This window comes from Macaca fascicularis, chromosome 4, assembly GCF_037993035.2.
Source record: "Macaca fascicularis isolate 582-1 chromosome 4, T2T-MFA8v1.1".
Lineage (NCBI taxonomy): Eukaryota > Metazoa > Chordata > Mammalia > Primates > Cercopithecidae > Macaca > Macaca fascicularis.
The window spans coordinates 43,239,711-43,383,889 of NC_088378.1; the positions used below are offsets into that span (position 1 = coordinate 43,239,711).

At 40.3% G+C, this 144,179-nt stretch overlaps 1 protein-coding gene across 3 annotated transcripts; it reads right to left on the reverse strand.

The window, feature by feature from the left end:
- Positions 1 to 36,252: 36,252 nt before the first annotated feature.
- TXLNB (taxilin beta) lies at positions 36,253 to 100,197 on the reverse strand. 3 transcript variants are annotated; one of them, XM_005551986.5, is made up of 9 exons: positions 99,738 to 100,197; positions 88,422 to 88,513; positions 81,065 to 81,235; positions 73,211 to 73,405; positions 70,970 to 71,089; positions 66,207 to 66,281; positions 58,605 to 58,697; positions 55,441 to 55,536; positions 50,902 to 54,159 (listed from the first exon to the last, which is right to left on the reverse strand). In XM_005551986.5, the coding sequence occupies exons 1-9, from the start codon at positions 100,165 to 100,167 to the stop codon at positions 53,371 to 53,373; spliced, it is 2,061 nt and encodes a 686-aa protein (XP_005552043.3). In that variant the 5' UTR covers positions 100,168 to 100,197; the 3' UTR covers positions 50,902 to 53,370. The 3 variants fall into 3 exon arrangements, with proteins under 3 accessions (XP_073893246.1, XP_073893247.1, XP_005552043.3); XM_074037145.1 differs by lacking the exons at positions 50,902 to 54,159; positions 55,441 to 55,536 and adding an exon at positions 36,253 to 38,060; XM_074037146.1 differs by lacking the exons at positions 50,902 to 54,159; positions 55,441 to 55,536 and adding an exon at positions 49,103 to 50,131.
- Positions 100,198 to 144,179: the final 43,982 nt, after the last annotated feature.

Genomic DNA, 144,179 nt, shown 5'->3' on the forward strand with positions numbered 1-144,179 from the left:
GTAAAAATAAAGCAGTTTGTCTCATGAAGTTCAGTAAAACAACACTGGTTACATTCATCAGTGTTCAAATGGAATTGGCTACCATAGCACCATTTCTTGGTGATAAACACCATCTTAAGCGGTTCTGTTACACTTGATTAAAAATTTAGATATCTAAATCAAGCATAGAACTGTCTAATTGTAATTCCTAATAAACCCAGTTATTCTAAGAGTGAGAAAGTCATAGCCATAACAGTCATAGAATTTAGATGTGTCAGAATTTGGAGCAAGGGCTATGCTTTTTGTTTTACCCACATGGTAAATGTTTGTTAAATTTCATTGACAATTTTACTCATTTTAGAGGTGAACTGAAGCCCAAAGAAGTTACATCTAAATAAGTTCACATAGTTAATGACTAAGTAGGAATTCAACCTGGATTCCCACTCCTAGTCCTCAAAGTGAGATTCGGTAACATATTCAGGTAGCTAACTCTTGCTCAGAAGTAGAGAATCCATGAGCTTCAGTTTTCCCTTCTGTTTCTGTTACCATTTGCATACTGGCCACCTTTAGCATATTAATTGTCAGATCTAGACATTAGTAGCCGGAAGAGATCGTTGCCAGTTGTCCATGTTACTTTTGAAGCTGTTTTAAATGTGAACTTTAGATCCTGAAGTTAATTTTTTTGTTGTTGCTTTCATTTTGGGTTTACTGATTTCATTTTCTGATGCTAAGGGTAAGAAATCGGGGGGCCTATATGAATGGCACTTAGACTTGCTATAAAGGAAAGAAAATGTCAGTTACAGCCATGTACACTTTTACCAGATATGTAAATAAGATATCTATCTAACCTGATGTTGACTAAAGAAAAAATATCAACCTTTTAAATAATTAAAGTTAGTTTTATTCAGAAGTCTTACTGAAGACTAGGCTGAGGCCTGTAGCCCAGGAGCAGCCTTTGAGAGAGGTTCTGCCAGGCTGCTCCAGCACAGATACTTCAACCCACTGCTTATATACAGATGCTGGAGGTTCGGTACATGCAAAATCATATCAAAGTTTGGGTGTAAGAGTACACCTGGTTATAGATTACAGAAGTATAATCACGAAGCCTGTCAGACATTGTATGTCAGAAAAGGCAAGGACTAGGGTCATTTATCTTTTGAAGAATATAGTGACCAGGCAAGAGACATGGAGGACCGTCTGCTAAACTGCATCGTCCTCAAAGTATCCTTTCGGAGAGCTGCACATTGTCGTGGAGTCAGCAGCTTTGTGAAATTATGTTAGCAAGCAGAAGTGAGCAGACATGGCTGCTTATGTTTGCTACTTTTGTCTCCTAGGAGGTTGGGTGTAATAAACATGGAAGGAGAAGTGTCTGGACATTGTACAGAGCAGTGAGTCCCCAGAAATAAGTGAGAGGAGCCTTGTGGGTGTGGAAGTTACAGATATAGTCAATATATGTATCTGGATGGGCACCTTGTTTTCAGTTGAAAAATAATTTGGGCTTGTGACAAGGCAGTAGACTTAAAAGCTATAGCCCATGCTTCAGCAACACAGGTGCCAACATAGAAGTAATTCTGTGAGGCCTAGCTGGGCCCTCTGCATAGGGGTGATGAGCACATTGGAAGCATCCCGTTTTAGAAAGGGGGGATGTACTTTCTAAAGGGAAAAATTTTGAAATCAATAGTTGTGTCTTTTAACCTCATCTTTTAATGCATTAATTTGTTGACATCTGTTCTCTTTTGTTAAGGTAGATGACTGCTTAAGGTGACGTTTTCACAGTCTACACCAGGAATTCATTTTATTCACTTGGGGATCTAGCTTTGAGTTATTTTTGGATTCAAACATGTCAAGCTGTCGGATTTGATAGCATTGATCTATCCAGTTTGGGCAGGCTTTTCCTTTTTGACTAACTTTTCTAACAGTTCCTCTAGGTGTGTTTAATTTTCAATTTCTCACAATCTTGTTAGAAACTCTGGTATCCCAGACTTTTTAGGGTTGCTTAACTTGATTAGGGTTTATTGCAATTCCATAAGGTCTTGGAAAAAGTGCTGGTTACATGTTTCTCCTAAGGAATGACAATTTTTTATGGTTTAGGGGCTGTCCCTTGCTAATTAGCAGTATTCTGAGTTACTGCCAAACCATTGGTTGAATAAGTGCTTTATGTCTTTTTGTTATTTTCATCACATTAACAAACTGCATATTTTTCTGAAGCTCTGATGACACTGCAGGTGATTGATGAGGGAAGTAAAGCCGGGTGAAGGATATAGGCTTGTGATCCTCTGAGGTTCCAGAACCCCATGGTTCTAAAAAGAGAATGATTTGGGAAGGGAGTGGGATAGTGGGAGTCCTGGGGCTACTGTGAATATTTCAGAAAACTTAATGGAGATCACAAAGTTACCCACCACAAGGCTGCACAGGACACCTAAAAGGTCAGTTTACTTTTGGCAGGAGTTACAGCAATCTTGCTTATCAAGCTGCTCAGAAACACTGGCAGTAGCATATGCCTTTGATGAATAATATACGAAAGCAAATGAATTACCTAATAAATGCAGTTTACTTTAAAGACATAAGTTTTCAAAACATAGGATAGAGTTGCAGCCAGGCATGGTGACTCAGCCTGTAATCCCAGCACTTTGGGAGGCCGAGGTGGGCGGATCACGAGGTCAGGAGATGGAGACCATCCTGGCTAACATGGTGAAACCCCGTCTCTACTAAAAATATGAAAAATTAGCCAGGCGTGGTGGCAGGCGCCTGTAGCCCCAGCTACTTGGGAGGCTGAGGCTGGAGAATGGCGTGAACCCGGGGGGTGGAGCTTGCAGTGAGCTGAGATCGCCCCAGTGCACTCCAGCCTGGGCAACAGAGCGAGACTCCGTCTGAAACAAACAAACAAAAAGACACACAAAAACATAGGATAGAGTCATATTGGGTTAAGGGTAGTCTTTGGTGATGGGAAAATGCCATTTAAACAAATGTCCTCCACTTTTTTTCTAGTCCTTTTTCTTCTACCTGTTGTGATAGTTTTGCCTATCTTATTTTATCCTTACCTGTCTCTCTCTGTTTCCTGCTTTGTCCTTTCTCTTGTCCTTCCTGTTGCAACAAGTTTCTTAACCATTAGGATATAGTAAAAGCTCCTTGACAAACCCAGACATTTGTTAGTCAGCAAATCAAAAAAGAAGTTAGTTGAGAAAATAATTACCTACAATCAGCAAGAAGATCAACAAGTTGACCCTACAGTCAGTTGATTTTCGGCAAAGGTGCAAAGATAATTGAATAAAGGATAATGTAACAAATGGAGTTGGAACAATTTGATATGCATATGCAAAGATATATAAATAACACAATCTGGATCCATATTTACACCATATTTTTAAAACTAACTCAAAATGGATCAGATATAAATGTAAAATCCAAAAATGGGTAGATTAGATGTTATTAAAATTAAGAATTTCTCAAAAGATATTGTTAGGAGAATAAAAAGACAAGCCACAGACTGGAAGAAAAGGACTTGTATCCAGAATACATAAAAAGTTGCCCCCAAAAACATTTGAACAAACACGTTAACGGAAAAAGGAATGATGAACACATAAGGTACTCAATATTGTTAGTCATTACGGAAATGCAAATTAAAACCACAATGAGGTACCACTTCACACCCATTTTAATCACTGAAAAAGAATATCAAGTGCTGGCAAAGATATGAGTAACTGGGACTCTTACACTGCTGGTGGGACAGTTCCACAGTTTTCTTAAAAAGTTAAACATATGCCCATCCTATGTTCCATCCATTCCACTCCTGTGCATTTATTCAAGAAATGAAAGTATATGTCTACCCAAGGAATCATTCATGAATGTTTATAGCAGCTTTATTCGTAATAGCCCCAAACAGAAACAATCCAAATAGCCATCAACAGAAGAATGAACAAAAGTACAATATGCAATTGTAGAGTACTACCCAGCAATAAAAAGGAACAGATTCTTCATACATGCATCACCATGGATGGACCTCAAAATAATTACATTGAAGTGAAAGAAGCCAGAGAAAAAGACTACACCCTATATGATTCCATTTATGTAAAGCTCTAGCAAATGCAAACGAATCTGGTGACAGATTGGTGGTTGCCTGGAGATGAGTGGAGGAATATTAATGAGAAGGGAAAGAAAACGGTTGCAAAGGGCATGAGAGAATTTGGGGGTGACTGATGTTTTCATTATCTTGACTGTAGTGATGGTTTCCCAGATGTAGACATCTGTCAAACTTATTAAATTGTATATTTTAAATATGTTTATTCTTTGTCAATTATACCTCCATCAGCTAGAAAAAAATACCCTCTTCTCCCCCCTGCACCTCCCTACCCAGGATAACTTGTATATCATAAACATTTTATTTATATGTAAATCAGTAATACACTTTCATTTGCCAGATTTGGTTCTTTAACTAGACCCTCTAGTTGTAGGACTACACTCTCCTGCAAAACCTTCATTTATGATGCACTCTAAGAATGCTTCCCATTGGGTTCTTTAAAGTGGAAGTAGAACTTAATGATACATGAGAAATACTATAAATGTAGAACCTCTCTAGACTTGAAGGATTTCCATTTTTATAATCTTTTGCTGTTTTATTTCCCCATGTTTAATTCGGTATTTTGTGTATATGATTTGCCTCATCTGCTCAAAGCATCCTACTGAGTTATTGAAACAGTATTTTCTTTTTATAATTATATTTCATTGGTTTATGCACTGTTTTATTAAATTACATCATTGCAATGGCAAACATAACTGTGGCATAAGCAAGTTTGGGAATAAACCTGAGTAACTTTTGGTAAGTACACAACTCTGCTGGGGGAAACCATATGAGATGGTGCCTGATAGCGAGGAGGCTCCCAGCTCCCAGCATTCGTCTGGCCAAGGTCATTCATCACAATGTGGCTTTACAAAGCAATTTAGAGGCAGTTAATTGCTGGATTGGTTAAGGAAAGGTTGATTGAGAGAAGATTCTACTGCTCAAGCTCATTTAAATCCTTACTTCCCTCACCTGTAAATATTGAGAGTCCCTACCTGGGGATGTTAAATGAAATAATATAAATAAAGTGTTTAGTGCAGTCACTGGCATGGAGTAAGTGCCAAAGATGTTCTATATTAGGATCATTTATGTTATTTCTGGAAGCATTCTTATGTTAGGGCAAGATTGTCTGACTCAACACTTTTATTTTACGGATGAGGAAAATGGCTCAATGTTAGATGGCCTTTTCCATCACCAACCAGTTGGTAACCCCTAAGAAAGCTTCCCAGGGGCCTTCTTACTAAGAGGCTCCTGAAGAGTTCTCCAATAGCAGTGAAGGAATTGCAGACCCTGTGTCATGGATACAGCAGTTCTGAGAGCTGCTTTGCTTTATGTCTCTCAAATCGATAAGTGTGTTGACAAAAAGGGAGATAAAACTAGGCCTCAGTGAGGCAGTGAGATGAGAAGAGGGTTGAGAAGGTTGTGCAACTGGTAGGCAGATAAAATCTGTCTTAATAAGGAATAGAAATTTTGTGAAAGCCATATTTGTTTTTCCCTACTTGGGTCAACTTCAAACTGAGACCTGTGCTCAAAAACCTATTTCTTCTTTGGTTAGAAAAATGATCCATTTAAGCTGCCCATCAGTTATGCTGGGTTTTTTGTTTTTTTTTTTTCATCTGAAGTATGCCTGTAAACTATGGCATCCAAACTCCTGAGTTAGTGCAGTGAATGTCACCAACAATAATGCATGGAATGCGATGGAAGCAGATTATGGTCATTCTCTGCTGGCCAGGATCATGCCTTCTAGCATTATCAATGCCTTCTAGCATTATCCTGGTCTTATGTGTCTTGGGCAGTGTTAGAGTCTCAATGTTTCTGTCTCCCCCAAATTCTTATGTTGAAATACCCAAAAGGTGATCATGTTAGGAGGTGGGACCTTTTGGAGGTGATTAGATCATGAGGGCCAAACCCTTATGAATGGAATTAATGCCCTTCTGAGAAAGACCCAAAGGAGCTTGTTTGCACCTTCCACCATGTGAGGACACAGTTAGAAGGTGCACCTATGAGGAAGATGCACCTCAGCAGACCTTGAATCTGCCAGCACCTTGAGCGTGGACTTCCCAGGTTCCAGAACTGTGATCAACAAATTTCTACTGTGTTTAAGTTATCCATTCAAAAGTATCCTATTGTAGCAGTCTGAATGGACTGAGACAAGGGCTCTCAGTTGCAAGACACACCTGCTGAAATGCTGCAGGGTTGCTAAACCCTGACAGGCATCTGAACTCATTCAGCCAACCAGGGCCAGTGCGATGCATGGCAACAGTGCTGGACTCAGACAGGAAGTCTGGGTTTGAATTGTGATTCACACACTCAAGCAAATCACTTAGCCTTTGGATCATGTTTTCTATTACAGCATGAAAATGCAAATACCTTATTTCTGATATTCATAGGGAAATCTAATGAATTATTCATCTAAAATAATTTATAAACTTTTCACTAAGAAATAGGCATGAGGAATGATTAAGACACCTTTGATCTTTGGTGATAAAGAGTTGTCTCAGGCCGGGTGTGGTGGCTCACGCCTGTAATCCCAGCACTTTGGGAGGCCAAGGTGGGTGGACCACCTAAGGTCAGGAGTTCAAGACCAGCCTGGCCACCATGGCGAAATCCCGTCTCTACTAAAAATACAAAAATTAGCTGGGCGTGGTGGCATACTCCTGTAATCCCAGCTACTCGGGAGGCTGAGGTAGGAGAATCGCTTGAGCCTGGGAGGTAGAGGTTGCAGTGAGCCAAGATCATGCCACTGCACTCCAGCCTGGGCAACAGAGCAAGACTCTATTTCAACAACAACAACAACAACAAAAGCTGTCCTACCAAATTTAGTCTTTTCATGTGACATGCTAAATGCTATTCAATTCAGCATTTATTGAGCACATGAACACATGTTATGTCCAGAGGCTAAAAGGTGCCATGATCATTTGTTCAGAAATCTGATCACTTTCGATACCTATGAACCTCTTTAAAAAACGTGAGCCAATTTTTTTTTTTTTTTTTTTTTTTTGAGACGGAGTCTAGTTCTGTCACCCAGGCTAGAGTGCAGTGGCACAATCTCAGCTCACTGCAAGCTCTGCCTCCTGGTTTCAAGCAATTCTCCCTGCCTCAGGCTCCTGAGTAGCTGGGATTACAGGTGTGTGCCACCACACTCGGCTAGTTTTTGTATTTTTAGTAGAGAAAAGGTTTCACCATGTTGGCCAGGCTGGTCTCTAACTCCTGGCCTCAGGTGATCTGCCCATCTTGGCTTCTCAAAGTGCTGGGATTACAGGTGTGAGCCACCGCACGGGGCCCCAAATTTTAATTTTGAAGTGGTGGTGGTGTTCCAGGAGAGATGACAAGACTCCTGGTGGTATAGACACCTAAAATAGTTCTTGCTGAGAATTGCAGATTCATCTGTGATCTACCCTAATATGAAATTTTAAATGTAGACTATTTTTTAAAAATCTAATTGAAATTCTGACAAAGCATTTGACTTATAAGGTTTGCATTTTTATATTAAGAATTTTATTGAAACTGAAAAATTTCTGAAAGAGAAATTTCACTCCTAACGTCCCTCATTTACATTTTTGTTAGATTTATTAATGCATATGTAGCACTTTGTATGTGTGCAGGGAAGCAAGAGTTTTTTGAAAAATTGTGTTGGAATCTCAATTGTTTTCCAGATTTCATTTTTTTTTTTTTTTTTTTTTTGAGACGATGTCTTGCTCTGTTGGCCAGGCTAGAATGCAATGGCACGATCTCGACTCACGGCAACTTCCACCTCTAGGGTTCAAGTGATTCTTCTGTCTCGGCCTCCTGAGTAGCTGGGATTACAGGCGTGTGCCACCACGCCTGGCTAATTTTTTGTATTTTTAGTAGCGACAGGGTTTCACCATGTTGACCAGGCTGGCCTCGAACTCCTGACCTCAAGTGACCCACCCACCTCAGCCTCCCAAAGTGCTGGGATTACAGGCGTGAGTCACCACTCCCGGTCCAGATTTCTTTAGCCTGGTATTCTATGTAGGTGGGATATAACCTGTGGTTCTTTAGAATTGGGGTTTTAACAGTAAGCAATCATATGATGTATAGTGTAAGAAGCACTAATGTTTTATTATATCTTTTAGGGTAAAAGCATTGTAAAGGAGGTGACAGGCATAATCTGTTGCCAGAAAGTTTATGATTATGTTTTTCATGTTGCATGTTTGAATTTGCATTAATTGAAAGTTTTAAGAAAACATCTAGCTAATTAAGCTACATGAGAAAGCTTTATTCAAAACTGCTAAGCATTAAAATTCAAAAGTGATGATTTTATCTAAGAAGAACATTTAAAATAGTCAAATTGATGTTTTTTATTATTAGAACTGCCTCTATATTGAGGTTAGAGCAAGTAATTTGGCACTTAGTTTTCTTGGTTTACATATAATTTTAATTAACAAGATACCCTATGAGTCTGAGGATTTCAGAATTTATTATTAAACCCAAAAGAAAGGATATAAGAAAGGTATGAAATAAATGGAGTTCTCAACTTGTAGAGATGTGCTCTTTTCGAAAATACAAACTTCCAGGTCAGATTTCCAGTTTGGGCCAAGGAAGTAAGCTTTCACCTCTTCAAAGACAATATTGTCTTTGCAGCTGTGGGGGTTTGTGGAGAGAGAAGTCAGAGCCAGATGAAAACAGAGTTTTATAGGATCTATGTCAGCATTTAGCAAGGTTGATCTTGTCGAGCATGAAGTCACTCAGATGGGGCATACAGAGATATTGCTAGCTGTTGTACTGTGGAAATCATGTGATGGGATTCCATGTAAATATCACTCCAAGTAGGCTCTCCTCTAGGGCAGGGACTATGTCTTTGACAACTTCTATCCATAATGCCTACTATAGGGCTGTGCCCATTAGCTGTCTGTCAAACAAATGTGCTGGCAGCTGTGGGGAATTCAGATACTTTTCTTTCCTAGTTTTGTGTTTTTGGTGGCTACTACCCTGGGGATTCCTTTCAGAAAACCAAATGTCAAAATATTAACAGTAAAGAAAATACCTGGATCATAAGAACTGACTTCATATCTTACACATTTAGAATAAAAGTGATTCTTACGGCCGGGCGTGGTGGCTCACGCCTGTAATCCCAGCACTTTGGGAGGCCGAGGTGGGCGGATCACAAGGTCAGGAGATCGAGACCATGGTGAAACCCCGTCTCTACTAAAAATAGAAAAAATTAGCCGGGCGCAGGGGCGGGCGCCTGTAGTCCCAGCTACTCGGGAGGCTGAGGCAGGAGAATGGCGTGAACCCGGGAGGCGGAGCTCGCAGTGAGCCGAGATTGCGCCACTGCACTCCAGCCTGGGCGACAGAGCGAGACTCCGTCTCAAAAAAAAAAAAAAAAAAAAGTGATTCTTAGTCTGTTCAGGCTGCTATAACAATACCTTAGACTGGGTAACTTATAAACAACAGAAATGTTTTATTTACAGTTATAGAGGTTGGGGAGTCTAAGATCAAGGTACCAACAGATTTCGTATCTGGTGAGGGCCTGTTTCTTTTTTCTTTCTTTTTTTTTTTTGAGACGAATCTTGCTCTGTTGCCCAGGCTGGAGTGCAGTGGTGCAATCTCAGCTCACTGCAACCTCCGCCTCCCGGGGTTCAAGCCATGCTCCTGCCTCAGCCTCCCAAGTAGTTGGGATTACAGGTGCCTATCACCACACCTGGCTAATTTTTGGTATCTTTAGTAGAGACGGGGTTTTGCCATATTGGCTAGGCTGGTCTGGAACTCCTGACCTTGTGATATTCTAACCTTGCCCTCCCAAAGTGCTGGGATTACAGGAGTGAGCCACCACACCTGGCCAAGGGCCTGTTTCTTATAGATGATGTCTTCTAGCTGTGTCCTCACATGGCAAAGGTGTGAACAAAGCATACTTGGACTTCTAAGGGCACCAAACTCATTCTGATTAGATCAGAATCCCGATAATCTAATGGCCTCCCAAAAGGCCCCACCCTTTCTGTTGTTTTTTGCTTGCTTTTCTCTTCTTTTCACAGGTGTTGAAGGTCCCACCTCTTAAAGCCATCACCTTGGGGCTTAGAGTTTCAACATATGAATTTGGAGGAGGAGGCACAAACATTCAGACCACAGCAGTGCTCCTGTGTGGGATTATTTAAGTAGTTAAGATTAAAAAGTTAGAAAACGGCAGAAAAAGAAGGCACCTTAAAAATCCTGTTTCCCAATCCCTGTACTGTATAGAAAGGGGGACAGATACAAGAACTGCTTAGAATCAAGACCTCTAGAGCTGTGTCATTCAGTACAGCCGCCTAGCCACATACTGCCATTCAAATGAAGTTTAATTTTTTTTAATTAAAAATCCAGTTTATCAATTGCACTAATGATATTTCAAGTTCTCCATAGTCACATGTGGCTAGTGGCTACCATATTGGACAGCAGCCATTATACAACATTTCAATTACTGGAGAAAGTTCTATTGGGCAGTGCTGGGCTAGATTTTTTTCACCAAAATCTTTCCTCTCTGCTGTGAAAACCTTAATGAGTGGGATCCGAATGATTAGCCCTTAACACTGTTTCACAGATTTCAATAAATGAATTAAAATCAGAAACAATGTATGGAATATTTCTGTTACTTATTCATTTTTGGTTACCCCGGGTGTGGGGTGGTGTACCTGGGAGACTCTGGGAGTTGTGTTGAGTTCATTCAGACATCAATGGCCTTAAATAAGCAACCACAGGGACGCGAGACAGAATGGAAAAGGGCGCACCTGGCCTCCTAAGAAACACAACGCTAATTTCAGGTCTGTGTCAAGCGAAAGTAACTTCCCAAAGCTGGAGTTCCTAACATCCCTGCTCAATTTATCCTCTTCTGTGAGCAGTTAAGCATACAGTTAATTCATTTTTTAATAACCTAATATTAATGGCTTTTTTTGAGTTGATAATCCCTTATGAACCTTCATTGGACTTAATCCAAGATGATTTTTCTTCGTTGAGTGGTTCTCATAGATCACAGTACTAATTGGATTACTCTAAGTATAACAGTGAAATAAGTGGAGGCTGAATCTTGGTTTTTTACTTCTGATTTATTTATTCAACAAGTTAACAATTTGGGAACCCTCTGGAGTCACAAGTCTTGCAGACATACTTGATGGCTTAATGCCAGCTGAAGACTGTAAACTGAGCGCATCAAGGAAAATAAAATCCTTGAATACAGTCTTGGATCAAGAAGCCAGCTCTTTAAAGCTATTAATTAAATGTCACCTTCTTATGAAGCCTACCCTGACCACACTATTTAAATTGCAATCCTTTGGGCTCCTTTTCAATGACACGTATAACCTTCTGTCACATTTAGCATGCTTATTGTTTATTGTGTGTCTCTTCCCACTGAAATCTAAGCCTGTTAAGGACATGAGTATTTGTTTGATTTGGGGGAGTCTATTTCACTGATAGATACCAAGTATCTAGAATAGTGCTTGTCACAGAGGAGATGCTCAAGAAATAGTCATTGAATGCATGAATTGAGTGAATATGATCACAAAGAGTGATTGTTTTTACTTGATCACTCCATTAAAACTACTGTTGTGGGTCGGGCACAGTGGCTCACGCCTGTAATCCCAGCACTTTGGGAGGCCAAGGCAGGCGGATCACGAGGTCAGGAGATTAAGACCATCCTGGCTAACACGGTGAAAATCCGTCTCTACTGAAAAAAAATACAAAAAATTAGCTGGGTGTGGTGGCGGGCGTCAGTATTCCCAGCTACTTGGGAGGCTGAGGGAAGAGATCACTTGAACCTGGTAGGCGGAGGTTGCAATGAGCCGAGATTGTGCCACTGCACTCCAGCCTGGGCAACAGAGAGAGACTGCATGTCAAAAAAACAAAACAAAACAAAACAAAACCAAAAACCTGCTGTGAAGATGACTGGTGACCTCCATGTGTTAAAACCTGTGGTCATTTCTCAGTCCTCATCATACTTAAATTCTTAAAAGCTTTTAATACAATAACTTCCTCCTTTAGGACTCCATGTGTTGCTCCTCCTAACTTACTGGCTAGCTCCTTCTCAATTCCTCCTTAAGTGGTCCTTCTTCCTCTCCCAGTCTCAACAATGGAATACTCCAGTGCTCGGTCTTTGACCCTCTCCTTTTTTTTGTCATTGTCTTGGTGATCTCAGTCTGTCTCACAGCTTAAATCACAACCGTATAGTGAAGACTCCTAAATTGATATATTAAGCTTAGAGTTCTCCTTTAAACTCTAGACTGTTATTAGTTTGAAAACAACCTCCAAATGTCAGTGGCTGAAACAAACATCTATTTCTTGCTCATGGGTTTTCAGCTCAGCTGCGTCTCAGCTCCAGGCTGTGGATTGGGTTTACATGTTCTCCGTTTCATAAATGGATCTCTTTGCCGATCTTCTTATTCTGCGACCCCAGGCCAAAGGCACTATCTGTATCTGGTCTGTGCTATTCTGTTGCACCAGAGAGCAGGAACGAGAGGGCAGGTGGAAGTTTTTGATGCTTCTAAACATGGCATATGTCACACCTTCTCACTTTTTTTTTTTTTTTTTAAGATGGAGTTTTGCTCTGTCACCAGGCTGGAGTACAGTGGTGTGATCTCGGCTCACTGCAACCTCCGCCTCCTGGGTTCAAGCAATTCTCCTGCCTCAGCCTCCTGAGTAGCTGGGATTACAGGTGCCCACCACCACGCCCGGCTAATTTTTATATTTTTAGTAGAGACGGGGTTTCACCATGTTGGCCAGGATGGTCTTTATCTCTTGTCCTCATCACCCGCCCGCCTCAGCCTGCCAAAATGCTGGGATTACAGGCGTGAGCCACTGTGCCTAGCCCATCTTCTCACATTCTATTGGTCAAAGCATGTCACATGGCCAAGACCAAAGTCAATGAGACAGGAGCATACTCCATCAACTGGAAAGGGAGTAAATGATTTTGAATAACAATACAGTCTCACAGAATATTTATTAGACATTTCAGACTTAGCATGTCCAACATTGAGTTCTTGATCTTTCTCTCCAAACTTGCTCCTTCTACATTCTCCCCCATTTCAATTACTGACAACTCCAATTGCTTAGACCAGAACTTTTGGAATCATCCTAAATTCTTCTTTTTTTGTATTCCATACCCAAACTTTTAGAAAATCCTGACAATTCAATCACCAAAATATGTTTAGAATTCAACCACCTCACACAACTCAGCACTACTGCTTGATATGAGTCATTGTCCCTTGCTTATCTTATTGCAATAGACTTTCATTTGATCCAACTGCTTCTGCCTTGGCCTCTCAATGTATTTCCATCACAACAGCCCTGTCTGCAAAACTGCATAATGTTTTCCTTTCAGAGAAAAAGTCAAAATCCTTGAAATGGCCAACAAGAATCTACATGTTCCAGCCCCCAATTACTTCTGTAAACTCTTAGGGAAGTGTTACTACTCTTTCCCTTGCTTGCTCTGTCTCAGTGAGGTCTCCCTGCTATTCTTCTAACATACCAGGCATGTTGCCACTTGTATTTGTTTTCTCTCACTGCTGTAACAAATTACCACAAACACAGTGGCTTAAAACAACACAAACTTATTATCTTACAGTTCTGTAGTCAGAAGGCTGACACAGGCCAGGTCTTGCTGTGCTAAAATCACAGCGTTAGCTGGGCTTCATTCCTTTCTCAAGGGCCTTCAGGGAGAATTTGTTTCCTTGCCCTTTCCAATGCCTGGAGGTCATCTGTGTTTCTTGGTTCATGGCCCCTTCCCCCATCTTGAGTGCCAGCAAGGGTGGATCGAGTCCTTCTCACATTGCATCACTCTAACCTCATTTTCTGTCTCCCATGTCTACTTTGTAAAAAATTTAAAACATTTTATTTTGCAAGTTTTATAGAAACAACATTTATTATCATTCCTTTCACTTGGTAGTTTTATGATAGTTACATAATGTAAAGAAAACACAATGATTATTTTCACCTAGGCCCATGTAAGATATCCCTAAAATTCCTCAAAATTTACCCCAGTGTGCCACATATTTTTATTTTCTATATGTGACATCGATGTGAAGTCTGAGAAGCCTGTGCACAGCTAGCGTGTCTAACATGGAATTATCCAGAATATGTGCAGTACATTTGAATAAAGTTCAAGAGATACCTTCATCCAAATATTGTGAAACATTTCAAAAGAACCAGAAAAATCGTGACAGATTTACATGAGGTCCATCTTTACAAAATTGTATTGAAAAATAATTCTATCACATTAAAAAGTTAAACCACAAAACTGAAGACAACCTAATGTAAACAAAGTGATCATAAATGATAAACTTCAAGCTGATGCCATAATTGTAGTTGCATGGTTGAGAAAATATTGGATATTAAAAGCCCAATGATTACTTTGTATGCTAACGCGAGTTATTTCCTTCAATAATGGTTATATTGAGGAACTGGTCAATTTTCCTTTTGTTCTTCTGCTTGTTTTCCTGTTTTCCCCAAATATGTCTGCTGAGATGAACTAAAGAGGACATTTTTCCATCATGTTCTCTAAAAATCTACCAGATGGGATCTCCTAAAGAATCCAACAGAAAGAATACTCTTCTAGGAAATTGCTGATGGTCCCTAACCACTCTACTATGAATGACACCAGACCTCAAAACTAACATTGAAAATGCTCAGGCAAGACATAATAGTTGTCAGCAGCAAATATTTTCTTTGGGGAGGAAAGGCTGAGATAAGAAAAAAAGGAAAGGAATCTACCATATATGCTGCAGTAATCTTAAATGCTCCAATTAAGCCATATAATAAGTCTTCCATGGATTAGAGATACATTAAAACGTATTTGAAACAAAATTTCCAGCAACTAAGAGTGCTTGGAACATGAGAGTTTAGAAAATAGTAGTAGCAGGCTGGGCGGTGGCTCACACCTATAATCCCAGCACTTTGGGAGGCCGAGGTGGGTGGATCACAAGGTCAGGAGATCGAGACCACCCTAGCTAACATGGTGAAACCCCATCTCTACTAAAAAACACAAAAAATTAGCCAGGCATGGTGGTGGGCGCCTGTAGTCACAGCTACTCAGGAGGCTGAGGCAGGAGAATGGCGTGAACCTGGGAGGCAGAGCTTGCAGTGAGCTGAGATCGCGCCACTGCACTCCAGCCTAGGCGACAGAGCAAGACTCTGTCTTAAAAAAAAAAAAAGAAAAGAAAAAAGAAAGAAAGAAAATAGTAGTAGCAGTAATGATTATTGCTATTGTTGTTAATCCTTATCATACTATTTTTATAATAATAAAGGAAGTCATAGCTACTGTATCTCCAGTATTTTTTTTTTTGAGATGGAGTTTTGCTCCCCATCTCCTGTTGCCCAGGCTGGAGTGCAATGGCGTGATCTTGGCTCACTGCAACCTCCGCCTCCCGGGTTCAAGCGATTCTCCTGCCTCAGCCTCCCTAGTAGCTGAGATTACAGGCACCCGCCACCACGCCCAGCTAATTTTTTGTATTTTTAGTAGAGACGAGATTTCACTATGTTGGCCAGGCTGGTCTCTAACTCCTGACCTCAGGCAATCCACCTGCCTTGGCCTCCCAAAGTGCTGGGATTACACGTATGAGCCACTGCACCCGGTCCAGACCTTTTTAAACCTTAATAAATATACAGAACTTATAGGAAACCTTATTGCAATGTCCCTTATTTTCAATTAAAAGGTAAATTAAAACTTCAGCCAAGATAGCAGTTTCTAAGACATCAAAAACACTGAGTTCTATACTATCTTTGGTTATTTTCTTAATTCCAATTCTGAAAACAAATAAATGAATTCAAGCCATGTTCACTTTTGAGGACCTTTCTGAGTATATTGGGCCCACCCAATAATCCAGAATAATTCCCTTATTTTAAGGTCAGTTGACTAGCAACCTTGATTCTGTCTGCAACTTTCATTAATCTTTGCCTATAACCTAACATATTCACAGGTTCTAGGGATTAGGGGATGGACATCTTTGGGGGTGGGGGTTATTATTCTGCCTATTGTATCCCTTTAGGAAACTACCCTTACTATTCTCTTTTCCTGTTCTACTCTCCCTTCAGTTATCTCTAGATCATGCACTCTTACAGAGGTTTACTGAGATGTGTTTTTCTCAATTAGGTCTTTTCTGACTGTTGAAAATTACAACTGCTGCCTAACCTCCTATTTCCCTTACTGGTTTTATTTTTGTCCAAGGCACTTATGACCAACTAATATCCTGTATATTGTATTTATGTATCATATTTGTTGTCTGTTTTCCTCAGTAGAATGCAAGCTCCATGTAGACAGAGATTTTTGTTTATTTGTTCACTGCTGTATTCCCAGCATCTAGAGCAGTACCTGGCACCTAGTAAGCACTCAATAAATATTTCTTGAGTAAGTGAATGAAGACTTTTCATCTTTCACTAGTTGGAGGTATGATACACTATAATCAGTTACAGAAATCAATCAATCATTGATTGACAAATACTCCTTGACAATTATGTGACTAAGAAGATGTAAAGAAAAAGGTCTCTGTAGGCTAGGAAAGTTATCAGAGGAATCAGGAATCTGAGGGATCCAAACACATGTTAGGTTATTAAGTCAGTGTCTTAGTCCATTTGTGCTGCTGTCACAGAATACCTGAGACTGGATAATTCATAATGAACAGAAATTTATTGACTCATATTTCTGGAGGCTGAGAAGTCTAAGGTCAAGGCTCCAGCAAGTTTGGTGTCTGGTGAAGCCATTCTCTTTTTCCAAGATGGTGCCCTGCATGCTGCATCCTCTGGAGGCGAGGAAGGCTGGATTCTCACGTGGCAGAAGGCAGAAGGACCAAGATGTAAAAGTGGGCTGAACTCTCCTTTCACATGGCATTAATCCCACCCATGAGGCCATAACTCTTATGGCCTAATGTCACCTGTGAATACTGTTACACTGGCCAAGTAAATTTCAACATGAGTTTTGGAGGGGACAAACATTTAAACCATATCAGTTGGTATAAGAGGCAGCATAAACAAACAAACAAACAAAATCCCTGAGAAAACTCCCACCATCTTTCCGTAAAACTATTTCTGGCAATGTTTCCTCAAGCATTGTTTTAGGAGGGCCTACTCAATATCCATTGTACTTTTTTTTTTTTTTTAAAGTAATAAACCCGGATTTTGTTCTGGGAAGCAACATGCCCAGACAAAATACTAAATTCATATGGAAGTCCTGGGTAGGGCTGCCAGGGAACTTTTTACAGAGGCCCTACTCAACTGGAAGGTATCCCTTCTCCCCTTTCTTCTTCTTGCTTCCTGGAAAAAGAGTGAGAGGTCAGGAGCTCCAGAAGTCATCTTGGAATGGGAGGTGACTATAAGGAAGGAAGTCTGGGCTCCTGAGGACCCTGGAGCCAGCATCTCAGGCCAGGAGTGCCTACCTCCAGATTGCTACGATATGAGACAGATAAGCTGTTGATTGTTTTCCTTTTGCAGCCCTCTCCCCAAGATCCCTCCTCCACTCTCTCTTCCATAATCTGTGCCCTAGGAGGCTCCATTGCGCTCTGGCTTCCAATTGGGTTTGGCCAATTGAGGCGCATGGCAGGAAATCAATGCAGGAGAAGGGAAGGATTATTTTCCCCACTCCCTGCTTGCATTGTCTTGGGTCTAGCAGAGGCTCTTTTCCTCTATGGCCATAGCACCTGCTCAGCAGCCACTCCTCCCAGGCTGCAGCTCTTGATGGGCACCATTCACACCATCCCCTCAGCCTAGGGGTGGTAATGGCCTCCCACTGCTGTTAACCCCAGGAAGTGTCATCATTTCTTTTTGTTTCCTTAACCCTGTCCACACCTCTATAAATACTGGCTCCTTTAAACTTTGTTTCAGCTAAACCCTTTCGAATATGCCATCTGTTTCTTTCTTCCTTTTTTTAAAAAAAAAAAAAAATCATCCAGCACAAAATGTCAATGTGCCATCTCTTTCATGCTGGGATCCCCAACCGATAAAGGTTCATATTTAGGTTTCCTGCTGTATGCAGCTAAATTTAATCCTGACTGCTATAGCCTACAGGGCCCATGTTGCTAGAAAAATATCTATATTTAGATCCTAGATTCACACTCAGTTCAGCAAAATGATCACATTGTTAGTAAGATCTTTGGCTTAATTTTTTTGCAAACTAAATTATTTTTTAAAATTTTCCTTTCTAATCTTCCTGTTGTAGGTTTTTCACTAAGTTCTTTCTCCTAAGCTTCAAGCTTATCTAGCATTCTAAACCTGCGACTCTACCAATTTCTTGCTAACAGCTGCCTTCTACCTGATGTCCGTTTACCAGTCAGTCAAATGTGTTATTGAACATTTCTTGAGCATCACCCTGGGTTTGGCCCTGGGGTCCAGTGGTGAATGTGCAGACAGGCTCGGCTGCTGTGGAGCCACCTCATCTGGTAGGAAAGTCAGATGCCAGACAGACCATTGCTCGAGTGACTCATCTAAAAAGGAGAAGAACTCACCGCTACACATAATAGTGCATTGAACCCAGGCTGGGGGAGATAGGCAGAGGAGTTGGGGAGATGGCATCTAAACAAAGATATGAGCAAAGGCTTAGTAAAAATATAGCCAGGCATAGGTGGAGATGGGATCAGAGTGAGTTTTGCTGGTAAGAGATGCTGAATAAATAAAGGCCTTGATTGGGGAGACTGAGCATGGTGCATTTCTAGAATTGAGAGAAGCCTGGTATGACCAGAGCAGTAAAAATGTGGGGTTGGGTAAGGCTGGAGTGGTGGGTGGAGACTAAAATTTATAGGGTTCATGATACTTTTTTAAGAATTTAAGACTCAATTTTAAGACTTTAATGGGAAGTGATTTCTTGTGACTCCAAGAATGGGCCTCACAGACCTCCAAAGACAGGAAGCAAAATCATACCAGGGCCCAGCAACAGTGCTCTGAAATCTATCAGTGTGTTTGCTCTAGGCTTTCACAGGTAGCTCCAGCCAGTAGCTGAGCACAGCCAGGTGATCAAGGCAAGCCCATTCCTGAAAGACACGGGACTCCTTTGAAGGCCATCCTTAGCTGAGGACTCCCCTGCAGCCTCACCAGGTTTTCCTCAGGCTCCCTGGTAATCCAGGGCACTCCCACCTTCCTTCCCTCTCTTCTACACTTGGGGTCAGATCTGCATTGTGTACCGACAGCTCTTCCAGTGTCTTCTGTTTCTCTCTCTATTTTCTCTCACAGGCATCTCCCCTAATAACACCACTGCATGTTTAATCCTGTCTTGGTGTCTAGGATCTGGGCTATATATTTTAAGAAGGACATTTGCTACCTGGAGCATGGCAATAAGAGTGCCTGTAGCGTGAGAGAAATAAAAGACCATGCCATATGTAGTGTGGTCAAAGGACCTCCGTGTTTAGCAAGGACCCTGTCTTAGCACACCATGGAAGGATATTGAGCAGGGAAAAGCAATGAAGATTTAGGTATTTAATAAGTAATTTGGGGATGCTGTGATCAATGGTGGATGTCGGGAGATGAGTCAGGAGGTAAGAGATGCTGGTGACCATGTAGTGAGGGTGGAAGTGGAGAGAGGTGGAGAGAATGGACAGAGATTTGGGGTGTAAAATCAGTAGGGCTCAGTGATTAGGTTGGTGGGATGTCTCCATTAGGTTTCCAGTTTCCAATTTTCTTTCATTTCCCTGTTAACAAAGATTTATTGAGGGACTGATACCCCAGTCCAGCCTAAATTTCATGACCTAGTGTTTCAATTCCCATCTTGTCAATATTTTTCTTGTTACCCCTTGTGACTGCAGTGACAAAACACCAACTTTGGGTTACCTTCTCTGAGCCTAGTCATGGCCTGGGCAGCTGCTGGAGGATACCCCACACCATGCATCTGGGTCATTTTACCTTCCTGGTCTCTATCTAGTCTCAATAGATCTACACTCTCATGCTCTTTTAATCATTTTTCCTCCCCTATTCTTCCTGGCAGCTTTTATATTTAAATCTCTTCTCTATTCTCTTTAAACCCCACCCACCAGCCCCTCCTCCTCATTCACAGGAGATAAGCTTGCCTTTTACTTTACATTGAAATAAATTTAAAAATCCTTCAACTTCTTGCTACCAAATTACCAAACTTCACAATATCTGGAACTTTATTCCATCTTTCTTATCTTTAAAGAGTTGTCCAATTTCCTGTGAAGTGAAATTGATGGAGGCCAGTGTTCTGGACTGAGCTCCTGCATTAGGCCCCAATAGAACACATGGAATCAAAATGGAGTCACTCATGCTGAAGCTCCACATCACCAAACTGAAACTAAATTGGTAATCTGACCTTCCAAAAAATCAGGAGACATGATAGACAAATCCCGGAGTAGGCCAGTGTTAGCCAGCATGATAAGGAAATCCCCTCTGCTTTAACCCTTATAACCTGATGTTAACCAATCCACTCTTCGTACTACGTTGTTTTTTTGTTCCTGCTCAAGCTACCTTACAAAAACTGACTGCTCCAACATGCCCCCAGCATAGTGCCTATTTCTAGGTGAGATGCTGCCCAGTTCATGAATTGCAAGTAAATGCCAATTAAATCATTTAACTAAATTTATTGAGATTTCTGTCTTTTGACACTTCTCTAATGCTAGTATCTTTTACCTATTTCCTATTTCCGCTGCTGTATCAGATATTATCTCAGTCCTGATTCCTCCACAGTTCCCTCTTTACTGGCTCGGCAGTGCTTGGTTGGTTGGTTTGTCTGTGTTTTTATTTGGCTGCGTGAAAAAAGAAGTGGAAGACAGAAAACATTACCCTGCTCACAGTGGCTGACTCAAACACTTTGTGATAACCATGCTGGAGAAAGGCCTTAGACTGGCCTCAAAGCTGAAAGCACTGGGGAAAATCAACTGCTTCCTACTCGTTACAGCATTACCTTCCTAGCATGCTATGGTCAGTCACCTACTGCAGTCCCCACACACTGCTTTCTCCTCTAACAGTGATACATATTCTTAGTTTTATTATTTCTTTTGATTGAAATGATGCCATATGAAATTTCCATTTGAAAGTTTCTCAGTTGTATCTAGTTACATAGTACAGCTCAGAAACCTGTCCCAGACTGACTTTATCAGGAATCTAATTGGCATAGATCATATCCATGTATACGTGGTTATACATTCTTTTCTATTGGGCTACCCAGAACCATTTCAGTGATGCAAATCATGTGACCTCTGGTTTAGCTGAAAAAGTCCTGGACTTCTCAGAAACCTTGATCAAATTTTCCACTATTGTACAAATTGGCCATTTTAGGAATTTCAAACTTCAATCATTTGGTTTCTTTTACATTTTATTTTTATTTTGGTTGTGTAATGGGACCTAAACAAATAAACTTTGATCTTTGTTTTAAAAAGTATTAAAAGGTTCCATGTATGTACGTAGAGCTCTTCAAGACCCGCAGCTTTCACTACGCTATAGGATATTGTCTCTGTGTAGTACATACGACATTGCAGGTTAATTTTCCTTGAGTGCTTTATACTCTTTCTAGTAAATATTTTAAAATTGACATATAATTGTACATATTTATAAAGTACAGTGTGATATTTTGATACATGTATATAATGTATAATCATCAATTCAGGGTAATTAGCATATCCATCACCTCTGACATTTATCATTTCTTTGTGTTAAGAACATTCAAAACCTTCTCTTCTAGTTGTTTGAAAATATACAAGAAATTATTGTTAGCTAACCACCTTATAGTGGTATAGAACACTAGAACTTATTCCTTCTATCCAGCTATAATTTTGTATCTGTAAACCACCTCTCCCTATCCTCCCTTCCTGCTTTCCCACCTTCTAGTAACTATCATTCTATTCTCTACTTCTATGAGCAGAACTTTTTAAGCTCCCACATATGAGTGAGAACACACAGTATTTATCTTTCTGTGCCTGGCTCATTTCACTTAATATCTTCCAATCTCATTCATGTTGCTGTGAATGACTGGATTTCATTCTTTTTTATGACTGAATAGTATTCCATTATTTGTATATAAATACCACATTTTCTTTATCCAGTCATCTGTTAATGGACACTTAGGTTGATTCCATGTACTGTCTATTATGACAATATGTCTATTATGAATAATGATGCAATAAACATGGGGGTGCAGATATCTCTTTGCCACACGTATTTTCTTTCATTTGGATAAATATACTCTTAATTTTAAATCTTAAAAGTTATTCCCTGGAATTTACATGTACCTTCAGTTACTAGACTTTCCCTCTCCTTTCATAGCCTAATTCAAAGAATTGTCTGGATTTTCTCTCATTAGCGCTTCACCTACTGCAATCTCACTTCCACCCTTACCACGCTGGGGAAAATTGCTCTAATCAAGGAAGCCAGTGTCCCATAATTGCTAAATACAATAAATGCTTTTCATTTCTTAGCTTAACCTCTCAGCAGCACTTGATAAAGCTGCCTACTCCCTTTTTCTTGAAACACTTTCTTCCCTGGTTTCCATGACAATGTACTCTTCTGGCTTTTTTCCCCCCTACCTCTCTAGATGCTTTTTAGTTTTTCACTACCCATCTCTTAAGTCTTCTCATACTATACACCCTGTCAAAGGAAGAGAGAAATTGCTCAGCAGTCTAACAATTTTCTTAAAAGTCATCCACACCCATCAATGTTTCCCCTCTTCATCATTCATGTTTTCTCAAATATAAGCTAAAGGTGGTTGACAGACCAGTGATGGTGATTTGAGGCCACTTCCTAAAATTTCTGCAAAGACAGTCCAGTTCCACTCTAGAATGTGAGGTACCTTAGCACTTATACTTAGTCTTGGGACTTGAGTTGAAATTGGGGCAAGAGGAAAAAAAAAAAAACCATTGGTGTTCTGGTATATGCATGAATTTTTTTTGAAAAAATTCCTATTTAAAGCCTTGGTTTAGAGCAAACTGTGCTTCTCTAAACTTGAAGTGCATCTCTCTATTCTCTGACATGTTAGACAGCTTGCTGAAATGAAGTTTCCATTAATGTCCTATTTTTTTTTTCTAGATGGAGTCTTGTTCTGTCGCCCAGGTTGAAGTGCAGTGGCACGATCTCAGCTCACTGCAACCTCCGCTTCCTGGGTTCAAGCAGTTTTCCTGCCTCATCTTCCCAAGTAGCTGGGATTACAGGTGCCCGCTAGGGCTACCGTGCCTGGCTAATTTTTGCATTTTTAGTAGAGATAGGGTGTCACCATGTTGGCCAGGCTGGTGTTGAACTCCTGACCTTGTGATCCACCTGCCTCGCCCTCCCAAAGTACTGGGACTACAGGCATGAGCCACTGCTCCCAGCCTAATGTCCTAATTGTTATATTCTTCTGGATGGAGGCACTCCCATTCTGCAACACTCCCATTCTCCAGCTCAAGCCCAGGGAAGCAATCCCTGAGTATATCTCATAGGGGCTTTTGGGGAAGGCAGCCAGTGAACCCAGGGAGGGGTCACAGGGTGAAAGAAGCTCCCAACTGAATTTTGTGATATGATTTTGAGTGGGCATGAACTCCTTTCATTAGAATCTGGGGGGCAGGTGGGAAGTGTGCTGCAGACACAAGCACAGGAGTTAGGCACCTGGCATTGTGGGTAGGTGGGAGGGGCGAAGCCTAAAAGCCTAAAAGCCCTGCTTGCTTTCTCAGTGCAGAAGCTTAGAGCCTGGGGCAGGTCTGAGTTCTGTGTGCGGGCTGCCTGGATCTAAACCCAGTGCTGTTAGCAGGGCACTGCAGGATTGAGACCAGCCTCGCCAACTGCATGGGAGCTGGGTGAGGCCTATCATTCACCCAGCTATTCTCCACTCCCCTTGTAAACTCTACTGTACACCAGAGTCAGTTGTACTCCCCTATGGAACATTACCCCAGTGGCCTGAGAACCACCGCCCATCCCCACAGTGGCTGTGGCAAGCCCTGCCAAGGAGAGTCTGAGCTCAGACCTGCCTAACCCTGCCGTCACCTGATGGTATTTCTCTACCTGCCCTGATAGTTTAACAAAAAGGACATAAACTCTTGGGAACCCATTGCCTGAGAAACCAGAATACTTCCCCTGGCCAACTTAGGGCAAGTTCAAATCTCACTGTTACTGCCAGAGCTGGTGCTCTCTTGCAAGCACCACCTCCTGGCTAGAGGCCAACCAACTCAGGGCATTACAGCAGCTCTTGGCAGCCCTCTGGTTTCAAGTGATTCTCTTGCCTCAGACTCCCGAGTAACTGGGATTACAGGCATGCACCACCACACCTGGCTAATTTTGTATTTTTAGTAGAGACGGGGTTACACCATGTTGGCCAGGCTGGTCTCAAACTCCTGACCTCAAGTAATCCACCCACCTCAGCCTCCCAAAGTGCTGGGATTATAGGCTACTTAAAGAAATTTAAAAACCAGTCCAGGATATGGATGAAAAATTTTCCAGATAAATAGATATCATAGAGAAAAAAACAATCAGAACTTCTGGGAATGAAAGACACACTTAGTGAAATACAAAATGCAGTGGAAAGTTTCTACAATAGACTAGAACAAGTAGAAGAAGGAATTTCAGAGCTTGAAGAAAAGGCTTTTGAATTAACCTGATCAGACAAAGACAAAGAAAAAAGAAAAGAAAAAAAAAGAACAAAGTCTCCAAGAAATATGGGATTATGTAAAATCTCCAAACCTAAGAATATTTGGTGTCCTGGAGGAAGAAATCTATAAGTTTGGAAAACCTATTTGAGGGAATAACTGAGAAAAACTTCCCTGGCCTTACTAGGAATCTAGACATCCAACTATAAGAAGCTCTCCTGGAAAAGTCATCGCCAGAAGATCATCACCAAGGAACCCAGTCATCAGGTTATCTAAAGTCAAGATGAAGGAAATAATCTAAAGAGCTATGAGACAAAAGCATCAGGTAACCTATAAAGGAAAACATATCAGACTAACAGCAGATTCCTCAGCAGAAACCTTACAAGTCAGAAGGGATTGGGATCCTATCTTTAACTTCCTGAAACAAAATAATTGTCAGCCAAGAATTTTGTATCCAGCAAAACTAAGCTTCATAAATGAAGGACAGATAAAGTATTTTTCAGACAAACAAATGCTTAGAGAATTTGCCACTACCAAACCAGGACTAAAAGAAATGCTAAAAGGAGTTCTAAGTCTTGAAATAAAACCTGAAAATATAGCAAAACAGAGCATTCTTAAAGCATAAATCTCATAGGGCCTATAAAATAATAACACAATGATAAAAAACAAGGTATTTAGGCAACAACTAACATGATGAATAGAACAGTACCTCACATTTCAATACCAACATTGAATGTAAATGGCCACTTAAAAGAATGTAAATACTCCACTTAAAAGACACAGAATGGGTCAGGCGCGGTGGCTCAAGCTTGTAATCCCAGCACTTTGGGAGGCCGAGGTGGGCAGATCATGAAGTCAGGAGATTGACACCATCCTGGCTAACATGGTGAAACCCCGTCTCTACTAAAAAATACAAAAAACTAGCTGGGCGAGGTGGTGGGCGCCTGTAGTCCCAGTTACTCGGGAGGCTGAGGCAGGAGAATGGCGTAAACCCGGGAGGCGGAGCTTGCAGTGAGCTGAGATCCGGCCACTGCACTCCAGCCTGGGCGACAGAGCGAGACTCCGTCTCAAAAAAAAAAAAACCAAAAAATTAGCCAGGCATGGTGGCACATGCCTGTAGTCCCAGCTACTTGGGAGGCTGAGGCAGGAGAACTGCTTGAACCCAGGAGGTGGAGGTGGAAGTTGTAGTGAGCCGAGATTGCACCACTGCACCCCAGCCTGGGCGACAGAGTGAGACTCTGTCTCAAAAAAAAAAAAAAAAAAAAAAGGATACAGAATAGCAGAATGGATTTTTTAAAAACCTACCAACCAAGTGTCTGCTGTCTTCAAGAGACTTACCTAACACATAAGACCTCACATAAACTTAAGGTAAAGGGGTGGAAAAAGATATTCCACACAAATGGAAACCAGAGCAAGCAGGAGTAGCTATTCTTAGACAAAACGGACTTTAAACCAACAACAGTAAAAATAGACAAGGACATTATATAATGACAGAAGGATTAGTACAACAGGAAGATATTACATATGCACCTAAATATATATGCATCTAACACTGGAGCTCCCAAATTTATAAAATAATTACTACGAGACCTAAGAAATGAGATAGATAGCAACACAATAATAGTGCAGGACTTCACTCCACTGACAGCACTAGGCAGATCATGAAGACAGAAAGTCATCAGAGAAAAAATAGATTTAAACTATACCCTAGAATAAATGGACCTAACAGATATTTATAGAAAATTCTACCCAATAACTGCAGAATATGCATTATTCTCATCAATACATGGAATTTTCTCCAAGACAGACCATACGATAGGCCACAAAACAAGTCTTAATACATTTAAGAAAATCAAAATCATATCAAGGACCTTCTCAGACCACAATGGAATAAAACTGAAAGTTAACTCCAAAAGGAACCCTCAAAACTATACAAATACATGGAAATTAAATAATCTGCCCTTGAATGATCTTTGGGTTAATAATGAAATCAAGATGGAAATTAAACAATTCTTTGAAATGAATAATAGTTACACAACTTATCAAAACCTCTGGGATACAGCAAAAGCAGTGCTAGGAGGAAAGTTCATAGCATTAAACGTCTACATCAAAAAGTCTGAAAGAGCACAAATAGGCAACCCAATGTCACACCTCAAGGAACTACAGAAACAAGAACAAACTAAATACAAGCCCAGCAGAAGAAAATAAATAGCAAAGATCATAGCAGACTGAAATAAAATGGAAACAAAGAGAACTACAAATGACAAATGAAACAAAATTTGTTTCTTTGAAAAGATCAGCAAAATTGATAGCTCATTAGTGAGACTAACCAAGAAAAGAAGAGAGAAGATCCAAACCAGTTCAACTAGAAATGAAACAGGGCCAGGCGCAGTGGCTCATGCTTGTAATCCCAGCACTTTGGGAGGCCGAGGTGGGCAGATCGCTTGAGGCCAGCAATTCGAGACCAGCCTGGCCAACATGGCAAAACCCTGTTTCTACTAAAAGTAGAAAAATTAGCTGGGCATGGTGGTGCACACCTGTAATCCCAGCTAGTTGGGAGGCTGAGGTACAAGAATTGCTTGAGCCTGGGAGGTAGAGGTTGCAGTGAGCCGAGATTGCACCACTGCACTCCAGCCTGGGTGACAGAGTGAGACTCGCTCTCAAAAAAAAAAAAAAAAAAAAAAAAAAAAAAAAAGAGAGAGAGAGAGAGAGAGAGAAATTGGAGATATTACAACGAATACCACAGAAATACAAAAGATCATTCAAGACTACTATGAACACTTTTATACACACAAACTAGGAAATCTAGAGATGGATAAATTCCTGAAAATATACAACCCTTCTAGATTAAATCAGAAAAGAAAATGGAAACTCTAAACAGACCAATAACAAGCAATGAGATTGAATCAGTAATTTAAAAAATTACCAACAAAAAAGTACAGTACCAGATGGATTCACTGCTGAATTCTACTAGACATCTAAAAAAGAATTAGTGTCAATTCTGAAACTATTCCAAAAGATAGAGAAAGAGGGAATCCTTCCTAAATCATTCTATAAAGCCAATATCACCCTAATACCAAAACCAGGAAAGGACATCACACAAAAAAAGAAAACTACAGACCAATATCTGTGATGAACATAGATGCAAAAATCTTCAACAAAATATTAGCTAACCAAATTCAACAGCCTTTCAAAAAGATAATCCACCATGATCAAGTGGGTTTCATACGGGTTTCATACCCAGGATACAGGGATGGTTTAACATACACAAGTCAGTAAATGTGATATATCACATAAACATAATTAAAAACAAAAATCATGTGATCATCTCAATAGACACGGAAAAAACATTTGACAAAATCCAGCATCGCTTTATTATAAAAACCTTCAGCAAAATTGCCATAGAAGGGACATAGCTGAAGGTAATAAAAGCCATATATGACAACCCACAGCCAACATTATACTGAATGGGGAAAAGTGTAAAGCATTCCCCTTGAGAACTGGAACAAGACAAGGATGCCACCTTTCACCACTTCTATTCAACATAGTACTGGAAGTCCTAGCCAGAGCAGTTAGACAAGAGAAAGAAATAAAGGACATCCAAATCGGTAAAGAGGAAGTCAAACTGTAGCTGTTTGCTGATGACATGATCATATATCTAGAAAACCCTAAAGACTCATTCAAAAAGCTCCTAGAACTGGTAAATGAATTCAGCAATATTTCAGGATACAAAATTAATGTACACAAATCAGTAACTCTGCTATACACCAACAATGACCAAGCTGAGAATCAAATCAAGAACTCAACCTCTTTTACAATAGCTGTAAAAACAAACAAATGAACAAAAACTTAGGAATATACCTTATCAAGGAGGTGAAAGATCTCTACAAGGAAAACTACAAAACACTGCTGAAAGAAATCATAGATGGCACAAACAAATGGAAACACATCCCATGTTCATGGATGGGTAGAATCAATATTGTGAAAATGACCATACTGCCAAAAGTAATCTACAGATTCAATGCAATTCCCATCAAAATACTATTATCCTACTTCACAGAACTAGAAGAAACACACCTAAAATTCATATGGAACCAAAAAAGAGCCCACCTAGCCAAAGCAAGGCTAAGCTAAAAGAACAAATCGTGTACGTAGACCAATGGAACAGAATAGAGAACCCAGAAATAAAGCCAAATACTAACAGCCAACTGATCTTTGACAAAGCTTACAAAAAGATAAACTGGGGAAAGGATACCCTATTCAATAAAAGGTGATGGGAAAACTGACAAGTCACATGTAGAAGAAAGAAACTGGATCCTCATCTCTCACCTTATACAAAAATCTACTCAGGATGGATCAAAGACTTAAATGTAAGACCTGAAACCATAAAAATTCTAGAAGATAACACTGGAAAAACTCTTTTAGACGTTGTCATGGACAAAGAATTCATGACTAAGAACTCAAAAGCAAATGTAAGAAAAACAAAAATAAATAAATAGGACCTAATTAAACAAAACAGATTCTGCACAGCAAAAGAAATATTCAGTATTGTAAACAGACAACCCACAGAATGGGAGAAAATATTTGTAAACTATGCATCTGACAAAGGATTAATATCCAGAATCTACAAGGAACTCAAACAAATCAACAAGAAAAAAATATTCCCATCAAAAAGTGGGCAAAGAACATAAATAGACAGTTGTCAAAAGAAGATATACAGTCAACAAACATATGAAAAAATGCTCAACATCACTAATTATGAGAAAAATGCAAATTAAAACCACAACAAGCTACCACCTTACTCCTGCAAGAATGGCCATAAATAAAAAATTAAAACAAAACAAAACAAAACAAAAAAACAGATGTTGGAGTGGGTGTGGTGAGAGGGAACACTTTTATGCTGCTGGTGGGAATGTAAACTAGTTCAACCACCATGAAAAACAGTACGGAGATTCCTTAAAGAACAAAAAGTAGAACTACCATCCAATCTAGCAATCCCACTACTGGGTATCCACCCAAAGGAAAATAAGTCATTATATTAAAAAGACACATGCACACATGTTTACAGTAGCACAATTCGCAATTGCAAAAATGTGGAACCAACCTAAATGCCCATCAACCAATGAGTAGATAAAGAAAATGTGGTATAGAGACAACATGGAATATTACTCAGCCATAAAATGGAATGAAATAATGGCCTTTGCAGCAACTTGGATGAAGCTGGAGGCCATTATTCTCAGTGAAGTAACCCAGGAATGAAAAACCAATTATCATATGTTCTAATTTATAAGTGGGAGCTAAGCTATGAGGATGCAAAGGCATAAGAATGATATAGTGGACTTTGGGGACTTACAGGGAAGAGTTGGAGGGGGTAAGGGATAAAAGACTACATATTGGGTACAGTGTACACTGCCCAGGTGTACCTGATGCACCAAAATCTCAGAAATCACCACTAAAGAACTTATCCATGTAACAAAAATCCACCTGTACCCCAAAACCTATTGAAATAAAATAAAAATTAAAACAAAGGGACCTAGACAAGCTACAACGCCTATCCTTAGAACAGTGCAGGTATTTTGGCGAGAATGAGGCCTGGAGTGGTCTCAGAATTTTGTGAAAGGTTCTGAGAGATGTCCAGGGTGGTATGTGCCTGTTCTCCTAGCAGCACACCTAATGGCTAAATATAGACTTGTAGCAGCTGACAGCAGCCTAGCACTTAATACATTTAGTACTTGAAAACCACCCTTTTGACTACATCATGGGAATTAAAGAATAAGTCATATAAGAAAAGTCTATGAAGTCAGCAGCTGAAAGATTGAGTGGAAACATGTTTTCAAAGCCACTTTGCACAGAAGCTTGATAAAAGAAGGGAGAGGGGATGGGGAGGAAACATAATAATGGAATATTTATGAGTGAAAATAAGAGGTAATGTAAATATTTATTGCATAATATTTAAATTATTGCCCACTTCAAAAGTAAAATCATAGTCAAATATCAGACACTTTAGCAGGATTAACGTCTGCTTCATCCTGCTTCACATATAATTTTCACAGTAGTTGCTTAAGAAATTTTAGCTTAGGCTGGGCATGGTGGCTCACGCCTGTAATCCCGGCACTTTGGGAGGCTGAGGCGGGCAGATCACGAGGTCAGGAGATCGAGACCATCCTGGCTAACACAGTGAAACCCAGTCTCTACTAAAAAATGCAAAAAATTAGTCTGGCATGGTGGCAGGTGCCTGTAATCCCTGAGGCTGAAGCAGGAGAATCACTTGAACCTGGGAGGCGGAGGTGGCAGTGAGCTGAGATTGTGCCACTGCACTCCAGCCTGGGTGACAGAGCAAGACTCTGTCTCACAAAAAAAAAAAAAAAAAAAAAAAAAGAAAGAAAAGAAAAAAAAAAGAGAGAAATTTTAGCTTAGTTTGTGAATATTGCAATCAGTCTTAAAGCTATGAACATTGTGTCCAACATGACACTGATTTGCCCATTTCCAATAATTTGTATTTACCTGGTCTCTCCTTTGAGAAGAGGAGTCACACCTATATAACTCATTAGAATATGCTTAGATGGCAGCCGTACACGGTGGCTGAAGCATTAGTATCTTTCAGTAGAGTAGGGTCTCCTTCAGGGTGTTCAGCTTCTACTGCTCAGCAGCAAATGTGTGACCAATTCACTATGTGTTGGGTTCTTGACTTAATAGGATGCTTAATTACTAACTTATATAAGCAAGTACGAGTACGTTTGTATGTACGCACATATTTAAATAAGGTTTTCTGATGTCATTAGACACTGAAAACATAAAATATATTTTATTAATAATTGCCAGAAATGTGCTATTAACACACATAGATGAATCTGTGAAAACCATGAAAAGATTTAGCACTTTGAGAGTTGTCCTGGCAAGATTTTCCAAGAGGCAGGCCCAGCAGATACTTAGGGCATCTGCAAAGCAGCAATTTTGTGAAGAAGATTCCTAATATAGGCCAGGCACGGTGGCTCACGCCTGTAATCCCAGCACTTTGGGAGGCCAAGGTGGGTGGATCATCTGAGGTCAGGAGTTCGAGACCAGCCTGACCAACATGGTGAAACTAAATGTCTCTACTAAATACAAAAAATTAGCCAGTCATGGTGTAGCATGCCTGTAATCCCAGCTACTTGGGAGGCCGAGGGAGGAGAATCGCTTGAATCTGGGAGGTGGAGGTTGCAGTAAGCTGAGGTTGCACCACTGCCCTCTAACCTGGGTGGCAGAGCAAACTCCATCTTAAAAAAGAAAAAAAAGATTCCAAATATAATATTATTTGTTAATTGATGATTTATAAAAACCAAAAAAAGCATTGAAGAAGTCATCATGGCTTCTGGATCTCAGCTTGGCGACAGCAGCAATGGAACCCATGGGAAAATAGAAAGCTGGTTCCCCCAAATTCCATCCTCGGAGATAGGCTCTCTGTGGAGTAAATCGTGGTTGAGTTCTTTGAGTGTATTTTGCCAATTGTGGAATACTGGTATAGGTTCGTTATCTTTCTATTGCTTGTCTAGTGTAGTTCATTCATACTTCTATCCCAGTGCCTCACCCAGTGTCTAGCATGGGTTAGTACTCATTATTTGGTGTTCAACTCCACAATTACTGACTCGCCCATTTCTCAGTGAAGTGGGATACAGCCTGGATCCCAACTGCAATTTGGTTTCATTTGTTCAGAGAAAAATAAACTTCCTTGAGACTTTTTCAGCCTAACAGTGGTAAACAATCACTCAAGTTGGCAGAAGAGGAGGCCTACTTAGTCACTGTACAAAGGTGGTTTTCAGTCCGGTTGCTGAGTACACAGTCCTGCCAGATTTAGTGACAAGCAGGCCTGAGCTGACCGAGTTGCTGGCTACATCTCCAGCGGTTCAGTAGGTGGCACTGCTGTTCTCTCTGTGCAGAAGCTGGCGGCCGCACGGAGGCTGTATGTTTGGGCAAGCAGGAATGCAAATCATCAGCTCAAAGCAGCCTTTCTGGGCAAGTGGCAACACAAACCCATTATCAGTGCGGTGGCAGCTGCTGCTGTTTGTCCCTGCTTGCAGGCAGTTTCAGAGTGAGGGCCTTTGGAATGTGACCATGAGACTGGAGACGTCAAGAAGCAAAGCCACTGGGCTAAAATAAGCAGGTTAGGAGTCAGTTATCTGGTTCTCCACAGATGTGTCCAAGAGCAGCTGGGAGGCTGAGACGGCAGGCAGGCCTTTCCTTCTTATAAGTCTGGTCTGGAAAATCTCATCAACCTGGCCAACTCTCTAAAGCCCCATCTTGGAACCAAGTCAGCAAAAATCTAGAATATCTTGAACTGGTGGCAGAATTATATTTGTTATACCTATGAGCTGTCTTTTCCTGGTCAGTCTTGATTTCTAATGTTCTGTTTTCTGACTGATATAAGAGTATTAGGCTTTGTCCAACCAGATTTTCACTTGTGGTTTAGAAAATATGGTTACCATAATTACCCTTCATTTCCTGACAGCTGAATCTCAATTGATATTATGGACTGACTGTGTCCCCCTCAAATTCATATGTTGAAATCCTTACTCTGAAACTGATGGTATTAGGAAGTGGGGCCTTTGGGTAATAATAAGATCATGGGGGTGGAACCCTCATGAATGGGATTAGTGTCCTTATAGAAGAGACCTCAGAGAGATCTTTTGCCCCTTCTGCCATTTGAGGTCATCGTGAGAAGATGGCTGTCTATGAAGAAGCAGACCTCACACACACTGAAACTTCCGGTATCTTGATATTGGACTTCTCAGCCTCCAAAGGGAGGCAAGAGTGAGGTAGCCGTGAGTCTCTCAAATTTAAGTGGATACAAAGCAACTGCTCAGAGAGCTGGATCCACATGTGTGTCACCATATCTGTGTCTGACAAATATATGCTGCCCCTTCGCCTCCTTCTAGGGTTGGCGTTATTAACTTATTATGACACACTTTCCTCCCAGACCAGTTTTGGCCTCAGACAGATTCTTTGGCACATAGGATAAAACTTACTTGCACAGTTTCAACCATGGTTGACCTTTAATATTTCCATTATATCAGATAATGATAAAGGTCAAAATCTTAGCTAAAATAAAAAATCTGATCCTCCATAGCTGGCTCTTAAATAAAACAGAAACTCAGAGGAGCCCAAATCATAGAGCCCAAATATTAGAGCTCAAAGGAAATATGATGCATCTTCAGAATCTCAAGATAATGAAATTGATGCTCAAGAGACAAGCTGGATGGGAATTCTGCTTCTTGTAAGGGTAGAATCAGTTGTTGCAGGGTAACCCTGCATCCAAGAGTAACTAGGAGAACCTGACAAAACATGTAGAATGTCTGTTGGAAGGCACTGGAGAGCTACCTAGGCAACAAAAACTTGAAGGGTCAAGAAAAGCAAAAAGAGAAATGAAGTAACATTCAGACTGGCTTTCCCCTTGAAGGTTCTTGCAAATATGCAACCTGTGACTGAGGATCAGATGCTAAGCAAAGCATCCTTCAGTTTCATGGGACACCAGAAACAAAAATTGGATTTTAGAGACAGTGAATGGTTTAGGGCCTTGGCAAACACTCCATGCTTTTAGTTGGGACCCTCAAAAGATTACACTACAGAAAATAAAGTTCCCCAAAAAGTATGAAGCCCAACTTCAAACACCTCAGTTTATGATTGGGTGGGATAATTGGTTCCATCTTAACTGCCTGCTGGGAGCAAAAATAAGTACTCTCTTCAGGAAGATAACACTATCCAGAGATTTAAATCATCTCAATTTTTCTTTCTTCCTTTTTTTTCCCCCAGGAACTGCCTTGCATTCAAACAAAAAATATCTAGTATATCTCTAGGCAAAATTGCTGAAAACTAAGATAAAAAGCACTTAAGATATCCAGATATTGCAATGATCGGATGTGGACCTGAAAATAATTGTGATTTGTACATTCAATAAATTAAACAATGAGATAGAGAATTGTACAAGAAAACTGGAAACTATAAAAAAATAAGATACAATGTCTAAAACTGGAAAATATGATAGCTGGAATTAAGAACTCAATGAATTGGTATAACAGTGGCTTAGATATAATTGAAGACAGAATGATCATAGGATGGATGATGAATCAGAAGATAGGAGTAAAGGATTAGATGGAGTTAAAATGTTCTAAGGCCTTGCTTTGGCCAGGAAGTGGCAAAATAATATTATTCTTTAGACTTTAGTAAGTCAAAGATGAATGTTGAAATGTCTGTGGTGTCCACTAAAAGCTTAAGGAAAAATTGAATAACTAAAAATAGCTAACAGAGAGGGGAATATGATAATAAAAATAATAAAAATAGATAATCCAAAGTCCAAAAGAATTTAAGAAGAAAGGAATAAAAATAAACATAAAACAGATGGCACAAGTATAAAATAAATAGCAAGGTGATGAGTTTAATTTTATACATAAGAATCAAAATCTCTAATTAGAAGACAAAAATTGTCAGATGAGATAAAACAAACAACATAAAACAAGCCTCTATATTGTACAGAAGTACATATTGCAAGTTAAAAGAATTTGGGAAAATTGAAAATAAAAGCGTGGAGAAAGATACAGCATGAAAATATTAACCACAAGAAAGCTCATGTACCTATACTTCTAGCAAAGTGGACTTTAAGGCAATAAGCAATACTACAGATAAAAATAGATAATTCATAACAAAGTGGTCAATCCAACATAAAGATATACAAGTATAAATTTTTATACACCTAATAATAAGACAACACCTAATAGAACAAAATGGAGACATATGAAAATCTACAATGAGCTGGGCGCAGTGGCTCACGCCTGTAATCTCAGCACTTTGGGAGGCCGAGGCAGGCGGATCACAAGGTCAGGAGAATGAGACCATCCTGGCTAACATGGTGATACCCCGTCTCTACTAAAAATACAAAATTAGCCAGGCCTGGTGGCACACACCCGTAATCCCAGCTACTCTAGAGGCTGAGGCAGGAGAATTGCTTAGAACCCGGGAGGTGGAGATTGCAGTGAGCCGAGATTGCGCCACTGCACTCCAGCCTGGGTGACAAAGCAAGACTCCATCTCAAAACACAACAACAACAATAACAGAAAAACCAAAAACTACACTGATAGTAAGAGCTTTAACTGACAGGACTGAATATATTGGTCAATGGACCAAAAACTGGTCAATAGTTTGGTCAATGGACCAAAAATAAACAAATGAATAATCAACAAGGGTAAAGAAGATTTGAACAACAGGATTAATAAAATGACCTAACTGATACATATAGAACACTGCCCGCACTCAACAATTGCAGGTGGAACATTTACCAGAATTGACTATATGTGAAACTGTATAGTTTCAACATGTTTCAAATGATTTAAATCATACAGTATAGTCCATGACTGTAACACAATTAAACTATTAATTAAAAGATAAAAGTTAAGTAGAAAATTTCTAATGTTTAGAAATGAATCAGTATACTTTTAAACATATGTGAAGGATGAAATCATAGAGAAAATTTAAAAATATTTTGAATGGAGTGATAAGAAACATAATAGATCAAAACTTGTGGGATGCAGTTAAGGCCATTCTTAGGTAGTCTTAAATGCATTTATTGGGATAGGGGAAGGAAGCAAATGAATGATCTAAGACTCTAGCTCAAGAAATGAGAAAAAGAACAACAAATTAAGTATTAAGAAATTAACACAATGAATTAAATAGAAAACAAATGTACAATAGAGAAAATAAAATAGAGAAAACCAAAGGCCAATATTTGGTCTGTAAACAATGTAATATAATTGATAGCTTTCTGATAAGACATAAGGAGAAGACATTATCACTATCAGGAGTGGAAAATACTGCAGATAATACAGGATTTCCAAAATTAACAGAATATAATAAACAATTTGTGCCAATAAATATGAAAATTAAGATGCAATAGATTAATACCTTGAAAAATATAGCATACCACAACTGACACAGAAAATTGAAAACATATTAAAGAAAATTAAATCCACAATTTAAATCCTTTCCACAAAAACTCCAGATCTAGATAACTTAACCAAAGAATTCTTCTAAATATTTAAGAAAAAAAAAGAACGCTCAACATATACAAACTTTTCCCCAAAAATAGAAAAGTAAGGCATACTTCCCAACTTATAATGACAAGAACATTGTAAAAAAATGAAAATTACAAAGAATCTCTCTCATGAACATAGATGCAAGAATCCTAAACAAAATACTAGCAAACCAAATCCAGTAATGTACAAAAGAATATTACTTTTTTACTAACCTGATTGTTCTAAAAATGCAAAGTTAGCTTGACATTTGAAAATCAATCACTGTAACCCACCTCATTAACAGAAGAGAAAAATCATGGTTATCTAAACAGAAACAGAAAATGCATTTGACAAAATTCACACCTATTTATGACAAATACTCAAAGCAAATTAGAATGAAAGTGAATGTCCTTAATCTGATAGAAAATGTCTACAGATGCCATATAGTAAACATTCTATTTAATAGCAAAATACGTAAGCTTTCCCTTGAGATCAGGAATAAGCTAAGAAGTCCACTATCACCGTAAATATTCAAATTCTACAAGAGGTCCTTGTAAGTACAATAAGGCAAGAAAAATTAATAAAAGAGACAATGTGTGGAAAGGGAGAAAAAAATGCCATTATTTCTAGATGATATGATTGTGTGTTTAGAATATCCAAAAACATCTACAAATAGCCTATTGTAATTAACTAGTGGATCTGATGAGGTTGCTAGCTACAAGGACAATAATAAAAAAATTATATTTCTGTATATCAGCAGCAAAGAATTAGGAAGTGAAATTTTAATAACTGTATCATTTTCAATTGTATCATAAAACATCAAACATCTAGAATTAAACCTAATGAAAAATAAACCAAGACACCAAGAAAATATAAAATGTTACTGAAAATAGTCAAAGAAGAACTAAATAAATTGAGATATTTACCACATTCCTGGATTGGAAAACTCAGTATTGTAAAAACCTCAATTCTCTTCAAATTGATTTATACATTAAATTCAATCCCCATAAAAACCCCAGTGTGGGTGTGTTTGTGTGTGTAGATTGATAAGCTGATTCTAAATTATATATGGAAGTAAAAGGGCTAAGAAGTTAAAAATACTTTGAAGAACAACAAAGCGGGAAGACTTACATTACCAGCTATAAAGATTTATTATGAAGCTACAGTAATTAAAATTATATGGTATTGGTACAAGGATAAACAAATCAACTGAACAGAATAGAGTTTAGAAAAAAGACACACAGAGGTCAGGTGCAGTGACTCATACCTATAATCCCAGTACTTTGGGAGGCCAAGGCATGTGGATCGCTCTAGCACAACAGTTCCAAACCAACCTGGAGAACATGGAGAAACCCTGTCTCTACTAAAATTACCAAAATTAGCCAGGCTGGTGATGTGCTCCTGTCGTCACAGCTACTCAGGAGGCTGAGGTGGTAGGACCACTTGACCCAGGATGCAGAGGTTGCAGTAAGCTGAGATTGCTCCACGCCACTGCACTCCAGCCTGGGCCACAGTGAGACCCTGTCTCAAAAAAAAAAAAAAAAAAAAAGAGAGAAAAAAACACATATACACATGAACATTCAGTTTATGACTAAAATAGCACAAAGATGACAAAAACAGAATACAAATGTATTTGTCAAAAAAGGTAAAAGATTGATAAATTGAGCACTATTAAAATTGATAAATTCCTTTCATCAAAGTATATCATTAAGAGAATAAAAAGGTAAACCACAGAATAAGAGAACTGATTTGTAATTGTGTTAATAAAGTACTACTTTCCAGAAATATAAAGCATTACTACAAATGAACAAGAAAAAACAGATAAACCAATAGGAAATGAGGGAAAGATCATGAATATGCATGTCATGAAAGAGGCTATACACTTGACCAATAACTATACAAAAAGATGCTCAACCTCATTAGTCATCAGAGAAAGGTCAATTAAAACTACAATGAGGGTCAGGTGCGTGGCTCATGCCTGTAGTCCCAGCACTTTGGGAGGCTGTGACAGGTTGATCACTTGAGATCAGGAGTTCAAGACCAGCCTGAGCAACATGGCAAAACCCCATCTCTAAAAAAAATACAAAAATTAGCCAGGCGTGGTGGTGCACACCCATAGCCCAGCTACTCAGGAGGCTGAGGCACGAGCATTGCTGGAGCCCAGGAGGCGGAGGTTGCCGTGAGCCAAGATTGCACCACTGAACTCCAGCTGGGGAGACAGAGCAAGACTCTGTTTCAGAACAAAACAAAATGAAACAAAACAAAAAAACTACAGTGAGAGGCCAGGTGCGGTGGCTCACACCTGTAATCCCAGCACTTTGGGAGGCCGAGGTGAGCGGATCATGAGGTCAGGAGTTCGAGACCAGCCTGACCAACATGGCAAAACCCCGTCTCTACTAAAAATACAAAAATTAGCCAGGTGTGGTGGTGCGTGCCTGCAATCCCAGCTACTCAGGAGGTTGAGGCAGGAGAATTGCCTTGAACCTGGAAGGAAGAGGTTGAAGTGAGCCAAAATCGTGGCACTGCACTCCAGTCTAGGCGACAGTGAGACTCCGTCTCAAAAACGAAACGAAACAAAACAAAACAAAAAACTACAGTGAGATATTACTATACACCTCCAAATGGCTAAAATGAAAACAAGTGATACATGATGTGTGGGGAGGACATAGATCAATGGGAACACTCATACACTGGTAGTTGAAATAATTGTTACAATCTCTTTGGAAAACTGATTGGCAGTATCTCCCATACCTGAAATAGATACATGCCATATAACCCACCAATTTGTCTCCTACATATACACATAGGAAATGTCACAGCAACATTTTTTATAGTGGACACTAATTGGAAACAATTCCAATGTCAGTCAACGTTGGAATAGATAAGTTGTGGTATATTCATACTATAGATCACTATATGACAATGAAAATCAGTTAATTACTCCTGCAAGCCACAACATGGATGAATTGCACATATATAGTTTTGAGCAAAAGAAGCCAGACATAAAAGGATGCCTTCACAAAGTAAAAACAAAAACAAAAAACAGCCCCTTTACACACACAAATGCACACATGCACACACACCCATATACACACATAGGCAAAACAAATGTGCTTTTCTCTAAGGAGAAGGGAGGGGTAACTTGTAGGATGCTTGACTATGCTCTATTTCTTGACCCAGGTGATGGGTTACATGAGAGAATTCACTTTGTAATAAGTCATCATTTTTGCAATAAAGAGTTTTTAAAGATATGTTGAGAAATTAAAATGAGAAATGAGATTTTGGAATATTTCCATAGAAGTTAATTATTAGAATTTGGACCCCTTTTCTTTTGGTGTGCCACCATGGTGTAGCCATTCACACTTCTTCTCATCTCTGCTACTCATTGCTCTTTGGATGCAGATGACAGCAACCCGACCAGCAATGCAACAACATCCTCTTAAAAAGGGAAAGTAGGCTGGGTGCAGTGGCTCACACCTGTAATGTCAGCACTTTGGGAGGCCAAGGCAGGTAGATCACCTGAGGTCAGGAGTTTGAGACCAGCCTGGCCACCATGATGAAACCTCGTCTCTACTAAAAATACAAAAAATTAGCTGGGCGTGGTGGCGGGCACATGTAATCCCAGCTACCTGGGAGGCTGAGGCAGGAGAATCACTTGAACCTGGGAGGCGGAGGTTGCAGTGAGCTGAGATCATGCCACTGCACTCCAGCCTGGGCAACAAAAATGAAACGCTGTCTGAAAAAAAAAAAAGGAAACTGATTGATCTAAAAAGACCAACATGTCCCAGGGGTTGAAATACGGTCACCAGGATTAAGTTTCTCTTTTTGCAACTCCACTTACCTCCTCTTGGCTTCATTCTATATGCAGGTGATTCCTCTTGGTAGGCAGAATTCCAGCAGAAAAACCCCAATAGCCAGGTTAGACTGGACCCCACTTGGTACACGTGGGCACACTGGATCGGAGTGGCTTCAGTTCACACAAACCCCCAGATAACATATGAATAAAATCAGTGTGAAAGTGCAACTTCATGACAAGCCAAATAGTCTCCTGCCTCACTTTCAACCCAACTGCAGTCCATAAGCCTTCTTCTATGGCAATTCTGGAGCTGCCACTGTCTTCGAACTAAATACTATATCAAGTGTTACACTGTTTTAGGCCTGTCCCCTCAGGCCAGGACTGGGTGAGTGGGTAGGGCTCTGTACTTGATGGTTCCATCTAGACTGCATGTATCCAGGACAAAGTATTTTTTCCAAGGAAGGGACGTGGGCAGGCAAAAGTGATATGTCTGCTCTTTACTAAATAATTTTTATTTTTGCACATTAGGGAAAGATGATCAATACTTCCAAATTGCCCTTTGGAAGAACTCCTACAAATGTACAAGAAAAGGACAGATGATCCAATACCATACTGACCATTTCTGCCCTCATCCTTTCTAATACTGGGTATTACCAGTATTGAAGTTTTGTCAGGCTAATAATCAAAAGTGATTGCGTGTCATTTTTAAATTTTATTTATTTATTTATTTATTTTTGAGATGGAGTTTCTTTCTTGTTGCCCAGGTTAGAGAGCAATGGCGTGGTCTCGGCCTACTGCAACCTCCACCTCCTAGGTTCAAGTGATCCTCCTGCCTCAGCCTCCCAAGTAGCTGGAATTACACGTGCCTGCCACCACGTCTGGCTAATTTTTGTATTTTTAGTAGAGACGAGGCTTCACCATATTGGCCAGGTTGGCCAGGCTGGTCTCAAACTCCTGAATTCAGGTGATCCACTGCCTTGGCCTCCCAGAGTGCTGGGATTACATGTGTGAGTCACCATGCCCGGCCTTTTTTTTTTTTTTTTTTTTTTTACCTGATGTGTTTTAGTTATTTGCATTTCTTCTTCTACAAACTGCCCATTCATATCCCGTGCCGGGAGCTTACAAATGGGGATGGGACACTCCCAGAAAACTACACATGCTGGCACGTTTTACACACAAATACTCATATATACCCTCACACACAAGTACACACTGACACATAACTACATGAACACACAAATAACCACATACACATTTCATAAAACCCCCATTCTCTATCAAGAATCTACAGTCTCTACTTGGAGATCTAGGTATCGTTTGTAATAAACATGCTTTCAGAGGTTTCCTTCTTGTTTTTCAGTTGCTGAACATTTGGGGGTGAATGAGACAGCCCAGAGTCTCTTCCAGGCCCTTCCCATGGTGCTGAGTTCCTAGCACTGGAAGTGGAGGGAGACCTCAGGCCTGAGTCACGCAACAAGATGCTCTGATCCGGAGCAGACAGGGTCAAGGTTTGGGTGGTCCCGAAACCCTGTGCTTAGCCTTGTAACCACTGTCATTGCAGGGGCTAGCACAGAACCTCATGCAGAGAAGGCCCTCAGTATACGTTGAATAAATCCTTCATCCTTCCCTATTTAATTTTTAAACTTAAAAGAAATTATATGAGTAATTTCTTGTCTCCTTTTTCTTTCCTGACTTAACAGAAGTAACCCAAATGATGTGCAGGTCTCATAGAATAAAACCCTCCCTGGAGGTGGGGAAACTTCATAGTCTCTTGAGATTTTAACTGGAGACACCAAAATCCTTATGTATTTAGTAAGGAATCTCTAGTCTGAGGTTCTCATTTTATAGGTGAGTGAACTGAGGCCCAGAGATTTTTTTATTATTATTATTATTATACTTTGAGTTCTAGGGTACATGTGCATGACGTGCAGGTTTGTTACATATGTATACTTGTGCCATGTTGGTGTGCTGCACCCATCAACTCGTCAGCACCCATCAACTTGTCATTTACATCAGGTATAACTCCCAATGCAATCCCTCCCCTCTCCCCCCTCCCCACGATAGGCCCCGGTGTGTGATGTTCCCCTTCCCGAGTCCAAGTGATCTCATTGTTCAGTTCCCACCTATGAGTGAGAACATGCGGTGTTTGGTTTTGTGTTCTTGTGATAGTTTGCTGAGAATGATGGTTTCCAGCTGCATCCATGTCCCTACAAAGGACACAAACTCATCCTTTTTTATGGCTGCATAGTATTCCATGGTGTATATGTGCCACATTTTCTTAATCCAGTCTGTCACTGATGGACATTTGGGTTGATTCCAAGTCTTTGCTATTGTGAATAGTGCCGCAATAAACATATGTGTGCATGTGTCTTTATAGCAGCATGATTTATAATCCTTTGGGTATATACCCAGTAATGGGATGGCTGGGTCATATGGTACCTCTAGTTCTAGATCCTTGAGGAATCGCCATACTGTTTTCCATAATGGTTGAACTAATTTACAATCCCACCACCAGTGTAAAAGTGTTCCTATTTCTCCACATCCTCTCCAGCACCTGTTGTTTCCTGACTTTTTAATGATCGCCATTCTAACTGGTATGAGATGGTATCTCATTGTGGTTTTGATTTGCATTTCTCTGATGGAGGCCCAGAGATGTTAAGCAATTTCTCCAAAGTCACCCAGCTAGTTGGCAGCAGAGCAGGGACTAAGCATTCAATAGGCTGGTTCCTGGATGAGTACTATCCTTGATTAAACTTGGATAATTTTATTCCAGGAATAACTTGTTGATAAGAATGTTAAGAAGACAAATGAATTGAACATGAATTTCTTTACTCAGAGCATTACAATAGTCTGACTGTGAGGAATTATACTGGTTTGCATAGAGCATTTACTACATTCTAATAAATCTGGCCTATGGTATCACACTGTGTATTCATCCATTCTCACACTGCTATAAAGAACTGCCCAAGACTAGGTAATTTATAAAGGAAAGAGGTTTAATGGATTCACAGTTCCACATGGCTAGGACTGGACATGGGGAGGCCTCAGGAAACTTACAATCATGGCAGAAGGGGAAGCAGACACATCTTACATGGCGGCAGGCCAGAGACAGCATGTATGAAGGAGGAGCTGTCAAACACTTATAAAACCATCAGATCTCATAAGAACTCACTCACTATCATGAGAACAGCATGGGAGAAACTGCCCCCATGATTTAATCACATTCAACTGGGTCCCTCCCTCAACACTGGGGGTTATGGGGATTACAATTCAAGATGAGATTTGGGTGGGGACACAGAGCCAAACCATATTATACTTGTAGTACTCTCATCTAATATATATTTAATCTCATGACTTTAGATATGATTAAAGTAGTCCTGTTGTACTAGTTCTATAAATTTGAACTCTGACTTTGACATTTTTTTAGTATATGGGATTTCTGAATACTCCATGGCTTGTTACATCTTCCTGGTAGCTTATTAGAGCACTCTCAGGTTCATGACAGTTTTTATCCTTGCTCTTCTTAACAGGTATGAAACAGCTAATGCTGGTGACCATCATTTCCCTAGAGCAACAAAACCACTAACTGTCTCACCAATTTTGAAATGTTTGAATTTGTTTTAGAACCCTTGACCTTTAGCCAATGCTATGATTTATGGTATTATCATGTCTTTCCTGTCACGTCATAAACAGTTTGACTTTTTCTCTTGTTTTGTTATTTGCCACATTTATATTTTTCCTGAGTTGGTCTCTTATGTATTTTTTGAGCTGTGTTGAGTTTAAACATCTTGCTCTACCCCATGTCCAGGAGGTTTATGTGGAAACCTGTATATGTGTGTTGAAATGTTTAAGTACAATGTGTGGCAAAGCTTTGTAACAACATGTATGAATGCTAGGTATTTGTATTTACATAGTCATGTTTATTCTATAAATAATGTAATACGCCTCTATGTTTTCATGATAAAGTGAAATATATAAAATTTTACTACACAGTGTAAACACTCAAATCTGATACCTACTAGTAGCTATAATTCTCACCTGTACTACTGTGCCCTCCCTAAAAGCCAAACTAATATAATGTTAAACTTAAAAACACATTCAAATAATTTAACATATACTATTTTATATACTGGATGCTGACAGTGGTTACATTAGAGTGATATAATTATGAGTAAGTTTTCTCTATTTCCTGAATGTTTATTATGTAATTTTATTATTTTTATAAGAGAAGAGAATGCCTTTACTATATACATACACACACACACACACACACACACATATATATATATATATTTTTTTTTTTGAGACAGTATCTCACTGTCACCCAGGCTAGAGTACAGTGGCAGGAACATGGCTTATTGCAGCCTCGACCTCCTGGACTTAGTGAGTCTCACGAGATCTGATGGTTTTATAAGTGTCTGGTGTTTTCTTTGGTTGCACTCACTCACTCTGTCCTGCCACCCTGTGAAGAAGGTACCTGCTTCTTCTTCACCTTCTGCCATGATTGTAAGTTTCCTGAGGCCTCCCCAGCCATGCAGAACTATGAGTCAATTAAGCCTCTTTCCTTTATAAATTACCCAGTCTCAGGTATTTCTTTATAGCAGTGTGAGAATGAACTAATATAGTAAATTGGTACCAAGATAGTGGGGTGCTGCTATAAGGATACACAAAAATGTGGAAGTGACTTTGGAACTGGGTAACAGGAAGAGGTTGGAACAGTTTGGAGGCTTGGAAGATGTGGGAAAGTCTGGAGCTTCCTAGAGACTTGTTGAATGGCTTTGACCAAAATTCTGATAGTGATATGGACAATGAAGTCCAGGCTGAGGTGACCCCAGATGGTCATGAGGAACGTTTTGGGAAATAGAGTAAATGTCACTCTTGCTATGCTTTAGCAAAGAGACTGGCAGCATTCTGCCCCTGCCCTAGAGACCTGTGGAACTTTGAACTTGAGAGAGAGGATTTAGGGTATCTAGTGGAAGAAATTTCTAAGGGGTAAAGCATTCAAGAGGAAGCAGAGCATAAAAGTTTAGAAAATTTGCAGCCAGACGATGTGAAAGAAAATAAAAATCCATTTTCTGGGGAGAAAGTCAAGCCTGCTCTGCAGAAATTTGCGTAAGTAACGAGGAGCTGAATGTTAATCACCAAGACAATAGGGAAAATGTCTCCAGGGCATGTCTGAGACCTTCACAGCAGCACCTCTTATCACAGGCCTGGACGCCTAGGAGAAAAAAATCATTTTGTGGGCCAGGCCCAGGGTCCCACTGCTCTGTGCAACCTCAGGACCTGGTGCCCTGCATCCCAGCTGCTCCAGCTCCAGCAGTGGCTAAAAGGGGTCAAGGTACAGCTCAGGCCATTGCTTCAGAGGGTACAAGCCCCAAGTCTTGGTGGCTTCCACATGGTATTGGGTCTGTGGGTGCACAGAAGTCAAGAATTGAGGTCTGGGAACCTCTGCCAAGATTTCAAAGGATATATGGAAATGCCTGGATTTGCAGGCAGAAATTTGCTGCAGGGGCAGAGCTGTCATGGAGAACCTCCACTAGGGCAGTACAGAAGAGAAATGTGGGGTCAGAGCCCCCACACAGAGTCCCCACTGAGACACTGCCTAGTGGAACTGTGAGAAGAGGGTCACTGTCCTCCAGACTCCAGAATGGTAGATCCACCAACAGCTTGCACCATGTGCCTGGAAACACCACAGGCACTCAGAGCTAGCCAGTGAAAGCAGCCAGGAAGGGCACTGCACCCTGCAAAGCCACGAGTGGAGCTGTCCAAGGCTATGGGAGCCCACCTGTAGCATCAGCATAACCTGGATGTGAGACAGGGAGTCAAAGGAGATCATTAGGGAACTTTAAGGTTTAATGACTACCTAGTTGGATTTCAGACTTGTGTGGGGCCTGTAGCCCCTTTGTTTTGGCCAATTTTTCCCATTTGGAATGGGTATATTCCCTTGGGCCTGTGCCCAGGGACCTAGGTAAGGACAGGCACTCCGGTTTTCACACCAAAACGTTGCATTTTCCAAGACCACCTGGGCCTGCCATGCCCCCCCATCCTGTGCCTATAAAAACTTTGACACCCTAGCAGGCACAGTGGCTGGATGTCAAGAGGGACACATCGGTGGAAGAACACACAGGCAGCTGGATGTTGAGAAGAGCAGAAGAGCACACCAATAGGCACCAGCAAATGCTGGTAGGCCATCAACGGTGGAACAATGTGGAATTTGGCCGGGAATGGTCAGAGAAGAGTCTGGAAGCTGGGCAGCCTGACTCCAGGGGAAGACCACCTTCCCACTTCTTCCCCCTTCCGGCCTCTCCATTCACCTTACTGAGAGCTACCTTCACTCAGTAAAACTTTGCACTTATTCTCTAAGCCCTCATGTGATCCAATTTTTCTGGTATACTAAGGTAAGAACCCGAGAGACAGAAAGCCCACTGTCCTTGTGATAAGGCAGAGTCTAATTGATCTGATTAATGCAAGCCACCTGCAGATGGCTAAACTGAAAGAGTGCACTGTAACACACGCCCACTGGGGCTTCCAGAACTGTAAACACTCAACCCTAGATGCTGCCGTGGGGTCAGCGCTCTCCACGACCTGCCCTTCTGCATGCTCCCCTAGGGGTATGAGCAGTAGGGCACCAAAGAAGCAAGCCACACCCCCATCACATGCCCTGCCATGGGGATAAGGGCACTTTTCCCATTTCAATAGTGAGTGAGTTCTCACAAGATCTGACGGTTTTATAAGCATCTGCATTTCCCCTGCTTGCACTCACTGCATCCTGCTGCCCTGTGAAGAAGGCACCTGCTTCTCCTTTGCCTTCTGCCATGATTGTAAGTTTCCTGAGGCCTCCCAAGCCATGCAGAATGGTGAGTCGAGCCTCTTTCCTTTATAAATTACTCAGTCTTGAGTACTTCTTCATAGCAGTGTGAAAATAGACCTAATACACAGGCTTAAGTGATCCTCCTGCCTCAGCCTCTCAAGTTGCTGGGATCACAGGTACCTGCCACCACACCTGGCTAATTTTGTAATTTTTGTAGAGGTGGGATTTTGCCTTGTTGCCCGGGTTAATCTACAACTGCTGAGCTCAAGTGATCCTCCTGATCCGCCCATCTTGGCCTCCCAAGGTCCTGGGATTACAGTCCTGAGCCACGGTGCCTGACCACCTTTATTATTCTAAAAGAAACACAAATAAGAAAACAAGGCAGTAACCCTACAAACCCCCCTGCTTGTAAAAATTCCCCAGGTTGGAGCTGTGGTGTTAAAGTGTATTAAGGTCATCATGAGTTGGACTTTATTGCTATTCTGCTTCCCCAAAAGGGCTCACTAGTTTATGTCCCTCTTCCTTTCATTGTTCTTAATAGTCTTACGGTTTTATCTTATATGTCATATCTTAAGGTCTTACACTGTACATAATAGCTTATAGATTTGAACTCTTTCACATATTTTTGAAAATATGTAATGTATTGGCCAGGTGCGGTGGCTCACACCTGTAATCCTAGGACTTTTGGAGGCTGAGGCAGGTGGATCAGGAGGTCAGGAGATCGAGACCACCGGCTAACATGGTGAAACTCTGTCTCTACTAAAGATACAAAAAATTAGCTGGGTGTGGTGGCGCATGCCTGTAGTTCCAGCTGCTCGGGAGGCTGAGGCAGGAGAATTGCTTGAACCTGGGAGGCGGAGGTTGCAGTGAGTCAAGATCAAGCTACTGCACTCCAGCACCTTTAGACAGAGTGAGAGACTCCATCTAAAAAAAAAATGATGTAATGATGTGTCTATTCTAGATATTTTACCTATAACACATATATACATATGTAATAGATACAATAGCTATCAGATTGAAAGTATTTCCTTTTTTCCCCCTTGTAACATAATGTCTTCTTGCTTGGCTTCTAGCAAGCAGTTTTTGTGTTATTTGACATAAAATGTCATCAACTGACTGTCAGTTCTGAAATAATGAGTTTTACACGTCGGTATGTTTTAGTTATGATATGAGGTAATTGAACATTATATCACTTAAAAAAAAAAAGTCAAAGTGGAATAGATGTTGGCATGAATAGAAATCTCGGGCTCTGAAATCCAGCAGGAAGAAGGACTTGCATTTGGGTTTAGCCGAGCTTGATTGTGCTGTTGAAATAATTTATCCTTTTTGTTATCTCCTGGCAAGGTGAAGTAGCTTCTGTGAATAATTTTTGTTTCATAGATCAGTGAATTTCTAGGTTTATTTTGCTAGTTAAATGTTTCTACCAAATATCCTTATTCACACAGGAAACGATTCTTTTTTATAGTTTGTTCTTTCAGGAAAGATAATACTAAGTATCCTTTGAAAATACTGGTGAAAGCCCGGGCATGGTGGCTCACGCCTGCAATCCCAGCACTTTGGGAGGCCGAGGTGGACAGATCACTTGAGGTCAGGAGTTTGAGACCAGTCTGGCCAACACGGTGAAAACCCGTCTCTACTAAAACTACAAAAGTTAGCTGGGCGTGGTGGCAGGTGCCTGTAATCCCAGCTACTCAGGAGGCTGAAGCATGAGAATTGCTTAAACCTGGGAGGTGGATGTTGCAGTGAGTCGAGATCGCACCACTGCACTCTAGCCTGGGCAATAGAGTGAGACTCAGTCTCAAAAAAAAAAAAAAAAAAAAGAAAGAAAGAAAGAAAAGAAAATATTGGTGTAAATACTCATCTATGGGACCAGAATTAAACTTAGGTCAAATTTTATACCTCTGTATTTACGTATATGTATGTGTGTTTGCATTCACATGCACATGTGACAGAAGCTAGCATTTGTAGAACTTTTATCAAGAGATACCACCAAAGAGGCTTAACTTCAGTATTGAGGATACAACTTAATAGGGCTGAGAAAAATCATTAGCATCACATGAAAGCTTCTGTTCCAACAGAGTGCTCTCATGGAGAACCTTAATTTTCAAGTTCTAAAATACAGAAATGGAAATTATTTAAACCTTGTGAAAATTGAACCCTTATGCCCCACTTGCCTGTGAAACCCTCCTCGCCAGTTTATGATGAGAATGAACTTCGGAGGCCAGAGTCCTTATTTTCATTTCACATCTTCCATTAGCAAATGCTTTACATTTTAAATTATTTTACTTGGTCGGGCGCGGTGACTCACGCCTGTAATCCCAGCACTTTAGGAGGCCGAGGCGGGCAGATCACAAGGTCAGGAGATAGAGACCATCCTGGCTAACACAGTGAAACCCTGTCTCTACTAAAAACCCAAAAAACTAGCCAGGCGTGGTGGCGGGCGCCTGTAGTCCCAGCTACTCGGGAGGCTGAGGCGGGAGAATGGCGTGAACCCGGGAGACGGAGCTTGCAGTGAGCCGAGATCGCGCCACTGCACTCCAGCCTGGGCTACAGAGCGAGACTCCGTCTCAAATAAATAAATAAATAAATAACTTACTTTCCCACATACTGGATTTAACTACTGGTTAGAGGAGAACGGGCTGGGAAAATTGTCCTGAAACCATCTCCCTCTCCTGTTTCTTGTTGGTCTTACTGAAAAGCAGCATCAGTTTTACAACGAACACATGTTACTTTTATAATCCCCAAAAAAGAGGGTATTTAAAAAGTGTAAGTCAGTATCAGGCCCAAAGGAGCAAAATCAGCCTTACGGGCAGGTCTTACCTTTTCTCCCTTTCTAGCTCACAATCCTCTTCTTCCACAATCCACCAGCATGCTAGGGAATGTGGTGTTTGAGAAGCCCCTCCCAGGTCAGTGAGAAGAATCAAAAGGCAGAGCAGCTGGGTCTCTGAGTCTTGTTCGATGAAATTCCTGGAGCAGTCAGGAGGGCTGGAGAGAGGAAAAGGGCACGGACACCGTCTATGCTTCCACCCTTCCTCCAGGAGGACACAGGGCAGAAAAGCCTGTGGAAACGTGGTCTCATGGGAGGTTGGTACTGAGAAGCATATCAGCCGGTTGAGAACTGTCCACCAGCACTGCAGGGCCAGGCAGAGGAGTCTGGGTATTGTTTTCTTATTAGCCCCGGGCACTCCGTTTCCAGTGCTTCTCTCTTGCAGGCCTCAGTGACATTTTTTTCTTTTTCTGAGACAGGGTCTCACTCTTTCACCCAGGCTGGAGTACAGTGGCATGACCATGGCTCACTGCAGCCCCTACCTTCCAGGCTCGAGCTATCCTCCTGCCTCAGCTTCCCAAGTAGTGTGCCACTATGTCTGGCTAATTTTTTAAAAACAATTTTTGTAGAGATGGGGGTTTTACTATGTTGCCCAGGCTGGTCTTGAACTCTTGGGCTCAAGTGATCCTCCCACCTTAGTTTCCAAAGTGCTGGGATTATAGGCGTGAGCCACCATGCCTGGCCTCTGTGATTTTTGACTGTAGACTCATTGTTATTTCTCCCTCCCTTTCTCTCTCTCTCTCTCTGTCACACACACACACCCCAATGTTTTCAAAGTGTTGGCTACACGTAATTCTATTTAGTGACCAAAAACTTAATTAACTACAGAATAAAACCATAATTTTCATTAGGTATTGTTGAAGCATAGAAGTAACAAAAATTAAAATAAAATAGGTGAAAGTTAAAAAATAAAATGACTACTAGAGAATTTGGGAAGAGAAGTACCTTTTTTAATAGATACATAAATTATAGTTATTTAATTTAGAAAACAATAACTTTAGTGTTTCTAGAAAGTAGATGGCATTACTAAAAAATAGTTACATACACTTGATAAAGAACAGATATTCTTTCTGCATTTAGAACTTTATGAGTTATTGTTACAATTAGTAAGGCTAAATTCTAACACAAAGGACTATAATAAAACATTCTTTTAATGTTAAAATAATTCCCCCAAAACCTATATTAAGCTTTACAAATTTCAGGCAAGTCATTCCATCTGAAACTCTCTCCAAGATACACATGGCTGTGAGTAATGTGTTTCTGTGAAAGTCTTTTGGATGAAAATAATGAACTTTGGGTTTTAGAATATTTGATTTACTGCCTTTGGGTTCCTCTCCTGCCTGTTTCTCTTGCTAAACATTCAGACTGAGACTTTACTGTGACTAATCTTACTCCATTCTTGGACGTTCTGCCTCTGTAGTGGGGAAGGAGACCCTCCTGGATTATGGTAAATATTTAGCTTTGAATCAAATGAATGTTTAAATCTCTAAGACTTGCAATAATGTTGAATTTGGCTGGATACCCTGTGGTTATAATATTTTAAGCCTTTAAAAATATACAGATTCTCAAATAGCGACAAGCTTTTTTCCTAATTTTTTTTTCCTGCCTAGCAACTTTGTTATTATCCTCACTGTCTACTTCAAACAAACTGTATGCAGTTTACAATTCTTGTAGCATATGGTTGCTGCCTACAAGCACTTTGTGTGCCTTGGCAAACAGCCACATGCAACATTGAAGAATGGTTTCCTGGATGAGTACTAGAGAATTTTGTTTCTATCCATTTTTCTACTTGAGTTCAACTTTTAAGATAGAGTTGGATTAGACATTGTTTCTTTCTTCCCTTCTCCCTCCTTCCTTTCTTCCTTCCCTTTCCTCTCTCTCTTTCTTCTTTCCTGTTTCATTGTTGCAGCTATCCTTTACCCTAGGTAATTTATGTTGTCAGTACCATTAGAGGTTCTTATAGGGCAATGTTAATATAATACTCATGTTGACAATCCCAAGTGTTTCTAGCTTTTGCCTTCTCCTGAATCCTCACCTATATTTCAAATCATTTTGATTAAAATCCATTGTTTTTTTGTTTTGTACCTCTGGTCTAAAGAGAAATCCTCATGGCAGAAAACGTGTTGGTTTGTAAGCCTCATCACTGATATTGAGACCCAGTGTAGATTTCTGTTTTGGAAAAACAATAGGTTTATTTAGCATTAATTGAGATGAGGGCTGGGTGTAATTTTCTACTGCAAAGGAGAAATTGGGAAGGAAGGATCAGAAGAAGCTTTTAGAATATAGGCTGGGTCTGACAGCAAGAGATGAATATTCTGTCTTGAGACATTGGTAGTGCAAGAGGCAGGGGATCAAAGCACAGCCCCTTCTTAGTGTGAGGTCCCTTCACCCCTCAATCCCTAGCTCCCTTTCCCACTTCCAACCCTTTCCTTACAGGAAGCCTGGATTGGGACGCCCTGGCACATGAGGGGGCAGCAAAGCAATGGACTGAAAAGTATAGGAGAAGCAGCTGCCAAGAGGTGAGCTTGTGTTTCTCTTTTCTGTTTTGGGCCCCTAGTGGCCATCTTTGTGTCCATACTGTCTGCACAGATTGCAATCTAACTGCTTTTCTGTCATTTGATCAACTGGTTGAATTCATTTATCTACCATTGGGTTACTTATTTTTGCCCAACATAATGATAGCCTAAATACTTATGGTCCAAACTCACTTCAGATTTATAAAGCATTAGTCTACCATAGTCCCAAGTGCAAGTAAGAGATCATTTTTTGATTAGCATCTAAATATTCTGCACTGAGAAAAATGCTCTAAGGGGTGAGAGAAATGTATGTGTAATAATGCATTTATATATACATATATAAAATATATACCTGTATATATGTATATAAACACACATATTCACACATCTATATATATGTGTACATATACATGTACATACATATGTATATATTATGTATATGTATAGTTTAAATGTAACCTGGACATCCATAAATTACTATGGAACTTATTAAACTATATATCCAAATAAGCAGAACATCACATTTTCAATATTTATATATTGCAGTAGAAGTCTTTAAACATCAAATCTTACTGGTGATTAACAAATTTAATTAAGTATTATCTTAACAGAAAAGTAATATAAATTTGCTGTCTGATGTTTTGTTGCCCTTTGGGAAAATTATACTGTCAACCAGTGTTAAATAGAAAACCTTCAAATCAGTTACAAACTGGCAACAAATAGCAAAGCCTGAATGAATGTGTTCTGCATAACATTAAAAAATGACTTGATCCTACTTCTCTTTCATTTGACATCTCTAGCCCTTAATGCCTTTTTCGGAAGACAATCTGTTATGCTGAAGGTGCTGAGTCAGGACGAAGCCTCTGAAGGCATGGTGAGGCTTAGTCGACACCTTCCAGATTGGTGTCAGCCAGGTTGGGCGGCTGATGCCCAGCTGAGGCCCCTAGTGGCAGCTCCTCTGCTGCTGCTGGTGGGGGCTGCCTACTGGGCTCGCATGCAGGCACCATGGCTGCAACGTGCTCTTCAGCTGTGCATGCTGGAGTGGGCACATCTGCCTCCATCTCCTGTAGGGAGGCCTCGGTGGGAGCCTGTGGGGCCTGACTGGAAGCTTCTGCCTCTGGCTTCCAGGACTGCTGATCAGCCTGTGCTCCAACAGGGAGACCCTCGCATTGGGTTTGTGCTTCCAACCCGGCAGGCGAATTACTAGCCTTGGAAGGAGGTTCAGCCTCACTGCCTCCTTTGGCTTCAGCCTGAGGAGTTAGGGGAGGCAGGGGACTCTCTGAATCCCGTGAAGGGATCAGAGGGGGTTGCTCTGGCTCTTTGAGAGCGGCATCACTGCTCTCCTGAGAACTGCTGATTTTGGGTTGGGTTTCTTTGGACGGATGCGGGGTTGACTGTGAATGATGAATTATCATGAAGGCTGTGGCCAGATTTTTCACAGCGGTTTGGACACTATTAACCTCCTCTGCGTCAATCTCTTGATCCACAGAGACGTTTGACTCTGGCTCTTCATCAGAGGTATGCTGACTTTGGTCATCCTTTTCAGATACTTTTGTGTCTCTGATTTTTTTGTAGAGTTCGTTTCTCTCTTCTTGTAAAGCACGGCAGAGGTTCTCTAGCCTCCCAATTTTCATCACGAAGCACTCATATTCTTTAGCTCTCAGTGCTTTCTGTGATGTGAAAACACACGCACATACACGCACAGACGAAATGACATGATAAGCAAAATGTCCAGGATGCTCTCTGGAAACAAGCAAAACTATTTGTCCCAGAATTTGTCTACTAGGCTCTGGGACCTGGCCACAGAGTAGGGGCTGAACAGATGCTTGGTCATGGACGTCACTTCCTTTTTTTTTGGCATTGTGTACTAGACTGGTAGATTTTTAATCACCATAGCCTGTTCACTGGGAAAGAAAGAGTCAGGCTTCCTTCTGCTTTGGTCCATAGCCTCTCAAATCTTAGAGTAGATGAATTTTCTGCTTCTGAGACTTAGAAGGTAGAAACAAGACTTGTGGCAAGATAAATGAGATGGATTGGGACTTGGGTCTCAGCAATGCCTTCCTTATCTATTCTATGAATAAACTGCTATGTGCTAACCCCAGCAGCCATTTGATTTATGTTGATGAGTATTAAGTATATCTCTTTGGAATTGGTTACAATTTGGGAAGAATTGTTAGAACAGTAATTATAACCATAAAAATTCACCACATACTAATTCATGATGCTGGCTGCTCAAATGGTTCAATTTTTTCTTTGAGAAATGTCTGTGTATTTGCGCATGAAAATGTTCCTAATTATCTCACTCCTTTACCCCACCTCTTAGCTTCTCTTTGCCTTTGAGACCCTTTTTTCCCACTTGTTATACATGGAGAGACCTTCACCTGTAAACCCTACTTCTCAGGTCAGGGGCCATGCACCTCTGCCTTTGGACTCTCAAAATCTACTTGGAGCCTGGCATGAGATCAGTACTTAAATTTCTATTGGAGGAATTAAAAAGAGATATCTCCATATCTGTTTATATTAGAAAATAGCACATGCACTGGACGCTTGGGCTGGTGTCTTCTTGCAGTATATTCAAATCAACTGATTAATTTATTCAGCACCTGTTATGTGTCAGACACTGGGAAAATTCAAAGTAAAGTAAGACACTCATCCTACCTTTAAGGAATTCACAGCCCTCAAAGGGGACAGCTGCCCTGGGTACAGCTATTGAATCAACAGGTAAGGATGTGACTTAGGGTCACAAAGCTCTTTGTGAGTCTGGACCTGATTCTAAATGAACTTTGCTCTTTTTATATTTATTATAATTTAAAATGTCACATCCCTCCACCGAAAATTCAGCTCCTTTTCAAACATAACCATTTGTACTATTATCAGGTTATAATTGTATCATAAGTATGAATATATTGACTAGACAGATGGGATTAAAGCTAAGGGAGAAACTTCCTCACCTCTTCAATCATGTCCAACAGAGCTTTGTTACAGTTCTCAAATCGGGCTTTCCATGTGGCTGTGTCCTTTTCCAGCTTCTTCATTTTCTTAGTTGTCTACAGAAATTAGAGTGTGTGAGTGTTTATCTTGAAGAGTTAATACATCAAGGAAGCTATTAGCTCCATATGTGAGACCAGGAGAAGTCCTTTTGTTACCAGCTGCTGAAGCAAACAAATGTTCAATGTCAAGAATGAAGACTGCAGCAGAGCCATGATTTATTTCTGAGCCAGCTAGGGCAGTGGTGAGCAAACTTATTTGCACCCGAGCTAATTCAGGAAACGGGAAATGACTTAGGGGCACATGGTTTTGTCACTGCTTTTTCTTTCATTTAAAAGAAGAATATCTTTATGGAGTCCCATGAACAAGCCTGTAATTTAGGATGTTTACGGTATTGAACAGAAGACTATCACAGTGGGAAAGCTGGCATGGCCTTTTTAGCCATTAAAATGTTGATAATATCTGGGCACATCTGAGAAGTAGCTGCACAAAAGCAGCCTCTGTATTTTCTGGGTCTTTACATTTATAGAGTGAGGTAGAGTTCACAAAAATCCTTGAAATAGTCCCACAAGGAAGGTTCTATTTTCAGCCCCGATTTTATAACTGTGGAAACCACAGTTCAGAGAGGTAGAGTCATATTTAGGTGAGTTAACAGAAGAGTGGGGCTGCCATTCTTTTATTTCATTTAATGAAGCATATGGAATGTCTGGTGGTCACCAGGCCCTGGGCTAGGTGCGAGGAAGTGAGAAGTGAATACAATGCAGCCCGTCTTTTTTGAACCTGAGGCTACTCACGTTCTTGTTTGTAGGATCTCTTCTTTGCTTGGATGAAGTGGAGAACAAGGCATGTATTCAGATGCAGCTTTCCTGGATGAAACATAGCTGGGCACTCGTGGCATGGTGCCAAGCTGCCTGAGGCTGGGTACCCATGGAGGCCAGAGGCTGGGCCCAAGACTGTCAGCCCCTGGCTCTGTAGAGAAGCTAGGTTTTTAATTTTGATCATATTTTAGTTTAGTAGTTTGTAAACTTCTTTTTTTGTTGTTTTCTTGTTTTTTTGTTTTGTTTTGTTGTTGTTTGTTTTTTACTCTGTCGCCAGGCTGGAGTGCAGTGGCGCGATCTCGGCTCACTGCAAACTCTGCCTCCCGAGTTCAAGCGATTCTCTTGCCTCCACCTCCTGAGTAGCTGGGATTACAGGCGCCTGCCACCACACCTGGCTAATTTTTTGTATTTTCAGTAGAAACAGGGTTTCACCATGTTGGCCAGGCGGTCTCGAACTCCTGACCTCAAGTGATCCACCAGCCTTGGCCTCCCAAAATGCCGGGATTGCAGGCGTGAGCCACTGCGCCCAGCCAGTTATTTGTAAACTTTAAGGTCATCGATCTTTTTAAGAATGTGGTGAAAGCTGTGGGACCACACTTCACAAAAATGTGCATATGTGCATCTTTCTTTGCTAATTTCTAGGGAGTTCTCAGGTCAACTACTAACCCCAGATTAAGAACTCCTGATTTAATATTTATTCCACTCTTAAAAGTACATAATTTTGAAGTAAAAACATCTTTTCCTGTTCTAATTTATACCAGTCTTAAAATGCTAGAATTAAAAAAAAAAATTTAAGAAAATAGATAGTTCTATTCTGCAATGGGAGAACTGTAACATTTAACAAGTGTCAATCTTCTTCAGGTTGCTCATTTAATTGTAAAATATATCATAGTATTTTAAAAATATATTTTAAGAGGATGTTTTCTACACTTCAAAACCATTAATGCCAATCCCTGTTCAGAAACACAGTTCTGATGCTGATTTTGTATTGGGAAGACACTGAACAAGCTTTAAACATTACATTAAATAATAATACTGGCACCTCATATTTGAAAAATAATTGTAAAAAGTTTAAATCCCTTCCAAAATACATTAATTTAAGTTCACAATCTTGTGAGTTAGGCAGGGGAAAGTGGTATCTGCATAGATTAAAAAAAAAAAAAAAATTAGAGGCCAGGAGTGGTGGCTCATGCCTGTAATCCCAGCACTTTGAGAGGCCGCGGTGGGCGGATCACATGAGGTGAAGTGTTCGAGACCAGCCTGACCAACATGGTGAAACCCCATCTTTACTAAAACTATAAAATTAACCAGACATGGTGGTGCATGCCTGTAATCCCAGCTACTTGGGAGGCTGAGGCAGGAGAATCGCTTGAACCCGGGAGGCAGAGGTTGCAGTGAGCCGAGATCGCGCCATTGCACTCTAGCCTGGGCAACAAAAGCAAAATTCCATCTCAAAAAAAAGTAAATTAGATTCAGGAAGTTAAGTGAATTGTCTAACACCACTGGAGAATTGAATTCAGGCTTTCATCTTCTCATTCAAGGCTCTGTCAGTTAAATCATATTATATAAGTTACGTTTTCTTCTAAGAAGGTTCTTGTAAGATGGCATTTCCTATTCTAACATTCTTTTGTATATTTGTATAAAGGTTTTTTTTGTTTTGTTTTGTTTCGAGACAGAGTCTTGCTCTGTTGCCTAGGCTGGAGTGCAGTGGCATGATCTCGCTCACTGCAACCTCCGCCTCTTGGGTTCAAGTGATTCTCCTGCCTCACCCTCCTGAGTAGCTGGGATTACAGGCACGTGCCCCCATGCCCGGCTAATTTTTGTGTTTTTAGTAGAGACGGGGTTCACCATCTTGGCCAGGCTGGTCTCAAACTCCTGACCTTGTGATCCGCCCGCCTTGGGCTCCCAAAGTGCTGGAATTGTAGGCATGAGCCACTGCGCCAGGCCAAATTTTTTTTTTTTTTTTTTAATTCTTAGAAGGTTATATTTTGACTTTAGTATATACAACAAAATGTTAAATTGCTAGCTCTGTTTTTTTTTTTTTTTTTTAAGTTATCCATGGGTTAGAAAAAGAACTATTCTTTCTCAGAGTGAAAATGTAACCTAGAATTTTTGTACTCCTGCTAAGATTAATACACTAGATACTTACCAATTAAAAAATACAACCCAAACCTCATTCCTACTTATAAACATTTCATTACTTTGTGAAATGCACCAAAATATCCTAGTGAGAGAAAAAGGAAACCAAAGGAAATTTGCCTGTCAAAATAGAAAATGTCAATATTTTGTTGGTGATAAGCAATACTCACTTTGTCCATTTCCTGTTTGAAAGTGGCAAACACCTCATTGCTTTTTGTTAGCGTGCTCTGGAATTCTTCAAACCTTCCTGAGTAGAGAGTGAGCTGTAAACAGAGGAAAGAGTGGATCTTTCAGAATACTTCCAGAAGAAAACAACAGGTCATTATTCATTATTTAAAGGAATTCTCAATATAGGATTAGTAATACGTTTAGTTATTTTATTTACTACAAGATTAACCTAGGTCAGTGAGCATGATTGAAATGCTTCTTTAAAATAAAAATGAAAACAGCCCAGGCGCAGTGGCTCACGCCTGTGATGCCAACACTTTGGGAGGCCAAGGCAGATGGATCACCTGAGGTCAAGGGTTTGAGACCAGTCTGGCCAACACGGTGAAACCCCATCTCTACTAAAAATACAAACATTAGCCGGGTATGGTGGTGGGCACCTGTAATCCCAGCTACTTGGGATGCTGAGGCAGGAGAAACGCTTGAACCTGGGAGGTGGAGGTTGCAGTGAGCTGAGATCGTGCCGTTGCACTCCAGCCTGGGCAACAAGAGCGAAACTCCATCTCAAAAAAAAAAAAAAAAAAGAAAAACGAAAAAAGAAAATATGGTATCATTATATTAAAACTTTTATTAACATATGTTGAGTACTATGTGCATGGACTGTATGTACAAAAGTATTTAACACGTGCGTCTGCATGAGGGACCTGCACTTCTAATGGGAAGACCATCTCAAAGACAACTTGACTATGGGACAATGGCTGCAAAGTCAAGTCAGTTAAGGACAGTGCGTGATCGAAGAAGGTGAGTGTGGCAGGTGATCATGTGAGTCACATGTTTATGGAGAAGGTGAACCTGGAACTTGGTCCTGAAGGAAGGGAAAAATTAGACAAATGAAAAGATATGATAAAGGAAATGTGGGCTGGACACGGATAAGGGCCATTACCATGATGCAGGTTGTATACCACTCTAGGCAGGTGCCATTTCTGTTTCAGACATCAGAGTTTTGTATATTTCTGAATATGGCATTCCAGCCAATAGCAGTTAAATGTCCCTTTTTATCAAAATCAGTTTATTGCATCAGTTTTCCACAGATAGAAGTGATGAGTCTTGAAAAATAGATGCCTTTTTCTAATTTGCAGAGAAGCATTGTATGGGTTAGCATTTGCCAAGTGTGTGGCTCACCATAGAGACATGGCGAGCAGCATTTGTATTGCCAAGTCCTTAATTCTAGCACTTGCATTCAGGGTGGAAATGGGGCAACACAGGGAAGCAAAGTGTGTAAATACTTGATCGTTAATGACAGTGATAAAATAATAAAATCTTGTCTCTGAAAATAATATTAGGGTAGCATGTTTTGAATAAGAGAGGATTTAGTATGGATGATTCAGATTGGTCAAAACTCAATTTTCAAATGAATCTTTGGTACTCTTGAGTGTCCAGAATAGTCCCAAGTCCTCAAATGGGTATAACATTTTCATACAACACATTTTTTTGTATGAAGAAGCAGACTTGCAGCATCCATCAACAAACAAGGGCCCTGGCTGCACTGGACGGACCAGGAAGGCTGGGTTATCAGCTGGAAGGAAGGCATCGACCAGTGTTATCAGTGTGAGTGTCTTTTTTAAAGCACAGAAAGCAGCCTGAATGAAAGCTGGCAGATTGGAGCGTTTCCAGTCTTGGGGTGTGTGTGTGAGAGGGAGTATGTATGAGTCAAACAATCCCTAGAGCCCAGAAAATTGCTTATCTAGAATGAGTTTTCCCCAATAATTTGGAGTAGCAGAGATTTTACTGCAGCAGACAGCAATGATAACATAAATTATTTCTGTAGAATATAGATTATCCAAAGAAAAGCCAAATGACAGCTGATCATCATTTTGAAATCTCTCATTAGTACTGTGAGTATGTGACATAACCAAAATTTGTTTCTCATGATTCCTTGACACACAGATTAAAGAGACAGAGTAAAGGGGCATCAAGGAATCCATGGCCAAGAAGGGGCTCTAGGGTTTTACACACACAGACACAGACTCTCTCTCTCTCTCTCTCACACATGCATGGTGCATAAGACAATATTTACTGTGGTTTTTTTTTTTTTCTTTCTTTCTTTTAAGAGACAGTCTGATTCTGTCACCCAGGCTGGAGTGCAATTGTGTGATCCTAGCTCACTGCAGCCTCAACCTCCTGGGCTTAAGGGACCCTCCTGCATCAGCCTCCAGAGTAGCTACAACTACAGGCATAAGCCACCATGCGTGGTTTTTTTTTTTTTTTTTTTTTAACCTAGGCTGGTCTCAAACTCCTGGCCTCAAGCAATCCTCCTGCCCCAACTTCCCAAAGTGTTTGGATTACAAGTATGAGCCACTGTACCCAGCCAATCATGTACAATGTACTATGACATATTCTGTTCAATTGTGTTTTCATTTTTTTTTTTTTTTTTTCAAAATACTGGCTGGAATCCACTGTGGGCCAGAATTAATTTCGGGGACCACATATGGGTCAGACCTCTCAGTTGGAGACACTGTGCCCTAGGGTTAGCTCTTGGGGACTGGCTACCTACCCTGCACATCATCCATTGGCCTAGGGTGGGAACAAGTACCCCCAGCAGATCCCGGTCACCTTCTGTCACAACATCTTTCCATTTGTATTCTCAGTCCGGCCTCTTTTGTTAACTTTTTTCCTTAATTTCTCCCCATTCTTTTTCCAACTTATCAGTAACTCTAGCAGAATTACGTAGACGGCAGACACTGTGGTCTCCTGAGCTGGTCCTCCCCATCCCTCTTGCAGCCCTGTAGTTGGGGCAGGAGTGAGCACATGTCTGGTCCATCTCACAGAGGCAGCCTTGTTGGAATCAGCAAGAACAACCACTCCCAGGACTTCAGCCTCAACATGAGCTAACAGACATTAAAAACTCTCAGGTTCGATTGTCTTCACTTGACTGGGTAAGGCTGTCTTCATGTCTTACTTTTCCATGTGTACCTGTTAAATTTTTCCATCGTGTCTCAAAGTGAAGGCTTTATAAAAGAAAAAGGCAGAATGTTCTTTGTGGTGTATTAATTGGGCAGATTTTGTTTCCGTTTCTTATGTTTTCTTGTTGCTGGCTCATTAGCATGGAGAAGACAGACACACCCAGAGTTCTGAGAAGTAGTGTCTTGATTCATCACCAGCTCTTCTGTGCTTTTTCTAGTTATGGTTTTAGTTTTTGTTTTCTTTCTATTAAATAAATTAATTGTAGTAAAATACACATAACACAAAAGTTACCATCCTAACCATTTTTAAGTGTATACTTCAGAATTGCTAAGTATGTTTCCAATATGGTGTAACCAATCTCCAGAACCTTTAACATCTTGCAAAATGGAAACTTTATACACATTAAACAACAATTCCCCATTTCTTCCTTCCAGTGACCAGTCTAATATTTTGCTTTTCTTCCTATTTGACCTCTCTGTCTGGTGGCAAAAACTATGGATTTCTCAGATAACTCTAACACTCTCCTACTTACTAAACATTTGTACTTCTTGTTTACTAAATGGATATTTGTTTGGGAGCGTCTTCCCTCTCACTATCGTGCTGACATGATGCATGTTTGGTTTCATGTGTCATGTTCCCAGTATCACTTTGGTATTTCGGAGAGCCAGGGAAGGACATCCAGAGGTCATGCACAGATTTCCCCTGCCAGAGGCACAAATAGAAACAAACTCTTCTATGATTAGAACAACAACAAAAATTGCCTCAATATTTCACTTTTAAATGGGCCAACTGACACACACAGTCTTTTTACTGAGCACTAAATGTTAATTACAGACATTCATAGAGTATGGGAAACAGCTGTGTCCAGGGATCATCTTGGTGAACCTGTGAGATTTGGTTTGGGAGTAAGTCCCATGACAAGAACAGGTGCAGCAGTGCTCTCCTCTCACCCTGTAGAGGTACGGGGAGGATTTCAGACTTTAAAGACTCCGATTACATGCTTTTAACAATTTACCCACTGATCTTTCCCCTCGGGTAGTATTTTGTGTCCACATCAGATATTGCTGACTTCCCACATCTGCTACTGTCTTCATCCTTATTGATCCAATGAACAGTCTATTTGTAGTGACAATTGTATCCCATCGATCGTCTCTGACATTTATTCTGTTGCCTTGGCTTGTATAATTGAAAGCCAGACATCGCTTCCCTAAGTGAGAAGCCTGCCCTCAGTTGGCCAGCAGAGGTCTTGTGACTGAAAAGTGACTTCTCTAGGAAAACAACACAATCTGTCCTTGATAATTCTCTTGCCCAGACCTTAGAAATGGGGCCTTCGCCTTGGCCTCCTGCTACTCCCACCCCTTTAAAGACAGAGTAAAACCAAAGGAAGTGTTGGAGTGTTACGCAGAAGAATCTGTGATAGAGTTTGTTTTCAAAGTTTAAAAGTTTTAAAAATATAATGTTGATACTTTTTAATGAGGAGTTTGTTTAAACATGATTACATGTAGGGATTCAGGACCTCTATTTTCTTCTTGAGGCTTAAGTAATTACTGGAATTTCAAAGGTAACTTGGAGACAAAAAAGAAAGACAAAGGAGGGTTCTTGCAATTAGTGAGGCTGCCTGCCTGCACTGTGGAACACTGCGGGCAATGGAGAAGAAGGCGGTGTCAACTTAGCTTAGGGCCACACTTCTTCAGCTCTGGAAGTTCTCTATGGTCATGAACTACAGCAGAATAGCATCTTGAGATCATCTTTTCCAGTGTTTCTTCAACTTTTTTGCAACTTAAGACTCCTGTTGGGCTGGGCGCGGTGGCTCACGCCTGTAATCCCAGCACTTTGGGAGGCCGAGGCGGGTGGATCACGAGGTCAGGAGATCAAGATCATCCTGGCTAACACGGTGAAACCCCATCTCTACTAAAAACACAAAAAATTAGCAGGACGTGGAGGCGGGCACCTGTAGTCCCAGCTACTCAGGAGGCTGAGGTAGGAGAATGGCGTGAACCCAGGAGGCGGAGCTTGCAGTGAGCTGACATCACACCACTGCACTCCAGCCTGGGCCACAGAGAGAGACTCCGTCTCAAAAAAAAGTCTCCTGTTGTCTCATATTTCCTTATACGAATCCTTACCTATGAAATAATACTACTAGTTCATACACTAATTAATAGTCAAGCAGAGATTTTTCTCTCTCTTATTGATGATTATATCGCCAAACCTAGAACCATGCCTAGCACTTAGTAGATGCTCAGTAAATATTGGTTGAATTAATTATGCTTATTTTGGGCCAGACACTGAGCAAAATGCTTTGCATGCATGACTTGAAAACCAACTACATATATTATATATGCACTAACTGATGTTCCTTTTAAAAAACTTAAACATAGGCATAATTTCCATCCACAGTTGCTGAGCAAGAGGTGAAGTAATATCAGAAACAACTACATTTTAGATAGGAGCTGCTACCTTATGTGCTGATGTTCGAGAAACGCTGAAAAGTCATAGGCCTCTCAGGGGTTGCAGGACTCCAGACTGGGGTCATTGATTCATTATAGCACTTTCATTTTGCAGACCAGGAAATTCAGTTCCTTAGAGGTTTAGGTGAGTTGCACAGGGTCACACAGCTTCTCAAAGAGCTAGCACTCGGACCTGGTGCCTGGACTCGGGGATGAACGAGGAACAACAGCAAATCTAGAACCCCTGGTTGATGGTTTTTTAAGTTTGAGGGGGTATAGGTGGGAAATTAGATCAAAACCTTTGTATTTGTATTGTACAGGTCATTAAAGGCCTTGATTCTGATGCCAGCTGAATGAATCACTCTGTCGCCTGCAGTTTAACAATATAATCTACTCTGCTCAAGTTGATTGTCTTCATTTTGCATGGAGGAGTAGAGATTGCATGTCGCAGATGATGTAAACAGTGCACAGCTTCAAGTATTATTTATTGTTCCCCTCAAGGCTCTGTGTGGTGAATGAGGCACAGATAGAATTAGAGGCCTTGGCTTGATTCCTTGAGGTCACACCCCCTTTCCTTCTGCTAGACAGTCAGCAGTCAGCCACCCACCCTACACCATGATGCGATGAGTTCCGTGACTGCCTTAAGGATGATCTTGAGTTTGTAACTCCGGGCCCTTTGATTCAGACACATTATGGTTCTAACCTCTATGCACCTAGTGTATTAAAACAATTCTTCTTTATTATCAGAGAATAGTTCATACTGGAGAAAATAATTTATTATTGCTTTGCTATATACACATTGCAGATATATGCTTTAAGAAGGCCAGATATGAAAATGTTCCCTGTATTTTGTCTATGTAGTGGTATAATCTGTGATTTAAAATTTCTTATTTGCTTTTTTCTTTTACAATGAACACGATTTGTGTGTGTGTGTGTGTGTGTGTGTGTGTGTGTGTGTGTTTACAATGAACAAGTACTCAGCTGTCAGCACATAAACATTTACAAATCTTAAATTAGTGATGCCCAGCTTGGAAGGCTTCGGATTTCCTTGCCTTCAGTGAATTTCTCCCTGTGACCTCACAGTTCCTTTAGCACTTGGGTGTTTCCCGGGGCAGCGGAAGTCCTTCTGTGGCCCGTGGCAGGACGGTACTCCTGGAACCCACAGGGACCATTATTTAGGATGGGCAGAGTCCCAAGATAGGGGGAAGATGGGTAGCTGGCTTTCTTCCAGAGTCACCTGGGGCATAAACGTCCAGAATGGTCCCCCTTTCTTTTTAGAATCTGAAATAGGACCCCCCAGAGTCTAACAGAAGCACATAAAAGTTGCCACGCAGCCAAATCAAAATGGTTCCTGACTTGCCTGCCACTTCTATCCATTCACCACTGACAAGGCCAACCTCTGATGGCACAGAAACTTGAGTGGTGACTATTTTTCTCATTTCTTTTTCTTTTTCTTTTTTCTTTTTTTTTTAATTGAGATGGAGTCTTGCTCTGTCACCCAGGCTGGAGTGCAGTGGCGTGATCTCGGCTCACTGCAGCCTCTGGCTCCTGAGTTCCAGTGATACTCCTGCCTCAGCCTACTGGGTAGCTGGGATTACAGGCACATGCTACCACACCCGACTAAGGTTTGTATCTTTTTAATAGAGACAGGGTTTCACCATGTTGGCCAGGCTGGTCTTGAACTCCTGACCTCAGGTGATCTGCCCACCTTGGCCTCCCAAAGTGCTGGGATTACACGCGAGCCACCGCGCCTGGGCCTAATTTTCTTTTTATGATAAATAATATCAAAACATGAGGACATTTTAAGAATCGCCAGTCATAGATGGTGCATCTAAGCAGTTTACATTTTCTTCTTACCTTAACAGGGCAATGAGAGGGAAAACACAGCAGAAATAAGAAGCGCTAGATGGGAACCTGGACACTGGCTGACACTGTTGACCATTGTACTGTCATCCATTGTCTGTCAACAAACCTTTGACTGGATGTTGCTGGTGCAGAACATTTCTTTTTCATAGATATAATATTGTGCTTTTATTTTTACTTAAAAATACGAATAAATGTGAAGTTGTTCTTCATTTCCAACTCCCCCCCATCCCCTGCCACATAGGAGGACCTCTGCTGCCCACCTTTGGCCCCAGCCTTTTTATCTGGGGACCGCGAGGACAGCGCCCCCATGCCTCGTCCCCTTGGCCTCACCTGAGCCTGTAGGACTGTCTCCTGCTCCTTCAGCACTTTCGCCTGAAGCTTCCACTCTGCCGCCTGGTTCAGCAACTATGAGAAGAGAAAGTGTGTGGAAAGATGGTCAGATTGACCTTTTAGATTACTATTTGGCTGTAATTTGTCTATAAAACTTAATAACCTGCTCATTAACCTCCTTAAGTAATTTTTTGGGACTCTGAAAAGAATCTAAGAAAGCTAAAAAAAAACCAGGCCCAGCACGGTGGCTCATGCCTGTTATCCCAGCACTTTGGGAGGCTGAGCTGGGAGGATTGCTGGAGGCCAGGAGTTTGAGACCAGCCTGGGCTACATAGGGAGACCCTGTCACTAAAAAAAAAAAAAAAAAAAATTAGTCAGGGGTGATGATGCATGCCTGCAGTCCCAGCAACTCAAGAGGCTGAGGCAGGAGGATCACTTGAGCCCCGGAATCTCAGGTTGCAATGAGTTATGATGAGGCTGCTGCACTCTAGCCTGGGCAACAGAGTGAGACTCCACTTCTAAAAAAATAAAGGAAGAAAAAGAAAAAGAAAGCCAAGAAAATAATTGGCCTAAAAAAGTTGGATTCTCAACTATAAACTAGTGGTTTTAATGAAAAAAAAAAAAGCCTCCAGCTTAAGTATGAATCACAAAAAATTCAACTTCCCACCACATTCTGGAACCCTCTCTAGCAATCCTGGCCAACAATCATTCAGCCTCTGCTTGAACCTCTCCAGAACTTCCTCACTTGGTGCACTTTTGTCAGCAACTGTTTCTTTTCTTTCTTTTTCTTTTTCTCTTTTTTTTTTTTTTTTTTTTTGAGACCGAGTTTCTCTTTTGTCGCCCAGGCTGGAATGCAGTGGTGTGATCTCAGCTCCCTGCACCCTCCACCTCCTGGGTTCAAGTGATTCTCCCACCTCAGCCTTCTCAGTAGCTGGAATTACAGACACCTGCCACCACGCCCAGCTAATTTTTATAGTTTTAGTAGAGAAGGGGTTTTGCCATGTTGGCCAGGCTGGTCTCCAACTCCTGACCTCGTGATCTGCCTGCCTTGGCCTCCCAAAGTGCTGGGATCACAGGTATGAGCCACCGTGCCTGGCCAACAACTGTTTCTTGATAGTAAACCCGGAATCATTCTCCTAGACCACTGTTCTCCACCATAGCACATGTGATACAGTAAGAAATATGTATGTCCTTGGTCTTTGTCCCTGATTCCTGACACAGAGCTTCTAACATGCATCAGAATCTCCTATGGAACATATTAAAATGCAGATGCCTCTCAGATAATATGATTTAGGAAGTACAGGGTGTGACTGAAATCTGTGCTTAAAGAAAATACCCAAAATGGTCTGGATATCAGTGGTCTGTGGATTACATTTTGAGAAATACGGGTTAGAAGTTTGACTTACTGGTCTGAATCCTGGCCCCTGAGAGCTGATGGGTTAAACTGAAAAGGTGATTTGGGCATACAATGACACACTCATATATAAGCTTGTAATTTTTAACTTAAGATGAATGTCTATTTCTCAATTTTGAGGAGGGGCTGTGGTCTTTGTTTTGGGTATGGATCTTCTGATTAGAGTTCAGAGGGTTTTTTATTTTGTTTTTATTATTATTTAAAAAATCACATACATAGTGTGCCATATAAGATTTCTAGGTTGTTAGGCTTGTGTGTGTGTTTAGCAATAGTGCTACAACCTAAAAATACTTGTGAAGCAGCTTGACTGGATAATTCTCTAGAGTTTTCCACTTCCCCCCAGTCTTTTATAGCTACTCATATCTAGTTTGACAGTTTTTTGCCACTTGTTTGCATTTAGTCTTTCAAAGCACTAAGCATAATTTGCACAAACAGTTTTTTGTTTTCATACTTATATTTCATCAGTTTATGTAACATCCTGTTGATTTACACAAAAGCAAGTGCAATTGGAAAGAAAAGGTTTGTGCAAAGAGCTGATTCTTGGTAAGCTCCACTTTACTAAACTAGGGCAAATATTTGTAGCCCTTCCAGAGAGTGACTTGGTAGACCTGCGAGTCAGCATGCTGTGGGCATCAGTTAGTGTGTTTCACAAAGACAATAGTGAACATCAGAGATCAATTTGGCTAGTCTGTCTGGAGGCCATCAATTAAGAAGTTTCTCTTATATTTGAAGATAGGCTGATTTAAATTTCTTACTTTTAGTTTATCCCTATTGTAAAAAAATGTCCACGAGGTCTATGCATTGCTTATGTAATCGGAACCAAAAAAACCAACAATACAATCATTATTTTTAAAAACTGGAAAGCATCTTTTTCCTCATCTAAGTTTGTCTTTTTCCTACGGCCCAACCTCTCCATTTGTAAAATGGGTTGTATTTGTTCCTCTATGCTTCCCAGTATGCAGTGAGGATTGATTCTTAATAGAAGTGCAACTGACTGGTCCTATGAGAGGACTAGGGCAGCTGTGGAATAGAAGCCCTACAGTGTCCCCTCTGGCCATCTAAGGGGAGTGTTGGCACTGTGCCTGCTTATTGTGAGCTGGCTATGCAGCCTTGTTGTGACTGGTGACCCCTGACCTCGAGGGAGGCTGGTGGCTGCCTATTCTGCCTGGATGACCTGATACCTCATCACTTCCAACCCAGGTAGGCGGCTAGCTTCGAAGAACTGAGGGGAGCTCCCTCTCTTTGACTCAAATCTGTTTTGCTGAACCAGGGCGGGGTGCTAGTTTCTTGCTAAGGCTGGATCGTCTCAAACCTGCTCTCCAATGTCTCTCATGAGCATCTTTGTCTAGTTCTTTCTCGGTCGTGTCTCATGTGTTATATAACAAAGTACTGATATCCTGTGGGAAGCATATTTTACCCAAGAGGGTAATTACACCAATGGTGGAATTTCTATTCTCTTGGATTGTGAATAATTGAATGTTTTATTTCTTGCTTTCAGAGCTAGGTTGTAGACGGATTTCATAAGTTAATCTTTTTCTTAAGAGAACATGGACTTCTGATTTGAAATTATCCAATGTCCACCAGATTATATTGCTCAAAATTTGTCTTTTTGTTGCCATGTTTGAAAAGTTATTTTAAAATTACTATTCTAACCAATTGAATTGATTCTGGTCTGATTTTGGGTAAATGAAAAGCTCAAGATCAAAATGTGAAATGGCCAAATTTGAATAATTGGTCCATGGACTATGTTTTACCTCTCTCTCACCCCAGCAACAGATACATGCCTCAACTCATACCTCTGAAACACACATCTGAGTGTGATGCATCGTCACAGAGAGTGTGGGCTTTGGGAACAGACGCACAGAAGATCAAAACACATCTTGCTCAGTCAGCAGCGTGTGACCTTTACAAGTTGCGTATCTTCTTGGAGCCTCAATTCTCTCATCCGTAGAATGGCCTTACAGCTTTTTAGGGGGTGCTTGGAGTTAATGAGATATCAATAAACACTGCCACTCAGTTTCCTCAGGTCAAAACTTAGGAGTCATCCTTGACTCTCTCCTTTTCTCTTTGTCACCAGCTTCAGGTCTGCAGCACTGCCTGTTGATTTCACATTGAAAACAACTTTCATCCATCTCCAACCCTCTTCTCTGCTGCCATATCCCTAAACCAGGTCATTGTCACATTTCATCTGATTGCTATAGTAGTCCCCTAATTGTCTTCTTGCTCTTTTGTCCCTCTGCAGTCTATTTTCCATCCAGGAGCCAAATTAATCTTAGCAGATGCAGAGTAGATCATGCCATCACTTCCTTTGCAGAAGTACCCAGTACTTTCCCATTGTATTTAGAATGAAATCCAAATGACTTTTTACGCCCTACAAAGCTACCCAGTTTGGCCCCTGCTTACCTCTCCAGCTTCATTTTGAACTTTTCCCCCATGCTCTTGCTTCCCTGACCTTTTCCTGTTTCTGGAGCACACCAAACTGGCTCCAGCATTAGGGTGTTTGTTGCTGCTGCAGATGCTGGAGACGATGCTCCAAGTGGCAGCTCCTCATCGGGCAGGGCTTAGCTCAATCAAGCATTCTTCCCTCCAGGAGGCCTTCCTGGTCACTCAATCTAAAGTACATCCCCTTCTTTGGCCCCTTCTCAGTTTCTCTTTATTTCCTTAGTAGCAGTGATTATTGTCTGTAATGACCCTTCCTTGTTTGCTCGTCTATTGCCTTTCTTTTTCCAGTTAGACTCTGATCTCCATAGTGGGAGATGGCCCTTCTCTGTCTTGTTCACGGCTATGTCCCAGCACCTAACACAGTCCTTAGCAGATAACAGGCACTTGAAAAATATGTGTGGAATGGATGCATGACGATTTTATGTAGAAAGTAGTGTAGATACAGTGCCTCAGACTGGGCTGGCTAATTTAGTTCTCCATAGAAGTTGGGGCTCTTTCTCCATCAGTCTAGTGCTCTTTGACCATTATAAAAACAACTTGCAGCCGGGCGCGGTGGCTCACGCCTGTAATCCCAGCACTTTGGGAAGCCGATGGGGGTGGATCACCTGAGGTCAGGAGTTCGAGACCAGCCTGGCCAACAGGGTGAAACCATGTCTCTACTAAAAATACAGAAAAAGTAGCCGGGCATGGTAGTGGGCGCCTGTAATCCCAGCTACTTGGGAGGCTAAGGCAGGAGAATTGCCGGAACCTGGGAGGCAGAGGTTGCAGTGGAGATCGCACCACTGCATTCTAGCCTGAACGACAGAGACTCTGTCTCAAATAAATAAATAAATACAAAACAACTTGCTCAGAGTGTCTCTGACACTGAGTTGGAGCAGATATGCAGAATGACTAAAATGATAAGTACATATTCCTTTTCTCGTTTGTGTCGCTCCTCTGCTTCCTTCATCATTTCTTGGGCCTGCTCAAGCTTTGCATCCACCAGCTTCTGCTGCAGTTCTCTGTGTTTAAATATTTTGTCCAGATGCTAAGAAAAATAAAGTACACATAGAAAGTTTGGTTTATTATTGGTGCTTAAAAATGCAAAATAAAATAATTCACATTAATATACATTCTCCAGGTTTTAAGATGTAAAAGAAGAGAGGGATAAATGCATTGGCATCACTTACAGCTTTATACTAAAGCTGTAAATTGGTGAACCACGCCCACCCCCAACTTTGCACCACACACACAAAGGTAGCTACAAAAGGTAGAGGCACCAGAGTTCAGCAGTGTCAACACCAAAAGATCCATACAATATTTTTCTACATTTGGTAACTATTAGATATGATGCTATTTATTATGTTAGACAGCGCAGACAATCATCTATCAGTATACAATATACAGGGGCTGCAGTTGTATTATTTGGTATTTTGGCTCTTTCTGTGACTATAAAACCACTTTTAATCACAACATTGGTGCAATTTATCATGATGAATTCTCCGCATTCTTGCCTCTGGCGTTGTGAGAAAGTCTTGGGGTGCCAGCATGTGGTCTGAGGTCTGGGAGTGAGGCCTGAGCCCCCCTGAATTCTACTCTGTTGCTCTGGTGGGGATGACAAGGCCAAGGGTCATAGAGAAATTGATTTGCAAATATGCAGAGCTCGCCACACCTTTTGACCTCTGGACTAGTTTGGTGAAGAGAAACTTACAACTCTACCTCAGTATGGATAACTTCCTGGTCACTAGGAGGTCCCATCAGAAACAGGACATGGAATTCTACCCTTGGGCTTTACTTAGAACCAGTCCCAGGAATATACAACTAGTATAGCAGCCCATTCCCATCTGAGATCTCTCTGAAGAGTATGGATATTTTGCTTTCACTCCTTCCTTTCTTCTTTAGTCTGAACCTCCACTCTGGAGCAGGATTGATCCTCGTGACAAGATAAAATGGTAGCATGGCATTTTGGCTTACTGTGAGGAGTTTCTTGATTTACCTAACCACTGCGACCATATGCTGTTGGCTCAGTTTTGTGCTTGATAAAATCTTAGCATGTTGCCAACGGAGCCGCTTTGACTATGTTATGTTACATTTTAAAGCAGAGATTTAAAATTTGGGTGGGATAGGGAACAGAATATGATGTATCAAAATCCTGAGAGGGTATTTGGAATCTTAAAAACATATTAAATATTAAAATATAATTTGGTGATAACAAAAGACGTTGATCATCCCCCTAATATAACCTATTCAAAGTAAAAGGCTTTTGGCTCTTGTGACTGTGGGTAAGTGGTTTAATCTCTTAGCTTCTGCTTCCCATCTATAATATATTATTAACTAGTGCATAAGATTGTTGAGACAATTAAATGCCATATTGTATGTAAAGTTCAGCACTTAGCACATTGCCTGATACAAACTAAGCACTGAATAAATGACATAATTATTATCACAATGATGACATTATTAATACTATTATTGGCCTAGTAGGGTACAGACTCTTTTTTTTTTTTTTTTTTTTTTTTGAGATGGAATCTCACACTGTCTCCTGGGCTGAAGTGCAGTGGCGTGATCTCAGCTCCCTGCAACCTCCGCCTCCCAGGTTCAAGCGATTCTCCTGCCTCAGCCTCTTGAGTAGCTGGGATTACAGGCACCCACCACCATGCCCAGCTAATTTTTTTGTATTTTCAGTAGAGACAGGGTTTCACTATGTTGGCCAGGCTGGTCAACTCCTGACCTCTTGATCCGCCTGCCTCGGCCTCCCAAAGTGTTGGGATTACTAGGCATGAGCCACCACGCCCGGCCAGAATACAGACTCTTAATTTAGATGACATGGCAATTCTTAAGGAGTGCGTGAGTTATTTCTGGCTATACAGAGAGGATTTTTAAAAGGCTGAGAAATATTATTTTCAAGGAAAACTGTGCCCACAGCCTATCACTTTCTATTTATTGCCTTTACTTTGCAATGATGCCAGTTTTGAAGAAATCCCATATGACTTTCAGTCAGGTATTTTGTAAGACCATCTGTCTTCATTTTGGCTAGTCAAGGAAATCCAATCCTAAATATGAATCTGTTGAGAGGGCTGGCTGTAACTGTCTTATTAACCAAGTTCCCACCTTGACCACCCAGATCCGGATCTATGTCCTGTTCTAAGTTGTTTGATGTGGTTCTCACCTCCTCTCTGAGCTCATACTGATCAATGATGCTTTTCAGCTTTTCTGCAAGCTCTGTGTTCTCCTGACAGAGCTTCATATTTCGCTCACTCTGCTGCTCAATCTGGCCCTGGATGTCCGTGAGGGTACTCTGGAAATGGCTTGTGATTTCCTTCCTTTTCTCTTCTTCCTCACGTGCCCGCTGAAGCGCCTCTTCCTGCGAATAAAAAGCAAAACATTTTGTTTAAATGCACCCCGGGTTTATAGAACTCAGGATTAGGTCACCCAGAGGAGATGAGTGTGCAGAGTAGGTGGGATGTTTTTTTTTCAGTTCTCTAGGGCTAAAGCTGCTCAGCCCCAAAATAAATGTATGAGTAAAGGTTTCAGCTGTGAGTACATAGTTACTCAGAACAGGTGCTGTGAAGGCCTTGAATTTGTAGTCAGTGATGAATAGACTTGTTTTAAAGATGACGGGTCTCTTGCTGAGTGAATGAACTGCAGCGATTTCTAACAAACACACAGTCACACAATTTTGATCTCTTGGCTGTGGCCTGAAAAAAAGGCCCCTTGAGTTTACTGATTGATGAGACAGATCATGTGTTTCTCTGGTTTGGTAAAGGGAGAACAATAGATCTTATATTTCCCTATAAAAACCATGGCATATTAATCACATAATTGTATTACCAAGTTTTGTAAATATAAGTGATCACAATAAAAATTTTCTCTTTGTGAGAAAAAACTTTCATCAAAGAGCTTTAAAAAAGGAAACTAAGATAGCATAGCTCAATTACAGCCATTCAAGAATATAAAAGGGAATCTTTCCAAATATGCTGGATATTATTTTGTTTTTGAAAGAACAATCATTAAATGTGTCACATAGGGTAATTAAAATGTTCAATGTAAATTTTGAATCTGAAAGCAATATTAAGTTTCAAATCTTCTTTAACTCTAAAGTGAAACATCTAATTTTCCTTCTTCCGCTTTGTTAACATTGAAGAATTGCAAATTAACTTTTATATCATTTCTGTTCTCTTTTCTCCTAAATCAAAACTCTCCATTCATTGCTAGCCACTGACAATGAGCTCCAATTTCCTCCATATCTATATTGAGAAGTGCTTTGTGATTGTTATTCTTTTCGAATAAAAGGGTTTAATCTTGCTACATCCTACCAAAGATAGAGACATTTACGTGGCTGACAAATGATACAGACATTTTAGGATTCTTTTCAGTTCTGATTGTTAATATGAAAGCTTGCTTCGTTGTTGGCAAGTAAAATTATACTGCATTTGATTGCCTACCAAGTTCAAATTATGTAACAGGATTTTTTAAAAGAAATAATAATAATTTTTAACAGAATTGTACAGATCTTTATCATAACAAAATAATGTGATCAAAATAAAAACTGATGCTGAAAATATATGCTCTGAAAATATTTTATCATTAGGTTTCTTCTTTCCTCTACAATAATAACACAATTCCTAACTCTAATGTGACTCCTGATATCAAAATCATAATTTATTCATGTTATAAACTTTTATTAAGCAACAACTTCTCAGGGGTATTGAAGATATCTGTACTTCCTAAACTGAAGAAATAAACTATCTGAGATATTATTTCCCTAAACTTTGTATACTAACACTTACTATATGTGTTTCGCTAAAAATAATTATGGCTACCAGTTAACAGCAATTAAATATATGTATGATTGTGATTGTTTCCACATTGGTCCTGATTAGCTTAAAAGTCAGCAAGTTTGGAATCAGAACTACACACCATGATTTGAATGCCATTTGTATTTATAAATATTCCATGAATGAATAAATGAACCACCCCATGCAAGTCTGAAGTTTTTTTTTGTTTTGTTTTGTTTTTTTATTGGGAACTGGTTATAGAAAGAAGGTACAGATGTTAGGATGGCACTAAATAAATGTCAAACAAAGAATCATAACCCCCAATCCTGGCCCAAAAGATGTCATCTTCCATTTATATATATATATGTGTGTGTGTGTGTGTGTGTGTATTTTTCTTTCTTTTTTTTTTTTTTTTTTTGAGATGAAGTCTCACTCTGTCACCCAGGCTGGAGTACGGTGGCACGATCTTGGCTCACTGCAACCTCCACCACCTGAGTTCAAGTGATTCTCCTGCCTCAGTCTCCTGAGTAGCTGGGATTACAGGTATGCATCACCAAGCCCAGCTAATTTTTTTATTTTTAGTAGAGATGGGGTTTCACCATGTTGGTCAGGCTGGTCTCAAACTCCTGACCTCAGATGATCTGCCCACCTTGGCTTCCCGAAGTGCTGGGATTACGGGCGTTGAGCCACTGCACCCGACCTATGTTGTTTTTCAATGAGACAAAAAGAAATCTAGCAATATCTTAAAACATTTGAGTCCATTGTTAAAGGATTTTCAATCATTTGGACAGCATCTGAGATAAAATTATCTTTTCTTTATCAAATACATTATTCAAAGTCAAAATAATGTCAGTAAAATTGAGGGATGAAGTCTGAGATAACAAAGGAAAAAACCTCGCAAGCATCATTGTGCATTTTACAACTGGTGCTGTGCCTGGCACATAATCCATAGGTATTCAGTAAATGTTTATTTAATGAATCAATGAATTATTAATTTATGTACAGAAATATGAGTAGCTTGGACTAGATCATTTCTACAGTCCTATCCACATTAAAATTCTGTGATATTCTGATAACAAATGCTTCTCATTTCTTTAGGAAAATTATGCTCCCTGAGACACTCACCCCTCTCTTACTAGGCAGTTCTTTTTCAGTATAGTTTGAGGCTCAGATTTATCACTTCAAATATATGTATCATTTTGTTGAAACAAACCCATGTCTCAGACTTTCATCAATCCTTTCTTAAGTTATCCTAAATTGTGAGGTTCTGTGTGTGTGTGTTTGACTCATTGAAGGAGCGGTTTTAATAATGAAAAGTAAAAGCTAAAATTTATGATGGTAGAAATACCTAGTTATACATTGTCTTTCTATATCTTCCCAAGCTCCCAGCACATGGATTTTAGATTTAGGTATACTTAAGCTGTTTCACTAGTATGGCCAAGGAAGCTCATATCAAGTTGACCCTTCTGCAAATAACAACTATAAACTCTGGATGAAATGCAAGAAACAATGATGACACCAGAGAGTAAACAAAATCAGACAGACTCTGGAGGGAAGTTGGCACTTGTACATGAGTTTCCTATTTTTTTTAGAGCTTTTAGCTTGAGAGAAATCTGCAGTTGGCAGGAGTATGAGGTGGGCAAAATTCTCATATAAAACATACCATCTTCCATATTGGAAGAATAAGAATACAGAGTTTTGGACAACTAGAGTCCCTCAACAGCGAGGGGGAGATCACCCCAAAAAAGAGACAGTCAGAGAAATAAAGCCCAGATCCTGTGAATAAACTTTACACAAATCTGATTGGCCTTGAGCCACATGTGTACAAAGCCATCTAGCTAAGTAAAAAAGAACTGAACTGAGATTTCAGCTGCTGCTCAAGAGACAAAGTTTATGGTTTGAATCTAACCAAATTAATTGTCTGCTTAAAAAAATAAAAAGTATTCAGCATATAGTAGAATCCAGATTCTCCACAACATAATAGTCACAACATCCAGGATCCAATAGACAATGGCTTGACATATGAAGAATCAAGAAAATGTGATCTATTCTCAAAAGAAAAGACAAGTAGAGGAGGCCTGTTCTACAATGCTGCAAATGTGGAATTAGCAGACAAGTATTTAAAAACAGGTATTATAACTATGGTCAGTGATGTAAAGGAAAATATTATCTCAATGAATGAAAAGGTAGAAAATCTCAGGTAAGAGATTATGTATAAAAAAAGAACCAAATGGAAATTCTGAAATTAAAAATTGCAAAATCTGAAATGTAAACATCACTGGATGGATTTAGAGCAGAACAAAAATAAGAAAAAAAAGAATCACTGAATGTGAAGATAGACCAATCAAAATAAGGTAATCTAAAAATAAAAGAGAAAAAGTATTGGTGAAGAAGGTGAAGATTGACTCGAAGGCCTGTAGGACAATATCAAAAGGTCTAATACACATAGAGTTAGAATCTTAGAAGGAAAGAAGATGGAGAGAAAATGGAGCAGAAAAACTATTCGAAGAAATAATGGCTGAAAAAAATTAAAATTTGGTAAAAGACATGTAATTACAGATACAAAAAAGCTTAGCAAATACCAAGTAGGGATACATAAGAAAAAAACCACTCCTGGCCATAAAGCAGTAAAAGTTCTGAAAGTGAAAGATCAATACAAAGGCCTTGAAAAGGGCAGAGAAAAAGGACATAACACATGTGGAGGAACAATAATTTAAATGATTGTTGATTTTCATGAAAAATTTCAAAAGCCAGTATAGTGGAACATTTATATAAGGCTAAAAGGAAAAAAAACCCACGAATAGGTTCTCTCAATGCAGAATTCTATATCCAATGAATTTAGCCTTCAATTAAAAAAAATAAAGATGTTTTAAAGATAAAAGACAACTAAGAGAATTGATTACCAGATTTGTACTGTAAGAAATACTAAAAGAAGTACTTCAGGCTGAGGGACATGACATCAGACAGAAATGTGAAGCTACAGAATGAATAAAAAGTATCAGGAATGATAAACATCTGGGTAGATAAAAGGGATAGTTTTGTCTTTAAGAAAAAATACATATTATCATTTAAAGTAAAAATTATAACAATGTCTCATCGGCTTTACAAAAGTATGTAAATATAATACATATAATGATGATAGCTTAAAGGCTGAGGGAGTAAATTAATCTATTTAGTTGCAGTGTTTCTACATGTTATGTGAAGTAATACAACATTAACTCCAGGAAGACTATGAAAAATTAAGAATGTATATTATAATCACAGAGTAACTACTAAAGATAATGCATAGTGTTATAATTTTAAAATACAAGAGATAAATTAAAATGTAATTTTAAAATATTCAAATAATCCAAAGGCAGGCAGGAAAAGAACAAGAGAAACAAAGTAGAGGTGACAAATAATAAACAAATAATAAAATGGTAGACATATATCAAACCACATCAATACGTACATTATATGTTAATGGACTAGTGCTGCAATTAAAAGGCAGATACTGTAGGAATGAAAAGAAGTAAGATCCAGCTATATGCTATCTTGAAAGGATGCACTTTAAATATAAAGACCCAGGCTGAAAGTGAATGGATGAAAAGAGATACACCAGGCAAACAATAAGAGTAAGAAAACTAAAGTGGCTAAATTGATATCAGATAATGTAGACATCAAGACAAAGATTATTACTGGCCTGGCGTGGTGGCTCACACCTGTAATCCCAACACTTTGGGAGGCCGAGGTCAGCGGATCATGAGGTCAGGAGTTCAAGGCCAGCCTGGCCAAGATGGTGAAACCCCATCTCTACTAAAAATACAAAAATTAGCTGGGCACGGTGGCAGGTGCCTGTAATTCCAGCTACTTGAGAGGCTAATGCAGAGAATTGCTTGAACCAGGGAGTTGGAGCTTGCAGTGAGCCGAGATTGCGTCACTGTATTCCAGCCTGGGCGACAGAGCAAGACTCCATCTCACCAAAAAAAAAAAAAAAAAAAAAAAAAAAGATTAGTAAGGGACATTTCATAACGGTAAAATCACCAATAGGACATAATAATCATAAATGTATATACACCTAATATTAATGCTTCAAAGTACATAAAGCAGAAATTGGCCTAATGGCCTAATTAAAATAAGCGGACAATTCCACAATTATATGAGATTTTTAACTCTCATTTCTTAGCAACTGTTAGATAAAAAAATTAAAAAAAAAAGATTTAAAGCTAATTGTTACTTATGGAACACTACACCCACCATCTGAAAAACATTCTTTCGAAGTACATATGCTATCAAGATAGAGCATGTATGATAGGCTATAAAAATTAAATAATACTTCTAAATAATCCCTGGGTCAAAGAAAAAATTAGAAAATTTGAAAATATTTTGAATTTGAATTCTGATTTTGACATTTAAAATATACTTAACCTTGGACAACTGATTGGGATTGCTGAGTGTCAGTTTCTTCTTCAATAAAGTGGAGATATTAACCTTCACTGGGTTATCGTGAAGATTAAATGAAATAATGTATGTAAAGCACTTAGCATAACTTCTAGCATAATAATGATACTTAATGTCGTTCATAATGAGAAGCCATGACTGAGGGTATATGGGCACACTTACAGCGTCTCCTGCTACTTCCATCATTCTGTCTTTGTTTTTTTTGGTGGGGGAAGGTCTCTAACCAGTTGGATGGTATTAATAAGATCTCTCTCTCTCTTTTTTTTTTTTTTCCTGGGGCATCGCTCTGTCACGCAGGTTTTAGTGTAGTGGCACAATCATAGCATACTGCAGGCTCTAACTTCTGGGCTCAAATGATCCTTCTGCTTCAGCCTCCCGAGTAGCTGGCACTGCAGGAATGTGCCACATTCAGCTGATTTTCTTGATTTTTGGTAGAGACAATGTCTCACTATCATAAATGTTGCCCAGGCTGGTCTCAAATTCCCAAGCTCAAGTGATCCTCCCACCTTGGCCTTCCAAAATGCTAGGATTACGGATGTGACCCGCTGTGACCAGCTGATCATTCTGTCTTTCACTACTACCCAAGAAGACCATGCTGTATCATTCTACTCTTTATATTTCTTTGTTGATAAATGATCCCGCCCTATCTGATTTAATTTTTATCTCCTTACTGTGTAACATTACACAGTGGATTTACGTAGACACACAAGAGATTTATGCATCCTTTGAATCCAAATCTTGAGTTGAGGACAATGCTTCCATCCTCAGGCCCCCATTCAGCCTGGGTGTCTGTCTTCAGTACCATTGTTGACAAGACGCCAGTAGCCCATCTCCTAAAACTTGCAATTTGAGACTTCGACTTCATCACGCTGGTTCTCCATTTCCCAGATATCAAAAAGCAATTTGGAAAATGAGGAATCATGATTATCTTCTATTTTTTTCCTAACTCAATTGTACAAATTCAGCAATGATTTTCATGTACTCTGTTTCTTGAAGTCTCTCTTTTTAAATGCTTATAATAATAACTACCTCACAGGAACCTTGGTATCTAATTAATTATTGTTTGTCAAAAGCTTTAGGATCTTCAGCTGGAAAGGGGATTGGGGAAGCACACAATGTCATCTTGGAGAGCTCTGCATCTTGCTATATTGAATGGAGCTAGTGTCTCTGTGTAATCAAATTGACCACACTGCTAGGGCTAACGCTGTAATTAATGAAACCCGTGCAGACCCAATGAAGTGAACAGTCTATTATTTTTAGATTGAATAATTAAGCCCGAAGAGCTTCAGTGCTTTTTCCAATAGCTTCCTTTTTTTTTCAGATGACTATTGACATTTTGGTTCTCAATCTCATTTCATTGTGTCAATTCGGTGTGTGTCCATTTATCTCATGTCATGCAGAATTCATTATAATACCAAAAATGCTGAATCTTTACAAATGTATTTTTTAAAAAGAACTAAGGCCTACCTTAGAAACAAACTCAACATAATAAACAAGTAAGGGGAATGGTATGCATTTTATTAAGGGCCTGCACTGTGTCAGGTACTATGTGGGTACCTTACATATTCAACTTCATCTAATTTTTTCCGAGCCACACAGTGAAGCTGGTCTAATCTCCATTTTATGGATGAAGAAAGTAGCTCGAGGAGGTAAAATTATTTAAGGATACCAGCAAGCAAGGGGCAGAGGCAGTATTTGAACCCAAGCCTCTCTAATTCTAAAATTCACACTCTTTCCACGAGTAGCAGAGGCCTGTCTCTGTGCCCATTCAAGAAAGTATGTTATTCTGAGCCATTGGGACATACCTTGAGAGTCTTGTTGTGTCTCTGCAGCTCCCGGCACAGACTCTCCAATTTGCTTCGAGCGAGGATAGCTCTGCTGTGTTCACCTTGTAACTGGTCCTTTTCTTTTTGAATTTGTACCTGTTTCTTTTGGAGGAGCTTTAACTTCTTTTGCTCAGTACGATGTTCATCCAGCTGTACACATGGAGATACAAACATGAAAGAAAATGGCAGGGATCTCCTTGGAGTCGATAGAAAAAAAGCAAACTTAAAGATTACTCTATGGTTGTTTGGAAACATTCTTTGCTATTATCACTTCCTCTGGAAGTAAATGAAATTCATAAGTGTCACCTTTGTAGTACTTGAAGGTATAGTTTTCAGAGCACAGCATTGATAGGTTTTTCATTATTACTAGTCTCTTTTTACTTTGATCTATTTTTGGATGGTCTAGAAATATTTTTCCTGAGTCTATCTAACCAATATTGAATAGCCAGACAAAATCGAAAGGCATGCCTTGGAATCTGTAAACTGCCAGAGTTCCTGACGATGCCTTGCATTGAGGCAGTGATCAACAGTCTGTCTGCCTGGGTTGCATTTTGTTCGCGTAATTCTTCCTTGAAACAAGCTTCTAGCACTATTTTTAAAAATAGGAAAGAGAAATGCAGCCTTCTGGTAAACAGAAGATGAAGTCCTCTTCTTTATAATTTTGGGCTCTGAGTGTGGATTGTTTGTGTGTGGGAAAGGAGAAGAGAAAGTATCCTTCCACTACCTAAGTATTGACGGGTTTTCACCAAACCATCAGAAATAGCTACTGCATGATTCAACAGCATGAATAGCAAATATCTGTAACATGCCTTGCTGCTCCCCACCCACACCCGCCCTGTGCTTATAACAAATAGATCATTCTGCTGGTTTCTGCTGAGTCCAGGTGAACTCTTCTCGTGTTCCTCCAGCAGCCACAAATGCCCTGGAACATGAAATCAACTTACTACTGTACTTTCCATCTTGGATGCTGAAGTTCTAGGATAGGATTGTCAGTAAAATGCAGGACACCCCGTTAAATTTAAATTTCAAATAAACAAGAAATAATTTTTAGCATAGGTTTTAATATATTCCAAATATTGCATGAGACATATTTTTGCCAAAAAGTTATTTGTTGTTTATCTGAAATGTAAACTTAACTGAGTGTAATGTATGTTTATTTGTTACATCTGGCAACGTTATTATGGAGTTCTAGACCTGGTGTGGGGAGCATGGGGATAAACCTCAGAAGCCTCCAGAGAGAGATCAGTGGACTCTAGGAGTGTCGATCTCAGACTGACCATCACTGGGGCCACATTCAAGCAGCAGCCGTTTGTCCCGAGCCATTTCCTCCACTGGCCTTAGTTCCTGTAGTGCCCAGATGGTGATGAAGTCAGGTAAGTACTAGTCCTAATAACGACTTTGTTGATGAACAGAAAGGAAAAGCCCTGGTTCTTCTGGACCTCAGGTGTTCTGGTGCCTCACAGAGCCTAATGCAAATGGATACAGATGCCACATGAGCTCTGACATGTGCCTCAGTTTCCCCATTTTAAAAAAGCCATTGGGGCCAGGCGTGGTGGCTCATGCCTGTAATCCCAGCACTTTGGGATGCAAGGCAGGCAGATCATGAGGTCAGGAGATCAAGATCATCCTGGCCAACATGGTGAAACCCCATCTCTACTAAAAATACAAAAATTAGCCGGGCGTGGCGGCGCACACCTATAATCCCAGCTACTTGGGAGGCTGAGGCAGGAGAATTGCTTGAACCAGGGAGATGGAGGTTGTAGTAAGTCGAGATTGTGCCACTGCACTCCAGCCTGGGTGACAGAGCAAGACTCCATCTCAAAAAATCATAATAATAAATAACAAATAAAAAGCAGTTATTCTTTCTGAGCGAGATGAACACCTGTCACACTTTCTTCAGTTCACATTTTATTTCTTTCCTCTCTCCCTCCTGCCACCCTAAAATAAGCATTTTAAACCCTTGCCAGATAAAACTAAGGCTATGTATATATGATATTCTATCTTCAAACTTACGTGCAATTTCTAGCTACTAGTGGAAATTAGCATTGTAAAAACAAGACCCATATTACTGAAAATATTGATTGAAATGGATATGCTCCTTGGAAAATAAATAATCTGTTATTTCTCATGCTAAGCTTGCTCATAGATGTGATCCTTTCATTTTGCACCATAGTTATAAGATAGGCATGAAATTTCTTTCACATATATTTTGATTTTAAATGACTATTGTCCTTTCTTGAAATTTATATATTGTAGATCGGGCATGGTGGCTCATGCCTGTAATCCCAGCACTTTGGGAGGCTGAGGTGGGCGGATCACCTGAAGTCAGGAGGTCGAAACCAGCCTGGCCAACACGGTTAAACCTCGTCTCTACTAAAAACACAAAGATTAGCTGGGCCTAGGGGCGGGCGCCTGTAATCCCAGCTACTCGGGAGGCTGAGGCAGGAGAATCGCTTGAGCCTGGGAGGCGGAGGTTGCAGTGAGTTGAGATCGTGCCACTGCACTCCAGCCTGGGTGACAAGAGCAATACTCCATCTCAAAAAAAAAAAAAAAAAAAAAAAAAAAAAGAGACGAAATTTATATATTGTTATTATTCTTGCCATTCTGGTTTAGACTTTACTTTCTGAAGATGAAACCTATATCAGGGTTTCTGAACCCCAACACAAGTAACATATTGGGCCAGATAATTTTTTGTTGTTGGGGCTATCCTATGCCTTGTAAGTTGTTCAACACCATCCCTGGCCCCTACCTGCTATATGCCAGTAGCACTGCCCAATTGCAACACCCCAAAATATCTCCCAACAGACATGCCTATTGTTGCCTGGTGGACAAAACTGTCCTTGTTTAGGGAACTCTGCACTGTGTGGCTTTATCTGAGTGTCAGGAGGAAGACGCCCTATAGGTGTTTCATAAGTTGAAAGAGAAATGATTTGTGCTTGCTCATTATCCATTTAATGTTTTATTTTTATTTTTAATTTTAATTTTTTTAGAGACAGAGTCTTGCTCAGTCACCCAGGCTGGAGTGCAGTGGCACAATCACTGATAGTTCACTGAAGCCTCAAACACCTGGCTTCAGTCATCCTCCTGCCTCAGCCTCCTGAGTAGCTGGGACAACAGATGCGTGCCACCATGCCCAGCTAATTTTTTTTGTAGAGATGGGTTCTCGCCATATTGTCCAGGTTGGTCTTGAGCTCCCGAGTTCAAGCAATCCGCCTGCCTTGGCCTCCCAAAGTGCTGGGATTACAGGCACGGGCCACTGTGCTCAGTCTATTTTGTTTCTAATATTAATCAAGATAATACACCAGAACTTTCCTTTATATTTTAAAAAGTTTAAATTATTAACAAAGTAATTCAGCCAATATTCAAGTGATTCTTGGCATCGAAGACAATGAAAATACACATTCCCTGCCCTCTGGGTTCTTACTGCACAGCTTCAGTCAAATGCAGGCTTTGCGATTTTACTTAGGCATAGTCCTTCTGTACAATTGTAATAGGCATATAGAATGTCTGTCTGTAATTTCTCTTGTTTTCTTTCTCTTTTTTACTAAGTTAAAAAGTAAAATTATTGCTAAGTACTAAATTAAAATCCTATTACTGATGTTGTTTTAACTACATAAGAAATGAGGAAATTAAATGCAAAAAATATTTCTCCCAGGCCATTTCCTAATTTAGTCATGAAGTGTCCTTACTTATTAATGAGCTTATCTTTATTTATTAATGAATACAATGTCAGGTAATATTACAGGATTTAGACTCTGCAAGGATGAGTGAGCTAGAGTGGCAGTTTGATTCACAGCTTTGAATTTGATGATTTATTCCATGTGAACACTTATATTTCAGTCATTTTCTATATTAATATCCAAATCAGTGAGCAAGGAAATAGGCTTAGTCTCCATGTAAAAAATTGAAATTCCTCATAATTTTTCTTTTCTGAAAAGGAAATGTAATAGGTTTTTTGGGTCAATTTTCTCCTATTCATTTTTTCTAGGATGACCTCTCGGGTTTGAAAGTTTATTACAAGAGATGATACAAATGCCAAAGTATAGCAAGTAAGGCTTGAATTGAATATGGTATCTGGGAAAACAATCTCTTGTTTATTGGGGGTGACTGCTTTGGTAGGAGGATGAGTAGGTACAGGGAGTTCCCTGAGACCAGGATGAACAACACTGGCTCATGGAGAAAATATCGGTAAGTCTGGAAAAGTGATGCTTCCCCAATGTACTGCCGTGGGACTGCAGCACCATACATCACTTCCTGTATTAGTCTAGAATGCTGCCCAGTCCCTTCAAGTATAGAACATGGTGCTGGAAATGAAACATGAATGGCCTTGGTATGTGTTGGTAAATTGAAGGGGCAAAGGAAAAACGACTCAGAAAATACTAAAAAGAGCAAGGATAGATAGGTGAGAATCGCATGGAAATGTGAGAGTGGGGGCCAGATTTGGAGAGAAAATATTATTTTTGACACCTAACTTATGGTATTGAAATTCTTAATAGCCAGTGCAATACAAGTTGCAAGAAAATTGATACACTGATACTTGCTTTGTGAGTTTCTACTGCTCTTTTGGGAAGCAATATGGCCATAAAGTTTAAAAACCAGAAAGCACTCATCTTGTTTAATTTGGTAATCCTATTTCTGGAAATTTTTCTTAAAATCATAAAAAAGAAGGAGAAAAAACAAAGCTGATACGTGATGATGTTCATTGCAGAAATATTTGGTAAAGCAAAATAGTGAGAGGAATTTAAATATCTTCAAATTATTGAATCAGTAGATACAGCCACTTAACGGAATATGATACAACCTTTACAAAAAATATTTATGAAGACTATATATTATATGGAAAAATGCCTGTCATGTACAAAACCAGACATCAACTTATATGTACCTTATGACTGTAATTATAATTAAAAGCATCTCTGCATATACAGCAGAATAGGAAAAGAATACACATAAAACAAAGTTTGTATTTTACATGAGGGATTAGAGGTATTTTTATTTTGTGTATTCACCACTATATATATTCATAATGTAGTTTGTATGTCTAAAAATAATCTAAAAATATTGTTGGCAGTGTTAAGTAATCAGCCAGTCACTTAGAGATTCAGAATTTTTCTGGATCTATTGCATAATAATTCAGCATAATAGGATGCATCAGGTAGAAGGACAGAAAGATTACAGGACTAGATTCAGAGTGAAAAACAAAGAAAACAAGTCACTCACTGAAGTGTACTCCATCTACAGGGATGAAGAGTCTGTGGGCCTGAAGCTTATTCAGTTTTGGAGGCCCTCTTAAAAAAAAAATTAAAGCGAATTAGGCCCCGGGCCTCAAAGGGGTCCATGTAAGTGAGATGTCCTGAGGTTTAAGCTTCCTTAGCTGCAATGGTAAATCTACTGTTGGGGGCAGTTCAACCTACTGTCTGGAGGAATTTTTTGCTATATGGAGTCTTAAGTTTCATTCTCCTGTCACTGTTTCTTCAAAAGAAATAACTGAAAGAACTTGTATTTTGCCCCAAACTACTTTTTATTTGCAACTACATGATTTCATGCAATTCTTCTAAACAACAAGGACACAAAATAGACTTCTTTGTGTATAAATAACTTACATATGCCCCATATAGTACATGTTGAAAGTTGCTAGAACAGCTCTTCCCCTCCTATAATGTTCTGGTATCCAAGAGTGTTGATGCGCAATATATAAATGCCAAGTCCAAGATTAAAAACTCAGGCAACTGACTAACTTTTAAAAAGTTCCCCAAACTATGTCAATATATCTAAAATGTATATATATACATTTTAAGAAAGATTATTCTCAATAAGTTCTATTAAAAATAAGTTCAATTGTTTGGTCCATCTAACTTCACTACTATTAGTATGAGCTTTCAGTCTACAGTAAGATTTGTTTTACCTTTTTCTCAACGTGACACCAACACAATCAAAAGGAGCTAGTGAGGTGCTAACATGTGAGAATCAGCCCAGTGATTCTGGTCACAATACATTTCAGGGAGAGGAACCCATGTCGCTGGGATTGGGTGATATGGTTTATTTTCCTTCCCTGATTTGGATAACCAAATGGAACAGATAGAGATTCTGATGGGAATTCCTTCAAAAGAATTTTTGTAGAAGCAGAAATAAAGGAGAAGGTTACTGCCGAGCTTTATTAGAGAGGATGCCACATCTGAACTGTGGGTCTCATAGTCTGCAGGGTTAGCACACAGACCTCAGATGTTGGTCTTTATAATTCATTCTCAGATTGGCAGGTGTTTGTTTTTCCTTGAAACTAGAGGCACTGGGCTCACTAAGTCCTCCCCTTTTCTCCAACCAGCCAATTTTAGAGTTACTAGTGAGGAGACAGTCCACTTTGAGTATTCTCTGATGGTTGAGAGTAGCTTCCTTTGCTCCTAGGGGCCCCAATTTATTGAGAAGGCGGCTGCCTAGGAGCACTTAGAACAGGGTACAAAACAATTCACATGAAATGCTTTGCTATTGTAGGCAAGAGGGAGAAGAATGAGGATCAAAGATAATAAATACAGAAATGGACCAGACTAGAATGTGCCATGAACTGAAGGATGGCATGACTCAACCCCCTGCTGTCTTCCCTTTGTAGCTCTCAAAAATCCTAGGTAGGAGAACTGAGTGAAAGTTTGAAAATATGTTATCTATCTATCTGTCTATATTTATTTATGTATGTATTTATATTTAGAGACAGGGTCTTGCTGTCACCCAGGCTGGAGTGCAATGGCACAATCATAGCTCATTGCAACCTCAAACTCCTGAGTTCAAGCAATCTTCCTGCCACAGCCTCCTGAGAAGCTAGGACTACAGGTGCTCATCACCATGCCCAGCGAATTTAAAAAACTGTAGAGATGGGGGCTCACTATGTTATCAAGGTTGGTCTTGAACTCCTGGCCTGGGGCAATCCTCCCACCTTGGCCTCCCAAAGTGTTGGATTACAGGTGTGAGCCACTGCACCTGGCCTGTTTATCTTTATATTGAGTATATTTCTATTTTATTACAAAACTAAAAAGAACTTTAAAATATCTACAATTTTCAATCACATATACTTCAGTCTCCTAGCCCCAAAATTACACACATATTGGAGGTGGTGGTGGACACTCCAATTCTAGCCTCTTTCTTCCTCTTGCTGTTATTTCTCAACTTTTCTTTCCTTTTTTTTTTCCTTAAGAAATTCTTCTTTTATGAATTCTAGCTCAGGCTTGTTCAAAGGTACCAGCCATGGTCTTTATTTAATGAGGTGCCTGAAAAACTAAGTCTCCTTTTCTCAGCTCTAACTGGAGCCTGAATCTTTCTGAGAAAAGAAGCTAATCAAAGATCTTACCAATTCAGCATACTTCTTGAATAAAAAATCGAACTTTTCTTCAGGTGTTGGCAACTTGTTCAGATTTTGCATTAGCAGGTTGGCTTCTTTGCCTTAAAAAAAAAAAAAAGACATGAAAAAAATAAGTGTTGAATTTACAGTCAGGTGATAAGGGCTGGAGTCTCAGATTGACCACTTGCTAATTATTCCCCACTTTGGCCAAGCCATTCATCTTATCAGATGTAATTTTCTTTCCTATAGAAAGGATGACACCTACTTACAGAGTGAATGTTAGTTGGGAAGTTTGTGAATGTGTGGCACAGTGTGAGGTTCATGGCAGACTCTCAATAAATGTTTGCTATAACAGAATCCCCCAGTTTTCATCACAAGAATCCATTCTTATTACTCCTCCCTGTATTCTTCAGAATCAAAAGATTTTATGCATCAAAAATACTGACTTTCTGAAAGACTACATCACCCATTTTCCCATTTGAATTAACAAAAAGGAAGCAAAACAGCCAATCAAAATTTCTGACTAGTATGAAACAGCAACACGGAGTTGCTAGGATTCCAGCCAAAAGCAGAGAAGCTTGATGAAGTAGCCTGCCCATTTTTCCCCTGTGTTTTTCGTTCTTTTGGTAACTCTTTTCCCTCTTTTAGAGGGAACCAAGTTTCTCTTTTTTGTACATAAACCCATTCCTTGGGATTGGAGTGGGAATACCTCTGATCCTGTTTCCTACCAAACAGAATAAAATCATTATAGAAGGAAAACCAAGTGAATACATGGAGGGCCTTTTCACAAGCCTTTTTGTGTCTCTGTGATAATGGACGCAGCCTTCTCTGGCCTTCCTTTCCTTCACCTAGGCCTTAATATCCGTTGGCAGTTTCATTTTGTTTCCAGTTGGAGCTTATGCTATATTAAAAAAAATTAACCCTGTTAAATAACAATGAACAGGTGGGGCATTTTTCCCATCCCTACCTATCTATGAAAACCACTCTGTTTAATCAGAGTAGAGTGGTCAAGCCACACAACAAAGCCCACACTTCCTGATATAAATCTGCTTAAGAAAATTAACAACTTGGTTGGGCGAGGTGGCTAACACCTGTAATCCCAGCACTTTGGGAGGCCGAGGCAGGCGTATCACGAGGTCAGGAGTTCGAGATCAGACTGACCAACATGATGAAACTCCGTCTCTACTAAAAATACAAAACTTAGTCGGGCGTGGTGACGCGCACCTGTAATCCCAGCTACTCAGGAGGCTGAGGCAGGAGAATCATTTGAACCAGGGAGGCGGAAGTTGCAGTGAGCTGAGATCGTGCCACTGCACTCCAGCCTGGGTGACAGAGTGAGACTCCGTCTCAAAAAAAAAAAAAAAAAAAAGAAACGAAAATTAACAACTTTGACTTTTCCCCCAAGAACAGACATTTCCCCTTGGCTAGAGTACTTGCTTTCATCTTGGAGAGACATATATGTCATGAAATTAGGGTTGCCAGATGAAATATAGGACATGGGGCACACTTGTACTAAAAAATGAGTGGTGTTTACCTGAAATTCTAATTTTTCTGGACATCCTGTATTTTCCTTTGCTAAATCTGGCAACCTTACATGGAATCAAGGAATTTGATGTCTAGAAGGAATTTCAAAGAGCATCCAGACTAATGGGTTAATTTCATGGATTTTAGTATTTAAGGCCCAGAAAAGTCCAAAGTTACATGATTAGTGCTGGCAGAGCAAAGGCTTGAATCCAAGGCTTGTCTCCTTGTTCTAAGTCACTCCACTCTCATGTGGAATTCTGATGCTAGAGAAACCTAGAGAAATAGGAAACTTTTTTTTTTTTTTTGAAAAAATGACCTCATTTCCAACAGTTAGTTTGGTCTATCTTTGCCTAGTGAGTCAGTTCAGATTAGCCTAAGACAGGGGAAGGTGGGTGTGAGTAGGGTCCCTCCCAGCTCTCCAATTATGGCCTGTGGCATCTGCAGCTGATAATCACTGCTGCCTCGCCCCTGCCAGGCATGTGCTTTGGTTATCCCTCTACTGACAGGGATAGATTTGTATTGGTCAGGCCATTCCTTCACCCTTGTCTTCAGTCCAGGGAAGGTGCCCACATAAAGACTACAATCCCAAGTTAGAGTGTCATCTATTAAAGTCAAGAGACTGTACCCTTGATCATTCTTGGCCCAGGATGCAATGTAGCATTTGGCCCATGGCAAGTGCTCAGTAAATGATGATAATAATAGAATAAAACAAAGCTGTCCAGGCGCGGTGGCTCATGCCTGTAATCCCAGCACTTTGGGAGGCTGACGTGGGCAGATCATGAGGTCAGGAGATCGAGACCATCCTGGCCAACATGGTGAAACCCCATCTCTACTAAAATACAAAAAATTAGCTAGGCCCAGTGGTGGTGTGCGCCTGTAGTCCCAGCTACTAGGGAGGCTGAGGCAGGGGAATCACTTGAACCCAGGAAGCAGAAATTGCAGTGAGCCGAGATTGCACTGCACTCCATTGCAAACAGACAAATGAAACAAAACAAAAACAAAGCCAACTAGCTCAAACTCATATCATGGGAGTCAAATAAACAATGTCATGAAAACAACTTTTTGTGACCAACTAGAGGAAAAACAGGTCTTACTCTCACCTGTGATGTTTTACGTTTCCTGGGATACGGCTCAGTGTGTGTACTGAGATATAAAACCATTACATGTCTTGTTTGGGAGAGATAGAAATGAGTGAGTCCAAAGGTTCTCGCTTTCTTCCCACATTAAGTATCTTCTCCTCTTTAGTTTTATTTTCTGTAACTGTGAGAAGAGGCTTCTTTTGTTTGTTTTGTTTTTTAACCTTCACACACTCACTGAGGTCTCTTTTTGCTCTAGTCTTTTTGCTAGAAGGTTAACATCCAGGTACATCAATATGCCTTCAAAAATTATTCCTCCCGCCAACCAAAAATCCAGGAAACAGAATTTCTGTTTGTAAGTCTCACAGGAAAAGCACTAAAACTGGAAATTAAAAAAAAAAAAATCCGGCCGGGCGCGGTGGCTCAAGCCTGTAATCCCAGGACTTTGGGAGGCCAAGACGGGCGGATCGCGAGGTCAGGAGATCGAGACCATCCTGGCTAACACGGCGAAACCCTGTCTCTACTAAAAAATACAAAAAAAATACTAGCCGGGCGCAGTGGCGGGCGCCTGTAGTCCCAGCTACTCGGGAGGCTGAGGCAGGAGAATGGCGTGAACCCGGGAGGCGGAGCTTGTAGTGAACGGAGATCGCGTCACTGCGCTCCAGCCTGGGCGACAGAGCCAGACTCCGTCTCAAAAAAAAAAAAAAAATATATATATATATATATGGGCATGTGCAGAATTCATAAGTTTATGACATTACTGACCTCAGTTTTTAAACTTCCATTGGTGTTGTTGGACTAGGGTGCTATGTGGAGTAATCATGAAGGAGGGGAGTAGACAGAGACTTGCTCATCATCTACAAAAGGCTATCATTACATCTCCATGGAAATAGGGTCATTTGGTGACAGTGTCAAACACAAGAGGAAAAACTGACTTTATTCAGGGACGCTTTATCAGGAAGGAATCACCTGCCTTCTCCCTAATGTGTCCTTCCAAAGCAAGCTGCATTTCTTCCTCATGAAAGCTAGGAAGGCATGTGGGAATGTAGCCACCGCGCTGCGAAATTCTCAGCGTGGTAGGAAGTCTACATGAAAGTGGAACCACCTGTGCAGTAGACACAGCGCTGTCGCATATGGCTGTGGTCACTGGCACAATTTTATTGGAAGATGGAGAAATTATTTTTAATCAAAGAAACAAAAAACTGGCTGGGCGCGGTGGCTCATGCCTGTAATCCCAGCACTTTGGGAGGCTGAGGCGGGCAGATAACGAGTTAGGAGATCGAGACCATCTTCGCCAACATGGTGAAACCCCGTCTCTACTAAAAATACAAAAATTAGCTGGGTGTGGTGGCGCGTGCCTATAATCCCAGCTACTCTGGAGGCTGAGGCAGGAAAATCGCTTGAATCAGGGAGGCAGAGGTTGCAGTGAGCCGAGATTGTGCCACAGCAGACCAGCCTGGCAACAGAGCGAGACTCTGTCTCAAAAAAAGAAAGAAAGAAAGAAAAGAAAGAAAAGAAAGGAAGAAAGGAAGAAAAAGAAAGAAGGAAGGAAGGAAAGAAAAAAAGAGAGAGAAAGAGAGAGAGAGAGAGAGAAAGAAAGAAAGAAAGAAAGAAAGAAAAAGAAAAGAGAGAGAAAGAAAGACAAACCTGAAATTAAAGGCAACTAAGCCAGCTGAAGAAATGTGGACCAGGATTTTTCTGAAACTTTTAGCATAGTAATGATTGTTTATACTAAGTTTGGTGACAACTTATGCAGATTTAATGTGTTCAAAACTATGCCTTTTCTGGCCGGGCACAGTGGCTCACACCTGTAATGCCAGCACTTTGGGAGGTCAAGGCAGGCAGATCACCAGAGATCAGGAGAACCAGCCTGGCCAATATATAGTGAAACCCCGTCTCTACTAAAAAATACAAAAATTAGCTGGACCTGGTGGTGCACGCCTGTAGTCCCAGCTACTTGGGAAACTGAGGCAGGAGACTTGCTTGAACCCGAGAGGCAGAGGTTGCAGTGAGCTGAGATCGGCCACTCTACTTCAGGCTGGGGGACAGAGCGAGACTCTGTCTCTCAAAAACAAAAGTATGCCTTTTCTCTTCCAAAATTTTTTTTTAAGAACTTTGGGGTTAAATTTGATTATGAATAGGTACTTGTGTACCTCTCTAACCACCTTCCTGATTTCCATGTATTGTGGCAGAAACTTAAAGCCAAAAAAGACTGTGAATGTCCCTCTTTCAAATGTTAGACCTAGATTCATATTTCACTGTTAGTTTTGTTATTCTTCTAATATGATATGATTTCTAAAACTAAGCATGAGATAAATAATTCCTGAGCATCTATAGATATCTTTTAAGGGAAGTAAAATTCATGTATGCAGAGGATAGGAAGGAAAGTATTATTAAATTCATACTGGACTAAGGATGGAAGATCTGGTTCCAGAACCAACTCTGCCATCAACTAGTTGAGTGATTTTTTTTTTTTTGTAGACTCTCAAACTCTCTGGCTTTAATTTCCCTGTCTATAAAATTAGTGGGTTGACTAAATGGATTCTGAGTTCAACCTTTAAGATTTGGTCATTTCACAACTAAAATAGCTTTCACCATTTTTAGCTTGATTTAGATAACAACAAAAGTAAAAGCAACATTGTTTGGATGGCATATTTGTTATCTTAGACTATTATGATCCACTTTTTAAATTTACAAAGGTTCTCTTACTCCTCACTATCACCATTCATTGTCAGGGTTTTCGTTCGCTTGTTTCATTTGGTTTTAAGGCTTCTAGCAGTTTCGAAAATACCACCTAGCCTGTGTTTTCTTATCAGATTTTGTTCCATTTGGCTGACATTTTCTATCTCTTCTCTTTCAGTGGCCTTGTCAAATTTGCAGGGGAACTTTGGCCTCTCACTCAGTAGGAGAGTGGATCTGATCTGAAGTTCTTAATAGGTCAACTGATGATGTGCATACACTATTACCAATAACGAAAATAAAAATATTAGAAAAAAACAGTAAAATATTCATCCATCCAATACCTACCTTGATCAGAAGAGAATACTAATAATTTTTCTCAAGACTTTTCTCTCCCCTTCCATCTGTTTCTGTAAACTCTCCTCCCTGTCAAGGTCTGGTCTAGGTTCTAGCTTCTCTATGAATCTACTTGTCAAGTTTTGTCTCTGCTTATTCCTCTTTCCCTTGAATTTCTCTGGTCTTCTTACCATCTCCTTCAGAAAATTTAGTCTCCTTGAGAAAATACCATCTCCTTCAGAAAATATCAAAGCAGCAGGTTATTACTCTCTCAGAGAAACTAGAAATCAAGCTAAAACAGATGAAACAGACTGTCTGGGAGAGTGACCAGATCGTTCAAAGGAAGACTAGGGGCCGGGCACAGTGGCTCACGTCTGTAATCCCAGCACTTTGGGAGGGTGAGGTGGGCAGACCACTTGAGGTCAGGAGTTTGAGACCAGTCTGGCTAACATAGTGAAACCCCGTCTCTACTAAAAATATAAAAATTAGCCATGCATGGTGGCACGTGGCTGTAATCCCAGCTACATGGGAGACTGAGGCAGGAGAATCGCTTGAACCTGGGAGGTGGAGGTTGCAGTGAGCTGAGATAGCACCACTGTACTCTAGCCTGGGCAACAGAGTGAGACTTTGTCTCAAAAAATAAAGGAAGACTATGTAAATGGATGTCTGAAGACATTTCAGAATACTGATGTCCTAGTCAGGAGCCTCTCAGAAGGTACCACTGAAGCTCACTTGTAACTAGAAAGACAAAATTCATTAACTGAGCTGTAATACATGCTCCTTAGCCAATATGATGCTTGCTTCTGTACCACTTTGGTCCTACGATGACACAAGGTCCATCCCTTGCTTTATGACTAATCTCGCAATCACATCAACTAGATAAGTAACATTTTTTGGCGGACTCTGAAACTCCCTAGGCTTCAATTTCCCTGTCTATAAAATTAGTAGGTTGACTAGATGGATTCTGAACTCAGAATAGCCCTATGAATGAACTTTGTTTTTCTCCTAGCCCACATAATGTTGTCAAAGAAGTGATAAATGAGAGATACCTCTGAGCCTGGAGGACACGAGTAGGAGAATGAAGCAGATACTTTAGATGTGAACACGGCATGGTGCTGCATAATGGGAAATCTGTTTTCATTTCTTTCATTTCACATGCCAAGGGGAAAGTGACTTTACCCCCAGAGAGATTTTTAAATATTCCCCAACTGCTCTGGTAAGTACTGCGTTTATTGTACAATATGCAGCCTGAAAAGGAAAAATAAGTCCTGGGTGCTTGGGTTGTAGAGACATTTCCCAAATATTCAAGGTGTTCTGGAAAAAAAAAAAAAAAGGTTCTTGGCCAAGCGCAGTGGTTCATGCCTGTAATCACAGCACTTTGGGAGGCTGAGGCAGGCGAATCACCTGAGGTCGGGAGTTTGAGACCAGCCTGACCAACATGGAGAAATCCCATCTCTACTAAAAATACAAAACTAGCTGGGCGTGGTGGCACATGCCTGTAATCCCAGCTACTTGGGAGGCTGAGGCAGGAGAATCGCTTGAACCCGGAGGGTGGAGGCTGCGGTGAGCCGAGATCACACCATTACACTCCAGCCTGGGCAACAAGAGTGAAACTCCATCTCAAAAAAAAAAAAAAAGTCTCTCACTGATCCAATAAGTCAGTAAGTTTTGGAAATGATGGAAACTATACCCATCACTAGTTTAGATTTTCATTGTGTATACAGTAAAGGTCAGAGAATTCTGGCAGTAAAGAAACTGTTTAACTTTGTGAAATCTCAAGCATCTCAAAGTAGACACACTTTGGAAAATGTTATAGTAGAGAGTCAAAACATTTTAGCATCTCAAATGTGCCAATAAAGCAAATAGCATCTGATAAAGACGTCTTTGATCAAGTACATAAGCAAAAACTAAGAATATGTCTTCAGATATGGGTTGAATGACTTATTATCTAAGAGGTCCAAATAGGTTATAAAAGGAGACCGCAGCCAGACGTTTATATTTGCTCCAAAAGAGTGAAGAAAACACTTTCTGAAGAATCAGAACCATTGCTTCCACAATCTGTTTGTGTCAAAATTACCCAGGGTGAACATTTCCCATGCTCTCCTAAAAATTTTCCTGTTCCTGGTCTTGCATTTATACTATATGACAATTAGCTTATGTGTCTTCTTTTTCCTCTCTACCTAGTGATCCTTGACTAAAGGCCATGACTTATTTATTTTTGTGCACCTAGCACAGTGCCTCATAAACACTAGGCATTAATAAATACTCATTGTAGGCCGGGCACGGTGGCTCACGCCTGTGATCCCAGCACTTTGGGAGGTTGAGGTGGGCGGATCACGAGGTCAGGAGATCGAGACCATCCTGGCCAACATGGTGAAACCCTGGCTCTATTAAAAATACAAAAATTAGCTGGGCTTGGTGGCGCATGCCCGTAATCCCAGCTACTTGAGAGGCTGAGGCAGGAGAATCGCTTGAACTAGGGAGTCGGAGGTTGCAGTGAGCCAAAATCGCACCACTGCACTCCAGCCTGGCAACGGAGTCAGACTCTGCCTCAAAGAAAAATAAATAAATAAATAAAAATAAAGAAATAAGTACTCATTGGGGATTTGAGGATAGGTAGAAATTCCTAGGTAAAGAAACTAGAATGTGCACAGTCCTTGTGGGAGATGGAGTATAGCATGTTCAAAGAACTGAGAGACAAGATCAGGCTTCACTCCAGGCCTACAAACTCCAAATATCTGTGTGTGGGGGCTCAGGAGCAGCATTTTTCACAAATTTTGCAATTGATTCTAATAAAGTTGGAAAACCATTAGTCTAGACAATAGCACAGTACCATTTAGCTGGAAAGTAGCTAAGAAGGCTGCCAAAGCTACTTGCAAACAACTGAAAGTTTAAAATGGTGGTTGTTGAGGTTAGCCTAAAAATGTTGTTTTCATGCATGATGTAGCTGTTAAATAGTACAGTGTTTACAATAATATGCTAATGATGATGAGTGGGAAGGCACAAAAAGGTCATGAGCCCACACACACTCAATTAGAGTGGATACACCTAGATACTCTAATCCACAAGCATTGATTTTGGTCAAACACAGTCAGTTTGAATTTGGTAATTTGTAAATAGCGGCAGAATTAGAGAGTTGGAATTTTTAAAAACATCATCCTGATTATTTGGTAATTGTAAGATTAATGCAGATTATGAAATAACTCATGGAAGAGAGTAGAAATCCAAATTGGTTATTTTAACTTTATGCCTATTTTCTTCATATCTTTCCCCTCAACAACACACACGCACACACACACACACACACCAATTCCTATGTAAAAGTTTTAGGGTGATTGAAAAATAACTTTTCTGGTTAGGAACACTTGAAGTTGCTTACCTCTGGGATAAGGTTTTGTATATTGTCTTATGGAAACTTGAATAATGACTAGCTTTGTAAAGGGACGCATTTGAGATGTTTGGTCAGAGAAGAAAAAATTGCTCTGTAACACAGAGCAATTTTATTATGTTTTTCCATGTTCCAAAACACTAGAGTGATTCCAACCCTGCACTTTGGAACTTGAAGATACTTTAAAGTTATTATCTGGGTTCTTTTAATTTTATACTAGTTGGGTCAAGTATGCTATCTCAATGTGTCATTCAGCCCTTCTTGAAAGCATTGTAGCAATGGGTTTTAGCATCATAGCGGTATCTGTAGGAAAACAGCCCATTGCATGGCAAGAGTGATGCCATCTTAAAGCAAACCTGCCACGATGACCAATGTTTGACTCCTCCATACCAAGGTGTTCTGCAGCAGGGATCTCCAACCCTGTCTACCAGTCCATGGCCTGTTAGGAACTGGACTGCACAGCAGGAGATGAGTGGCAGGCAACAGAGCAAAGCTTCATCTGTATTTACAGCTGCTCCCCATCACTCACATTACCACCTGAGCTCCACCTCCTGTCAGATCAGTGGTGGCATTAGATTCTCATAGGAGCATGAACCCTATTGTGAACTGCGCATGCGAGGGATGTAGGTTGCACACTCCCTGTGAGAATCTAATGCCTGATGATCTGTCACTGTCTCCCATCACCCCCAGATGGGACCGTCTAGTTGCAGGAAAACAAGCTCAGGGCTCCTACTGATTCTACATTATGGTGAGTTGTATAATGATTTCATTATATATTACAATGTAATAATAATAGAAATAAAGTGCACAATAAATGTAATGCGCTTGAATCATCCTGAAACTGTCCCTCCCCAGTCCATGGAAAAATTGTCTTCCCTGGTGCCATAAAGGTTGACTGCTGTTCTGCAGCAAGGTCTTTAAACAATGCCTGTAACATAGATAATCCCTCAGAAAGATGCTTATCTAATGTTCCCAGTGGTCATGACTTTTGGCAAGGAAGTCTGAGATGTGACCAGCTGCACATGACTTTACCTAAAAGCTTGCTATGTAAAGGACACTTTCTGGAGAGTGGGTGCAGGGATCCACTGTCTCACTGCTGCCCAAGACAGCACTACTGTTTGTAAGCCCCTATTAAATATTTCTTTCTGAGAAAGTGGATTTGTCAGCTTCTGCTTTTGGCCTTCAGCTCCCTTGGTCTTTGTGAGTAGGTTTGTATATACCTGCTCACTGCAGAAAAATATTCTACTCCAGTTTGGGATATTTTTGGGTTTACAGATAATCTGGTTACTGGAGGTTGAACCCAGTTCTGACACCAACGCTTATGATCTTTCACTCTACCACACAGTCTTCCGGAAACAAATAAGATGTGGTCTCTGCCCTTGATAGATTCTCCAACTAGCATGGGAGATGGGTTATAAACAAATGACTTGCTGCAGAAAATTTAATGGGAAACTAAGGAAGGTGATGCTGCCTCTACCTGGGCGTATCAGGGAAAGTATCACACAGGAGTGGGTATTTGTAGTGAGTGTTTCCACCAGGAAAGATAAGCAGAGGGACTTTCCTATGTACAGTAACATGCTTTCACTCATAGTTTAAAAAATTAACATTCTCACCCTTTTTTCACAGCCATCGTTGGTGTTACCAATCTCCCGTGCTCTCCTAAAAAATTTTCCTGTTCCTGTTTTTGCACTTCTCCTATAGAATTAATTTACGTGTCTTCTGTTTTCTCTATACTTAGAGCTCCTTGACCAAAGGGCCATGACTTATTTACCTTTGTGCACCTAGCACAGTGCCTTACAAAGACTAGGTGTTAATATACAGTCATTGGGCACTTGAGGATGGGTAAAGATTTCTAGGTAAAGAAACTAGGATGGGCACAGGCCTTGTGGGAGATGGAGCATAGCATGTTCAAAGGCCTGAAAGACAAGATCAGAATGACTAGCTATTAGGCAGTAGTGGTGGTGGTAGTAATAGAAGCAGAGTGTTCAGGAAGGTGATGTTGTAGGGTAGAGTAATCTGAGATAAAACTGGGACTGGTTGGAGTTAGATCATTAGGATCTTAGAGAACATGTTAAAGATTTTGGTCTTCATCCTAAGAGCAGTAGGAAGCCATGCAACAGAGGGTCAATGGGTAACAGACTGAAAAGTTCACCTGAGCTGTATTGAGGGGAAAGGGCTGGGGACAAATACAGCAAGGGAAAATGTAGAAGGCTATCACAGTAATTCAAATATTAGATGTGGCTTTTAGTGAAGGTTGGAGGAAGTGCCCCTTTTTCAGGAATACTATACAGAAAAGTCATATATTTGAGTATAACTACTTGCCTAATCCTTTTAGGATTTTCTTTTCCAATTTTTGCTCTTTATTGCTGACAGGCTCTTTGACAGTGGGTGGCTCTCCAGAAGCAACAGGTTCTCTTCCAGCCTCTTCAGTTGTTTCCTCACAGTCCCCATCCTCATTGTCAGGTGATTCCGCATTCTCAGGCTGCTCACTAGCCCTGGCAGTGAGACCCATAAGTTTCCCTGCTGTGCTGGCAGCAGACCCATAAGTGTTAATGATGTCTTCCAGCTGTCGATTCAGCTCTTCAGAGATATCGGGGTGCACATCTGCCTCTTTCTCCGGTGGCTGGACTGGGGTTGAAGAATCCTGACCATCTTCCTTCTCCAGGCCATTGTGACGGGGTAATGATGAACTGTCCCCTGGAGGTGTTGACTGTTGTTCCGCTGAGAGCTGTTCAGCGTTATTAGCCTCCATCTTGGACTGGTATCTAGTGGTAAGCACATTAGGCTTTACATAGCTAACCTAGATGCTACATATCAATGCTTCATTTCAATGGTAAGGATATCCCCCAAGTGAATGCCAACTAATTATGGTCTCTCACATAGAGTGAATGTCCTTTCACAAACCATTGATGTTACAATTATTAAAGTAGGAACACTGAAAAGTTGTTTTTCCAAATCAAGTCACACTACTGGCATATTTTTGGTTTTGCTCTTCACTTTCAACAGTATTTCTTATTATTCACATTAAGAAAGTAATTCATGCTATTGTTTCTTTGTGGCCTTATTTGTCATTTTGCTTACACTAGTCAGTTTGTGTTGTCATTTTCCTGTATAGTTCTATATAGATTAACAATCACTGGAGGTACATGACTGTGTGTATTTAAAATGTTTAAATCTAAAATGGCATTAGTTTTCTTTCAAAGTTAAAATATTTAATAGAAGAGCCATCGAATTTATTTAAATGACTCATAACAATAACATCTCTAAGCTCTATTTGATCCATAAATCAGTATTTTGCTTAGTATGAATATTTTGATGTAAATGCATTATTACACTCGATACAGGAGACATTTCTCACTTTTCCGGCATTTTCTTTTTCAGATAAGCAACACGAATGCTTTTTCTGAGGCTCAAACTGGCATCATTTTTCAATTAAGACAGGGAATGAGGAAAGGTATAAATAAATAAACCAAGTAGTATAGAAACACAGGCCGGGTGCGGTGGCTCATATCTGTTATCCCAGCACTTTAGGAGGCCGAGGCGGGTGAATCACTTGAGGTCAAGAGACCAGCCTGGCCAACATGGTGAAACCCCGTCTCTACTAAAAATACAAAAATTAGCCGGATATGGTGGCCGGCACCCGTAGTCCCAGCTACTTGGGAGGCTGAGGTATCAGAATTGCTTGAACCGGGAGGCGGAGGTTGTAGTGAGCCAAGATTGCACCACTAAACTCCAGCCTGAGCGACAGAGCAAGACTTTGTCTCAAAAACAAAACAAAAGCATGATGCTGCTTATAACAACAATTCCTTAAGTTTCTATAATACTCTTTTATTCCAATATATAAACCAACATTTTAAAAGAGAAAAACAGATTACAACTTTCTCTTCGAAGTCAGGAAGCTCTAGAAAAACAATAATTTTTAAGAAGTAGCAATGTTTCATAAACGAGGAGGAGACCAACTCGAGAAATAATTCAGCAATAATAAGGGCCCTTGGGAAAGGGTGAGAGATGGAACTGAGTCAGAGATTCCAGTGTTTCTGACTATTACCACTTCTAGGGTTGCAATAGATTTGGTTTTTAGGCCTTTAAGTTATGGTGCATTTTATTTTTAAATAATATTTAACAGTGATGCTGCTAAATAGCAGCATAAAAATAAGGCAAGATCCTCATAATTCGCAGGTTTTGCTGTTGTGGTAGCATGAAAGTGAAAACAAAAGCATACTGTTCTACAACTGCTATAGCTTCCTTTTCCTGTTCTTAGGGCAGCAGGTGTCAATCAAACGCTCGGACACCAACAAGAACAGAAAATTCAACACACAGACGTTGCCACTGATGTGATGCTCACTAAACACTCATAACTTAGAGGAAGTACTTTTTTTCTTTCACCGTATTGAATTCACCAACTTAATTATCAAATAATGTAGCAAACAATTTCATTATCTTCATCACTGGGATTTCTTTATCCTGACCTCTACTTGTTGATTGCACTCATCTATATATAACTTAGGCCTCCCCTAAACACGGAGAAAGACACACGGCACCTGCTGTCCAGCCAAAAGTTATTTTAAGCTATTCTAAAATGAGTCATGCCATTTAGCACTTCATCCTTAAAAATCAAGAAAATCATTTTTCAATCAAATTGAAAACAGTAAACATTTGCTGGCTTAAATCCATACGTAGGTTTTAAAGTTGGGGAGACTATCTTAGGATGAAATAAAATCTCAAGTAAAATGAATTTCAAAATAATTAATTTAAAATAAGCTGTCCATAGGAGTTTTACTTTGGTTAGTCTAAATGCAAGTGGCTGTTTGTATTCAATTTGTTCTTTATCAGATGCCACAATCATTGATTTTTTAAATTATTAATTCCATGGCTATTCTTTAAACTCCTGTTCCACATTTACTTTAAAACAGAACAGTCATTATAAAGCCTAGGACAACTCAATTCCTAAAAGTAGTCTCAAGACAAGTTAACAAGAGGGAAAAAAACAAAGTCAAAGAACTTCGTTACTTTTCAATCATCCATTGTATATTATGTGGCAAAGAAATTATTTCAAACTTTTATCTTATATAAACTTTATTGCCTTATTTTCCCCTCCCCAGGGAGAGAACTTTTCACTTGTGTTGGCTATTCCAGATGACTATCACAGACACATCCCTCCCTAAGCAACATATTTATTTATAAATACAACAATGAAAAGTTCTCCAACAGTTCACTGGCAATCTCAAAGTTGCAAGTTTCAAACACCACAAACCGCACCCTACATCTTCTCACGGGGCTTGGGGGAGGGTTTATCATACTTACCAGAAGGCAAGAAGCTAAGCAAGAAGAGAGAGGAGAGGAAAGAGGCAGGAAAAAGCAAGTCAGAGCTGCAGCAACAGCAGGGGAGGGCCGGCTGGCTGTGTTCTTACAAGGGAGAGAGAAACCCAATACACACACACACACACACACACACACACACACATATACACGCACGCGCGCGCGCGCGCACACACACACACGCCACAGGCACTGCTGGAGGCAGCAGTCTGGGGGAGGTGGGGGTAGGGAAAGGAACATCGTATGACACAGTGAGGGGAAAATACATCCAAGCTTCCCTAGCTGTTGCCACGGGAAATATCTTAGCAGAGAGAAGCAGCTGGAAGATCTCATCGGACTCTCCATGTTTTGTTTGTCCTTTCGGAAATTTAAACTCTGACTATATCATCCCCTTTGCAAATGCAGTCTTTCACCATTGTTATCCTTTTGGGTAGAGATCAGTTTTTCTTACTTCTTGGTTTATCTCCAGTGTGGGGGATGATTCATCTTCTTTTTCTTCTTCTTCTGCTAGCTTAATTGGTGTCAGGTTTGTTATAGGAGTCACGGAAAAAGAAAAACAATGGCATAAGAACAGGGAGGTGGTGGAACTATTTTAATTCTGATGTCATTGGTTTGTTTGCAGAGTTTGAAATAAACATGTAGATGGTGATTTTGGAGCTGAACTGAGTATAATCTTCATGCACATGGTAATTGGTGTGACCTTGGAGCACAGTCTTTCCCAGGTAACTGTTCCCACCTCAGACAAACCCTCAGGGAAGCAGTCTGCTTTTTCTTCTTTAGTTGGTGGCTTTCCCACACTTTGTAAATCCTCAACATGCTCCTGGATCCTCCTCAGAAAAATAAACTCCTTCTGATTCACCATCAAATGCCTCTCTATTAATTTACGTCCATTCCCTTTTTATTTTTCTTTCTGGAGCTTGTGTTCCTATACTTTCAAAGCAGATTCCTCCATCAGTCTCTGCTCTGGGGACAGGCTGGGCATAGTGGCATCCCTTGTGGTAGGTAGAATGATGCCACCCAAAACATCTCCACGTCCTACTCCTTGGAACCTGTGAATATGTTACTTTACATGACAAGAGACTTTGCAGATGTGATTAAGAATCCTGAGGTAGGGAGATAATCTTGAACTATCTGGGTGGGCTAAACGTGATCATAAGGGTATTTATTTATTTATTTTTTGAGATGGAGTCTCGCTCTGCCACTCAGGCTGGAGTGCAGTGGTGCAATCTCAGCTCACTGCAACCTCCACCTCCTGGGTTCAAGTGATTCTCCTGCCTCAGCCTCCTGAGTAGCTGGGATTACAGGTGCCCGCCACCACACCCAGCTAATTTTTTGTATTTTTAGTAGAGATGGGGGTTTCGCTGTGTTTGGCTAGGCTGGTCTCAAACTCCTGACCTCATGATCCGCCCGCCTCGGCCTCCCAAAGTGCTGGGATTACGAGCGTGAGCCATTGCGCTCAGTCTCATAAGGGTCTTTATAAATGAAGGAGGAAGGCAGTAGGATTGGAGGCAGAAAAGGAGATTTGATGACCTCAGCATAGGTCAGGAAGCTTCTAGAAGCTGGGAAAGGCAAGGAAGCAGATTCTACTCTAGAGCCTCCAGAGGGATGCAATCCTGTGACATTGATTTTAGCCCAAAGAAATTCATTTTGGATTTCTGACCTCCAGAAATATAAAATAGCAAACTTATGTTGTTTTTAAGCTGCTAAATTTGTGATAAGATGTTATGGCAACAAAAGGAAATGAAAACATCCCAACCCCAATTTTGTCCTACTTATTCTCTGAGTTTAGGGGAGGCCTAAGTTATATATAGATGAGTGCACCCAACAAGTAGAAGTCAGGATAAAGAAATTCCAGTGTTGAAGACAATTAAGCTGTTCACTATATTATTTGATAATTAAGTTGGTGAATTAAAATTGATGAACGAGTAAAGTACTTTCTTCTAAATTAATGAATACTTGATGAGTGTCACAAATTGGGTGGCACTCCATCCTGGATTGCAGCAAACTGACCTGATCAGATCTCTTAGTAAATATAAACAAGTCAGTGTTTTTCAAATTTAAATAATGTATAGATTCACTTAACAGAATAACTTAAATAATGTGGAAATTATTTGAAGGATTATATTATTTGAACCTACATGTACTAAAATGAAAATGGGATAAACTCCTTATGCTTACAGTAGTTACATGAATTTTAAAATGTATATCTTTTCAAGCCTACAAAATCAATAAATGACTCAAATTAATAACACTACTTTTATGTGACAGATATTGTTTTGCTGAACTTAAATTGCTACTTGCAACATGAGTATTATATTGACTGCTGGGTTTTTTGAGTTTCTGGTACTCTTCTACCATGTGGTTTGGGAATTTCCTCAACCCTTGATTCATTCAAATTATTACATAATTTTTATTCATATGGCCTGCTATGATCTCATGGGGCTCATTTGATACGGCTGCATCATTTATTGCTTGCTATGGTCTGAATGTTTGTGTCCCTCCAAAAATTCACGTGTTGAAATCATAAACCCCAAGTGATGGTATGAGGAGGTAGGGCCTTTGGGAAGTGATTAGATTATGAGGGTAGAGCTTTTATGAATGTGATTAGTGTTCTTATAAAAGAGATCTGAGAAACCCCTTACCCCTCTGCCACGTGAGGCTTCAGTGAGAAGATGGCCTTGTACGAGGAAGTCACCAGACACAGAATTCGCCTGCACCTTGATCTTAGACTTTCCAGCCTACAGAACTATGAGAAATAAATTTCCATTGTTGGCCTGGCAGGGTGGCTCACGGCTGTAATCCCAGCAGGTTGGGAGGCCAAGGCAGGTGGATCACTTGAGGTCAGGAGTTCAAGACCAGCCTGGCCATCATGGTGAAACCCCGTCTCTACTAAAAACACAAAAATTAGCTGGGTGTGGTGGCGCATGCTTGTAATCCCAGCTACTCAGGAGGCCGGGGCAGGAGAATCATTTGAACCCAGGAGACAGAGGTTGCAATGAGCCGAGATTGTGCCACTACACTCCAGCCTGGGCTTTTGAGACAAGTCAAGAGCAAGACTTGTCTCAAAAAACAAACAAACAAACAAAAAAATCCATTGTTTATTAGTCACTCAGTTTACGGTATTTTGTTTTAGCAGCCTGAATGGATGAAAGCCCTATTCTTTCTCATTCTCCTGCAATTATTAAAGTAGTGCTAATTGGCCTTAACTTGAATACACACACACATGATAGTGGAGGTATCAAAATGACACTTACACAGTAGTTACCCAGATCCAAAACAGGCATATGCATTTTCAATTATAATTGAAATGAATACAAGCACGCAAAACTGTGACACCCAAGAATTTATCTGTGGCCTGATAGGGGCCCAAAAAACTGGGATAGGTTAATAAAGACAACAAATTAATAGAGCTCAATGTTTTATTGTAAAATCAACTTTAAGAGAACACAAAGTACACATCTAAGGCTTTGAATTTTTGTAAAGAATACATTTATTTTTTGAAAATGCATTTAAATGTTCATGCAAATATCACAGGAAAATAATTTGAAAATTCAAATGATGCTAAAAAGCTCATCCTAAGAAACAAAAACTCCTTGTTCCTCCACCTTCCTCCAACCTTGTGATGCTTTCTAGAGGTAATAACATAAAAATGTTGTAGATTTTTTTTTCAGGATTTACTTTATCATTTGTAAATAAAATGCCTTGATTGCTATCTGTCAACTCACCAATTTTTGACATTATTTTTGTCTTCTCATAATGGTAGATGAAGATTTTCATTATTTACACTCCCTTTTTTCTCCTCTCTTCATTTTCCCCATAACATTACATCTCAATGTTTAATTCATATCCTATATTGTCTTTATTGAAATAATGTTTACTGTTAAACCAGGTAAAGCATTGTGATTATAGTTCTATTCATATGCAACTTTCTGTTTTTCCTGGAGTTGATAATTTCCTTTTCTTTTCATTTGCCTAGAATTGAGAATACTCTGTCTTCCCAAACAACATAAGAGACCTATAAATCTCTCTATACAATATTCCCAAAGGTCAAATGTGTCAAATAATTTATGTATTCTAGTATTTTTTGGAGATATTATCCCCACATACAAACACCCTTAGAACCTTGACCCCCCTCCTCCAGCCTGGGCTGGTAGTTTCTAGGCCTGCTACACAGCTGTGGTCCTGGCACTTCCCCTGCTGTCATTCTGGGAATTCCCTTTACCTCTCTCCTGTTTCCTGACTCCCATTGTTCCTCTTTCTTAGTTTAATTCCTCATTTAGGAAAACATATCCTCTAGTGGCTTCCTGAGAAAGCATTTATGGGAGACTGTGTGTGTGCCTGAAAAATATTTTTGATACCCTTATACTTACTTGATTGATAGTTTGGCTAGATGTAACCTTTTAGGTTGAAAATAATTTTTATTAAAAATCTTAAGACATGACTTGGGAGGGGTGGAACAAGATGGCCAAATAGGAAGAGCTCCAGTCTCCAACTCCCAGTGCCAGCGACACAGAAGACCGGTGATTTCTGCATTTTCAACTGAGGTACTGGGTTCATCTCACTAGGGAGTGCTGGACAATCGGTGCTGGTCAGCTGCTGCAGCCTGACTAGCAAGAGCTGAAGCAGGGCGAGGCATCACCTCACCTGGGAAGCGTAAGGGGGAAGGGAATCCCTTTTCCTAGCCAGGGGAACTGAGACACACAACACCTGGAAAATTGGGTACCTCCCACCCCAATACTGCACTTTAAGCAAACGGGCACAACAGGAGAGTATATCCCACACCTGGCCGGGAGGGTCCCACGCCCACCACGGAGCCTCCCTCATTGCTAGCACAGCAGTCTGCAATCTAACTGTAAGGCAGCAGCGAGGCTGGGGGAGGGGCGCCCGCCATTGCTGAGGCTTAAGTAGGTAAACAAAGCCGCTGGGAAGCTCGAACTGGGTGGAGCTCACAGCAGCTCAAGGAAACCTGCCTGTCTCTGTAGACTCCACCTCTGGGGACAGGGCACACCTAAACAACAACAAAAGCAGCAGAAACTTCTGCAGACGCAAACGACTCTGTCTCACAGCTTTGAAGAGAGCAGTGGATCTCCCAACACGGAAGTTGAGATCTGAGAAGGGACAGACTGCCTGCTCAAGTGGGTCCCTGACCCCTGAGTAGCCTAACTGGGAGACATCCCCCACTAGGGGCAGTCTGACACCCCACACCTCACAGGGTGGAGTACACCCTTGAGAGGAAGCTTCCAAAGCAAGAATCAGACAGGTACACTCACTGTTCAGCAATATTCTATCTTCTGCAGCCTCTGCTGCTGATACCCAGGCAAACAGGGTCTGGAGTGGACCTCAAGCAATCTCCAACAGACCTACAGCTGAGGGTCCTGACTGTTAGAAGGAAAACTATCAAACAGGAAGGACACCTACACCAAAACCCCATCAGTACGTCACCATCATCAAAGACCAGAGGCAGATAAAACCACAAGGATGGGGAAAAAGCAGGGCAGAAAAGCTGGAAATTAAAAAAATAGAGCGCATTTCCCCCGGCAAAGGAGCACAGCTCATGGCCAGCAACGGATCAAAGCTGGACGGAGAATGACTTTGACGAGATGAGAGAAGAAGGCTTCAGTCCATCAAACTTCTCAGAGCTAAAGGAGGAATTACGTACCCAGCGCAAAGAAACGAAAAATCTTGAAAAAAAAGTGGAAGAATTGATAGCTAGAGTAATTAATGCAGAGAAGGTCATAAACGAAATGAAAGAGATGAAAACCATGACACAAGAAATACGTGTGACAAATGCACAAGCTTCAGTAACCAACTCGATCAACTGGAAGAAAGAGTATCAGCGATTGAGGATCAAATGAATGAAATGAAGCGAGAAGAGAAACCAAAAGAAAAAAGAAGAAAAAGAAATGAACAAAGCCTGCAAGAAGTATGGGATTATGTTAAAAGACCAAATCTACGTCTGATTGGGGTGCCTGAAAGTGAGGGGGAAAATGGAACCAAGTTGGAAAACACTCTTCAGGATATCATCCAGGAGAACTTCCCCAACCTAGTAGGGCAGGCCAACATTCAAATCCAGGAAATACAGAGAACGCGACAAAGATACTCCTCGAGAAGAGCAACTCCAAGACACATAATTGCCAGATTCACCAAAGTTGAAATGAAGGAAAAAATCTTAAGGGCATCCAGAGAGAAAGGTCGGGTTACCCACAAAGGGAAGCCCATCAGACTAACAGCAGATCTCTCGGCAGAAACTCTACAAGCCAGAAGAGAGTGGGGGCCAATATTCAACATTCTTAAAGAAAAGGATTTTAAACCAAGAATTTCATATCCAGCCAAACTAAGTTTCATAAGTGAAGGAGAAATAAAATCCTTTACAGATAAGCAAATGCTTAGATATTTTGTCACCACTAGGCCTGCCTTACAAGAGATCCTGAAGGAAGCACTAAACATGGAAAGGAACAACCGGTACCAGCCATTGCAAAAACATGCCAAAATTTAAGACCATCGAGGCTAGGAAGAAACTGCATCAACTAACGAGCAAAATAACCAGTTAATATCATAATGGCAGGATCAAGTTCACACATAACAATATTAACCTTAAATGTAAATGGACTAAATGATCCAATTAAAAGACACAGACTGGCAAACTGGATAAAGAATCAAGACCCATCAGTCTGCTGTATTCAGGAGACCCATCTCACATGCAGAGACATACATAGGCTCAAAATAAAGGGATGGAGGAAGATTTACCAAGCAAATGGAGAACAAAAAAAAGCAGGGGTTACAATACTAGTCTCTGATAAAACAGACTTTAAACCATCAAAGATCAAAAGAGACAAAGAAGGCCATTACATAATGGTAAAGGGATCAATTCAACAGGAAGAGCTAACTATCCTAAATATATATGCACCCAATACAGGAGCACCCAGATTCATAAAGCAAGTCCTTAGAGACTTACAAAGAGACTTAGACTCCCATACAATAATAATGGGAGACTTCAACACTCCACTGTCAACATTAGACAGATCAACGAGACAGAAAGTTAACAAGGATATCCAGGAATTGAACTCATCTCTGCAGCAAGCAGACCTAATAGACATCTATAGAACTCTCCACCCCAAATCAACAGAACATACATTCTTCTCAGCACCACATCGCACTTATTCCAAAATTGACCACATAATTGGAAGTAAAGCACTCCTCAGCAAATGTACAAGAACAGAAATTATAACAAACTGTCTCTCAGACCACAGTGCAATCAAACTAGAACTCAGGACTAAGAAACTCAATCAAAACCGCTCAACTACATGGAAACTGAACAACCTGCTCCTGAATGACTACTGGGTACATAACAAAATGAAGGCAGAAATAAAGATGTTCTTTGAAACCAATGAGAACAAAAACACAACATACCAGAATCTCTGGGACACATTTAAAGCACTGTGTAGAGGGAAATTTATAGCACTAAATGCCCACAAGAGAAAGCAGGAAAGATCTAAAATTGACACTCTAACATCACAATTAAAAGAACTAGAGAAGCAAGAGCAAACACATTCGAAAGCTAGCAGAAGGCAAGAAATAACTAAGATCAAAGCAGAACTGAAGGAGATAGAGACACAAAAAACCCTCCAAAAAATCAATGAATCCAGGAGTTGGTTTTTTGAAAAGATCAACAAAATTGACAGACCGCTAGCAAGACTAATAAAGAAGAAAAGAGAGAAGAATCAAATAGATGCAATAAAAAATAATAAAGGGGATATCACCACCGACCCCACAGAAATACAAACTACCATCATAGAATACTATAAACACCTCTACGCAAATAAACTAGAAAATCTGGAAGAAATGGATAATTTCCTGGACACTTACACTCTTCCAAGACTAAACCAGGAAGAAGTTGAATCCCTGAATAGACCAATAGCAGGCTCTGAAATTGAGGCAATAATTAATAGCCTACCAACCAAAAAAAGTCCAGGACCAGATGGATTCACAGCTGAATTCTACCAGAGGTACAAGGAGGAGCTGGTACCATTCCTTCTGAAACTATTCCAATCAATAGAAAAAGAGGGAATCCTCCCTAACTCATTTTATGAGACCAACATCATCCTGATACCAAAGCCTGGCAGAGACACAACAAAAAAAGAGAATTTTAGACCAATATCCCTGATGAACATCGATGCAAAAATCCTCTATAAAATACTGGCAAACCGGATTCAGCAGCACATCAAAAAGCTTATCCACCATGATCGAGTGGGCTTCATCCCTGGGATGCAAGGCTGGTTCAACATTCACAAATCAATAAACATAATCCAGCATATAAACAGAACCAAAGACAAGAACCACATGATTATCTCAATAGATGCAGAAAAGGCTTTTGACAAAATTCAACAGCCCTTCATGCTAAAAACGCTCAATGAATTCGGTATTGATGGAACATACCTCAAAATAATAAGAGCTATTTATGACAAACCCACAGCCAATATCATACTGAATGGGCAAAAACTGGAAAAATTCCCTTTGAAAACTGGCACAAGACAGGGATGCCCTCTCTCACCACTCCTATTCAACATAGTGTTGGAAGTTCTGGCTAGGGCAATCAGGCAAGAGCAAGAAATCAAGGGTATTCAGTTAGGAAAAGAAGAAATCAAATTGTCCCTCTTTGCAGATGACATGATTGTATATTTAGAAAACCCCATTGTCTCAGCCCAAAATCTCCTTAAGCTGATAAGCAACTTCAGCAAAGTCTCAGGATACAAAATTAATGTGCAAAAATCACAAGCATTCTTATACACCAGTAACAGACAAACAGAGAGCCAAATCATGAATGAACTTCCATTCACAATTGCTTCAAAGAGAATAAAATACCTAGGAATCCAACTTACAAGGGATGTCAAGGACCTCTTCAAGGAGAACTACAAACCACTGCTCAGTGAAATCAAAGAGGACACAAACAAATGGAAGAACACACCATGCTCATGGATAGGAAGAATCAATATCGTGAAAATGGCCATACTGCCCAAGGTTATTTATAGATTCAATGCCATCCCCATCAAGCTACCAATGAGTTTCTTCACAGAATTGGAAAAAACTGCTTTAAAGTTCATATGGAACCAAAAAAGAGCCTGCATCTCCAAGACAATCGTAAGTCAAAAGAACAAAGCTGAAGGCATCACACTACCTGACTTCAAACTATACTACAAGGCTACAGTAACCAAAACAGCATGGTACTGGTACCAAAACAGAGATATAGACCAATGGAACAGAACAGAGTCCTCAGAAATAATACCACACATCTACAGCCATCTGATCTTTGACAAACCTGAGAGAAACAAGAAATGGGGAAAGGATTCCTTATTTAATTAATGGTGCTGGGAAAATTGGCTAGCCATAAGTAGAAAGCTGAAACTGGATCCTTTCCTTACTCCTTATATAAAAATTAATTCAAGATGGATTAGAGACTTAAATGTTAGACCTAATACCATAAAAACCCTAGAGGAAAACCTAGGTAGTACCATTCAGGACATAGGCATGGGCAAAGACTTCATGTCTAAAACACCAAAAGCAATGGCAGCAAAAGCCAAAATTGACAAATGGGATCTCATTAAACTAAAGAGCTTCTGCACAGCAAAAGAAACTACCATCAGAGTGAACAGGCAACCTACAGAATGGGAGAAAATTTTTGCAATCTACTCATCTGACAAAGGGCTAATATCCAGAATCTATAAAGAACTCAAACAAATTTACAAGAAAAAAACAAACAACCCCATCAAAAAGTGGGCAAAGGATATGAACAGACATTTCTCAAAAGAAGACATTCATACAGCCAACAGACACATGAAAGAATGCTCATCATCACTGGCCATCAGAGAAGTGCAAATCAAAACCACAATGAGATACCATCTCACACCAGTTAGAATGGCAATCATTAAAAAGTCAGGAAACAACAGGTGCTGGAGAGGATGTGGAGAAATAGGAACACTTTTACACTGTTGGTGGGATTGTAAACTAGTTCAACCATTATGGAAAACAGTATGGCGATTCCTCAAGGATCTAGAACTAGATGTACCATATGACCCAGCCATCCCATTACTGGGTATATACCCAAAGGATTATAAATCATGCTGCTATAAAGACACATGCACACGTATGTTTATTGCGGCACTATTCACAATAGCAAAGACTTGGAATCAACCCAAATGTCCATCAGTGACAGATTGGATTAAGAAAATGTGGCACATATACACCATGGAATACTATGCAGCCATAAAAAAGGATGAGTTTGTGTCCTTTGTAGGGACATGGATGCAGCTGGAAACCATCATTCTCAGCAAACTATCACAAGAACAGAAAACCAAACACCGCATGTTCTCACTCATAGGTGGGAACTGAACAATGAGATCACTTGGACTCGGGAAGGGGAGCATCACACACTGGGGCCTATCACGGGGAGCGGGGAGAGGGGAGGGATGGCATTGGGAGTTATACCTGATGTAAATGACGAGTTGATGGGTGCTGACGAGTTGATGGGTGCAGCACAGCAACATGGCACAAGTATACATATGTAACAAACCTGCACGTTATGCACATGTACCCTAGAACTTAAAGTATAATAATAATAATAATAATAATCTTAATACATATTATTTTCCCATCTTTTAGTTTTTAATATTTTTCTTAAAAATGCAAGGTCATTCTTATTCCTAATCCTTTTGGTATGATCCATTTTTTCCCTCTCTGGAACCCTTTGGCATCTTTATCACGATGTTCTGAAGTTTCACAATGATTAAATTTGATGTAGATCTTTTTTTCATTTATCATTTTGGATGCTCACTGGGTTTTAAAGTCTGGAGACTCAAATGTTTAACCTCTTTTCTTTTTTGTCATTGTTGCTCACCCTTGTCCTCTGAGCCTCATATCTCTCCATTCAGAGTCTGGTTAAGCTTCTTCAGAGAACAATCCTCAGGTATCCTGAAAGGGGCTTGATTTTGAAGGGTGGCATTTAGGACCCTTTGTTCTAACTGTTCCTTCTCCAAACTGAAAACAAACAATCCAGGTGTGATAGTGTACAGCTGGTAGTCCCAGCTACTCGGTCTTTGGAAGACCGGGGCGGGCGAGAGGATCATTTGAACGCAGGAATTCAAATCCAGCCTGAGCAACATAGTGAGACCCCATCTCTGAAAACAAACAAACCCAACAGCCATCCAGCCATCCTACTATTTACAGTCTCCTGCTTTACTGCCAATTTCAGTAGTATCTCCACTTGCAGAGTATTAACCTCAAATTCCTTAGTCTTTTCAGTCTACCAGGCAAATTAGCTTGCCTCTCACTGCTAGCCTGTCCCACTTACATCCAACCCCATCCCTGTGAAGCACATTCCCTGTTGAATCATTTATCACTATGTATTGTGTTCTAGTCCTCATCCGTTGCGGTTTGGGGCTTATGGATTCAATTCTTCTGGCTTCCCTAACATTAGAGCTTCCCTTTTTCTGCTTTTTGTTCCTCTTCTTCTTTACTGGTGAATTTTATGGAAGAAAGAAGTCAGAATTGTCTTCATTACCACAAAGATGTGTTTAAGCATTGTAGCAGTTCAGTAATGAAATGACCTATCCCTCAAAATAAAAAGCATCAGCATTGGAAATATCCAGTAGAGACTTGGTTGTTCTTTCTTTCAGGAATACTAAAGAAGAGATGTCTGGAAAGAGGGCAGGGGTAAACTACATGACTCACTTAAGATCTTTTCCAAGTATACAAGTTTATAAAATCTGTACTATTCTACCATGGGCTGAAAGGAAGCAGAAATCATTAAATAATTAAGATTATGAGCCTTAAAATCAAGTAGCTTCCATGTGAATTCCAGCTGTATTTTAATTTCTTTAGTTTCAATTTCCTATTCCGTAGAATGGGGACTACCTATTGTATATGATTGTTATGAAATTAACACAGTAAATGTGGTTTAATATAAACACATAATCTTTGTTAATTAATTCCAATAATTATGTGTTTAAATAAAGCCTGTGAATGGGAATTAATATTTTCCACACTAATAACATTTTCGAATTGTTGCCGCCTAGGACCAAGTTGAAGGAATCTATTGTATCGTCTCTTGGTTGTGGTATTTATATTCTTGACCTATGCTAGATCTGGCTTGGGGTGGTGGGGGCACATCATTCTATACTGCTTCTACTCAGCAGACATCACCTTTGTCTTTCGAAAATGGAGGAAAATGTGGGCTTGTAATCAAACAGAGATTATTTTATATTAATCCAAACACAAAACCACACAAGAAGTTACAATATTCAATTCCCATGGTGACAACTCTTTAATTTGTACTAAAAGTGAAATATGATTCCCACCCTGTGAAAAGAATTTAGTTTTATCACTTTTCAGCCAAATTAGGCAAGCGAATGTTATTTCTAGTAAAGAGTAGATGGACTTGCATAAATAAAATATGTGAAATTTGTATAAATATTGGGTGCTACACTTGTACTTGCAAAGAGCCCCACTTCTTAAGTAGCTTTATTACGCTTACATTTTTATATTAACAATTTCATCATGAAAGTCTTCTTATAAATAATGCAGACAGATTCTAGGATAGGCTCCTTTATACCAATTCTCTGTTGAATTCAAATTAATAAGACATTGCTGCATGCATTCCACAGGGGACGTTTGGCTCATCAGAATAAGATGTGTTATGCTGCAGGAATATTGGACCTCCCGATCTTTGAAGAGCTCCTCCTTATCCCATTGCTGGATGTAGTAGAGATTCAGAAGCATAGAACCACATGTTGACTTGTTCATCCAGAGTGTCCACTGAGGGTAGAGTTGGATTTTAGTGGCTACTATGGGCTGCAGCAATGACACTCCCCCAAAGCAGACTCCACTATTCCAACCCCTGCACGCCAGCAAAAGGACGTGAAGGTCAAGTGATTGGTCCTGATTAAAATACGTGACATAGTTTGGATATTTGTCCCCTCAAAGTCTCCTGTAGAAATTTGATCCCCAGTGTTGGAGGCGGGGCCTAGTTGGAGGCATTTGGGTCATGGAGGTGGATCTCTCATGAATGGCTGGGTGCCATTCTCTTGGAATCGAGCTCTTGTTCAATCAGTTTCCACAAGAACTGATTGCTAAAAAGCACCTGGTAGCTTCCTCCACTTTCTCTCCTTCTTCCTCCCTCTTGCCATGTGATGCCTGCTCCCCTTCACCTTCCATCATGAGTGGAAATGTCCTGAAACCCTCCCCAGAAGGAGATGCTGGCACCATGCTTCTTGTACAGCCTGTAATACTGTGAACCAAATAAATATCTTGTTTTTAAATAAATAACCCAGCCTCAGGTGTCCCTTTATTGCAACACAAACAGACTATCTGTGTTGCCATTGGCTAGTTCCCATTGGCTTGCCCCAGGCTGCTCCTGGGGAGGGGTCTCCTTGTTGCTGCACATGGGCAGGAAAGCCCAGCTGGCATGTGAACAGTCAACCACCCTGGGAGCAAAAGTTGCTGAACTCAGAGGGCTCATGTCACCTTTTTTGTGGCATCCTGCTTCCTTTGACACGTGTTCCCTATAAGAAACTTGGGAAACATATCCCACCTGAATGAACTCTGGCCACAAGATACCCAAATGTACCTCACTAATGACGAGAAGGCGGCAATGATGCAGATTAACTGAAATGTCAAATGGTGATAGTCTCAACTTTGAAGTCCTTAGGCCACCCATGGTTTTGAACTGGGACCCCCTAGATAGGGATGTTTCTTCCCTCCCTTCCTTCTTCTCATTCCTCCTTGTCCTGGGGTTTACCAGCTATCATGGGGTCTGCAGAATCTTGGTGACTGAAGGGACCTCACAGATCATTTCCCCACCTCCCTCAGACTCGGAGGTCCTGTCTAGAGCCACCCTGATCTGTCCTTAGGTAGATGACATTTGATGAAAAAAAAAAAATTGGCTCTTTTAAATAAGAGTACCACTTGCCAACAGTTAAGTCTCCAAAGATGATAGATCCATGATGTTTTACCATACAAGCACTGTGACTCCTTTCAGAGGTTTGATAAAAGCATCCCTTTCAAATAGCCTTTTTGAGGTTTTCTAACTAACTAACTATAAGGTCCATTTTTCTCTTCTCTGTCTAGTATGATAAGTTCTTTTGATTCCCCTCCCTAAGGGTCAGAAGTTCTTCTCTCCCTTATGTGAGTGTCACGAAGCCCCTCCTCCCCTGCTGATCACAAAGCAATTCTCAGGATGGGTCTAAGGTTGAACTTGTGTTGAAAGGAAAGCCTGTCATTTTGATGTGTTGGAAAACAGGTGTGTGGTGGTCACCTAATTCTGAGCTGGTGGACACTCCTTCCTTCTTGCAATGCGGTTCTTATCAAAGAGCATGGACTAATTTTTAAATTCTATGTGTGGTCTTTTTCTCTGTAATAATTTGGTGTGGCTTTGATAGGATCTAGAACAACACAAACCCTGGGAACGGCAGAGATGGTCAGCAGGATTGGGACTGAGTGAGCAAATGCTTAGACTCCTGCTACCTTGCCTCTTTATCTTCCCAATTATGTCTCTTTTTTACCTCCCTTTCATGGTGAGGGGATGCCTAGGCTAACTGTCCATTGACAGGCTTCATTGTCTTAGATAGAGCCCATTACCTGAACCTAGCCTTTCTAAAGGCTTTCAGAGCCTTTCTGCTCCTAATATATCTTATATGACTGGTTTGTCCTTAGAAGAGAATAACTTCAGCCGGGCATGGTGGCTCACGCCTGTAATCCCGGCACTTTGGGAGGCTGAGGCGGGTGGATCACAAGGCCAGGGGTTTGAGACCAGCCTGACCAACCGGGTGAAACCCCATCTCTACTAAAAATACAAAAATTAGCCGGTGTGGTGGCACACAGCTGTAATCCCAGCTACTCAGGAGGTTGAGGCAGAAGAATCACTTGAACCCAGGAGATGGAGGTTGCAGTGAGCCGAGATTGCACCACTGCACTCCAGCCTAGGTGACAGAGTGAGACTCCATCTCAAAAAAAAGGAGAATAACTTCCCTCATGTGTTGTTTAATTCAAGCTCAAGGACTACAAAGGAAGCACCACATCTCTTCTATTCTTTAAACTGTTTCAGGGCCCCCGTGCTGTATAAATTTGGAATTGTGCCAGTTAGGAGCCCAAATTGTAGTTGGATCCTGGCTGAGATGCCTTGTTGCCCAACTCCAAGGGTCACCGTTCAAACAAAATAGATGTGGGACCCGCTGGGTTTGTGGAACATAGTGGTCCTAGACTCAACTTGGGACCCTGATGCCAGAAACTATGGCTAGGTGAAATCATTATCTCTGTGAGAAGGACAAACTCCTAGTTGTCTTTCTCATACATACCCAAGAGAGGTTGCAAAATCATTTAAAAATATGAAGGAAAAATTGCAGGGGAATTTTCTTGGGTATCTGTATAGTGCTACCAAATACAAAAGATGACATCTTAGATGACCTTATTGAGATGAAAATTTACTATTATTAAAAGTAATGATACCTGCTACTGGGGACATGAGTGTCTGAGTAAGCCTCTGCAACTTCCACTGTCCCCTGAGTTCCAAAGCTACCTTTCTATGAGGCCCCATAAACCTCCATCTATCTTTCCTCTAGGACTGCTAGGAAATCTTCTATAGATGGTCTGGAAAAAAAGAGTAAGCTCTTGAGACGTTATCATTAAGCCTTCCATGGGTTAGAAGAGCACACCTGAGATATAATGCGTTTGGAATCATCAGAGTCCTCACCGAAGAAAGTGCTGTACTCTAGTGGCCCACACTGAATGGGGCACTGAGTCCCCACCAAGTCCGTGCACAGAAATCAATGCTTCCGCTCCCTGACCTTTACTTTCACAGTAAATTGATATAGATAATAATGAACTAATTCCCATCCCCCAGACCATGGTACATGTTTTGATATTTATTTGGTACTTAGTAAGCAACTCTGTGTGTATTAATAAAAAAAGACTTGTCCCTTCCCCTAAAACAAAACAAAAGAAAAAACAAACAAAGCAAAGCAAGGAACCCTTGACAGGCTGATAATATATTACAAGTTCTTAGAATTCAAAATTTTAAATTCAGAGATCTTAGGATCTAAAGAATGAATTTTTTTTAGGGGGGAAGCAAACAAAGAAACAAACAAACAAACTATATATATATACGCTTAATTGAAACTATGATAGGGTAAAAGCATATGATAAAAAATGTATTTGAATATTTTGCTTAGATGCATTTTTGCATATTTAGCTAAAAAGATGACAGTATGCATGTAGGTATATAAAGTTGAATATCATATGAATTAAGCTGTTTTAACAAATGCGTTTTAAGTCAGATTTTTAAGCATAAGAAGAGAAATGTAGTTTTGTGTTAGTATGAGGAAAATAAGGCCAACAAAGGGATTATAAACTGGGGTCAGGGTAAAGGTCTGAGAGAGAGGAGAAAAAAAGAAGCAGCTGTTTTAAATCAGTCCTAACAGCAAAAACCCCATCTAGAAAGACAGAGTTTGAAAAACAGCAACCACAAAAATGAATCTAGTGGGTTTTCTATAATATTTATTCCAAAATTGGGTGATTTTGTATTAAAAACCTGTTAAGCTAGCTGGGCATGGTGGCTCATGCCTGTAATCCCAGCACTTTGGGAGGCTGAGGCAGGTGGATTGCCTGAAGTCAGGAGTTTGAGATCAGCCTGGCCAACACAGTGAAACCCCACCTCTACTAAAAATACAAAGAAAAAAAAAAATTAGCCGGACATGGTGGTGGGCACCTGAAATCCCAGCTACAAGGGAGGCTGAGGCAGGAGAATCACTTGAACCCAGGAGGAGGAGGTCGCAGTGAGCTGAGATCGCGCCATTGCACTCCAGCTGGGCAACAAGAGTGACACTACGTCTTGAAAAAAAAAAAAAAAAAAGAAGAAAAAAGAAAAAAATACCTGTTAAACTTTGAAAGGTAACTACATTTATGTTGTGTAATAAAACTGGAAACTTAATGCGATTTTTTGGTTTTTCTGTATAAGGATAAGTGATACAAATTCAGATTTCTGCATAAAAATTGACAGAGAAATATGCAATTACCTTATGTAAATGTACATAATATTTCTATTAAACTGTCTTATTTTGACACATTCTGCTTATTTTCTGATATTCTAAAGTGGTTTTTGAAAGTTTGAATTCATAAAATATTGAAGTAATGGATATTTTGATTTATCCAAAGACCTCTAAAAAATTAGAGTTCTATAGTAATGTCACTGGTAATTAACTAATGTGCTTTTGATAAGTGATAATTCATCAGATAACATATTTAAAATATATGAATTTTGGATTCTGGGTCAAAGAAGAGACTTTCAGTTTAAACCTCAAAAGCCTGAGTTTGCGTGTAATGTTATTTGCTTACAAAGTCTCTCCTTGATCTTCTTGCAAGAAAATGACACACTTTGAACTGGTCTGGCACTGGATGGAAGTACACATATATATAGTACTAACTGGGCAAATGACTTGGGTTCCTGAAATGCAAATAAAGCATTCCATGACATATTAGGTTCCTGAGGGAATAAGGAAATGTTGCATGCTATATACAAGGAAGTGTTTATGGCTCAGGAAAGGGTGGAACGCATTTTCTTTCTGGAGAACCTTCTAAAAACAAAAGTATGTAGAAAAGGTTAAGCTTAACTCAGTACTTTATCGTTCATACTGATGTTGGTGTTAGCATCTTGGCACTCTTAGGCAAATGAAGAATATAAGTAATTATAAATTACTTAACTTTATATAATGATTCTTATATAAGACAGAATGTGCTACAATTATAGAATTCCTCAAATTAATGAGGAATGTTGTACTTTTAGAACAGAATTAGAAATATTAACATAAACATAAAATTTAAAAGAAAACATTTGTAGTTTTGACACGGAAATAATCTAGGAACAATGTCAATCCATGTTGCACCCAATCACCCAGTTACTGGTCTTATTTTGTTTTGTTTTGTTTTGTTTTTAACTAAAAGAAACTAAGGATTCTTAAGAGAAACATCTGTCTTTGTTTGGCCCAGAAATGTGCAAGATAGCTTGAATCACCTTGTGCTAGAAAACAAGAAAGCTTTCAAAACTTTCTAAAGTAATATCAAAAAGACGTAAGAACCTACCTAAAAGAAACTACCACTAGCCAAAGTTGTATCATTAAAAATTATAATAAATCTTCCAGTCAACCGAAATCTATTAAACAGCCATGATTCCATAGCAGTGAACAAAAAGAAAATAAATAACATGAAGTATTTGAAAAGAGGGTGAAGAAGTTATTACTGCTGAGCTTTGTTATTTATTCGGCATTATTGGCTCATCTACTGTATAATATATTATATAAACATATCAGTTAAAGGCATTTTCTGACTACAAGTCAGACAAAAGTTATGGAAAGTATTCAAAATTTGATTATATCAGTTTTTAAATGATGCAAAGAATAGGAAGAAATGTGTCCTGTACAGATGTTTTTAGAGATAAATGGAAAGGCAATCACCACCATGATGCACAAAAGGGGGTCACTTCCACTAAAAGAGCAGTTAAAGAAGAGCTCAAGAGGTGACGAGCAAGGTTATCAACCAAACCTGCTCATGTGAGCTGAAACAAGTGGCAACAGGATAGAACCAATCTTCAGGCAAAAAATGAATGTAAACAAAACAGAATAGGCAAACAAAAGTAAAACAGGTAGAGATTGTTACCCAAGAACCTAAGAAGACTCCTGTAGAAACCAGAGAAACTAACAATGAAGAGAGTCCAGCCTCCAATGAAGCCAAATGAAAAAGAAGTGAAGTTCAATGAGTGTCATAAACCAACTCTCACCGCTGGTCTCCGTATACCTCTTTGTATCAATCCAGAGGTATTTGTGTCCACTCTTCTCTAAATGCAAATTTTTGGTAGCTCTAGGAAAACAATTTAAAGGAGAAGATACCACCTCATTCCATTTTTTAATAAAACATATTTAGGTGGGTGCTTTCTTTGGGTATAAATCCTGTTTTTTAAAGAGGTAAATAACTGTCTTGTTTGTCAACTTAACTTTCCACAGGCTGCACAGGGGCAATTTTAATAGCCTGCAATATTAAATGTAACTAAATAGAAATTTGAAATCACAATCATGAATTCAGCATAACTTAAATATTTTAAATTACCTTTTCCACTCACTTTTAAGTAGAATTGTTCCCCCAAAAGCCTTCTCCTTATTCATAACTCTCCCATTGAAACTTTGACATCTTAGGTAGTGGTAGTCCAGTTTTTCTTACAACTTGATTGATGTGTTGTGAAAGACTGGAAATTTTTGAGCATGTGGTATGTATGTATTAAGACATAAATTGGAGGGAAATGAGATCTAACAACTTACCAGTATTTTAAAATACTGACATTTACAATCCTCTATTTAAGGACAATTTGCCTACAAGTTTTAAGATAGAAAGGCACCAGAAAAATTGCTATGGATTATAACCATATGCATTTAAATTTTTTTTGGTATTTGTATTAAGAATTGCTTCCACATAGTTATATAACATCTGTGGATTGACCATGGAACAAAGTCTCATTTATAAAAAACAGTTCAATGAAAAGCCATCTAAATCTTTCACGGTGTTATCAGTTTGTAAATTGTTAGAATCAGAAAGATATTCACATATTTTAAAAATCCCAAACACATTGAATGGATCGTCCTGGACAGTAGCTGTAGATTTCTATGGGAAGACAGAAGAATTAGGCACTAGGTATAATGTAAGTCCAAGGAAGTAGACTGAGTGATAACTTCTATCACAGTTGTGGAATTATTAACATAATAACTATAAGTAGACTTTTGCATGTATCATTAGGTCTTGGGAAAGGATCCAGATCCTCCATCTGTCTCTGATAGTAAATAATCTCAATTAATTAGGAAGATATTCATCTTCCTTAATGAGTTTGCATTTTTTTAATCCACAGAAGATTTGGAATTAAGTATAGCACAATTTAAAGGAATCAAAATGATTTATTAATATTTGTGTCAAGTAGGGAACTAGAAGATCTTCCTAGGAAAACAGCCCTGATTGTAGCATTTCATCAATTTTCATTGCAATGATTTATTTGTCTACGTCCCCAGAAAACTGTGAGTTCCTTGGGAACAAGAATGGTGTATTTTATCTCAGTATACTCAATACAGTGCCTGGCCCAGAGTCAGTGCCCAGTAACTATGAATGAATAAATGAGGTCCTTAAGGTTGTAATGAGATTTGGTTTCCATCAGCGTCTCCTTCCACAAAGATCAGAGAAAAGTCTGTCCCCTTCCAGTCCTACTGAGCTGCTCCTATTTTTGAACACTCCCTCCTGCAGCCATCTCAGAATGTACTAGAGACAGAGGAAAAGTTTTCTCTGATGTTTTTGATGTTTATTCCAGGGCATGCTCACAGATGGAAAGGGTCAAACTTCTGGGACGCTCCAGAGACACAGCCCTTGACATTCTCTGTGAAAGGATGTGCTATACAAAATGTGCCTGCCAGCAACTGGGCTTGAATGGCACATGGTCGAGGCATGAAGACAGTTTTTCTTTCAGACCCTGCCTAAGCATTTGTTATCAGGAGTCACAGATAAGATATTTCAAATCACTTCCTCATGACTGCCCTTCGAATGTCTGAAAACCATATGGGCCTTTGATCTAAATATTCCCGCTTTCTTCAATTGTTCCTCATATGATATAGTCTCCAAGCCTTTCCTCAGCCTGATTTTCCTGCTCCAGTTCATCCCTGTATTGTTGCAAAAATGCAGAAGCTAGCACAGCATGTGGGATGTAGCCTGACCAAGGTAGGCAGCAGGGGACCCTACTCTGCTTCTGGGCACTGCATTTCCACGGCAGCCAAAAGCCATCATCTGCTTGGTGGTCTTATCATGTTCTTGACTCTCACCATACTTACAGCCAAGTCAATTCCCTGTGTTTTGCTTTATTTTGTTGTTTCTTTCTATGATGTTTTAAAACATGATTCTGTAATTCTGTGCTTACGTAGCTGCTATTTTGAACCTAAGGATTTAACTGGTCTATTTGGATCATTATTCCAGCTTAATGTGACATTTTGGAATCATGATTCTACTGTTAATGTTTTAAATCTCACACTGTTGCCACCTATACTTTTGATAAGCCTATTGCTACATCTTCACTGATTAAAGTATTGACCAAGACAGGTTGAGCAGAGAGCCCAGAGAACACTACTCGCTTTCAGCAAATGATTGGGATTTTTTGTTTTAGCTTTGTTTTTTAGAGATAGAGTCTCGCTTTGCTGCCCAGGCTGGCACAATCATAGTTCACTGCAGCTTTGAACCTGGGCTCAAGCAATCCTCCTGCCTCAGCCTCTTGAGTAGCTGGAACTACAGGTGTATGACACCACACATGGCTAATTTTTTATTTTCTGTAGGAACAAGGTCTTGCTATGTTGTTCACTCTGGTCTCCAACTCCTGGCCTCAAGTGATCCTCCTTCCTCAGCTTCCCAAAGTGCTGGGATTATAGGCATGAGCCACTGTGCATGGCCTCAACAAATATTTATGAATCAAATCATAAATTTGGCTGAGGAAAAGTAGATCATAGGTTTTGCCTATAGTAGCATATTCAGGGGAGCTTGTGCCCTTTCAATTATTTTCATAAGAGAATGTAACATACTTTTCCAAATTACAGTTTTCTTGCCTATATAGAGATTTCCAGGACAACCTTATTATTCCCATTCATTTTTTTCCTCTTCTATTCATTCTTGTTCAACATAGCATTGGGTATTCTTTGGATATGTAAACAAATGGCTCTTTAAAGGCAATATTAAATTTATTGTTAAATGTTGGCTTCATTATGAAAGACTAAGAAATAATTATATCATTTTATCTGTATAAATATCTTAAAAACAATTTTGCTAAATTGATTTTTATCCAGACATGTTTTAACACAAATTTGCTCCTGATTAATTAAAACACATGGGCCTAGGGACCCAGAGTGGAAGTGGGGGGTAATATTGACACAGGGGTTCTTCTGCATTCGAGATTTCAGAACCCAAGTGATCAATGCTTCCACATGACCACAATGGCTCTTTTAAAATGAAAGCTAAATGGACACCTACCTACTTAGAGCTCCGGATGCTATTAAACGTAGAGGCAGATAAGCAGAGAAGGAGGGCTAATGGTTGTTAAGAAACTGTTTGGAGTCACTGACTCTGGCTACCATGGGCATATATGGTTATTGCTATATAAGAAGGACAGAGAAAAGTATGGATGGATCCTAAGCGATACAACTATCTGCCTGACTGCAAAAATTAATGAAGACCACTGCACCACTATATCAGAAGGACCTCCAAAGACAAACTCTGACCAGCTCAGACGCTGTCTGAAAACAAAGGCAAGAAGTAGTAGGCAGTGGAAGAGGGAGGCTGTAAATAATGCACACATCATAAATATCTTGTGAAGAGTTACAGATATGACTACTGTAGTTTTTATTTGTGTTCACTTCCTTGTTTCACTATATATTCCAACTAATACTTCTTTTAAAAGTTTTTTGTTGCTTTCCAACCACACTATTTTGTATGGACTATGTTGTTAGTGGTTTACTTTCCAATTTTGTCCATACTTACATTACATGAAGCTAGATTTAAATGGTCACTGGAGGAAAAATGAATATCACCCAGAGATCTTAGGTTTGGAGCTGAATGTAGAAACTATTGAGATGTTGGGTCATTTCCCTTTGAGGGGGTGGGTAAATTTCCCACTAGATAATGAGTCATGTTAAACAGGAACATTTATTTTAACATGCAAATTTTCACCATAAAGGACAAATGACAAATATAGAAATCACGAAACCAAAGTAGTAAAACAACAACGAATGCTTGCCATTGTGTTGACTGCTCAGCATCCAAGTCTTCTTTCTATTTCAAACCTTGAATAAGGATAAGTCTTGGTGATGGGCAGGGTTCTGTCTACCCCTGTGAAAGGTAAAGAGGGGCATACATTCCATTCCCTATTAGACAGCTAGGAGTAGCACATGGCCTAGCCTTGTCCAATCACACTCTCAGCTGGTACTTTGAATCTGGGCAGGAGTAGCACATGGCCTCGCCTTGTCCAATCACACTCTCAGCTGGTACTTTGAATCTGGGCAGTTATGCAATGATGCAGGCAGCACAGGTCATTTCCTGGGGCAGTGGTGAGTGTCCAGCGGGGTGGAGAGTTTCCAGCAGCCCCAGTACTATGGGAAGAGGTTTCAGTAGCAAATGTTAATCAGAGTTATTTCTGGTCAGGACTCTTCTGCTTAGATTTATATGATTCCTTACCATTTCCCAAACCTGATATTCCATATTTTTTTTTTTTTTTTGTATTTTTAGTAGAGACAGGGTTTCACCATATTAGCCAGGATGGGCTTGATCTCCTGACTTCATGATCCGCCCATCTTGGCCTCCCAAAGTGCTGGGATTACAGGTGTGAGCCACCACGCCCAGCCTGATTTTCCATATTTCTTAGATTCAGTAGGCTAACTATGAATTCTCGTTCTGTTTAAATATGCCCCAATCAGTTTCTCTTCTTTGCAACAAGATTTCTAAACAGTAGATTTTGTGTACACACACAAAGTACACATGACAGGCCTTTGTAGATGCATATTAAATGTTAATTTCTTTTCTTTCTTCTTTCCTTTCCCAGTTGCATTATAGGCCCTTTAGGGGCCTATATGTTCTCACTAACATAAGCATAAAGGTGCTTGTACAAAGAGAGTAGTCAATATTGCCTCTTGTCCAAACTACACACTTAGTAAAGTAGAATTCATCATTAATTACTCAAAGATTCTCGACAATAAAATACAAAAAGGGCCAGGCGCAGTGGCTCATACCTGTAATCCCAAAATTTTGGAGGACAAGGAGGGAGGATTGCTTGAGCCCAAGAGTTGGAAACCAGCTTGGGCAACATAATGAGACTCTGCCTCTATTTAGATAAATAAATAAATTAATTAAAGAAACATAAAAGGGCCCTGGCAACCCACAAATAAAATCAAACATACATGGACAACAAATATTTGAAAAGGGCATCAAGAAGACACAATGGGGAAAGAATAGTCTCTTCAATAAATGGTGCTGGAAAAACTAGATTACCATATGCAAAAGAATGAAATTGAACTCTTGTCTTACACCACACACAACAATCAACTCAAAATAGATAAAGACCTAAATGTAAGACCTGAAACCATAAAGTTTCTAGATGAGAACATAGGGGAAAAGCTTCTTGACGTTGGCTTTGGCAGTGATGTTTTGGATATCACACTAAAAGTTCAGGTTACAAAAACAAAAATAAATAAATGGGGCTCCATCAAATGAAAACCTCTGTGCAGCAAAGGAAACAATCGACAGGATGAAAGAGCAACCTACAGACTGGGAAAAAAATAATTGCAAATCCCATATCTGATGAGGGGTGAATATCCAAAATTTATAAAGAATTCTTACAACTCAGTAGCAGAAAAATGAAGAATCTGATTTATGAAAAATAGGCAATGGACCTGAGCAGATATTTCTCCAAAGAAGAGATAAAATAGCCAACAGGTGTATGAAAAGGTGTGCAACATCACTAATCATAAGGAATGACTTTATACACTCACTAAAGTGATACCTTCCAAAACAGAAGCTATCTAGCCTACATACAAATGTCTTCTTCCACAATTCACACAATACAACCTATTAGAAGCAAATTTCTGGCAGTTTAAGGATAGCCACTCTATCTATCTAATTCTGAAGCCTTCAGATTAAGCTCAAAGCTCCCAGCTACCTAATGAAGAAGAGTTTTAATTATTAAAAAGGACAAGTATATGTCTTTTGATTAAATTTTAATATTGTTGCACTGTAGACTAACATGTCATTCTGTTTTGTTTTGGTTTTTTTGGAGACAGAGTCTCGTTCTGTTGCCCAGGCTGGAGTGCAGTGGCGCAATCCCAGCACACTGCAAACTCTGCCTCCCGGGTTCAAGTGATTCTCCTGCCTCAGCTTTCCGAGTAGCTGGGATTACAGGTGTCGGCCACCACGTCCAGCTAATTTTTGTATTTTTAGTAGAGACAGGGTTTCACCATGTTGGCCAGGCTGATCTCGAACTCCTGACCTCAGGTGATCCACCTGCCTCGGTCTCCCAAAGTGCTGGGATTACAGGCGTGAGCCACTGCGCCCGGTCTATTCTGTTTCAATACCACACAATTGTTAAATCTTATTGTGTTTAAGTACTAAGATATAAAAATTGATGAAATGATAACTTAAATGTCAGTCATTTCATCTGGAGCTGAGGCAAACACACAAGCTTTCCAGCCTGCAGTTTGGAGCTGTTTGGCCAGCCTAGACCCTCTCTGCCTATCCTGCACTTTGTGTCACTGCAAACGGTGGTTGAAAACGTGGCCCTAATGCTTTTTGACATCTTGATCAGTGGAAGCTGGAGAAACTTTTCAAAAAGTGGCAAGCAAGTCTGCTTGCTAAAAGAGAAATTTCAGCTTATCTCTGAGCCATGTCTTTCTTTTCTTTTGCATAAAACCTCTTGAATGGATAATTTAGTTACACAAATGTAAATCAAGAATCTGTGGGCATATCTGAACACAGGACATGAGCTGCAGATTGTTCTGTTTGGTGATGAAACTATAACTTGTCCATAAGCCTAAGCCATGATTCTGAGACTTTACTTTGTGATTTTTTTGGGGGGGTGTGTGTGTGTGATTATGAATTTAGAGTCTACTGTTGAAAAAGCCTCTAGCTGACCTTGTGATGCTGCATATGTTCTGCCTTAAGCAAGTTATTGTCGCTAGTTTCGTTTTTACATGAGATGCACTAAACTGGAGAAACTGGAAGGAAGGACATCCAGAAGGAATCTTTAACTCTTATAGAGGAAAAACACTCAAGAGAACAGGACCACGTCAACTGCAGCTCCAACTGCTGGACTGTTTGTGGCCTGTCTTAGTTCTGGCAACAATAGCAAAGTACCGTAGGCTGGGTGGCTTAAACAACAAACATTTATTTCTCTCAGTTCTGGAAATCCGAGAGCAGGGGGATAGGATGGCCAGGTTCTTGTTGAAAGCCCTCTTCCTGGTTTGTAAACGGTGTATTACATGGTAGAGAGACTGAACTCTAGTCTCTCTTCTTCTTATAAAGGCACTAATCTCATACCCTCATGACTTAATCACCTCCCAAAGGTCCCACCTCCTAATACCATGTCACTGGGGCTTAGGATTTCAACATATGAATATTGGAGGTACACAAATGTGTAGTCCATAATATGTCCTATATCCTATATAAGAGTGAATAATCCAAGACGATTAACACTACACTATTATGTTTTGGTGTCATAGTTTTGATGCCGTCATGATGCAAGACGACACTCCATTGGGTAGGGGTAGGCTTTCCTGTGAAGGAGACATCTCTTCTCCTTGAATAAGAAGAGCCGATCTTAGGACATTAGACTTGAGGAAAGGTAAAAATCAAGCTATTATTTTTCTCTTAAGCTGTCTTAGGTGATCTGACCTGTTAGGCACCGTTGTAGTCAAAAAAATAATTCCTGTTAGTTGGAATAACGTGACCCTTACTCTGTTGAAGCTGGCTGGGCGCAACGCTATGAGGATTCTGAAGTTAAGTTGAGATTAAACTGTGAGGGTTGCCACCTCCCGTAGTTTTTGCAAGATACCTTTCCATTTGCGTACCTGGCCTCAAAAACCACAGTATTTTATTAAGTGCTACAGTTTGAACTTAGCTGCGTGATGTAGACTGAGGGGAGGAGGCTGACCCTTAGGCCCGAGTGGAGTTAGCAATGACCATCATCCTTGGAGTTATAGGAGACTTGAATATGAACCCCAAAACATCCCTCTGGATAAGGATTATTTTAAGCTGATTATATAGCATACGCAGGAGAAGCTCTGAAAACAGTATGCTACCCTTTTGTAAGGATAATTTGTATTTTATAAAGGAAATATCCATGTGAGGGTTTCTCTCTCTGTACTGAGGAGAGGATGACTGTAAGTCCTGAGAGACTCATATCCGTGAAGAAGGCACTGACTGAAATCTGCATAACAAATCTTACCCTTGTTTACTATACTTTTCCTGGTCACCTTCCAATAACTTGCCTCTCACACATTATTTGTTTTAACTAAAGATAGTATTTAAGCCCAAATTATAGGCACCTCTTTGAGTTACTCATCCCTGAGTTTCTCTAATGTATATTTATGTGATGTACATGTTAATAAACTTCTATTTGTCTTTCTCTTTTTTTTTTTTTGTTTGAGATGGAGTTTCGCTCTGTCGCCCAGGATGGAGTGCAGTGGCACCATCTCAGCTCACTGCAAGCTCCGCCTCCCAGGTTCACACCATTCTCCTGCCTCAGCCTCCCGAGTAGCTGGGACTACAGGCGCCCGCCACCACGCCCAGCTAATTTTTTGTATTTTTAGTAGAGACGGGGTTTCACCGTGTTAGCCAGGATGGTCGCAATCTCCTGACCTCGTGATCCACCCACCTCGGCCTCCCAAAGTGCTGGGATTACAGGTGTGAGCCACCGCGCCCGGCCTGTCTTTCTCTTTTTAATCTGTCTTTTGTTACACGGACTTTAGCCAAGAACCTAGGAAGGCAGGAAGAAAAAAAAGTTTCCTCCCCTACAGAGTTTAGCTGCTCTTGCATCACAGCAATTTCAGAATGTGTATCAGGTGAGGAAACAAGAAAAGAGTACCTTGACCAGGAGTTTGGGGCAGAAGAACCAGGTACAGGAGGCATTGTTGAACATCTGTGAGAAAGAGCTCTGTGTGCGTTCAGAAACAACTGAGGGCAGTTTGTTATTGGAAAGTTTATGCTGGGAAGGTAAATTTTAATTATCAATTGAGCTGCTATATTATATTTTTTAAGTCACCTTGTGGCAGGCAGCCCCAGTATTCATTTATGAGATTTTATTTTTTCCACAAAATAGGATTTCAAACTTTGTGATGTAAACCAAAAACAAAATTCTAAGCCCCCGCAACCGACTGAATGAACCCTCCTCTCAGCCAAGGGCATTCCAAAGAAAATCCGAAAAACTAAAACTAGCTCAGGCCGTGATGGAAAGAGGGAGTCCAGGCATGCCTCTTTCTGCTCTCCTCCCTTTGGAATTCAGGCACAGTCCACCAGCATTAACATTAAAACAGAGATCTTAAGACTGACAAAGAAGACTCCTTGTAGCAATAAGATACTAAATTCCAACCTGACCCGAGTATAGCATCACATGACAGATAGCAGGCCCCGAAAGAAATCAAAGCATTTTACCCCAATACACATTGCTTAGACATGTTTTGAAATGGCCGTGCAAAGCTATCTCTTGCAGGGGAAATCTACATTCTGTAGAGAATCCTCCTGCTTTTCCAGGTCTTTTTCTGATACAGAAGAGATTTCAGTAAGAGTCTGGGACCTTTTAGGGTCTGATAAGAGATATTTACCATATATTCCTCTGAAGCCTATGACCTGGAAGTTTCATCTATGTAACAAGAACCTTGGCTTCCACAATGCCTCCTTGTCTTAACTACAGACATTTCTTTCTGCTGACTTACACTCTTCAGGCAAAGCTTAACCCTTTTAACCAACTGCCAATCAAGAAATCCTTGAATGTACCTATGACCTGTAAGCTCCTGCTTCGAGTTATCCTGCCTTTCCAGATGAAGCCAGTATCTACCTCACGTGCACTGATGGCTATCTTGTATCTCCCTAAGCTGTATGAAACCAAGCTGGAACCCAACCACCTTGGCCACATGTTCTCAGGATCTCTTGAGACTGTGCCTTGGGCCTTGGTCACTTATATTTGGCTTGGAATAAATCCCTTCAAATATTTCATGGAGTTGACTCTTTTCCCTTGACAGTGATTACTTGTATCTGGAACAATACTAAGTAGTTTTGAAACCGTCTTTGCAAAATTATAACTGAGAAAATTATGACAGTGAAAGAAATCAGACCTAACCAACTCCATCTTGCTTCTAACCCTCAAGTTGTCCTTGTTCATTCCTGGGCGTACGGCGAAGTAACTTTGGGAAGGAATTCAGTTCATGGTTTGACTCTGAAACAAAATTGACAACAGCCCTTTTCGGAAAAGACCCCCTTCTTGCCTGGGGTCCAGTCCGCTTTTGCAGGACAAACAAATTCGCTACAAGATTAGAAATTACAACGGAGGGATCATGCAACCTTTGGTTCCAAAAGTCTGAACCTCCCGAAATTGTTCCTGGGGACCTAAGATCAGTGCTTGATATTTGGCAGACCCTGAACTCAATGGATCAGCTGGCACCACCTGGACCCGTAATCTGGCTCAACAGTTCTGCCATCCCCCCCAGGAACAGAAGACAGCAAGAAAACCACATTTTGACCCCCTATGATTCCATCTCCAACCTGACCAAGTCATACTCCCCACTTCCTAAGCCCCTACCCACGAAATTATCTTTAAAAACTCTGATTCCCAATTGCTCAAGGAGACTGATTTGAGTAATAAAAACTCCGGTCTCCCGCATAGCTGGCTCTGTGTAAATTACTCTTTGGCCTTTGCAATTGCCCTGTCTTGATAAATCAGCTGTCTAGGCAGCAGGCAAGGTGAACCCATTGGGTAGTTACATTTTTTTTTCCTCCACTTGTTACTGACATAAAAAAGAATAAGTTATGAGTAAAATTCACGGATCTCTGCATTCTTTGAATGAAATCTGCAAACATGTAATTATTTGTTAGACCTCTGGCTGAGAATAGTACTCACATGAATGTTGTAATGAAGAAACAACTGTATGAATACTAAGTTCATACAAATAGAATATTTATAATATCCCAGGCAAGTTTGAGTTTCAGATTCCCTTTAAGTAGAATATATTATAAAAATTGTGAGAGGCAAGGATGAATATTCAGACAAGGGAGTTTAAAATTCTTCATGAGAATAAAGCAAATGATAGAAGAAAAAGAATTTATACTGAGATGAATAAAATGTACGTGGGCCAGCTTTTTAAAAAATCGCAATTACTTTCTTGTAAGTTTAGAAATAAAGCCATTTAATCAAGAGACTTAAAATGGATATTATTTTAGACACAGATAACTTATAAAGAGAATCTGGACTATGAAGTTATAAGCCAAAAAGATACAGAATTTAAAATGATACAGATTTCAATAAATAAGAAATGTGAAAACTAAATTATATAACATAGTAATAATAGTAAAACTTCATTAAGTTTAAATAATAAGTAAAAAATGACAGGGAGAAAAAATATTTGGTAAGAATATACAGAGAAGAACGCAAAAATCTTGTTAGAAAATTTCCACTTATATTTGTGGCGCAGGAGGTTATATTGGACTAACCCCTCTCCTCTGACAAGGGTCAAAGATTCTTTGCTTGGCTAAGCTTTAGTCAGGGTCCTGAACCTTCTCTTAGGCCCACCTGTGCACTTCCTTATAAAATTCAGTTTTAGGAAAGAATGCTATTAAGTCATTTTACCAAGAACGTCCATCTTTAATATCTGATCACCCCTGATATATGATCAGGTTTCTTATCCCTCCCCTCACACCACAGGTGATGTTTGATCACCCTGGCCTGTCTTCAGCAAGAATCCTGTTAGGTTGGTTTAGTCAGAATTCCCTTACCCCTGATGTTTCCTGCTAGTAATTTTTTTTCTTATCACAGACCCTCTACCCTGTTTCTTAGCTATAAATTCCCACTTGCCCAGGCTGTATTTGGAATTGAGCCCAATCTTTCATACCACAAGACCCTGTTGCGGTGGTCCCTAAACATATGCTGCTGATCTTAAATAAAGTTTTCCTTACTGTGCTTTAACAAATATCACTGAACAATCTTTTCTTTGACACAAGAATAACAAAAAAGCCTGTAAAAAGTATTTTTTAAAAAACAGCTTTTGGGGACATCTGAGAACAACTAAGACTGTTGCAATTAATGGTACAAATTCTGAAGTCAAGGGAAATGCATTGAGGTAAACCTCACATTCTTTGTGGGTTGTCCTTTCAAGCCATTTTTCAATATGTAAGTGGCCCAGGTGAGACGAAAAGCAGAAGTAAAGGCCTAGAACAGTTAAGGCTCACAAGGCTGGGGAGGCAAAGGTTGGAGTTCAATACTAGTTAGGTACTTGAGGAGCCAAGACTGGAGAAAAGGGAATTGCAGAAAAGTGCGTTTGATATTCTGCAACTTTTTTTCCTCGGGGAATTTAATTATTCCTGAACTTCCAGTGTGAGAATATAAACAATAAAGCAGAAAGTGGAAGCTAAGACGCTAAGAAAGCAAGTAGAACTTGAGATAGTTTCACAGTGTTTGAGAGAGACAAATATTGAGTTCAGACATTTCCAAAGACCTCTCATATTTTAGTTCAGTCATTGATTGGATCAAGATGATGTGTAGCTTCTCTGTCTTTCAGAAAAAAAAAAAAAATCTTCTCTAAAAGAAGATATTATCCAGTGATCTTGTAACTCATCATACACAATGATTGGCATAAAGTAAAAAATTACCAGACATCCCGAGAGACAGGAAAAAAAATGGGGAAATACTAAAGCAGAAACAATGTATGACCTATATATTAGAGTTATAAAGACAGAGGCTTTTAAATAGTAACAATAGATTTAAGAAAATAGATTTATAAATATAAAAGTTTGCCAGAGAACTGGAATCTATAAAAACGATCCAATGAAAGTTATAGTTGAGAAATACAAATAATCAAAATTAAGATCTCATCAGATGACTGAGGCAACAAGATCACTTGAAGCCAGGAGTTCGAGACCAGCCTGGGCAATATTGTGATAATTTTTTTTTAATTTAAAAAAAAGAAAAAAGATCTCATCAGATGATTTAAACAGCACATTAGACAGTAAAAGAAAGGATTATGGAACTGCTAAATAGGAAATATGAAATAAAAAATATGAAAAATAGAAGAAGAGATATATGAAAAATGGTAATAATTCTTACATATGTGTAATTAGATCCCCAAAAGGAAAAGAGAAAGAGAGATAAACAATAATTGAAGGGATACTGGCTGAGAAGCTTCCAAAACTGACATAAGATATCAAGTCAAACATTCAAGAATCTCTATAAAACCCAAGCACATCCAGACACACCTTGGTAAAACTGCTTAAAACCAAAGACAAAGAGAAAATGTTAAAAGCATCCAGAGGACAAAACACATTATTTCCAAGCAGAAACACACTGATGAAAGCTAGATGGCAATGGACTGATATTTTTAGCATACCAATCAACTTAGAATTCTATAAGCAGTGCAAACATCTGAAGGTAAAGACATTTTTTTCCAGACAAACAAAATATGAGTGTTGCCAATATATCCACATTAAAATTGATGTAGCAATCCCTACAAATATTAGGTGATATAAATGAATAAACTAAAATTATGAATTCACAAATGGTAGTTAGCCTTTTTTCAAGTTTAAGAAAGTAAAGCTTTGTTAAGGATATTAGATCGTCTTCCTTCCTTTTATTTTTATGACATGGAGTCTTGCTCTGTTGCCTAGGCTGGAGTGCAGTGGTGCGATCTCGGCTCACTGCAACCTCCGCCTCTCAGGTTCAAGCGATTATCCTGCCTCAGTCCCCCGAGTAGCTGAGACTACAAGCACGTGCCATTATGCCCAGCTAATTTTTTGTATTTTTAGTAGAGACGGGGCTTCACCGTGTTGACCAGGCTGGTCTTGAACTCCTGACCTCGTGATGCACCCGCCTCGGCCTTCCAACGTGCTGGGATTACAGGTGTGGGCCATCACATCTGGCCAATGTCTTCCTCCCTTAAATTTTTTTTTTTTTTTTTTTTGCAGAGATGTGGTTTTGCCATGTTGCTCAGGCTGGTCTCAAACTCCTGAGCTCAAGCAGTCTGCCTGCTTTGGCCTCCTCAAGTTCTGGGATTATAGGTGTGAGCCCCTGCACCCATCCTTTCTTTCCTTTTTTTTTTTTTTTTTTGAGACAGGGTCTTATTCTGTCACTCAGGTTGGAGTACAGTGGCATTACCACAGCTCCTTTGTTAAAGGAGCAACATGAAGCTAAGTGTGGTGGTTTACACCACACTCCAGCACTTTGGGAAGCTGAGCTGGGAGGATCACTGGAGCTCAGGAGTCTGAGACCAGCCGGGGCAACACAGGGAGACCCCATCTCTACAAAAAAAATTAAATATTAGCTGGACCTGGTGGCATGTACCTGTGTGCCAGCTATTTGGGAGGCTGAGGCAGGAGGATCACTTGAGCCTGGGAGGTCAAAGCTACAGTGAGCCATGATTGTGCCACTGCACTCCAGCCTGGGTGACAGAGTGAGATCCTGTCTCCAAAAAAATAAATAAGTAAAAGGCGCAACATGAAAACAAATCCTTTTAAATGAGTATTTCACATAAATTAAATGACTATTTATAGTATTTAACAATTACAACAGGAAATGAGACATTTAGAAAAGCTTAACAATACACAGTATAGTGAAGTGCGAAAAAACTTAAAAAAGTTATTAAAAAATACATTTCTACTACTTTATAAAGATTTAAATTATGGCCATATATATATAAATAACTGAAATATCTCAATTTGTAGTGGTTATTGAATATGTTTTTTTTTACATTATAATTTGTTAAAATTATTAAAATCTAATGTGGTATTAAATTATTAACTCTTTAAAATAAACATTAGTTCCTGGTTTCTAACTTCTCTTTCCCTTAAATAAAAGTTACTTAACTTTTTTTTTTAATTTATTTTTTATTATAATTATGCTTTAAGTTCTAGGGTACATGTGCATAACGTGCAGGTTTGTTACATATGTATACTTGTGCCATGTTGGTGTGCTGCACCCATCAACTCGTCAGCACCCATCAACTCGTCATTTACATGTGACTAAGCCTATATGTTTTCTAAAATTTTGTATAACACGTAAGTTCTATTTCATCAATTTGGGAGTAAACAATTACATCATATTCTTATTCATATTATCAATTTTGAGCACTAATCTATTCTTCCTTTAGGCTTCTGTTTCCAAATAATTTCTGGAAACCAAAAAGAATATTTACACAATTAGTGAGACAATTGCCTTCCTCGCTAGCTGGTTATGAGTTGACAGTTTCAGTCCTAGAGGAACACAACTGTTGCCAGTAAACTCAAGTTTCCTTCGCTAAACTACTACCGTCACCAAAAATCCAAATTCACGGGACTGGGTAGGAGATGAGACACTGGAAATCAAATAGGTTCCTTTTTATTTCGATTATCGTTTGCTTAACTCTTAAAACTCCACTTTTGGGGCATTTTCCGTGGGCAGAAAATTTTCTAAGCATATAATCATATTATTATTTTTTTTACCAACCTAGAGGTGAGCATCCAAATTCATGGGACTGAATAGGAGATGAGACACTGGAAATCAAATGGGTTTCTTTTTATTTTGATTATCGTTTGCTTAACTCTGTAAAACTCCACTTTTCGGGCATTTTCTGTGGGCAGAAAATTTTCTAAGCATATAATCTTATTTATTTATTTTTTTAACCAATCTAGAGGTGAGCAGTGTGATTTGTCTTTTGAAAATGGGAACAATCTGTGGCGGAGACAAGTTATCAACTTGCTCAAGACTTTCTAGCTCTGCACTGGTACAGACATGATTCTCACTCGACAAGGTGACTTCAGAGTCTGTATCTCTCCCATGCTACGTAGGCACAAGTCATTGGGTTACACTTCTAAGAAAGCTCTTCTGCCGTTTCCCACTTTATCTTTCTTCCTACCTGAGGCAGATGTATTTGTTAGAGCTACAGTGGCCATATATCACCTCTAAGGAAACTGTGAAGATGAAAGCCATGGTCTTGGGACAACAGAGCCGAGAGGCAAAAGGAACTGAGATACCTGTTAATGTCATGTACCTGATTGTTAGGTCTGAAATACCTCCAGACGTTCCTGTTCTTTCAGACACTATTATTTGGGTTTTCTACCTTATCCAATGTATTGAATCCTAACTGATACCAGTGCAGGAGTGTCCCAAGGTTCCGTCACTGGACCTTGCTATTGTCTGAATGTTGGTGTCCCCACAAGATTCAGGTGTTGTAGTTCTAACCCCCAACATGATGGCATTAGGAAATGGGGCTTTTTGGAGGTGAACAGGTCATGAGAGTGGAGCCTTCATGAATGGCATTTGTGCCCTTACAAAAGAGGCCCCAGAGAGTTACCTTGTGCCTTCTACCATATGAAGATAAAATGAGAAGTCACCGTCTGTGAATCAGAAAATGGGCTGTCACCAGATACCAAATCTGCTGATGTCTTGATCTTGGGTCTCCTAACCTCCAGAACTATTGTGTCCAGAACTGGTGGGTTCTTGGTCTCACTGACTTCAAGAATGAAGCTGCAGACCCTCGCAGTGAGTGTTACAGTCCTTAAAGATGGTGTGTCTGGAGTTTGTTCCTTCAGACGTTCAGATGTGTCTGGAGCTTCTTCCTTCTGGTGAGTTAGTGATCTCCCTGTCAGGAGTGAAGCTGCAGGCCTTCTCCGTGACTGTTACAGCTCATAGAGTCAGCATGCACCCAAAAAGTAAGCAACAACAAGATTTATTGCAAAGAGCAAAACAACATCTCTTCCACAGTCTGTAAGGGGACCCCAGGGAGCAGCCACTGCTGGTAGCCGCAGCCTGCTTTTATTCCCTTATCTGGCCCCACCCACACCCAACTGATTGGTCCATTTTACAGAGAGCTGATTGGTCCGTTTTGACAGAGTGCTGATTGGTGTATTTACAAACCCTGAACTAGACACAGACTCACAGAGTGCTAGTTAGCTAGATACAGAGTTAGCTAGATACAGGTGTATTTACAAACCTTGAGCTAGACACAGAGTGCTGATTGGTGTATTTACAAACCCTGAGTTAGACACAGAGTGCTGATTGGTGATTTTGCAATCCTGAGCTAGACACAGAGTGCTAGTCCTCCAAGTCTCCACTAGGTTAGCTAGATACAGAGTACCAATTGGTGTATTCACAAACCCTGAGCTAGACACAGAGTGCTGATTGGTGTATTTACAAACCCTGAGCTAGACACAGAGTGCTGATTGGTGAACATAGGATCCTCAGGCTAGCTATAAAAGTTCTCCAAGTCCCCATCCAGTTCAGGAACCCCGCTGGCTTCGCCCAGCGGATCCTACAGTAGGGCTGCAGGCGGAGCTGCCTGCCAGTCCCCAGCCGGGCCTGCACTCCTCAGCCTTTCGGCTGTCCACGGGACCCGGCGCCACGGAGCAGCGGGCGGCGCCCCTGGGGGAGGCTCAGGGTGCGGGAGCCCACCGCAGGGGAAGGAGCTCAGACATGCCAGGCTGCAGGTCCCGAGCCCTGCCCCACGGGAAGGCAGCTAAGGCCTGGCGAGAAGTTGAGTGCAGCGCTGGCGAGCCAGCACTGCTGGGGGACCCGGCGCAACCTCCGCAGCTGCTGACCCGGGTTCTAAGTCCCTCACTGCCCTGGGCCTGTGGCGCCAGCCCGCTGCTCCGTGTGCCAGGCCCGCCCAGGCGGCGCCCGCACCCGCGCCCGCGCCCGCAGTAACTCGCACTGGCCCCCGAGCGCCGTGCGCTGCACTGGTTCCCGCCCGCGCCTCTCCCGCCACACCTCCCCACAAGCAGAAGGAGGCAGCTTCGGCCTCAGCCAGGCCAGAGAGGGGCTCCCACGGTGCGGTGGCAGGCTGAAGGGCTCCTCAAGTGCCGCCAGAGTGGACGTGGAGGCCTAGGAGGCGCCCAGAGTGAGGGCTGCTAGCACGTTGTCACCTCTCACTATGAGAAGTACGTTTCTGTTGTTTATAAAATACCCAGTCTATGGTACTTTGTTATAGCAGCCCAAATGGGCTATGACAGATATCTGCTTTTTTTTTTTTTTTTTTAATTATGGAGAAGTTATATATAGAGACTTCTGAAAACTTTTACATTTATGTCTTTAGCCCAGGCTACTCTCTTTTTTTCTTTTTTCTTTTTCTTTCTTTTTTGAGATGGAGCCTGTCACCCAGGCTGGAGTGCAGTGGCGCAATCTCGGCCCACTGCAAGCTCCACCTCCAGGGTTCACGCCATTCTCCTGCCTCAGCCTCCCAAATGTCTGGGACTACAGGCGCCCGCCACCACGCCTGGCTAATTTTTTTTGTATTTTTAGTAGAGATGGGGGTCTCACCGTGTTAGCCAGGATGGTCTCGATCTCCTGACCTCGTGATCTGCCCGCCTCGGTCTCCCAAAGTGTGGGGATTACAGGCGTGAGCCACTGCGCCCCACCTCTCAGACTACTCTCTTGAACTACAGATTCTTTCTTTCTTTCTTTCTTTTTTTTTTTTTTTAAGAGAAGCAGAGTTTTACTATGTTGCCCAGGCTGGAGTGCAGTAGCTATTCACAGGCACCATCATAGCACATTAAAGCCTTGCACTGCTGGCCTCCAGCAATCCTCCCACTTCAGCCTTCTGAGTTGCGACTGCAGGTGCTCCACCACGCCTGATTTCACAGCCTATTGACATCTCTGCATAGGCATTATCACTGCTGTGTTGCACTGCTGTAACAGAATACCACAGACTGGGTAATTTATGAAGAATAGAAATTTATTTCACACCGTCCTCGAGGCTGAGACGATCAAGATCAATGCCCTGGCATCTGACGAGGGATTTTTTTTGTTGGGGGGACAAGTGCTATGTCCTCACATTGGCAGAAGAGCAGAAGAGAGTGAATCCACTCCTGTCAGCCCTTTTCATGGTGACATTAATCCATTATTAATCCATTCATAAAAGGAGAGCCTTCATGAACTAAACACCTCCCATTAGGCACACCTCCCTTCCAAAGAAATTCCTCCTCCAGTCTTCCCCATTATAGAAAATGACAACTCCATCTTTTAGTTACTCCGATAAAAAATTTGGACTCATGCCCGACTCCTCTCTTCTTTTTCCATCCCACATCTGATCCAACACAAAAATCCCCTTAGTTCTATCCTCAATACAGTGCAGAGTTCAACCACCTCTCATCCAAGTTATCTTAGTAACAATTGCTTTCCTGGCCACTCCCCTAAAATATCAACACCTCCCTAGCCCAGCTTTATATCCCTATTGTTCGTTCTTTCTCTTTAGAAAAAACACAGTGCACATTTTCTGTACATTTTACTTATTTGCTTTGTTTATTCTATGTCTGCTCCTCTCGCTGTATGCTGCATGGGGGCAGGCATTTTTGCTGGGTTTTCCCTGCTGCTGAATCCCCCATGAACAGTTGCTAATTGAATAGTGGCTTTTCCAGGACGGAGGCCCATGGGGCTATCACTTTTTTAAATGTCCATTTCCCTAAATCCCTTTATCTCTTCTGGATCTGTCCTCATGTTAAAATGAGAAACTAGCATTTCTGTGAACGACTGGAAATAATTTCAATTGTCATTTCAGTAAGAAGCTTCATTTTGGACCAGTGACTATGATTATCCTTCCTTAAAGACATAGGAAATCATTTTCTTGGTGTTGACATTTCTGTTCAGCACAAGATGAAGAAGGGATGGGGGTCAGCGTGTGGTTTGGGCTCTTTTGTTTGCAAGAAACCTCTAGAGATGTATTATAGTGACCCCAAGAAAAATAATTCTTTTAGGTTTTTTGGTGGTTGTTGAAACGGAGTCTCGCTCTGTCGCCTAGGCTGGAGTGCAATGGCACGATCAAGGCTCACTGCAACCTCTGCCTCCCAGGTTCAAACAATTCTCCTGCCTCAGCCTCCCAAATAGCTAGGACTACAGGCGCGTGCTACCACGCCCGGCTAATTGTATTTTTAGTAGAGACGGGGTTTCACCGCATTAGCCAGGATGGTCTCCATCTCCTGACCTCGTGATTCGCCCGCCTCGGCCTGCCAAAGTGCTGGGATTACAGGCGTGAACCACCGCGCCCGGGCTCGTTTAGTTCTTTAATTTACTTGTATAATAATAAAGAAACATGTAGACCTGGGCTGGGGACAAGCAGGAAAGTCACCAAGAATCACGAGGCACGTGGTTTGTCTCTGCACATCTGCTGCATTGTCTTCTCTAGGCTTACTTACCAACTTCCGCTGCTTACTTATAATTTCTGTTTCCTCTTCGTTTTTCCTGGGCCCTAGTCTACCTTCAGGCTTCCGTTGGCATCAGCTTCCATTCCCCTACGTCTGATGGCTCAGTCTCTGTTTCTCAAAATTAGGCAGCTCTGGTTTCCAACACGGGACAGTCCACAGAATGCTCCAGTCAGTACTCACCCCTGTCCTGTCTGCTGTGGTCGGGATTTGGAAAGCGTCCCGTAAAGCAAAACACGCCCCCCAGAAGCTTTGTGTAGGGAAGGTAGATGGGAGTCACGCCCCTCCCCCATTGTCACCGCCATAGAAACGGGTTCCTGTTTATTCAGATGACTGCCTGTTTAACCTGTTTCAACTCCACTTTGACTTGGAAAAGTATTCTGGGATACTGACATTGTTTTACGATTCCCATCGTTGACCACCTTATCCTAGCCCCATGTATTAAACATGCAGCCCATTAATGCTTGAGCTTAGCTTTGTTTTCAGAATCCTCTGTCCGAAACTTCTAGCTTCCTTCCAAGCTCTGGGGACAAAGAGGAGCCTCCTCTTTTGTGAAGTGTATTCAATGTGTATGTATATTTTTTTAATTTAATTTTTTGTTGTTGTTCTGTGACTAGTTCAGGATGACATTTTACAAAATCCCTTTTTTTGGTCTGTTATTGTTTCTGGAAAGGAAAGTTTTATTTCTTTGTTTATTCTGTGTCTTTTCCTCTCTCCTGTATGGTGCATGGGGGCAGGAATTTTTGTTAGTTTTTTTCTCCCTGTTGAATCTCCCATAAACAGTTGCTGATTGAATAGTGGCTTTTCCAGGACAAGGGCCTATGGAACTACATTCAATGGTTTTAACTTGAATGCAGAATAATTTTCTAAAGAAAATTAAATCTACAATTTTTTAAATCTCTTAAAAGAGATTAGATTTTATTTCCTTTTATTTTTATTTTTATTTATTTATTTATTTATTTTTGAGACAGAGTCTCGCTCTGTCGCACAGGCTGGAGTGCAGTGGCCGGATCTCAGCTCACTGCACGCTCCGCCTCCTGGATTGACGCCATTCTCCTGCTTCAGCCTCCCAAATAGCTGGGACTACAGGCGCCCGCGACCGCGCCCGGCTAATTTTTTGTATTTTTAGTAGAGACGGGGTTTCACCGTGTTAGCTAGGATGGTCTCCATCTCCTGACCTCATGATCCGCTGTTCTCGGCCTCCCAAAGTGCTGGGATTACAGGCGTGAGCCACCGTGCCCAGACAGGTTTTATTTTTTTAAAAAAAATCTTAAGTTTAGTTCAAATGTATGCCAATACTTTTCAAGGCGAGGTGTAATATTAAGAGACTGTTGTTCTCAATCACCTGGTATAGAGAAAGTTCTGGAATATTCCTATTCCCCTTACACAGCTGAACCACTGCTGGAGTCTTGTCTTCTGCTGCCATAAAGAAACAGATACGGAGTCATATGTGGTTAAGAGCAGAGCCCCACTAATTTGATATCTGAATATTAGTCACATGTCATTTTGATTCTGAACATCCTCTGTGACTGGAAGATAAAATTAGTTCCTTTTTTTCCTATGCTTTTATGATACTGTGTTTGGTTCCTAATGTTCTGAAAAATGCTAATGTGTGTTTTTCATAGAGCAAACTAAAATATATTTCCTTTAAGAAAACAACAGGCTCAGCCCAACTGTAGAAATTATATTTACTCTGTAAATCGAATTTGTTGCCAGCCTCTGCTTTTGTGGTCAGAGAGGGAAACAATTTACTAACTGCAATCGTTACTTCCTCATTTTTCAAGGGGTGTTAATTTTATGCATGCTGATGGCTACAATTTTTCTCAAATGCAAACACACAGAGTCAAATAATTTGACATTTGTCAAATATTTTACGTTGTAGTTAGAAAACATAAATCGTTTGTTTTCTTTTAAAAACCCAACCTCTAAAGCTGCATGTTTCTCCAAGTCAGTAGTGCCTTCATTTTATGAGGGAAATAAAATCAATCATCCCTGGATAATCAAGAATTAGGATAGAATTGCTCCTGACAACCCTGACAGGGTGACACCAAAACAGCTCCTCCCTGACACCTGGCTAAATAAAGTGACGGGGATCAGCCTGGGTCCGTGTCTCTTGGCTGGGGAATATTTCCTGTGCTACCGGGCCTTGGGTTCCTGCCCATTCTTCACAACTGCATTAGCCACACTGCTGTGGCCACTGTCTGCCGTTGGTTACTCCGCTCCTTCTGTGGAATGGCTGCCTCCCTTACTGCTGATCTGTGAATAAGTCCCAGGTGTTTGCCTGCTTGTTTGTCTTTATCTACCCTGGACTCCAGGTTACATGAAGGCAAAAGAGCTGTCTCTCCTATTCATCTTTGTATACCCGGTGTCAGTACCGAGCAGGTGCTTAATAAATGATTGTTGACTAATGAGGGAATGCTCACCATAAGTTAGCAGCAAGCACTCATGTATTTTTTCTCATATTAAAATGCAGTTTTTAGAAAATCA

What these genes read in the sequence shown, in the direction of transcription:
- TXLNB (XM_005551986.5), bottom strand. Translation starts at nt 100,167, where the DNA reads ATGGAGGCTAATAACGCTGAACAGCTCTCAGCGGAACAACAGTCAACA. An exon ending in GAAAATCCTAAAAGGATTAG is followed by an intron (nt 88,514 to 99,737) that starts GCAAGTAGTTAT and finishes TTTTTTTTTAAG; the next exon opens with GCAAAGAAGCCAACCTGCTA. An exon ending in AGACAGTCCTACAGGCTCAG is followed by an intron (nt 58,698 to 66,206) that starts GTGAGGCCAAGG and finishes CTCTGTTTACAG; the next exon opens with CTCACTCTCTACTCAGGAAG.